This window comes from Ictidomys tridecemlineatus, chromosome 13 (genome assembly GCF_052094955.1).
Source record: "Ictidomys tridecemlineatus isolate mIctTri1 chromosome 13, mIctTri1.hap1, whole genome shotgun sequence".
Lineage (NCBI taxonomy): Eukaryota > Metazoa > Chordata > Mammalia > Rodentia > Sciuridae > Ictidomys > Ictidomys tridecemlineatus.
Genome location: NC_135489.1, coordinates 4414466 through 4558644, shown reverse-complemented (window position 1 = coordinate 4558644; position 144179 = coordinate 4414466). Strand labels below are relative to the sequence as shown.

The window sequence follows — 144179 nt, the reverse complement described above, 5'->3', positions numbered from 1 at the left end:
ACTCTGTTTCCCACAGAGCCTGCCCCACTTTATGTCCTCAGCAACGTGGATGCCAGGTTCCCCACATCCTTGCCATCACTTGTCATCTTTTTAAACAGACTGTATTTTTTTTAGAGCACATTTAATTTCACAGTAATTTTTTTTCATTTTTTATTAATTTTTTATTTATATGACAGCGGAATGCATTACAATTCTTATTACACATATAGAGCACAATTTTTCATATCTCTGGTTGTATTCAAAGTCATATTCACACCAATCCGTGTCTTTCCACCTATAGTTTGGATAATAACGTCCATCACAGTGGATTCCCCTCAGACCCTGGGTCTGTACAAGTGCCTAGCCTCCCGCATTACCAGTGTTCCCCACAAGGGGGCTGCGCTTGTCACAGTGGATGATGTCACAATGCACTGCACCCCTCCATCAGATGTCCAGGGGCGGATGAGCATGTGGTGCCTCCTGAAGTGCAGACGGAAATTACAGACTAATTCAACCTGCGGCTTTAGGAGGATGGCTATCTCTACTGTACGCAGCCAATGTTAATGACAAAACACCTGACAGCGACTTACACAGTTCCACGTCAGAAGATTTCTGAGAAGACTGTTTGAGTAATGTGTTAAAAACAAAGCAACGCAGGGCTGGGGCTGGTTTTGACTGCAGAGGACGCTGCACCTGCACTGCAGATACATAAATAAGAAGAGTGGCAGCACCACTCCACGCCACTCTTCTTATCACGGGGAAAGGCTTTTGCTCAGCAAATGACTTTGCCCGTGTCTCAGAAGTGCCATTGACCTTCCATCAGGACAGCTGCTCTCGGTTCACACTCAAAATCACACTAAGTCGCCCAAATGCCACCAGATACAGAAGCCCTTTGATGCCAGGCGTCTTGCCATGGAGGCATATTAAGCAGATGCTATCGATGCTAACTTGAGGCGGGCTGAGAATCCATGGGAAGGATGATCCATCAAAGAGGGAAGCTTCCAAAAAGCCAGTGACTGTTGTCTAATGGGTTTCCAGCAGCTTTCCCTGTGTCACTGAAAGTGATAAAAAGAAACATCAAGAAAAAATACTCCTGAGCAGTGCAAGGGCTAGAATTCTGTGTGTGATGAACGTCCCCTGATTTTACTCCAGGTGAGTGAGTCGTCTTAGGCGTGAGTTCAGTCCGATGGCTAGCACTGGTGAGTTGCTGGGTGGGGTGGGGGGTCTGAGAAGCCTGCGCCCCTCTTCAGGGTTTATCCCAGCCAGGAATTCTGCAGACCTCCCCAGCCAACGTGCAATTCTAACGACTTTAAGACTTAAAAAAAATTAAAGACAAAGGCCAATGAGGAAAGACTCTCACTTTCAAGTGTAAGTGCAAAAATGATAACTTACATATTACTAACAGGTTCTAGCAATCAGTCTCTTAACATGGAGGCCTGGGATGTTGGTCATAGGAAAGCAAGGAGAGCTCACGGTACAAACCACGTCAGTGAGTTTCCTCACATGAACAGACGAGCAGAGACGAACCCCACCGTCAACTCTCGACTGCAGCAGAAAAGTATGTAATAAAATCCAGCACTTGATCTCCTTCTTATTCTTCTTAGTCAACTAAATATAAATAAGAATATTCTGATTTCCAAACGGACATAGTGGAAATGTCACCTAACACTCGGCAGATCAGATTCTTCCTGGGCTCTCACTTAGGTGAGACCCTAAGCCCCTTGGTTGCATTAGCCGGCCTTGGAGAGGTGTCTCCTGGAGCAGGGCAGTGGCCTCCTGTCCTATGCGAGGGCCCAGACTGGCCCAGGTCAGAACCCCTCTCATCAGACAGCCCTCTGCATGTCTAGGACATCCTCCTCCTCACACCACTCTGTGGAAACCAAGCCCCCAGACTGCCTGTGCTCTCACACTGTGCTCTAAACAATCATCCCGGAGCAAAGGAGCACCTCGGAACCTTCTTACAAATGTTTGGAACAGTTTTGGGCAGCATGTCTACAGCCTGGCATAGCCTGCCAGCTCCCCTCTTGGGTATACACCCAACCAAATCAATCACCTCACCACAGGATGTGTACAAAAATAACCTCAGTGGCTTCGCTCATAATGTTCCCAATTGGGGACAAGGGAAATGTCTACCAACTCAGAATGCTTAAGTAAACGGCAATGTTCATACCACGGAATACCATACAGCCAGAAAAAGAACCAGAGACTGATTCTAGAAGAACACAGACAGTAGACAAGGTGTGAATGGAAGGAAGCTACCCAAGAGAGGGTGGCTTTAAATCATGTGCTGTAATTTAAAACAAACATAAACAACAAAATTAGACACAACTAGAATGTGATGACAGGAATCCGAACCCTGGATACTTTGGTTGGGGTGCACTGATGGAGTCGGGCATGGGAGGGCATCTGGTGGAATGCTGCTGAGCTGTTGTACCTGAGAGCAAGTACACAAAACACTCACGTGTGTGTAAAATGCATACCGACCTAATGTCGTGCAACTGTAGAGGTTGAACTTTAGTTCTAGTTATATTCAATTCTAGTTAAAACCCAAGTTAAAATAAAAATCTAAAATGGGAAAAAAAGTAATGAAAAGTAATGCAAAGAATGCCCTTGAAACTATTTCTCATCTGTCAAACGTACCCAGTTGACAGCCTACCATGGACAAGTGTCTGCTGCAGAGACTCTGGTACGTTCCTGATGGAAGGTGGTGGAGGGCTGGCACAGCTGCGGGGGCTAACCCGCGACATCTATCTTAACTCCAGATGCATATACGTCTGCCCTTTAATCCGAATCCCACTTCTGGGGATCTGTCACAGAGCAAATGATGTGTGCAGAAGGCTTTGGTTGCAGCAGGGAGGGTGCTACCTAGAGAAAGCCTGGAGAGGGCCACCCACAGGAAGCTGCTGGGAGGAACGGAGCCCCGTGCTCAGCCGAGCAGGGTGTCTGAGCTGCTTGCACCACAGGGAGGGGAACGTCTCTTCCTACTTGCTCTATCTGCACAGAGAAAGAGGGCCTGCTGCATAAGAACCAGCTGCCCACCTGAAGGAAGAGAGTAGACGTGCAGGGCAGGAACACGCTGGCTCTGTGCGTCTTCTAGCACTACTCTGGTTCTTGAACCATGTGAACACGTTGCATACTCAACAATGACATTCAGGCTGGGGACATAGCTCAGTTGGTAGAGAGCTTGCCTCACATGCACAAGGCCCTGGGTTCAATCCCCAGCACCACAAGAAAAAAAAAAAAAAAAAAACCTCAATTTGTAAAATGGCACTGACCTCGGGTGGCTCTCTATATGAAAAATAAAATGAAATTAGAGTTCTATTGAATAACAAATCAAAACATAAACTCTGTAGAAAGCAAACTTTAAGAGGAAATATAGAAGAACATTTTTTATAAAATCATGACAATTTCTTTAAAATATTTTTTAAAAAGTCAAATATGAAGGACAGTCTCGCATTAAATTTGAAACATGTAGATTAAAATATACCATGAGTTGAAAACTGTAGACTATGAGATATAATCATTATGTGAATAAACAATAAAATATTGTTATAGAAATTTTATGAGAACTCTTTCAAAACAATAAGAAATAGACAATCCAAGAGCAAAACAGGAAAACATGTGAAGAAGCACTTCAGGAGGAAAAGACACTGAAGGACCATGGAGAAAGGGGGACCTTGGTCACACCCTGGGACATGCAGGACCAAACACAGATGAACCCGCACAACACTGCCAGTGGGGGAAGAAGAACGTGGTGAGTGCAAACGCTGACCAGATCCTGGGAAATGAAAGTCCTGCGCTCTGTAGGAGGAGCAAACAGCCTGGGGCCACTGGACACACCAGCAAAGCCAAAGGCACACAGAACAGAACGTGCAGCTCTGTGGTTCAGCTCCTGTGCGTCTAATGTCTAACCAGAAGGAAGTCTCAAGTGCATAGAGACTCCTCCCCAACAAAAATAGCAAAAAAGAAAAAAACAATATGTCGCTCTGTAGGAGCGTTGATGAGTAAATCGTGGTCTATGCGTTCAACACTGAATCACAGTCACGTTAATGTACTAGACTGTAAGTACCAACACAGATCAATTCTGAAAACACCTGGGAATCAGAAAAGAAAGGCAAGTTGCCAAAGGTGAGGTATGATACGAGGTCGCTTATGTGAAATCTCAAACATTCCGGTTTCCATGAAATCCATATGGACACATCACCGTGTGACAAATAGAGCAAATGAGAAGGAGGCTTTGTGCAAAGTCACTGGGAAAGAGCCGCTGTTCTTGGAGGAAAGCAATCCCTTGAGATTTATCCCCCCGTTTGCTAAACAGGAAGGCAGCCCCTGCGTGGGCCACAGGTGCTCTAGGTGTGGGGACTGCTGTGCCAACAGACGAGCCGTCAGATGCACGTTCCAGGGCAGGGAGGGGTGAGACAGACGGTAACCATCAATATGTGACATGATGCCAGCCACTGAGGAGCGCCGTGGGAAGGACAGGCAGCAGAGCAGGTAGACGCCGAGAGGTGACCACTGAGAAGTGCTCCCTGGGAGGAGTGACCTTGAGCAGGGACCTGCGTGAAGGGAAGGAAGTCAGTGAAGGACCTGGGTCAAAGACCTCAGGCAGGGACAAGCCGGAGGGGCCCCACGGTCAGAAGAAAGGCCACTGTACACACCTGGACGTGGATGGGAGAGGAAGCCAGGTGGGCTGGCTGCTGGGCCCTGCTGCCATGGGGAGCAGTGTGGATCGCCTCCGAATGTGCCTTGGGGCACTGATCTGGTGTGATTGACCTTTTAAAAGGTCACTCTCAGTGTGTTAACTTTCACATTCATGAAGAGCAAGGCCTAATAGCAAGCATAACGGTTGACGTACTGCACAGCCTGGGCGTGAGTCCACCCTCCTGGGACAGGAGACTTCCCCTGCCCGTGAGCCGGTCTCATCCTCACTGATGAGACTGCAGGCATCGAGTCTGTCTTGTGCCAGGGGCAAGAGGATAGAGGCTTGTCACAGACTCAGACCCAAACCAGCCACAAAGGACCCTCAGGAAACACATCAGATCGCACTCTCTGTGTGGGTCAAAGGGCACCAAACCTGTACTTTGGTTCTGGCTTCATCCTCTTGTGACCTTGAACTAGTCACTAAAGGGTTCCCAGAATCCGTTCATCTAAAACTACAGGTGCTACCTGACTTCTCTTCAGCAGGTTGCATGGACAGAAGACCATGGATACGAAGCATTGGGAAAGCAGGTGAGAGAGCATGGTGGACTTCCTCTTGCAGACAGTCTGCGGGTCTACAGTCCAATGCTGCACAGTTACATCAGGGTGCTTCCAGGGCCTTCAGAGCCAGGGGATCTCAGCACTCACCTGGGGCCAACATGCCAGGTTCAGTTCCTTTCTGTCCCACAGAAATCCCCAAGTATATGCCTAGACATCCCCTTACTTCTCCCACCTCCCAGTCCCACCCTCTGCACATGTCCTCTCCCTGCCAAGACATAAATAATTCCCAGTGTCAGTGCCAGTATGGGAGAAATCTGCAGCCACCTACATGCTACGACATGAGCCAGCTCTTCACAAACAGGAGCTTTGGGGTAGGCTATTAAATGTTTCCAAAGTCTGCACAGTCTGCTCCTTCCTCTCAAGGGTGGGAGGGTAGCCTCAGGCCCTGAAGAGCTGGGAGCACTGAAGGGGACAGAGCAGGCAGGACACCAGCCTTGCCCTGCAGGGAATCGAAGGCCTGGAGCACGCGCGTGCACCCTCCCTGGAAGGCCACCAGGATGCTATCGAGGCCTCGAATCACATTCCTTAACCAGGGATCCTCGTTTCCTTAGGTTGGGTCGCACGACTCTGAGAGTACCTCGTTGTTCAGACTGCAGTGAGACCAGCCCACACCCACGGGGAGGGCTAGCGCTGTGGACATTGCAGTGACCCCGAGTGGACAGGGGTGGGAGGAGCTGGAGCAGGGTGAGGTGACCTGATCAAACTTCCCACAGTGGCTCTCAGGAGGAGTGTGACACCACCGCATTTCCCATCTCAGCCTTCCGTCTCCTGAATGACTGGGCAACCCACCACGGTGAAACCAGTCCTGGGAGAAGAGCTTCCTCGTCAGCCATAGTGAATACGGTGCCTCCACAACATCTTCTCAAAGGAATTTTCATTTTACACCCTTAAGCCTAAGAGAGGGCAATGCATGAAGTTGTTAGAAGGAAGCTACAGTTGCACTGGAGAACCCCCAGAATTAAGAGATTACAGTAACATGGACCATTTGCTAAGAAAAGTGGCTGGTTGCAAATAGAGACAGTCTCAGAGAGGCCATGTTGGCTTCAACCAGCAAGACCAAAGGAGCAGAACTGCCTTAAGAATCCCATCTCCCTGCCACGCGCCCCAGATGCCAGACATGAAGCTACAGGGCTTTTTGCCCATCTGGGTCTCAGCCTCATTTTGGTTCCAGTCCTTCTTTCTAGTCCCCCATTTTCCCTTTTGGGAATGAAAGTGTTACTCTGCCGTTGTATACTGTATGTACGTAACTTGCTTTTGATTTGTTACAGGGACTCGTAGCTGAGTTTGCTTTGAGTCTCAACAGAGAATTGGAACTTAAACTTTTGGAAAATGCTGGAAATGTTAAGACTATGGAAACTGTTGGAAATTGACTATGCATTTTACATAAGTTTTGGGGAGCCAGGGACATAATGTTAGGATTTAGTTATGAGGTGCTCCCTGAAATTTTATGTGTAAAAAAAACACAGGGATATTTAAAGGTCAAATGATCAGATTATGAGAGTTGTAACCTAATCAGTGGATCAGTCCAATTTATGGAGTAATAAATTGAAAGGATTATTGTAATAGTTGGTAACTATAAACAGGTAGGTTATGAGGAAGTAGGTCACTGGAGGTATGTCCTTAGGGATTATGAGGACTATGTATCTGTCCCTGACTACTCTCCTCCTCCTCCTCCCCTCTCCTCCTCCTCCTCCTCCTCCTCCTCCTCCCTCCCTCCCTCCCTCCCTCCCCTCCTTCCTGGCTTCCCTGAGCAGAGCGGTCTCCCCTCTACTTGTACTTCCCCCATGATATTTTATCTTATCCCAGGTCCAGAGCAATGGATGGGGTTGACCATGGACTGAACTTCTGAAACCATATTACTCCTCTACATGCTTCTGGTCAGGTATTTTGGACACAGTGACAAAAAGCTGACCAACATAAGTAGGAAGCTATACAAGGTCCAGAAGCCAAATACTTGGAGTCCAACAGAAGGGCCACCACAAACCCAAGGATGCCAAAACACACATCTCACAGTACTAAACATCCATGGAGTTCCTGAGAAGTAGGATGGGAAGCCAATTTTCCTGGGTTCCAATCAGTTTTCCTCTTACTATGTAACCTTGAGCACACTACCTAATTGCTCTTTAACTAGGTTTCCTCCTTGGCAAAATGGGCACACATTAGCACTCTAGCTCATAGGTTAGGGCTGCTCTAAGGTTCACAGAGCACATGTGAAAGAATGTTAGACTCCTCCATCATCCCCTCCGCTATTGCCATCACCTCCACCTCTGTGCAGGCCCTTGTACCTCCAACTGGACCAGGACATTCAGCCAGAGCAGCAATCTCAGAGACCCGCTGGGCCTACTGTCCATTGCCCCTCCTTGGCCAAGGCCCCAGTGCGGAATTCAGCCTTCCTCCTGTTTGTCCTCATCCACTGTCCTGGCTCAGGTTATCTAGTTCTGGACTCCATTCTACCATAGAAATTGTCTCCTCCGGGAACATTGGCCTCTGATTTTTAACTTGGCGACATTCCCAACCCTGCTTTTTGCTGAATCATAACTTAACCATGTAAGATCTACAGGATTTCTTGGTTCCCACCCAGTACTGACATTTAAACCCATGACATTGGAGCTTTTGGTGGGTCTCCCCTCCTCCACATCAGCTCAGACTCTGGCCTGATCTGACTCTGACACCAAAAGGAGCAGGGGCCAGGAATGCAAGACTGACTGGGAACTCGTCAAGCTCTATTGAGGCAGAAGTTTCTTCTATACTCCTGGGCAAGGAACCATTCCAAGTCTGGGTGTGAGCAAGCTGAGTGCAGAGCAGGCAAATGCCATCCCACACAAAGTGGACGCCACTCCAGGAGGGAGCCAGCGGGTCCCCGCACTCGGGAACATTCTGCGAGTGATGGAAAATAATAACATGGACAGAGCACCTATGGCTTGCAGAACCTTTTCATACATATGTTCTGGTTTGACTTTACAAAATCCCCACTGCATACCCTAAAACACATGTAGAAACCAAATACTAAAAGAGACATCCCAAAATTATGAGCAGCATTGCACTGGAGTGGGATTTTGCAACAGACAAACTTCATACAGAACAATGTCAACTAAAAGAGCCACACTGTGAACAGAAGGAACAATCAAAATCAGAAAAAAAAATAGATCTATAAAAAGTAAATAATTTTAAAATGTTGGAATTTAAATATACTTATTAAAATAAAAAGCCTATGGGACAAAGTTTAGCCTTGACACAGAGAAGAGAAAACTGATTGGAAGAGGGGCGTGTTCCTCCGCGTGGATTGCTGTAGCAGAACACCACAGCCTGGAAGCCGAAGAACAGGAATGGGTGGCCACATTCCGGAAGCTGGAGTCCACAATCAAGGTGGGGTTTCTGAAGAGGATCACTGGCTTGTGGACCTTCCTCCTGGCCCCTCCTCTGTGGGCATGGAGACAGAGTTCTGATGTCTCTTCTTTACCTGTAAGGACTTCAGTCCTGGAGGATCAGGGCTCCACCCTCATGACCTCGTTGAACTTGAATTACCTTCTTTAGGTCATTGTCTCCTAACAAGGCATTGTTGGGGGGCTGGGGATACTTAGGGAGGAGAGGGGACATAATTTAACCTGAAGTAGAAAGATTTATTGGAAATGCAGCAAGAGATAAGAAGGAAAATAGAACGACTTCTGTCCCTGTGACTAGACTTTAACTACTGAAGTTAAAGTTAACAAAGAATGTGAGATCGGGGGAGACGGCCAGCACCTTTGCCAGGCTTCTCCAGCTGATCCACCAGAGCAAAGCTTAAGCCCAGGGAGTCTGCTCTTGGAAGTGACCCCAGGGAACAGGAGATGAAACTGCAAGCTTGAAACCGAAGAGTGAAATGTTTTTGTTTAGCCAACTAACTAAGATCCTTATCACTGAGAAAAAAAAGCAGGCTGTTATAGTCATGAAAGTAGGAATCTCCATCTTTCATATATTATCCCTGTGTAGTATTTCCCCAGTCCAGAATCTGATAAAATAAAAAAAAGAAAAAAGAAAAGAACTGAGATTCGCACTCCCCAGCTTGCCCCCCAGTGGGCATCTGGGCTCGTCCCACAGGGTCCCTCTCCACAATGTGCCCCATGCCCAGAATAAGTGACCGTTTCTCCACTGGTTTCAGGCTTCTGTTGGTGAAGGGTTTGCTACCGTGCCTCTGTTCCCTTGAAAGTCCGGTTGAGCTCAAGTATCCTCTGTGATCAGAGAAAGTCTGGGGCAGAGGGTGAGGAACCCACTGTGCACCTGAGGTGAGATGCCCTCAGGTTGCAGCTCGGGAGGTTGATCACCATGGAAACAGCTGGAGGAAAGGGTGGGCCAGGGACACAGAGGCTTGGCTCAGTGGTGCCTGCTCTAGTCCGTGGTGAGGACCACTAGGATCCACACATCTTTCACCAGGTTCAGTACCACAAAGAGCCTTCAAGCTGGTGACTGAAAACCTTCCTCAAAAGATCTAGTGGAGGCAGATGTGTGGGACAAGTTCAAGTCCCACGGCCGCCCCAGTTTCTAGATCACTCTACGTCTCGTACCTGTTCAGGTAGTGTCCATCTGGGAGTGACTTAGACACTCGACCCTGGTGGGCACCTCCAGTCATATCTCAGGGCCCAGAAAATTTAAGTGATTTTCTGCAGTAGAAGTTTTGCCTTGCTCCTGAATTCTAGGAATCTGCATGAATTCTTAAATTTGGGGCTTAATAGACCTCTGTCCCTCACCCCTCCTCCATGCCACCTCTGGACCTTCAGGCCTGCTGAGTCACATACCCCAACAGGACAGCGATTTGCTCCACAGCTAGACCAGCTGCCTAGCTCTGCTTTGTTCTGGGAACCTTCACACCTGGAGGCATTCGAGCTGCCTGATGAATGGGTTGAAGCAATACTCTGCTTCCAAATTTCAGAGTGTTCCCGAGTGATGGCCTCTGTCCTAACAGCAGGGAAGTGAACACAGGGAAGGAGATGAGACGGGAAGCTCAGAACCTCCAGGAGCTCCAGGTGACTGAGGTGCCACCAGGGTCGGCGTATTAGGAGACCCATGGAGCCAGGGAATGCCCACCTGGACCTGGTACTAACTGATCTGTCCAGCCAGGTGGTGCCCACAAGGATCGGAGTGGTATTGGATCCTTCAGGTGTCAGGCTAGGGATACCCATCTGCTATCCTTATTATTAAATCCTGGGTACCTTGCAGCCCAGATCCTCCCCAGGATCTGGCCCCTGGGCCCTCTGTGCCGCTCCAGGACTCTCGGAAACACCAGTGTCTGTCCATGTCACCAGCTTCCTTAGGCTCTGTTGGAGTGTGTCCTCTGTGATAGATTTTCTGCTGTCCCGCATCTCTGCCACCCTGAGGCCCCTTCTCACCTCCTCCCAACCCTACCTCGAGGCAGGTCAGGCGTGTGACTCATCTACTGCAGTGACTTTAGGACCCCTTCCCAATGTCCCCACAAGGACGCGCCACCATTGCAGGGAGGGCGCTCTCAGCTCCTGTGCTCTTCCCCAATCTGCCGTTTCCTCCCTTCAATGGTGCAGCACCCTCAAGGGTCCCTCCCAGCACATGCTCCTGTTCCTGATGGTGCAGACAGACGTAGCGATCCAACTGCGTCCTCCTGTGCAGAATCCTGTTTCCCCTCTTCTGCACCCTCACCCGGAGCCTGGGCTGGTGGCAATGTGGAGACAGAGCCGACCTGGAGGAAGCCAAGCCCCTCACACACCTGCCGCCACTGATGCCTCGGTGGCACTACGCGGGAGGGGAGGACGCGCTCCTCCTGGGCAGGAGCTGGAGCTGTTTCAGTGGGAGTGCGGGCTTCAGAGGCCAGGGCTTTAAGACCCTCAGCACAGCCAGGTGCCCCCTCCTGTGTCATCTCAGAATGCTGTTTCTTTTTCATCTCTGATGATGAGACTGGAATTCAGTCTCCTCTGCCGTCCTCATTATTAAATCCTGAGTGCCTTGCAGCCCAGGTGAGAAAGGTCCCAAGGGTTCCTAATTTTGTCTCAACACTAGAATCCCATGGAAGTCTTAAAACACCTGCTGCTTGGGTTCCATTTAATATTATGGGTCATCAGGTCTGAGAAATCTCAGAATTCAGATTGTATTATTCTCATGTGAACCCACAGAGAAGAGCTCATGTCTTGAATGCTGCTTGGGAGGCCCTTTAGTTTCACAGTGAGCCCTCAGGTGGTCGCCTAACTGGAGCCTGTCATTTTCTCCAGGCTTCTGGGAGCCACTAAGAGAAGCCAAGCAGCATAGCCATCCCCTCGTGACCATCACCCTGCCTCTCGAGGCTCTGCCAGCATCCCTGGCCCTGAATCCTGTGTCACTCCCCATCCACCACTGGCAAGAGCACGGGCCACTAGGACATCACACACCAAGGCTCGCACGTCCCATCCCCAGAACAAAGGGACCCTGGCCTCAGTCATCCTGTGGGTGATCCACTCCCACATCCTGAGGGCCACTGTCCCCTCGCCTTTTCCAAAAAGCAGACTAGGACACGAACCTTGGGGAAGGAACTTTGTGGAGACTCATCATCTCAGATGCAGGACTGGGAGAGTGGAGGGGGGGGGCAGGAGGGGGCATGTCTGTGGGCTGGTCCTCCGTGGGACAAGGAGGACCCGATCCTGCTGGGGCCTTAGAGAATGACGCACCGTGGGCCTCCAAACCGTCCATGAACGGGGAGCACTGTGCACTGTGCCCCTCAGGTGTGGACCCTGCACACTGCTGGGCTGGCAGGTGGCCCACAAGTCTGCAGGCAGAAAGAGACATATTTGATGAAACCACAAGAAATTCAATCAGTTACACCCACGTAGAGTGATTTCCAGAGAAGCAAAAGGAGACACAGGCGGGTGGAGAGCCGGGGAGGAGGGCGCACGCGGTTCGCGGTGTAGAAGCCGTGGTGCTTTCGACCAAGGGCCCGAGGTTGGTGCCCCTTCCGACCCGCCCTGCCCTGACAGCTGGAAGGCCCACCTGTGGAGCTGGGGTTAGTGGCCCACCTTGATGTCCCAGGGAGCAAGCAGGGGACTGTCCTGCTCTTAATCCCGTGCTCTCTGCGTGACCATCTAAACATACCTGGTTTCCATGTGACTCAGCTCCAGGAGAAAAAGCATTAAAGAGGGTGATTTTCTCATCCCTGTGGCGATTATCATCTTCATTAGTAATTAATCAGGGCGGCAGGATTGGGTGCGTCACGTGCTCCTGATCTCTGAGTCAGCCATCGCGGAGCCCACGGACAAAGATCACATTTTAAGGCTGAAACCCTTTTGTTCTAGGCAGCAGAGATTGAAAAAGGAAGAATTCTCAAGGCCTAAGTTCCTCAGGTTCTAACTGGGAGGAGGAGAGAGCCTGTAAAATTTCATTATTTGACTTTATTCATGTCAACCAGCCAGTAAGTCCTGGACGTGCTTTGTCACTAGCTAAGGCCTCCTCTGATCTCTGGTGAGGGCTTTCTTTGTTTGATAACAGCACTTAGCCACTTAACGGGAACTGTACCCTCTTAAGCAATGCCAAGCAGCACAAGGTTGCAGGGAACCTCCAGAGCTCCTCCACCCTACAAAACTGAGACTTTCTACCCGTGAACAGCTCCTGGCCTCCGTATTGGCTCCGTGAGTCTGACTCCCTTAGTTGCCTCCAATAGGTGCCATCACGTGGCATTTGTCTTCCTGGGACTGGCTTACTTCACCTCATAGTGCCTTCCAGTTTGTCCGTGTCATACATGCCAGGATCTTTTTTAAGGCTGAATAGTGGATTCCATTGTGTGTGCCTAATAACTCATAATATGCTCACTGGACACCTTGGTGGCTTCCGCTTCCTGGCTGTGTGAAGAATACTGCAGTGAGCATGGGCATGCAAAAACCCCTCGGGACGCTGTTTCTGACTTTTGGACACACACCCAGCAAGGGGGTTGCTGGAAGTGAACTGGTTCTGGGAGGAGCGCCCACTCTCTCCACAGTGGCCGCACCTCTTCACACTCCCACCCACAGCCTGCGGGAAGCTTCTGGTTTCCCACATCATTGACAACATTCATTTTTCATTTTTTGTTTTTGTTTTGTTGCTCTTGTTTGCTTGGGGTTTTCTGTGGGGCGGGGGGCTTGTATGTTTTTTTAATAATAGTCAATCTAGCAGCATTAATGGACATTGCATTGGGATTTTGATTTTCATTTCCCTGTCGGGCAGCACTAGCAACGCTGAGCGCTTTTTCATATACCTATTAGCCATTTGTATGTCCTCTTTGTTTAACTGTCTTTCTCCTAATCAGGACTTCTGGGTTTTGGTTTGGGGTTGTGTGTGTCCTATTGAGTTGGATATTAACCTCTTCCCTAATAGACGAATTGTTTCCAATCCTTTACTCCTACTCCACAGATTCCACGCACTCCACTCTGGCACTGATCTGTTCCACAGACTCCTCTTCGCTCTGCTGTGCAGAGGACTTTTCGTCTGGGGTAGTCCTGGGTGTCTATTTGGGTTTTTGGTCTGTACTTTTCAGGTCATGACCTAGACTCCAGCCAAGTCCAGTATTACAAACTTTGCCCTTAACATTCCCCTCTACGAGCCTTACTGTTTCAAGTCTCAGGTTCACGTCTTCCATCCATTTTTAGTCAGTTTTAGTGTTGGGTGAAAGATAAGTGTAAATTCCATTCTTCTGTGTGTGACTACCCTATTTCTCCAACACCATTTGCTGAAAACCATGAGAATTCTTGAAAGCTGGTAATCAGGTCTCTCTGTGCCTTCTTTGAATTAGAATTTTTATAAACTGAGAATACACAAAAATAAAACCAGGAATAGTCAGGACTTACTAAGAAGTGCTGCAGATAACAGAAGGAAAGAAGCTCAAGTGCAGAAGGGGGAGGAACCCGCCATCTGATGAAGAAATGTGCCCGGGCAGCAGACATTAGGCACCAGACCCTCCTTTATCTTGGAAGTTCCAGAGCCTCAGTGTGACTTCCTTCAGGCTATGATCACAGTTGACGTAACTTCAGATCCTGTCTCCTCTGCTTTCATTTTTCCCTCCTGTTTCTGTTGTGAACGAGTGGCCAGCTCAGGGCCAGGGACATCTGATTTCCCAAGGCAATGAACTGGGATGTGTGGACAAGTACCGATGCCCCGTTACAGTGGAAGTTCCCTTAGCCACGGAAATGGCCATGCCCCTTCACCATTTATAAACCAACCTACATTTTGGGATATTTGGACATAGAAGACTATTTAAGCAAGTGCTTCTATTGCTTTTAGGATACAAAGCACCAAACAACAGCCGTGGTTAGTGGTGAAGTGGAACTCAACCAGCTTAATTAATCACAAAAGACATTTGCTGCAAGTAAGCAAAGAGATTATAGTGATTAAAAAAAATATGAGAAACCAGAGAATGTTCTCAACCTCATTGGCAGTGGTTTAAAAATACAAATCCATCTTTCCTTCTCATGTGCCCTTAATTCATTGCATACATTTCAGAAATATACTGGGTATGGGTAGAAATGAGTGCAGGGTACAAAGCATAAGAATTGTCAACAAGATATAGGTTTTCTTCTGCCATGATTCAAAATGGAGAGTGGGGATGAGTCTCCATGGGAGGATCTTGAGGAAAGTTGGGCTAGTACACTAAATGTTCCAGGGCAGAGAGGGGAGAAATCTCCCCCCACCCCCACTCCCATCACATGTGCCTTAGAGGGAGTATCTCATCAGAAGTCAGCTCCGGGGGACTGGCCTTGGAGGTGAGATTGAGAGGCAAACTTGAAATATTACATGTTGCTTACTTGAAATTAAAATAGGGCTGGGTGTCCTGAATATTTCTTTGCCATACCAGGAGACCCTATTGAATCTAGCTGAATGATTACATTTACTGAAAGAGTCAGTACAATTCTTAAGGGTCTCAGCAAGTTCCAAAGTTACACCCGTCACAAAACAAGTGAAATGTCACATGCCCCTGGAGTAAGGGTTGTGTGTCACCCTGCCTGCGTTCCCTTCCTGCCTGAGCTCAGGGCTAGCGGGCTCGCTCCTGGCCTGGGGACAGGAGTGATGCTTTCTCCTCATCCCTGGACTCCACATTCTAACCTTCTTCAGAGGCACCTGTATTCTAAAAGCCCGACCCAGAGAGTCTGACCACAAGCCTCACGACAGAGTCAGGGAAAAGGCAGTGGAGGACCTGAGGCCCGGGCGGCCCCCTCAAGCCGAGTCAGAGAAGGGAGCCGGCTGCAAAGAGGAGGGCAGCTCTCCTGTGACACTTCCATGGGAGGACCACACTGCAGGGCGCAGAGAGGCCCTCTCTGCGGGGAAACACCCACCATCTTGTTGCAGAAGAGTGTAAAGAACGCCAGTTCCCCTGCTCCTCGGTCTCCCAAGACAGGGGCTTCAGCAGGACAACTGGCCTCTGTGTCTCCCTCAGAGTTGTTCAGGGAGGCTTTAGGAATCTCCACTTGCGAATCTCAATCACAGTCCAATGATAACGGCCCCAGGCCACTGAGATGTCTAGGGGTTCAGTGGGGACAAGTCAGCGTTCACAGCAAACGCAACCCAAGCCCAGAGGTGAATGTGGATCCACCACGGACGCCACGGTGGGGCACTGTGGGGTGGAGGAATCCGGAACTGGGCGGCCAGAGCTCGCGGTAAACGTCACTGACCACTGAGAGCTGAAGTTTGTTTTATTTAACCAGCTTCCATTTCCAGGGCTCCCCTCTGCAGTCCTGGGGCCGCCAGGTGCCCTGCCGGGAGGTCAAAACAACTTAGGTTAAAACAATCTTAGGGTCACAGCAGGGTGGGGAAAGTGTCTCAAGACAGAGAGCTTGGCTGTATTTGATGGTGGAAAACAACAAGCCATCCTATAAGAAGAGGTGCCATGCACGGCCCATCCTCAGGACCCTATAGAGAAGGATGAAGGCAAGTGCAGCTGTCTTCTCAGCCTTGACTTGCAATGTATCAAAGGATCATCCTTAGCACGTTAGGATCCTTTGGCTCTATCCACTCCATTGAAGAGGCACTACTGCACCCTGGCCTCGGTCAGAGGAGGCACAGCCTCCACTCCTCCACCTGCATGGTGAAGGCCTCATGGGCAGGAAGCTGTGCACACCCTGTGCAGGTGGGGACAGCAGCCTGGCTGATGTGGCTTGCGAGGCTGAAATTGTTCACAGGACACACATCTGTTAGGTGAAGATCCTCGGGCAGGCAGCGCAGCTATGCTGCAGAGTCTGGGAAACTAGAAGTAATCCAAGGAACGATCGCAGCAGTCACGGCAGAGCAAGGTCACTGCACTCACGGTGCCCTCCTCTTCATCCTGAGTGTGGCCTTGTGCCGCTCACAGCCTATCCCAGGGTCCCAGTCCTGAAGGGAGAGAAAGAGCAGCACAGAGATGCAGTGGAGATGTCAGAGGGTCACACAGAGCACCAGATGCGTCTCCGGGACAATCCTGTGACCTTGGAAGAGTCAGCGCTTCCTGCGTCTTGTTGCAGCAGGGTCTTGAGTGAGTAAGCACTGGAGTCAGCCGTACACCCTCCTGGGAAGTGGCAGGGACACATCCATCATGCTCCATCTCTGAGCCTGTTCCAAGGAGAGAGCCTCACAGAGCAGAAGAAACTGGTTCCTGGGCCCATTAGGCTTCTGTCCTGTGGTGAGGCAGCAGCTGTCCCCCAGCACTGGCCAAGGCTAGCCAGCTGGGACAGCAGGAAAGGTGGGTGCAGCAATGCCTGCCAGAGGGGGAGGGCAGCTGCCTCAGAGCTAGGGGACAAAGACCACCTCAGGACAGAATGACCCAAAGGCAGCTTCTGGGGCACCACAGAGAGGCTTTAGTGACTAGCGGATGCGTTCAAGCCATTCAGCGGTACTCAGGATGTCCATGCTGAGTTCAGAAGCAACCCACCCCTACCTGACCGAATAGGATTAAAAAAGAAAAAAAACAGTGGGACTAGGGGCGTAGCTCAGTAGCTCAGTGGTCAAGCACTTGCTGAGAATGCATGAGGCCCTGACTTCAGTGACCAGGACTAGAATCGAACATCCGTCAAACAACACAGATGCACAAAGAGGAAAACTGTATCCATCCCTCAACCCCATTTTGTAATAGCTGTTACCATTTTCTTGCTGCTGTCACAGATTTTTCTATGCAGCCCAAGTATGCACCCACGAATGTATCTATGTGATTAATGGGTCTAGTTATACATCAGTGCCATTTCACGAATGCTATTCTGCCATGTTTTCATTCAGTGTTTCTTGGACACTGACTGAGGTATATCAACACAAGGATAATATGCCAAATAACAGATAAATGGTATTTATCTGTTTGGATAACTGCATTTTATTCCACTGTGTGGACACACCCTCATTTTTACAGCCAGTTCCCCAAGTGAGCATCTCAGTTGTCTCTAGGCTGCAGTTCTCATAAACAATGCTGCAATGTAAAAGTCTTCACACAGATACCTTTGTCCGTATGTGCAAGTCTGCACACAGGATAAATCCTTAGCCCTCATTGGGCTGTACATTTTAAATACTGCTATATTTGACAAATCTCTCTCCAAGGAAGCCACACCTGCTCATGCTGAGCTCCCCATCTGAGGATTCTTCAACAGCTGATGCAAAGGCTCCGCATCAATAAGATGTAAAGTCAAAGCCTTGGGAAAGTTCACAGTCGAGCCTACTCTAACCAATAACAGTTGCTAAATACCTGAATCCAGGCTTTGTCCATCAAGCTCTACCGAGAACCCATCTCAGACAAAGTATACCATTTTGGGCCAGAGCAGAGGAAGGAAGCAGGACCTGCAGAGGGGGGCTCTGTGGTTGGCTCAGAGTGCTTGATCCACGGGGCTCCTGCTGGTTTTCGTGCTTCATCTTTGAGTAGTTGTGTGCCACCGATGAGGTGACCCAATCATCTCATACCAATAATGACACTTGGTTAATGACAGAACCTCGCCGTCTACAGAATATGTGCTGAACATCACAGATACCTGCTCGCTGCTCATGGCTTCCATTACCCGGAAGGTAATATCTCGCATGAAAAGTTTTACAACCTCAAGTTTAAAACCAAACAGGATTGAGACTCCGTGGGGAAGGTTGTGTTCAGCCACATGAATGAGGACAGGAGAGGAGGGCTTTGGTACTTTTTTCTTTTAAAGTCTTTATTAACTTTTCTTTTCCCAGAAAGGAAGAAACTGCTCTCAAATATTTTTTAAAAAAAAAGAAAGAAAGAAATGAAATGAAGTAAACACACACCTAAATTTGATTCAAGTGCCTCCTCTTAATGTTTAACTAGAAACACATTTGGCTTTATGCTAGATAGATAGGTGACTGCCAAGCTGATATTTCATTTCCAAGATCTCTACCAAAGTTGTCAAAAACAAAGGCAAACAGTTATTTCTTTATCCACAGACCCATCAAGAGCCCATTATTTATTTCTTCAATTACTGATAAACCCGAATACGAATGCTCCATCTAGCGGATCACACATGCAATGGCAGTTCTGATCTCCTAAGCCAGAGTCCCAGCAGGGGAGAACTCTTCATCAGGGGAATAATAAATGACATCATTTATTTAATTTTGATAAATGTTTAATAATAAAATTTATAAGATCAGGTTGAAATAATATCCACCACGAAGATGCATTTGTATTTTCCTTGGAGAGAAGAGAAATGTTGTTGTCAAGATAGAAAGAAAAAAGACTGCCTTCAGCTCGTCTGGTAACCAAAGTCTCCAGAAGAATCAATCACGGGTGTCATCAGGAAACGAACACAAGATAGTCGGCATGGTAACCAGGATACTGAGGGAGTTCTTTGTTGTGTGTGTTCATTTTCATTTAGAGCTCATGGATCATCACCCCAAGCAAGCAGGGGGGAAATGCTAATTAATAAAATGCCATCCAAATCGTGTGCCTTCCTAACCACTGTTGCTCAGCGCTTCACGTGATAATGACTGGATAATTGCCCCGGCTTCTGATGATACCATTATCATTGCTGCTATTCCTCAGGCAACGGTGTTTGCCATTGTCCCCGAGTATCGAGAAACTGGGGAGTCTGACAAACTCAAGTTGCACGGAAGAAGCAACAGGCTATGTTCCACTTGAAAGTCCTGACGCAGTGCCTCACAAATGAGATGCAAGCTTTAAGCACACAAGCAATCAAGCATGCACAGCGGGAGTCTAATGGTTCCCATAAATGGCAGTTTAATCAAATGCTTTATTCCTGCCTGGAGTGAGCTCAGCCATGATTCACAAATCAAACTTCACCCAAAAATATTCCTACCTGTGCAGAGAGACAGACACTCTCCTGCCCACACAAGGCAGGGTCCCCGTCAACCTGGAATACCACTCGAGCAGCTATTTAAAACAGGGCTGGACTCAGTTCCAAAATCTACACAATAAGAGTGGGCCCAAAGAAATTCCAGGTTAAAACTAAAATAGATGCATAGATAGACAGATCTTCCCTTTCTTAATCTCTGGCAGAGATATACCATTGTATCAATAACACAGTCCAGTAAACTTGCAGCACCTTAGACAGAATGTATTCCTGTTTCAAGAGGATACACCCTATGTGCAAAAAGGCCAGTAAAAATCTAAGCCATTTCCTTAGGTCACAGGATACCTATGACCCTTATGTGCATGCTAGGTACGGGACAGGATGCGGAAAGATTTTTGAGTATTTACCAAAATATTGTGGACACACCTCTACTAAATGGAGAGAGGAGGGAGCATCAGATTTTAGATTAACCCATGTAAGACACCACCACATTCGTGTTTTGTGTTTTTTCAACTGAGATTCTAAGGGCTCATAAGACCACGTATACTCCTTCATAAGTGTTCTCACCACAAAGAAGTGATCAACGTTTTCGATGCCAGGTGTGCAGAATACCATAACTAGACCATTACACAACATATACGTGTATTAGAATATCACACTTACCTCCATAAATTTGTACAGGTATTATGTGCCAAATAAAAACAAAACAACCCTTTAAAAATACAAGATAACTAGAGGAGAGCACCCAGAGAAGCCCTGGACCCTGCACCTATCTGCCAGGGCTGCCAGGACCAAGTGCCAACTCCAGGAAGTTCAGTCAACACAGTGTCGTCTCCCAGTCCCAGGTTCTGCTACGGGCCATCAGCAGGTGGGTTTCTCCATGGCCCCCCCCCCTCGGTGTCACTGGGTCACCCCGGAGCCTGAGTCCTCATCTCTTCTTAGAGGACACCAGTCATTAGGGGGACTAGGGTGACCCTAGTGGCTGCTTGAAAGGCTTTCCTTCAAACAGTCACGTCTTGAGGTATTGGTGCTTAAGACTCCCACATGTGAATCGAGTGGGGTCACAGTGCAGCCCAGGATGCCACTGATGCTCCTCGGGAGCTTGGGAAATGGGGGGAACCCATGGAAGAGACTGTGGGGAGAGGCTCCCTCCCCAGGAGGGAAACACAGAGTGAGGGAGGCCCCAGAGGGGGCTCCTGCAGGCTGGCTGCCCTTCGCACCCCACTCCCAGCATGGAGCAAGGAGGGGCGGTACATCACGCTGACCTTGTGCCACCTGCAGACTGCTGAGGCCCTGGACACACAGGGGCAGGGCGCCCTCTGTGCCTGTGATCAGAATCCCAGGAACCCCTGACTCTCCCGACCCTTTGTTGAAAACATAAAATATAATGAAGTGTGATTAAAATGAAATCTTCTCCCAATGTCCTCTGCACAAGGTAGTAGAGAAGAAAAAAATACTATAAAATAAGCATTAAACCAGAATGCGATGCCCGTCACAGATATGGCAAACACACAGAACTCTCCCTTTCACACAGCCAGGTGTCCTGGACATGAGCGACGGTCTTTCACACAGTTCATCCTGACTTCACCTGGCCACTGGGTGACAGTCCCTTTTGCTAACTAACTGGTTTTATGCAGAGGAGAAACAAACTTGTCACATCCTCGTGACAGGAGGAAGCTTTACAACTTGGAGCCAGGTCCCCTGAGGTTAGGTGCCACCCTTTTCAAGCAACTGGGAGGGAGGGGAGCCAGCTCCCTCTGACCACGCTTCCAAGAGAGAGCTCCCAGGTCCCTGAGAAAGGCAGTCCTGGGTCACGAATCTGGCAAAGGCCCTTCTAAAGCATTTCTGTGCCTTGCAAAGAGAGGAGAACTGCATGTTTACTAAAGTAAATGATCTAAGCCAACAGGAGAAAAATCTCTTTCCTTATTTTCAAGAGGGAGGAATAAGACTCAGCTTTAATTTGCATGTGTCTTTTCACCTGTGAGCAAGGTTCTGCAGGTCTCCACAGGAGATGGTGGTAGGACTCTCACTGTTCAGATGTTTGGTCACAGATCTGGGCCTGAGGGGGCAGGATCAGCCACGTGTCTGTGCCTGTAGAAATTGCTGAGTACAGGGATAGACCTCTGCATCACTGCAGGGAGAAAGCCGGATGAGCAAGGAAGATTTGAACTGAGCCCTGACGTGTGGTGTAGGGGGGATGATGAAGTGGTCCAAGGCCCAGGCCTTGACCATCCAGGGATGTGCATTGGTCACCGTTCACAGTGATGGGTAAGTGGACACCAGGGAGAACGGGTGGCCAGGAGCCAGCCAGAGCCCGCACACTTGGTGCTCCCACTGGGGTCCGTGTGGCCCCTCATCTTGTGAGTAAGGGGCTGCTCAGCTCCCTCCTCCCAGGCAGAGAGCAGGACATGAGACAAAAGATAAGAGAGGGAAAGCCACGGCCGCCCAGAATAGCCGGCTCTGAAGAATGGCGAGTGTGAGGCCAAATAAATTGGGTAGGAATCATGCATTGTTCAGGGATTGGAGAAAGAGCTGTATCAGAAACCAGCTCTCAACATAAGCTTGTTGAATACACACGTTGGTGTTTATGCCACCAAAGTTCTCAATCCCCAAACAAAAGCCCAGGCCCCAAATACCTCTTTTAAAATGCTATCGCCCGCTTTTGAGGACATTTTGAAAAGAAACCGTAACTTCTGACTTATTTTGTGAAATGTGTAGAAAATGTTTTAAAAAGACCTAGTTCACCTTTTCCCCAGCAAGGTTTCAACCTGTGTGTCTTAGACTCCTGGGCACCAAGGCCAGACCGTTGAAGAAGACCCCCGCACACCCACTGTGGGAGTGGGGGGCCACGAAAGACACAGCAGAGAGCAGGCTGGTGGGTCCGGGGCTCAGACCCCAGCCTTCCCCTCGGTGAGCCCCACAATCTGAGTCGAGGTGGCCCAGCGGTTCTCAGAAGCCTGGAGGCCAACCGTGAGTCAGCACAACAGCACGATCACAGCATTCTTAAAAAGACCGGGTAAAACCGAATGCCGTGTCACTCCTCCGTCAGGTGCAGGTCACACGGCAGAGAGTGCCTGCCTGGTGGGGAGCTCTGTCAGCAAGTGGTGGGTGAAACCCAGATTCCAGTTGTCCCCCTGGAGAGGATTTTCCAAGGCAGTCACAGCAGAGGCTCTGTTTGTCCAACGCTCTCCATGATGCAGTGTGCACAGACACAAGGCAGAGACACCCGACCGTGGGGCTTGTTTTCATTTTTTCAGAAAGCAAAATTTTCAAATGTGTTAATAAACGTCTTGCAAATTTGGGTCTTGCTTTTCCTCTGTCCCTTCATTCCAAGAGCTACCATCTTTCTCTGAGCAATCCCCAAGATTCACACACATAAACATAACCATATCTTCAAAGCAAAGGATACAAAGTTTCAGTCAAGCAGGGGATAAATTTTAGTCATCTATTGCACAGCATGGCAACCAGAGCTACGAACAACATGTTGAATATTTCCAAATGGCTACAAGAGTCAATTTCAGACATTCTCACCACTGGAAAAATTGGTAGTAGGTGAAGTGATGGATTCCTTGATCAGCCTGGCTTAATTTTCCACAGTGAAAACATCATTTTATCCCATAAATACATACAATTATTATTTGTCAGTTAAATTTTTTTTTAAACACTGATTTCAGCCAAGCACTGATCCACCATCCCTAAAAAGACCCAGTAGGTTAGGAATAAAGATAACAGGATATGATACAAAGAAAATCCTTACTCTGAGACCATGGCATGGACTCTGTGCTTGATAGAGGTGCTCAGCCTCAGGACTGAAGGAGGCCCTGGAGAATTCTCAGCAAAGCACCCTGACTCCTGGCTGCAGCTCTGGGCACCAGAGCTGAGACCTTCAGGGGCAGTCTCCCCACCTCTGCCGACACCTTGTGCTTGGGGAGCCCACCCTTCACAAGGAGCAGCCAGAGTCACAGTCGCCCCTCTTCCCCACCTGCAGGCACCCACACAAATGCCCCTTCCTTTTCCATTGTTCAGAGGCAAACCTGGCAAAGTCCCTTCCTCCAAATCACCTTAGTGGTTTCTGTTCATTCTTGAACCCCAGGTAGGCTCCAGTAGAGAAGACCCTCTTGTAATAAAACCTTGTTCATTTGAAATAAGGGAAGAAGTATTAGTTTGCCCATTATAGAACACTTAAAGCAAAATATGAGCCATTTCAAAATGAAGTCCATGCCTTAAATCTATATAAAATGCTGATCTTTTCAAGCTAGCATTGTGTTTTTCATGGGGTCAGAAAGGGGAATGAGCCGAAGTTATGTTCTAAGGAGCAGCAGGTGGTTTTTCATGATTTGGTGACTTGCTAAGCATCATCTTGCATTAATAAACAGTAGCAAATCAAATGGACAGAGGAATTAGGATAGACTCTATCATGGTGATGGGTCTTCTATCAGCCACCAGGAACCTGCACACAGGATCCTTGAATGCAGTAGAGTTGTCTGGGATCAAAAAAAAAAAAAAAAAAAAAAGGTGAGAGAAGAAACTTGAAGAACAACAAGTCCTAAGGACAAGAATTACAGGTGGAGAGAGATTTATCAGAGTTCAGGGTATCAGAGAGTCCCGTGGTCCATGAGTCAATGATGACAACAGTTTCAGAAAGTGGATCCCCCGTTGTTTTCAGGGGGAGAAGAACCCTGACTGGCGATGGGGACCTGCAGTCTGTGTAAGAGCAATCTCAGTCCAGAGAGATCCTAGCCTGTGGCTTTGTCTTTTTAGTGAAGTTGGCAGCCAGGGGACCTGACAATTCCCAGCGAGCAAATAAGGCCTAGAACAGACATAAATCCAGGAAAGTGAGAGCAGGTATCCAACCAGCAAGAGCAGATCTGACAATTTGCAGAGCTGGGGGAATCCTGGTGCAGAGCAGGTCAATTTCAGGGAGTAGACACCTCACGAAAAACGGAGTCAGAAGAGACGTGATTATGAACCATTAAACAGCATTCATTCTCACCCTACAAATATAATAGAGTGGAAATTAACAAATAGGGTCTCCAACTAGCTGAAAGGAAAGCTCTTACACATACAGTAAAGTGAAGGGAAAACTTGAGAAGTAATGAATTTTGAACATTTAGAACTCGTGCTTTTAATGCATTTTAATTATAAGCTTATGTATGTAAAGTTAAAGAACTTCTGTTTTTCAAATCTAGCTCGCAAAATTCCTAAACATTTAACAGTCTGTGCTCAAGAGCCAGCACAAGGTGACCCCACCATGCCAAGGAGCACGACCCAACTGACCTTTCAATGTTCGTATGTCTTTCTGGGTCAATAAGTAGCCACTGCTCCAAGGCAAGGCTGCTCTGGTGTCTTTGAGAAACTCCTAGACTTTGCCCTGAGTCAGAAACCAAAGGGTTAACTCCCAGGTAGTGGTGCAGACACTTCCAGGGCCCTTCACAGGAGTGCCATGTGCTGGCAGGGTTCACTTGAATGCCCACTGCCTCTACCATAATAATCTTTAATAATCTGAGAACTTTCCTCGGGAGGCACATGTAGATGGAGACTCTAGGCTCTGGGGAAGCCCGACTCTTCTCTGCGTGTGCAAAAGCTGGGTATGCTCCCCTCACCTCTCTTCCTCCTCCTCCTCCAGTGTCTTTAAGGTAAGCTGAAGAAGGTCCCTGGACATGATGCTCATGGTGTCTGAGCTTACAGTGTAGTCCGCCACTGGCTGCTAAGACCAGCTCTTGCAAGTCACAGAGCAGGAAATCATTTTGGAAGACTTACTCAGAAATTCCAAATTTTCCCCATGGCTCAGGTGGCTGAGGCAGGAGGATCACAAGTTCAAAGCCAGCCCCAGAAGCTTAGAGAGGCCCTAAGTGACTTGGTGAGACCCTGTCTTAAAATTTAAAAATGAAATCAAAATGGCTGGGGATGTGGCTCAGAGGTTGAGCCTCTGGGTTCAACTCATGGTTTTTAAAAAATTATGAATTGCTACAAATCCTGCATAAGGTAGCCTCCAAGAAAAGTGTCTTAAGATCTAACATCCTTGGGCCACCTTAAACTTTGGACTAGAGGAGGATAAAAACTGGAGCTTGCCTCCTAACTCTCAGGCTCCCAGTTTTGCAGCCAAGCATTTCAGAAACAAACAGAACAAACCAGGCCAAAGAATAGTTGAAGAACCAGTGATGAAAATAATTAAGGTTCCTGGTGAAGAGGGACTCAGTTATCAAGGGACATGAGTCAGAAGCAATCTGCAGCCTGGAGGGAAAATGCTTGCCTCGGGCATTGCCGGATCTTGCTTACTCCAGGAAAGCTCTCTTTTCAAAGAATAACTTGAGTTTAAAATTTTGAGCAACTTGGAGCTACATTGGAGGAAGAGTTTTGCAGGAACCTCTGCTCTCCATAGCATCAACAACTGGAGCTGAAGGCGGAAGTCCGCAGGGGAGTCGGAAGGTCCCTCAGGGAAGGGTCAGGGCCTGGATGGAGGTGCTCATTCTGCCTTCATTCTGGGCACTGAGTGACCCAGTGAAATCCACTCTGCAGCTCTGGACCTCTTTTTCCTAGAGCGTGAATCAAGAAGAGGTCAGCAGCCACACTACCTTGCAGAGTTAATCCTAAACAGAAGGGAGTCTTCAGGAGCTCCAAGATCTTTCCCAGGTCTCCAACTAGCTGGAAGGAAAGCTCTTGCAGCTCACTTAAAAATGAATATGTAGCCAGTCCTGTGCATGCCTGTGATCCCAGAGGCTCAGGAGGCTGAGGCAGGAGGATTTCAGGTTCAAAGCCTGCCTCAGCGACTCAGTGAGGCCCTAAGCAACTTAGCAAGATCCTGTCTCAAATTTTAAGAGAAATGAAAAGGACTGGGATGTGGCTCAGTAGTTAAGCACCCCTGGGTTCAATCCCTGGACAAAAAAAAAATTTTTTTTTCATCAGTTACAACTTGACACTCAAGGAGCCCTATATATATCAAATTGTTCTAATGTGGAAACTTTTATTAACATATTTGCAACAATTGTAAGAAAAGAGAAAAGAAGAAAGGGAGGGAAGACGGGAGAAGAGAGAGGCAAGGGGGAGGGGGAAAGCTGCTCATTTTCATCCACAGAGCCCAGCACCATGAGCCACCGCAGCCCCGACAGGCTCTGCTTGGGAAGGCTTCAACAGGGTCCGTTCCAGCCTCGCATCATCCACGTTCCTGCTTGTCCCAAACTGGTAGATTTAACTGTAGTCGACCAAATCCGTGTCTTTGAACATCATGATTTGGAAGCATTTCCCCTTCTTTACAAACACAAATTGTGGCACAGAGTGTGTGTCCTGTGTGTCAGCTGCTGCTGAGGTTGTTCAATCTAGGTGTAATCAAACTGGGCCGGTCTTGAGGCCATACAGGGATGATCCTGCTAAGATTCCACCATCATTTAGGAGAAATGGAATCTAATCTAATTGACTTTTAGGAGTCTTTTTAGGAAAACTTACTGTTTAAAATAGGAATTGGATGATAGCAAGTGGAGGGTATATCCAAGACCCCCGCTGCATGTCCAGTTCTGACAGTGAGCAGAATGCTAGTTAACACATCGGGCATCACAGGCCCAAAGTCAGGCAGGGCTTGATGGCACAGGGCTTAGAGATCCTGTAGGAGCTCTGTTCACGGCTCAGGCTGATCTGAGATAAGTCCTGCAAGCCTGAGTGAGCTGCAGGCAAGTGACCTTCCTGAACTTTTGGGTGGAAAAGAAGTGTTCTTGAGGTATGCAATGGAGGGACCTTGTGGAGCATTGTCTACAAGTGTCCCTGAAGGTCATTCAGGAATCTTTTCTTTGCAAGAATTTCTTCAAAGAGTCAGGGCTGGGGGTTAAAAGGAGATAAAATCAGTCTCCATCCACTAAAGCTAAGGAAGCAGATGTTCAAATTCAAAGCTCATATTTAAAGCATGTGACTTTTGACATAAAATTATTTCTGCAGATAAATTTATAGAGAGTTATTATAGACAGAAAGACTGTGCAAATTAGTTGTTTTCAAAGGAAAATTTGTTTGAAGTCTGAGTGATTGCAAACTGATTAATATGCTCTCTTACACATCTTTCTTCCTATTAATTCTCCTTAGATCTTTCCCCTGAAATTGAGTTTGAAAGACCACTACCTCTTCAAGATCACAGCCATCCTCCATTCTGAACTGATCATCAGTCAAAAGCCAGAAGCTCTGGAATATGGAGTTCTCCGAGTCTGTTGATCAGAGGCGGGTTCAAACCCTGGAGAAGCTCGACTCTGTAGCAGGCCATGGCCAGGGAGCATTTGTGCAACGCTACAAATTAGATTGGCTCATGTCAACAGACTCAACCAAGTTCACGTATGAAAACTGTCACCCTCTCCCAAGGATCTCTCCTGCTCTTCTGGAGTGAACATAACTGAGACTGTGTAATAAGTTATCTTGTGTGAATTCCCCAAATAATTTTGTTAAAAGAAAAAAGAGAGCTTTCCACAAAAGCCTATTGAGCTTTTGAAGTTTCCGAGTATAATATTCATCAGAAAGTAAATGTCAACGTAGGTTCCTCAAGGACATCACAAGGCAACTCAAGCGGGCTGACATTTACTCTCATACGCAAGGACTTACTCCAAACTCCTTGCAGCTCATCACAATGTCAATGCATGGTGGGAGTGAGAGACACCAAATAAATAAACAAATGAAAGCTGGCCAAGAAAGCCAGCCCTCAGATGGCTCCCAAGGGAAAGTCTGCAATCACCCATTTGCTTACCTGGTGTCTTAGTCTGTTTTGTGTGACTACAACAAAATACCTGAGACGAGGTAATTTATAAAGAAGTTTTGTGTTCCTTTCCCTCAGTTCTCGAGGCTGGAAAGTCCAAGATCAAGGGCAGAAGACATCAGATGACTAGATCAGGAGCTAGCCCAGGTCTTTTCCCCAGTTAACAAAGCCTCCAATACCATCATGACCTCATCTAACCCTAACTGCTTTCCAAAGGCCTCAGCTCGTAACACCATCCATATAAGTTTGGAGAGTAAGTCTCCTTGAGAGAAAATATTTAAACGATAGCAGACGGCAAGATATGAGAACAGATGACAACACAAAGCTTCCACAAATACTACCTCCGTAAATGTGCAGCTTTGGAGTAATAATAATAGAAAGATCTAGGCCACATGAGGAGACTGAGGCTCAGAAAGACTGAAAGACTGCTCTAAACCAGGACTGGGCTGGAGAGGACCATCCACTCCAGAATGCAGGCCCCTCCCCCTGGCCTGGGCCATGCGTGACAGCCCAAGTGCTTGGCCACCTTTCATGACAGGTGGGTGCTTGTGGGAGGAGCCCTAGATCTGGAATTCTGGGACCAGGATGAACACCCCTGAGCTTCTCCACAAGTCATGTAACTTCTGTGAACTGAGAAAGTAGGTGTGGCAAATGGCAGGTGGGAGTGACAAAGGAAAACAGACCTGGGTACAGGGTAGGCACTCAACCTATTTAAGCTTAAAAAAGATACTGTGTTCTCTCACAAGTTGGTCCTGCACTGGGCATACGAACAGGGGACTGTTGCCTGGAGGAGGTCCTTTCTTCAAAGTATCTCCCAAGTATGGTTCACCCATGAAGTTCATGGGTGAGGAAGTTGTGGGAATGAGAAGATTTTAGGTACATGATGTAAAACCCAGGACTCAAATTCAGGCGGTTTGGCTCTGGATGCGGTGCGTATTACCAAATGTGAAGCAGATAATATCAAGAAGGTTACAAAGCCCACTCGCACCCCAGTGCTCATGGCCGATCTTTCTCTAATGGTTTTAGCTGCAGATAGACTTTATTATAAGTAGGGATTTGGGGAAAGTGAAAGCCCTGATTGGAAGTGAGTGGGAGAACTAAAGTGTGGAGCAGTTCTGAAGTCTCTGAATAACTAGACCGAGAGGCCTCTCTTCTAGGGTTAACAGTTTAGCTCATCCTCCCCATATCGCTAAGAGCTATTGATACTGGGGTCAGGGGGTGGTCAGCTGTGCACAGTGGACCAGCGATGCTCAGTTTCCTCCACCAGGGGCTCTCCTCTTAACAAGGCATCATGGTTAATCTCACATGTCAACTCGATTGGCTCGGAGGATGTGAAACTGCCTATCACTGAGGGTTCTAACCAACAGAATCAATTCGTTTTTTTTTTTTGTTTTGTTTTGTTTTTGTTTTTTTTTTTAACAGAATCAATTTGATCAAGACTTTTTGATGTCAACCTTTACCAGGTAGAGTGGAAGCCTCCTCCATCAGCTGAATCCTAGGCTCTCAGAAGGAGGCCCTCCTATCACCCAAGCATCATCTGACATATTCCAGGCCATAATAAAATCCTCCACTGCCCCCCCCCCCAACACCTGCAGCACCTACCCAAACCAACCCACAGCCAGGAGCAGGGACTGCTGGTGTTGGCTTTAGAGAAAAAAAAAAATACCAGCCCTAAGCCTTGGAAAAAAAAAAAAAAAAACAGCTCATTTTATTTTGGGTGCACTTACCTGTCATCAAAGCTCTGTCAGAAAACCCAAAGCCATTTATATAGCTGATCTTTGCAGAAATGTCAGGTGGAAATGTGAGCTGGTGAAAGCGTGTCCCTCAGCTAGAGCAAATGCCTTTTCCTTCAAGTTCCTTTTTTCTTTCTTTCTTTTTTTTTTTTTGTACTGCATTCAAGCCTCTTCCCCAGAGCGGTCTCCAGGGACAGTCCCCACCAGCACGCCCCATTAAACAGGACCTGCATGCACACTTTACTCACTTATCCCTAGTTGGCTGTTGCCTCCAGTTATTTTAGCTTCTCCCTCTGCTTCATTGGCGCTTCGCACTAAAGATCTACAGCTAATAAAAAAGTGTAAGGAGAGAATTCCTTTTAGAGGGAGCAATCCTGGTATCTTTTCTTGTCGACAAAGGCATTAGTTCAGTGCCCTAAAGATGCCGGCTAGGGAAACATTTGGCCTCTGGCCTCCAAATGAGAAGCAATTCTAACAGCAGAGACAATGACTGGCATGGTCCTGCCTTGCAGCAAATAATTCCTGAGCCTAAATATGAAATTAGTATTGATCTGATAGCACTGAGCTTACGTCTGCCATTTATGAGAGAAGAACACTTGTTCCAGAGGCAGACGGAGATCTGTTCCTCGCTAACGAGGGCAAAACTTAGCAGGTGCAGCCAAAGATTTTATTTTTTATTTTCTAAAGAAAATGGCATCAGGACCCTGCATTCTTTCCAGAATTGTCTCTTTCAGATACAAAGGAAGGGTGCATCTTCTAGACTTGCCTGCTGGGGATTTTCTGGGGTACAGCCCAGGCGGCCATCTGGTCAGGTCAACATCAACATCTTGGGACACTCCAGTCCTGCATTCACAGTGTGCCATCAGTCACGGGAGGGGGCATAGGCTTGGGTTTCAAGCGTCACACTGGTGAGGAGAAAATGCAAGTGGAGATGCGTGACAGGGTTTGTGGAGGCCAAGACAAGGAGCACAGAATTTTCTCAGGACACACGATGTAGCAGAGAGCAGGTCCTGGGTCCCCTGAACCCAGGCACTGAGGTCATTATAAAAGGGGGTAAGTCAGAGCAGACACAGGTGACGATCACATAGGGACTGGGCAGAAAGAGTGATTTGGGTCTAAGCCAAGGAACCCTGGGGTGCAGCCATCTAGAACAGCCAGCGAGCGCCCAGACGGACCTCCCTGAGCCCACACAGGATCCAGCCTGTGGCCTCCAGGGAGGTGGGAATGTACCTGCATGGTGTTTGGGGTTTTGCCTGATGACTGTTTCCTGATGAACTTCTGGAGTTGGGGTCATTCCATTACGCCCTTTCTGCCCATCGCCCTGCCTCCTCCTGTTCATGGTCATATCTAGGAGGCCGCACCTCTCCCTGTTTCCAGCAAGCCACAGTAAGTCCCCCAAGATCATTCCCAATTATTTGGGGGGGGGGGCTCAGTTGAAGTATAAACCAGTGGATGGAGAATTATGATATAAAAATCTACCCCCAATTTTCTTCAAGGGTTGTTCTCAGAGCCTCCAAGTCATCCTAGGAAACACTGAGTTTAGGGCACACGGAGCCAGATTCCCTGCATCCCTCTTGAATATGAAAAAAAAAATGGAGATGGTTATTTCAGGATTTAGAATATGATTTTCCTCCGAAACACGTGCCAGTCAGTCTATAGCCCTATAATTTCAGGCAATCGAACGTTATAATTAAGTGTCTGCACTTCCAATTCCAAGGGAGAGAAGCACATAGGGTTCTTGATTGAGAGTGAGAAGCCAGAAATGAAGCTCCGGTTTGCATTAAGAATCCATGGTGTGGTGGCAAGCACACTGGTCCAGAACTCAGGAGAACAGACGATCCGGTGATCCCACCTTCAGATCTCCTTGATCAGGAACAAGGCAGTTCACCTCTGGAGGCTCCGCATTCTTATGTATACAAAGGATTATCAGGAGGATTAAACTTTTGAAAGTGCAAGTGAATGTTTTTTTTATAAAATCATAAACATTCTAATATGCACATTATTCTCATTCTATTTTAAAAGCAAGGCTTTATGGAGCATCTTAGTGAGTTTAACACATCCAGTCTTCTCAGCAACCATATGAGGACAGTCCATTAATTCCAAGAAGACAAAACCCAGATAAATTATGTCACTCTTCCAAGGTCAAGCAGATAGCAAATGGAAGAGAAGAAATCAAATCTAAGAGCTCCTGCTTCCCATGGCAAGCTTGTCCAACCCCACGTGACCCTCTTCTGATGGGGCCAATTTTGTTCTGATTGCTAACTCAGGGGTCAGGGTCCCTGAGCATAGTGAGACCACAGAGGGCTCCTTCTCTTCATCCCTTGATAATCTCCTAAGAAACAAAGGCCAGGCTGCCCCAGAGGGCTGCTGATGAAGGGACTGAAGCTCCTTGGGAAGCGCCAGCAAGAGACAAGGTGAAGAAAGCATCCCTGCTTGGACCGGGGTGGGGGACCTGGAGGGTCACCTGGGAGATTGGGACTCGCCAGCAGGCAGCGGCTCTGGGCCACTGGGAAGGGTGTCGCACGACCGGGCCAGTTCTTCAGAGGGAAGCCAGGATTGGGAGGTGCCAATCGCCCAGCCATACTCCCAGGGGGAGGTCCCTTGAGACCCCTCAGCTCTTTGGTCCTGGTTTTCTGCTCATCAAGCAATCTTCAGATCATAACTTGGCCTCCTCCAAGTGATTCTTCAAGGGGCTGAGCAATGCCTGAGCACTTTATCCCTGAGTAAAACCCTTCAACATGTCCCTGCCACCCCCTATGAGACTCTCCTCTGGCTTTCAGAGCCACTGTGAGAAAATGTTTCCTCTCCAGGCTTGGAATCTGCGCTCCAGACACGCTGCAGGTGCTTCCTCCAGACACACCTTGTTTTCTCACCCTCAACCCTCCGGACACGCTCCTGCCTCGCCAGGAATTCCCTTCCACTCTCCTATCCCCAAACGTACTCTCCACTGGATCCCATCTTAGCTCCCTGCAAAGTGTCTCTGAGTACCCCTTCCCCAGAAACTCTCAGCTGGGACCTCTCCTACGCCTTCCCTTAGCATCCTGACTCAACTCCGTCAATGTGATTGCAATATTTTTTTTGTTTCTTTGTCCCTCCTCCACCAGAATATAAGTGATTTGAGACAGGACAGTCTTATCTTTTAATACACTGCCGACGGAGCTTGGCGTCTGGCTCATAGTAGGCACACTCCAAGTATCTCACAATGAGCTAAAGAGAGGCGCTCAGGCCCTGAACAGAATCTTCACTACTGTCATTCAGCAAAGCAGCTTCAGGCTGCAGACCCTGACCTCCCCGCCTCAAGCTTCTGCCTCTGGGGGGTGGAACTGAAGCATGTCTTGAAACCCTCTAGGTAGCCTGGCAAAGACGGACACACAGACGTGTTCCCATGCCACGGTGACCTTCTAAGCAAAAAGTGGCACCAAAAGGAAATCAGAAGCAGCAGCCACAGCTGTCAGAAGCCTCCAAAAGCAGAGCAGCAAGATCAATGTGAAGACAACTCAGGAAAAAATGTGCCAGGACAGAGCCAGGTGACTGCAGTGAGTGTCAGGGACGATTCCCGTGGTCTCTGGGCTCGGGCTCCTGTCTGTGTCCTGTGGTGTCATGACTCTGGGTAGCAGTTGGCCTCGTGGGAGACAAGGGGCCTCTGCCCAGGCAGGTCTAGTGTCGGCTCCCAGTGAGCCTGTGTCTCTGGACAGCTCTGAGCCCTCGCAAAGCCCTTCTCTCTTCAGGATAAAACCTAACGCAGCCCAGTCCCTTCAACACAGCTCCGTTTCCAGGCTTCCAATACACATGGATCTATTTGTAAGGTGTTCACCAAAAAGAGTTTTAGGAATGGGGCAATGAAATAATTGATTTTTTGCTCTGTAAGTTGCCTTTTTAGGTTGGAGTATTGATGTACCTTAAAAACCTACTGCAGCCTTATTTTTGCTCAAATAGACACCCTCCCAATCTAAAAAACAAAACAATTGAAGAATTTTCTACTCATTTAAAATATCCTTGAACTCTAGAGAAATGGGAAGTCACGGTGGCCACCACCTGTGCACAGCATCTGATTTGTCCAGCGCTCGCTCACCTGGGGTGCTTGGCCCCATGCCGTGGGCTCTGTCGCTGGGTCTCCTCCGCAGCACAGCAAGGTGAGAGCCAGAGTTCTTCACTAGACACTGAGGGGACACAGTTCAGGAGGGTTGACTGACCTGCCCCAGGTCAGAAGGTGCCAAGACACCCAGCCCCAGGGCCAGCTCTTCCACCATGTCCTGTTGAGCACCCACTGTGCCCAGAGTAGTCCTCACAGTGTGGCCCTCACCTCTGCAAAGTAGATGTTGTCCCCATTTTCCCTGCGAGGAAACTGAGCAATGGAGCTTGATAACCTACCCAAAATCTCAGGACAACAAGAGGCTGAGACTGGTTGATCCTGCCCAGGTCTTCTCATGCACAGCCCTTATGTTTCCACAACAGTGACATTGGCTCTGGGCCACCGCCATTCTCACCCACTTTTCCCAAAGTCCCTGTCTAGGCAGGATGTGCTCACTTACTCCCCTGCTGGTACTCAGGACCACATGGCTGGGCCTCAGCAGCTCTGCCCACCTGAGCCTCTAGCCAGAGTCCCAGTAACTTCACACCACTCACTCACCCTAAGCAAACTTTCCTGTGTCTATCCCGCATAAAACCCTGCTCTCTGAAAACATATCAAAATACACACTTGCATACACACAGGCACAGCTTACATGTGTGCCCTGAAGTGTGCACATGTATTACTTTATTACACTTTTGCTTATTTGATGTCATATTATTATAGATTTGTATTTATTCTACATACCTATTTAATGCATATATTATATGAAACATATTAAGTGTTTTAAATATTGGGCACAATAAACTGGACAAGTTCTCCACTCCTATTTATATTATTTCGTATTGTATCTTAGTTGTTATGTCCCTTTTATGAGCCGTACGCTGGAACAATGTACCAAGTCTAAGGACAAGCGGGAGGCCACCCTTGGCGTTAAAACTCCTCTGATTCAGACCTGGCTAAAAGCAGCACAGATGAAAACTTCCTGGAGTGCTAGCCGTCTCCACACTCAAGGTGAGCCCACAGAGTGGGGATGAGCTTGGAGAGCAAAGGTGGGAACATGACCCGGGCCAAGCAGGGGGGTCGAGGGCAGCCCAGGCCCACAGGCGCCCAGGCCCACAGAGGGCTGGACTCCATGACAGAAGAGATGTGGAGGGCACCCACAGCCCAGGCACATGGGGCTGGCCACCAGGAAGATGCTGTAACTGCTTCTGAAGAAGGAGCTGATGATGACAGTTAGGATCCCAGGCCAATTAGTGAATGGGAACCTTGTTCAAATATGGAATTGAAAGGAAACCGTTTGTGGATTCGGAAATACCAAAGCGTGCTGCTGCGAGTTGGTGAGATAGGGATCACCATCAGCTGAGATCACTTCAACCAAACTCCCTACTCCAAAAACTCTCCTTCTAAAAAAGGCTCACCTGAGGCGGACACCACTGGTTACCGGTGGCGAGTTCTGCTCCCCAGAAGTGTGTCCCCAGAAGTGAGGGGTTCTGCCTTTTTATATCCCAGGCTTCCTTTGTCCTCCTGCTCTCTTCCCCTCACCTCTCTCCTCCCTGTGCATGTGACTAGGCCCTTGCCTATCTGCCTGTCTAATTCTGGCTTCAATGTTAGGCCTTTTAAAAACAGTATTTCACAAGACACTCTGTCCCCAAAGTTCCCCGAGGTTGGAACAGCGAAATCGTTGATGTAAACAGCAGACCCACTCAATTACTCACCCCTCAAAAGTGCCAGTACTTTAGAGCATCTCCACATTCAAGGAAGCCGTGGGCTCCCAGACGGTGCGTGGGAGGTCCATTAAAACACAGCTCCTGCCCAGGGACCTGCCACGGAAGCTGTCGCTGGATGGGAAAGTGACTGGCTGCTTCTCAAGCAAACGCACGTGATGTTATTGTTGTTGTTGCTGTTGTTGTTGCTGTTGTTGTTGTTGCTGTTGTTGTTGTTGCTGTTGTTGCTGCTGCTGTTGTTGTTGCTGTTGTTGTTGTTGCTGTTGTTGCTGCTGCTGTTGTTGTTGCTGTTGTTGCTGCTGTTGTTGTTGCTGTTGCTGTTGTTGTTGTTGTGTGTAGACGAGAGAAAGAACACCAATCAGGATGATCCAGATGCATCACCTCTCTTGGGCCCCGTTTCCCTTACAGTCTTCTCTTGGAGAGCCGTCACCGTGCCCTCCTCACCAGGTGTCCCTCCCCACTGCATGCCGGTCCAGGTGACCACATACCCCACCTCCCTCCCCAGGCCAACCACACTCTGGCCCCGAGCCTGCCCTGCGCCACCTTCACTCAGGTTCTGGGATGCTTCTCACTTGGACCCTGCAGGGCCTTCTGACTGGCTGCCAATGCCAGGCTTTTCCGTCATTCTCTGCCACCAAATGATTCCCCTAAAAGGCAAATTCAGACTCATCCTGGCTCCCATTCGAGCCCCTTCCACCAGTCCCTTAACCTCTGTGTCAAAACAGAGCTCCTCACAGGGGCACAAAGGGCCTCCTGGCACAGCCCCTGTCTACCTCCAGGCCTCTGCCCTCCCTCATCGGCAGACCCTACAGCCCACACCTGTGCTCTGTCACATGCCAGGAGCCCTTCAGACCGCCAGGTCTTCCGACCTGTGACCTTCTTCCAGCTATGCCACTGTCACTCTCTGACAACCAGCTCCCACTGCTCTCCCCAGGCAGTATCTCTGTGCCTGCCACCTTCTGCAGGTCTTCACGTCCTCCACAAGTGCATGGTAACCGTGGCTGAAGATCGGGGTCACGTCTTAGTTTAGAGCTTAAAACTAATCCTGGAAGAGGTGCAGGGGCATAAAGATGAATAAAGGATGCTCCCAAGAAACCAGGGGCAGAGTGAGGAGAGGGTCTGAGGCAGTACTGGGGCGGGGGGCTACATCACCTGGGCAACAGTACTAAACAACCCTGACAAGCTGGGAGGCCGCAGACTGAGAAGGGGCTCTGGGATCCAGAAATGAGGAGTTCATGTGAGACCTTCCCACAGTGGAGGTAGCACATTTTGATCTTTTTCCACCACCTTTAAAAATACCTCGCTCTTCCATGCCACTCTGCCCCGTGTGTTACTGACCCTGCCACAGAAGATTCCTGAATAGGCATTAAGTTCTTGCAGCCACCATGACTGGTGACCAATGGCCTCCTTGTGGCCTGACCTGGGGAAGTGTACTGAAGGACAGCTTCCGGTACCACCATCACACGGGACTCCCTTGCTCCCCACAGTCCCACCGTGAGGGCGCTCTGTCCCCCGTCTCACTGTTTCCACTTGGAGGTGATGAACAGTGTTTCCTTTTCTCTCTGACCAGGTGTGTCCTGTCGCGTCCCTCTGCGGGGGCCTGGTCTGTCTCCAGCCCACTCTGTGGGAGAACCAGGCCTGCAGGTGTGTCATGAGTCTGAATTGCCAGAGCGTGCATCGTGGGTTTCCCCGCCCACCGGCTGGACCTGTGGTCTTGCTGGACAGCTCCTCTGTGTGCTGTCACGCTGGCTCTTTGGGAGGTGTCCTTTAGTCGGGGGCCTTCTCTTTCCCTTCCTCCTTCTTCGTTGCTTTCCTCCTTTCCTCACGCCGTGCTCCTGTTGTCCCTGTCCTCCTCCTTGGCTTTTGCCCATGACCCCAGGACTCCATGGTCCAGGGGCCCACGTCTGGGAATCCTGTCTTCCCCTCTCTGCATCCGTCTCTGCACGTCCCCTCAGGGATCTGTCCCCCTCAGATCTGTGGCTCCTCCTGTCTGCTCAGACTCTTGCTTTCAGGCTTTTTAGACAAGTCTCACCTTCATGTCCCTTGAGACTCTGGGCCATACCTCAGGACACCCGCTATTCCAAGCCTCCCCGCCCTCCCTTGAGGTCCACCTTCCCCACTGGCCAACTTCAGGAACTTGCATAATAGTCCATTTTCACAAATTTTAAACTGAACTCTCAGGAGTTTTCCGAGATGCTTCCAAACTTGGCCTGTGGAAATGAGTCTCTTTAAAACCTGCTTTAAATTCAGAGTCGCCTTCAGATTGTTGTTTGTTGCCTCCAACTATTTTTCAGCAAAGACATTTTTCTTACATGAATAAAAATCTCAAACACTTTAATGGGAACATTAAATTTGGCTTTGCTTGGTTCTCCTCGCTGCCTCGGGTCTTTCATCGAATGCCCTGACAGTGGCATGACTCTTTTTGGGCCTTTTTATAAACAGCTCATTTATAGGAATTTATGAAATAAAAGGGTTTCTTTCCCCGCTGGGTCAGGTGGCCGAAGGTGGTTTGTATTTCACTGCTTTGATGGAGGTGGAAGGATTGTGAGTCAGGACACCCTCAAGCCCCTCCCTGCTGTGGACACAAACACCCACTCGAACTCTGCAGGGGGTCACGGCTGTGAGGGGACGGGATTCATTAGGACCCCAGGGGGGTTTTGTGCTCTTTCATCCCTGCAGGGGTATTTGTGGAAAATTAATATTCTCATTTTCTTTTTGTAGTAGGTAGACCACCATTTTTCTTTGGGAATTTCTGCTAACCCCATTAAAACCTCATGATTCTGAAGTATTGGTAACTCCACCCTCAATTCAGCGTTAAAGGAAAAGACAGTAACTGAAGGAAGGATGCAGCCTCCTGGATTTCTTACGAGAATGACAGAGAAGCTTCCTCCAGGGGCTCTTCACCACAAGTGGCCGCACACAGCTGCCGAGCCAGGCCACCCACAGCAAGCCACCTCGACCGCCAGCGCCCGCGGCAGAGCAGAGGCACTTGTCTCCCGCCACAGAAGCCTCCTGGTTTTCCAGGAGACCAGATGGCAGATGAGACCACACAGTCACAGAGAACCAGCTCTGAGATAGGTGTGCATTTGAAGGAGCCCACGATTAGTTAGATACAGAATTTATAACCGACTCCACGTCCCCGGGAACGGCTGCTTCTTCCGAGTTCAGGTTTCAGCCTGTTCTCGGTTCTTCTTCTGAAGCCATCTGCCTGCCTCCTGCCTCTGTGCAGCTTCTGCTTCCTCGGGCTAAGGCTGCGACTTCAGCCTCTTTGGAGTTAAATTTTCAGATGCAAAACCGATTGCTCAGTGACTGACAATATTACAGAGTGGAGAGACCCTGTCCCTTGATTCCTGGAGCCTTCGGGGACAGGAGCCAGGAGGGCCTCTGCAGTACTTTGGGTAGATGTACAGCCACCAGGTAGGGCCGGGAGGCCTCTGCAGCGCACTGGGCATGTCTACAGCCACTAGAGGAGGAAAGCCAGTCCTGAAATCACCATGACAACACTGGCAGAACTTGGGCATTGCTTTTTCATGAACCATGCAAAAAAGGGGGGTGGGTGGGAGGGGGTCCTGCATGTTTGTGAGCCATCCCCTTCAGAGTTGTGAAAGTGGTGAGCACGTTCCCTCTCTCCTCTCTTAGTCTGCCAGCTCAACATGATGGTTGAAGTAAGCCTGTCCACTAAATCTTGATGTGAGACAGGAATAAATGCATGTGACTTTTACAGCTGTCAAAATTTAATGCCGTTCAGAAAATGCAGTGTGGCTATTAGGTGTAGAGGTGATTACCGAGAGCCTTGAAAAATCTCTCCTCTTATTGCCTTTTACAATTGCTATCTCCATCACATCTGATCTGCTGCTGCAGCCTGTTGTGAGGCAGTTATGCAAATGAACATAAATAAATGAAACTTTCCATGGTCTTCTATCAAGACTAATGCAGAAAAGCTACCACCCAAACATTAGCATCATGAGATCCCTATTAGAGAACTAAGACAGCCGCTGGCAGGACCAGAGTCAATCAGAATGCACGAGAGCGAGGACCGCAGCAGACAGATGGCAGTCATCCATTGTAAGGAAATTCTCAGGGACTCATTAATTGCCTGGGAAAAGATACAGGAAGATCATGTCATAATTGGACCAGAATCTGAGCTGAGAGTACATCTAAATCAGATCCAGCACCACCATCATGTTACTTGGCTTATGTGGGTAGATGCTATTTAATTGATTCTTTATATGCAGTAGTCATGCTTAGCAGCGCTCAGTAAATTGTTCTCAATGTTTGCTTTATGACTGAGTGTTCATGTTATTTGCCGCTAGAAGCCAAGCACACTGTCATGGAAAAATAGCCAGTCTTGATGCCACTTGGTATGAAAATGGTCTCCTGAGTGAAACCAGGACCAGGAAAGAGTGGACCATAAACACATCTGCCCCCAGGACCATTTCTTCTACTTTTCATAACTCTCAGCCAGATAAAGCATGGTCCTCTATCTGTGGGGGCACTTGGTAAATGTCCCTGACCCAGTCACTGGCTGGCAGATGACAATAGTTGGTGGTGAAAAACTGAGTGTAGGGAACAGGAGAAGGCACCAGGGTGAGGGGGAGAAGGGATGGGTTCTTGGAAGCGTCTCCTTGTTGCGCTGTAAATATCCTGCGGATCGTACATTAGGAGCTGGAGAGTGAACCGTCCCACAATTTCCTGGTTTGGTACTTGAGGCACATTCTAACCAAGCTCCTCTAGCTCTACACCAAGGCACATTTGCACATCACTTGGGGACTAGTGTCTTAACACTCTCCCCATCATGCAGTGCAGCTATTTGCCTCCGAATCCATAAGGTATAGCAGAGAAGCCCTTTCTGACAAGTAGCACTAGACGTAGAGCCAGGAGAAGAATTCAATCTTGACCTTCCCATTAGACGCCATATGACTCTGGCCAACTCATACCTCACTCAGTCTCTTTTCCTTTTTGGTATAAATGAATCAAGTTGAAATTATCCTAGACCATATGAAAGAGTTATTGAGAGGACCAATTGTGACATTGTAAATATGGACACACAACAGGCTGAAAGGTGCCAAGAAATGTGTGTGCTTATCGTCCACTTGCCATATGCACACACATGCACACTCACTTATCAGTCCAGATGATGAGAGCAGCAAGTTTACCAGTGTGTTGGCAACGTGCAAGAGAGGCACATGTCAACCATGGCTGAGAGGCAGGGAGGAAGTCACCGCCTGCGGGGCTAGTGGAGCCATGGGAGCAGACGGGGTGGCTGCTGTGGAGACACAGGGGGAGCGTGTGGCTTCAGGAAGGAGCACTGAAATGGATTCATCAAGGAGAATGACTTTTAGGATTTGAGATAGTTTTGATACTTGGAAAATAGAGATTGAGAAAAGGTAGAAACAGGTGAATGAGGGGAGAACAAACATCTAATGCAAAAGGAAGACAGTAGTGATGTGAGGGGAGAGAGGCAAGAAGGAAGGAGTGAAGAAGGATGGGGAGGGCGGCAGAGGAGAGGAGAGTGTGAATTAAAGGCCCCGGAGCAGGCTGGAAGACAGGAACTTATCATGGATCAAAACCACAGATGGGTCCCTTTGGGGCAAGGGGTGGGCAGAGGGATTTTCTAAGGAAAGATGAAAAGAAAAAAAACTGCAGATCAATTTTTAAAACATCCAAAAGGCACAGAATGTGGGAAAGGTGGCAGACAGAAAGGAATACCCCCATAGTTCCACTGCCCTGTATAGATTTCAAAATGATAAGCAATCACCTCCTGCAGGACATTAGAGAAACGAGTATTATATTATCACCCTGGTTTCCTAAACCTGGAGGCCCTCAGGTGACCAGTGACTTGCTGTAGATCTCAAATCTAATACACAGCAGAATGCAACTCCACCCTGGCCCACCCAGGGTCACACCGCAGGGAGCTGCCCGTCAGCTGTGTGTGGAGAGGTGCCTGGCAACTGAAGGGGCAGCGGGAGGGAGGTGGGGTGCCTTGCCTTCCTCCTTTCCCTTTTTAAAACCCACCCAACAAAATCTCTAATAACTAAAGGGAAATATAGATGCTTCCTGTAACAGAATACAATCGACACAGAAGGATAAAATAAATATTGAAAGAAAAGGGGGGAAAGTTGTTCAGGGTATATTTGTGCACATAATCTTCATGCAGCTCACTGTGTTTTGCAGTGATGAAGATCAACTGTTGGGAAAGCACACAGAATATGCTAAGCACCTGCCTGTGCATAATAGCCACAGTGATCTGCCAAGGCTCAAATGAGATGCTGAATAATGACGGTGTGTCATGCCATGTACCTCCACTGAAAATGAATCACCAGCACCGTCCTAATCAGAGCAATGTCATACAAGGCTTTCACAAACAGTGTTGACTCTCATAATTTGGACTCCATAAATAAACTGGTCATATGTCACAGGTAAGTACTAAGCAACAGAATAAAAATAGAAAAATGTTTTGTATTTTTTAGGGTTCTTGAAATGCATCCTTCATATGTCCATCTCATTTTGAGGGGGTACCAAGGATTGAACCCAGGGGCACTTGACCGCTGAGCAACATCCCCAGAATACTGCCCCCTATTCCTGCATTTTTTTTTTTTTGCTTAGGGTCTCACTAAATTGCTATCTCAGATTTCAAGCCAGCATCATAGTCTCTACAGAGGAGGAGGACAGAGACCATCCACCTCCAAAGAGGAGTAGTGACCTTGTGTTGCTCCAAGAGACTACAACTTCTCACAACAGGAGAAAACAAATCAATGTGCATCGGGGCTTTGCTCATGTTTCTGAGGAGTGGGATAGCTGGGTCAAATGGTGCTTCCATTCCCAGTTTTCTAAGGAATCTTCATCCTCTTTCCATAGTGGTTGCACCAATTTGCAGTCCCACCAGCAACAAATGAGTGTACCTTTACCCCACATCCTCACCAACACTTATTATTGCCTGTATTCTTTTTTTTTAAAGATGTTAATGGACCTTTGTTTTATTCATTTATTTAGTGCTGAGGATTGAACCCAGTGCCTCACACATGCTAGGCAAGTGCTCTACCATGGAGCCATAACCCCAGCCCTTGCCTGTTTTCTTGATAATTGCCATTGACTAGAGTCAGATGAGATCTTAGAGTAGTTTTGATTTGCATTCCTATAATTGCTAGAAATTATGAACATTATTTCATGTGTTTGTTGATGGATTGTATTTCTTCTTCTATGAAGTGTCTGGGCAGTGTCTTAGCCATTTATTTATTGGGTTGTTTTTTTTTTTTGGTTTTTTTGTTTTTTTTTTTTGGTGTCTCCAATATATATTCTTGATTCTTGGCACCTTTGTCCACTATCTGTCTGTTTGATGCCAATACCATACTGGTTTTGTTACTGTAGCTCCATAGTACAATATGAGATAAGATATTATGGTACCTCCAGCCTCATTCTTCAGGTTCAAAATTGCTGCTATGGTTTGGATGTGATGTGTTCACCTGTGAAAGAATGCAAGGTTTAAAGGAGAAATAAAGCCTTAACTCAATGAGTGAATCAATCCCTGATGGGATTAACTGAGCGGTGACTGTAGGCAGGTAGGGTGTGGCTGGGGGAGGTAGTCCCTGGGGGGTATATATTTTATATCCGGCAAGCAGAGACTCTCTGATTATGATCATCATGTGAGCTGCTTCCTCTCCCACACTCTCCACCATGATGTTCTGCTTCCCTCGAGTCCCAAGGAATGGAGCCTGCTCTGTGAACTGAGACCTCTGAAACCATGGCCCCCAAATAAACTTTTCCTCCTCTGCAATTATTCTGGTCAAGTCTTTTACCACAGCAGTGAAAAAGCTGACCAAAACAATTGCTTTGGCTATTCTGGGTCTCTTATCCTTCCAAATGAATTTTAGGACTCTTTTTTTCTTGCTCTGTGAAAAAATATTGTTGGTATTTTTATGCAAATTTCATTGAATTTGTATGTTGATTTTGGTAGTACAGCTGTTTTGACAATATTAATTCTACCTGTCCAAAAACATGGGAGATGTTTTCATCTTCTTGTGTCTTCGATTTCTTTTTTCAGTATTCTATAATTTTCATTGTGAGATCTTTCACCTTCTTGGTTGGATTAATTCCCAGGTCTGTTTTTAGGATTACTGTGAATCAAATAGTTTTCCTGATTTCTTTCTCAGGAGAATCACTGATGGAGTATAGGAAAGCTATTGATTTATGAATGCTGATTTTACATCCTGCTACTTTGCTGAATTTATTGATCAGCTTTAGAAGACTTCTGATGGAGTTTTTGGGTCTTCTAGATATAGAATCATGTCATGTCTTCAGCAAACAGGGATGATTTGACTTCTTCTTTTCCTATTTGTATCCCTTTGATTTCCTTCCCTTGCCTAATTTCTCTGGCAAGAGTTTTAAAAACTATGTGGAATAGAACTGGTGAGATTGGACATTCTTGTCTTGTTTCTGAATTTAAAGAAAAATCTTTTAGTTTTCCTCTATTCAGTATGACGCTGGCTTTGTCATACATAGCCTTTATGGTATTGAGGAAGCTCCTAAAGAAGCATTCTTACTTAACATTTCTCTCTGGCATTATAAGACCAAACAAAAGCATACTGACTGAATCTGTGAGCACAGTTTCTAAGCAATATCAGTTGTTATTTATTGTGCCATTTCTTTGTGCAAAGCACTATGTTAAGACTATAGGTGATATAAAAAATGAAAGATTCTATCTCTTATCTCAAAAAAATTGTAAGCTCATTAGGAAAGCCATTTAGTCAAATCAAGGTTCAAAGAAAAATGAGCTGGGATGAGAAAAAATTAAGGTCACATTGCTGATAATTGCAACTCTCAGGCAGTTAGTATTTTTAACTTTTCCCGGGCTCATCTTCTTGTGTTCTTGGCAATGGTTGCTGTGAGGCATGAAGGCCTTGCACGTAGCAGGCTGTCCACAAATGGCAGGTATGTTTTATTCTTACTAGGATTCTATTCTAATACTAGTAATATCAATTCCTGCTCTGTTTTATGCCTTCTCCTTAGAACCCCAATGGAAAGCTCCATCTCCATGTGTTTCTATTGATTATAATTTTATAATTATAATTCATCATGTGATCTGCTTCCCACCTCGACTTAGGTGATTACTTAAGGGAAGAAGTCTGATGAGGGTACCCTCTAGATGCCCGTGAAGCTTGGTTCTTTGTGCTCTGAGTCCTGCATCATGAACACATTCTTCCATCTCAAACTACATCTTTGACTCAATAGCCAAATAGAAGAAAGCATATAAAAGTGTGTCTTTATGGATTAGAAAACATGCTGCAAATGTGTGGTGCAGCTGTTGTTGTTATTACAGAAAATTATCCTGGTGCAGCGTGGTAGGCCCGGGACATGTCCCACTCTCCTCTGTGTGAGCCATGTGGAATGGGGAACTGCTCCACTTGTAGGACCTTCCACGTCCTCACATGTAAATTCAGGCTGATAACGAAGCCATAGCAAATTGATCGCAGAGGATCTAGCATGATACCTGGAATTAAGCAACAGCTCTGTTCTGCTCTCTTTCCTCTCACACACCCCAGGGATTTGTGCCTACTGACATTCCTTCTTGTCAACATTAGCCTTGGACTCTTTAAGATGGATATCATCTGCTCTAATTCTGCCTATTTTAAAGTGAAAAGATAGGGACATGTGTGCTCTGCCTCCGTTTGGTGTCTGAGTATCTTTCCAACATTGGAGCTAGAAGCCTTTGCCTTCCCATTTTCTGTATAGATGGAGCTCGCTCACGGCCTCACCCCGCTCTCTGAATGCCGGATACTGAGAGCACACGTGTGGATTTAAAAGGAGTGCCGATGCCGAGACATCAGAAGTCCTGGGACAAACTGGGAACTTCCACGGTGCTGGATGAATGTGTATCTCTCAAAATGCCAAGAGCACAAGAAGGTAAGAGCCTCAGCCAATCCCCGATATGGACACCAAAGTTCCCTCTTCAAGGAATGTGTATTGGGACGGTCAAAGGAATCAGCAAAAGGAATTCTGAAGGATAAATGGTATGGGAAACCATATCCATAAGTAAACACCAGGAGCATTTGACTGGTGGGGTGGATTTGGGGCCATGGAATCTCTTCCTTTGATGTTATGAAGCACCGTGAGTTAAGAGACTCCCCCAACCTTGGCACCCCATCTTGGTCTCCATCGACCCATTGTTACCACACAAGACAGGGCCACCATGACTCTGAAGGGTGCCAGGAAATTGGAAGTTGTCTTTGGTGTGTCAATAATCTATGTGTCCAAAGAGGGAACCGTAACCTGCTGTTCAGTGTCCCTCTAGCAGCCGCTGCTCACAGGTGCACTGAGGCTGACGCTGACGTCCAAGGTTTTGAAGGGCAATCAGAGATACACAGAGAAGATCTTCCTCATTCCTACTCCTTATTTGCCAGACGCAGAAACCTGGTATCAACTTAATTTGGAAATTTCATTCCTAATTACACACTAAATCATCTCTTCCTCTAAAATGTCCAAGTGATTCCTGGAAAAAAACAGACAACTTGGAAATGCTGTATACATTATATGTACGATTTTTATGGACAAGTGAGCATTGTGAATATAGAGTTTTAGGATCCAAAAGAAGCCAAAATCTTGTTCTAGGAATAAAGACTCTGGGAATAATTTAGTTGAGGTATGAAATTTTCACTCAGTGTTTAATTTTGTACTTTGTAATCATGTGCCAACCATTTCTCTCTGGGTAATTACTACTTTGTTTTTCTCTTATCATCACCAGAAAAAGTCCCTATTCTTTAATTGGATATTAAACACACAGTCACAGTCCATAGAGTACAGAAATGCTTTTCATACTGCTGGTCATCTGGAGCTGGAGCATATTAATTTCTGGCACGGTCTTTGAGGTTTGATTGAAACTGTAGAAGAGACATTTGTATTTAGTTAACTTGAGGGATTTGTAGGGCTGAGGACATTTGAAGTTTGCCTTCAGCAATGAGCATTCAGCTGCTTCTCTGCAACAGAATGCAGCTACCCACACTGTGACAGGCCCAGCCTGTGGCCATCTCAACAACACAAGGCCATAATTTGACTTTCTATGCAAGCAAATGAGATTGACTAGAGGCATGGGCAGAAGCAGAATTCATTTAAATAATAAATAAACTGGGACATTCTATACATCAATAATAGTAAAATAAATTTAAAAAAAAATTAAATTTCTAAGACTGACTTGGATGTAGTTATGTTGCTCGAAGGAAGATGTGGATCTGTATCCAGAGAAGTAGTGACTGGGAAATAATTCCCAGATGGGAGCCTGTGAACCAGAAGAAAATCAAGCCACCCCCAATTACCAGTTGCTCAGTGAACAGTGAAATCCAATGAAGAAAAGTTGTTCTACAGTATTAATGAGGCAAATGGATCATTGCACAGTATTAAGGCCTACTCCTCACTTCATCTCTGTGAGGACTGGAAAAGGAGTCGCACCAACACAAGCCCAGGCTCATACAAGACTGAAAGAAGGTGCTGTCTGAAGTGCCCTGGGCCATACACCAAGGTCCACAGGCCGATGTCCCTGTGGGGCTGGGTGTGCTGACAGAGTGAGAGACGGAGCACAGTGCCTCCTTACCCGCTCCTTACTCCCTGTTCTATCATTTGATAAGAACTCTCACATAATTCACCATCTAGAACATTCTTACTCTAATTCTGTACGTCTCAAGCCATTGTTGGAATTATTCTAAGGAGAATGTGAAAACCTGTTGGAAGTTTGTGAACTCACAGCTAGCTATGAGGCATGGGGTAGGTGCCCTGTGGGATCCCGATTGCTACTACTTAGGAGCAAACATTAAGGTTGCATGACACAAGCTTTTGGGAGCAGAGGCCTTATCTGAACTCTCACAGCTGTGTCCCTAGGTCTAGGAAACTCGGAAAATCCTAGTCAAATATCTGTTGAATTAGAAAGGAAAAGTACTAAAAACAGAGCATGAGACTCACTAGAACATAATTATATAACACTAAGTAGATTTGTTTACTGTGTGTTTTCTCAGAGCCTATTAATTATTAAGATATATAGAAAATCTTAAGAGGTAATCCAGTTGGCGTGTTCCCTGAATATAATATATGGAAGCTTTACTCTCAGTTCACTAGCATCCAGCAGAGTACACTAATTTCACAGTATTGAGACTCAGAGGACTATTCTCTAGGCAAAGTACACAAACTTTTAAAAATAGGACTTTGTTTGCATCAATGCTTAGTTCTAAAGCTGAATGTTTCAAACTGATATCCTAAAATCATTTCAAGATGCACATCAGCAGTCCATCTTGTGTTGCGTGTGTGTGTGTTTGTGTGTGTGTGTGTGTGTGTGTTCACATTCAACTAAAATGGGGTGTGGATAGAGCGTGTATGGTATGTATCTGTTTGTATATGTGTATGCATGTGATACAGACAGATTAAACAGAGTCACAGACGTGGGTGTAGATGCAGACCCTGAGCACCACTGCTCTGTCTTCCCTGGGAGGGCTGGAGCCAGCGGGCAGGCTGTCCTTACAGGCTTGGACATGGTTTGCCCAGGGAGCACTCTCCCATTCTATCCTGAGTTAAGCATGGTTTGCAAAAGTGTCACTTACTCTTTCAGGGTCTCTAACTCAGGAAATTATTTTACTTTCTGCTGAACAGTGATGACCTATTTTGGCTGATGGGAAAGTACAGGTGAAGCATCATACCTGTCACCAAAAAAGGGCTGGTACCATGCTAGCTATTCAACAGCACACCTTAACCAGGGCTCAGGGAGCTGCAAAGACAGTCAAGGAGTGAAAGTGAAAAGGTAAGGACCAGGGGGCAGGTAAGGATCAACTAAAGTGCTTGGATTGTGAAAGGCTTGGCTTGTGGCTGATGGTGATTGGAGGAAGAACCTTCTATGATGGGTTGTGTCCATCTTGGGAGCAAATGAGTCAGAGCCAGGAAGGAGGATTGCTTCCAGCTCTCACCACATGCCTGCTCTGCCAGAACATCCTCCCAGGAAGGAGTGAAACGGGTCCTTCTACCATACAAACTCCCTGAGGAGCTTCTGCACAGCGGCCCAAGTCGCATGGTACAAGAGCAGCAGACTGCTGCTGTACCTGTTCTCAGGTGCCTCTGTCCCCTTTGCCTTTCCCACAGCCTCTGAGTCAGTCTCCTCTCTCATTACCATGCACATAACTGTGAGCCCTGCATAGACTGAGGGTCCTCATGGTCTCCCACCATCCATGCCATTGGCCTCATGGGGATTGTCCCACCAGATGATGGGAATATAAAAGCTATCAAATGTCAGATGAGCATAGAGAACTTCATCTCTTCTAATGAATTCATCTGGGAAAGAAAAACCCAGAAAGGAGATTCTCTGACCTTGGTTTATGGGACAAGTTACCTGGTGCAAAAACACGGCATCCAGGGGCAGCTTCAGACGGCAGTGCCCAGGCCCCTGAGCTCCGCACAGAACCCCAGGCTGCATTAAGACATAAAACTGACTCTACAAACAGATTGCATGACATAAAGCAAAATCGATGACTCTCCTTTGCCTTGATTTCTTCACTATTTACATGAAAGCACTAACTCTTTCATGTTAATAATTCTCTTTGCATGAAGGGAATGAGGAAAAGCAGTGTGCAAGGCCTCCTTCCTATCAAAATGCTGTACAACAGACAATCTGCAATGTACAACAGCATCTTGTTAGATAAGTGTTTAAAAGTCAATGTAAAAATCATGTCAGTTTAAAGGGGAATCGCATCTTCTACGCTTGATGAAGGTGTTTAAGAGTTGAATTAGCAGCTGGACATTTATTAAGAGCTAGGCAATAGCAATTGTGGTTTATAAAGGAAGGCGGCAGAGTCCAGAGGAAAAGCACACAGAAAAGTGGCCTGAGAAGCAGGTGCCACATGTGCCCAAGCCACATGGTAGCCAGGGAAGCCTGGAAGGGGCTTCGAGACACAAAGATCAACAGAGGAGTCAGGCCAGGCTGAGCCCGAGGGCCAGCTGTGGCCATGAGATAGAACAAGAAAACGGTAGCAATGCAGCACACCACCAGTTCAGCCTGGCTTCAAGGAAGAGAAGATCTTCCACTTACCCTGAAGTCCAGTGGACTAGTCCCGAAGCCACCAGATGATGGACGGTCCCTGCCCTGCACTCCAAGAGACCCGTTTTCTATGATCCCATTCCCATGAGCGCCTCCCTGTCTTGCTGCTGTTGTCTGAATGTTTGGGTCCCTCTAAATCCATGTGTTGAAAGCACAAGTGCCCCGTGTGGCGGCAGTACAGGAGGCTGGGGAAGTGGCTCAGGTCACACAGCGGAGCTCACAAATGGGAACCATTCTTCATAGGGGGACCCAGAGTGCCCCCTGCCTTTGGGGCATATGAGGACTCAGTGAGGAGGCTTCTTCACCAGCCCCCACGACTGTGAGGAGTGAATTCCCACTGTTCACACACTGCCCGGCTATCGGCGGTTTTGTTACAGCGGCCTGAGCAGGTGAGGGTACTCGTTCCCCCATTCCCTTTCACTCTCCACGGGGAATTTGACAATGTAGCAGTGACCCCCGCTCCACTCCGTTTGCTCAGTCTTATCCACTGGACGTCATGAACACTGAGAGCCCATGACCAGGCCGAGAGGGATGTGGTGGCAGGTTCTTCATAAGGTGCCCACGCACGCTGCCACTGATAGACGCTGCTCTGAAGGCCTCCTTATCCAAATGGCAGAATGCAAACAGTTACCGATCGTTAGTTATTCTACTATAAATTATTCAAAGTTCAGACAGGGATCTGAAAAAAATTTATAAACCTAACTACAATTATATACCTTAGACAACCCTCCTAGAAATTATGAACATGATCACTTTACCATTGTCTGCTAATTTATGTGTTAAATAGTCCTTCTAACTCTCATATTGGTAATGGTTTGATCTCCTTTGGTACAACTGTACATCTAGAGGTGGGAAAATTCAGTTACTCTGCATTAGGGGAGTTTGGAGGTAAGATCTTACTAAAGTACTTTGCTAATCCCAAAGAGGAAAAAATATATATATATCTCTTGAAGGTTTCTCTAACTCCCCTCCCCAGTACAAGGGAGTAAGTCACTTCTGAACAGAACAAGTTGGATCAGGCTGAAGCAGTGAGGAGGAGGGTCGTGGTTGCTCTGAGCTGGCAGGATCAGCCCTCCCAGGGCCCACCGTGGTTTGATGTGCAGCTGGCTGGCGCTGCACACACAGAGACGGTGTGTAACAGGTTTGCTCTGCCCATGGTCAGGCTTTGTGGAGAGACCAGGGCAGGCTCCACACTCTCCAAACTGGATCAAAAGAAGCTCCTAGGCATTCTGAGCGGCTAGCTGTGCCCCTTGCTGGAAGCATTTCTGCTTTGAACAGTCATAAGACCCAACCGTGGTGCTGGACCTCGGAATCGCTGAGGCAAGGCATGGGCTGGTGTCCAAGTGTCACGGTCTTCTCTGTCACATGTTCCAGACACTGGCTTCAAACTGCTCAGAGATGGTCTCTTCACTGGCCCTCCTTTAAAGGATGAGCTCCTCATATTAGCAACAAAAAGGTTCAAACCCCTCACTCCTAACAAATCTAAACCAAAAATGTCCACCACAGCCAAGAGCGATAGACCATGCATCCAAATCAATGACGGTACATATTAACAACTTCAGTGGGAAAGTGCTGTAGTCAGCATTTTCACTGCTGAGACTAAAAGACCTGACCAGAACAACGGTAGAGGAGGAAAAGTTTATTTAAGGGCATGAGCCATGAGGTTTCAGAGGTCTTCGTGCATAGAAGACTGGCTCCATTCTTCAGAGCTCGAGGTGAGGCAGAACATCATGGCAGATACAGGTGGCAGAGGGAAGCAGCTCACAGTGATGGGAATCAGAGAGAGTTTCTGCTCTTCAGATACAAAATATATACATCAAAGCACGCTCCCAAGACCATCACCTCCTGCCACAGCCTACCAGTTACCACTCAGTTAATCCCTATCAGGGGATTAATCCACTGATTGGGTTAAAACTCTTACAACCCAATCATTTCTCTGAACTTTGTTGCATTGTCTCACATGTAAGCTTTTGGGGGACACCTCACATCAAAAGCATATCAAGCAGTGCAAAATTGCATTAAGATGTCAGTATTAGTGTTCAGTTCCCAGATTCAAGGTAATTTTGCATAAGGTGCTTCTGGATTTTTTTATTTGACCTAATTAATTCTACATGAGAGTAGGATGCACATTGACACATCAGACATAAATGGAGCATAACTTCTCATCCTTCTGGTTGCACATGATGTCGAGATTAGCAAGTGGAAATACTCTAAAAACTGAAAACTACAAATTCTCTTCCTGTATTACTAAACTACAATAAATATTCATGATATACTTATCATGGTGGAAAGAGCTTACCATCTTTTCTATTATCATTTTATCTTATTTCTACATTATAAATGATTGTAGAGATAAATTCAAGGCCATAAAATGCAAATTGCTAATAGACAAAACTAAATAGATACAAATTATAGGACATTTCATATGATGGATTATTATTCTGTTATTAAAGCTTTTCTTGAAGAATATTTAAACATGTGTAAAATAGTCACATAACACACACTGTGCTCCCAATTATATATACACACAGATTAAATATGTTGAGTGAGTTGAAGAAAATACAATAAAATGTTCTAAGATATTTATGGGTAGCAGGATTTTTAATGTAATTTTTTTCTTTTTCCTTAGCTTTATTTTCTGAGTTGTCCATAAAGAAGACAGGTTATCATAGTGAGCAGAGAAAAACTAAATAAGCAAAGAAGAATTAATTACTGAACACACTTTGCTGATTGCTGTCTTCCCTTTCTACACAGGAAAACTCTTTAAATATGGCCTCACTCACGTGGTAAAAATGTTTTCATCTAAGCAGGGTCAACAGATATGGCAAACAAAAATGTAGACTGCTTAGTAAAATTTGAATTTCAGACAGTTTCTTTAGTAAAAGTATATCCCATGCAACATTTGGGATATATACTTATGCTAAATAATTACATGTGTGCAACTCAAACTTAACTGAGCATCAGGTCTTTTATTCGGCAGCCCTGTACCCAACACCATGCTGCCAGGCGCACTGTATCTTTGGGTTCTTTTACCGCTCTAGGTCACGCACCCTCAGTTCGGAAGGGCCCCTGGTTTCCATGAAAAAATCCTGCTCCATGCTCCTCCTGTCTCCTGGCAGGCTCAGAACCCTCACACATGTTCTTCCTCCTGCCCTGTCAGGGCTCTTCCAATCTTGTCCTTAGTCCCTCGACATTCCCTCTTGGGAGAGCACTCTCAGTGTGAGAGCACGCTGTGATTTTATGGTTTTTAACATTTTTGTGTATGCCATTGACTCCCATGCTAATCAACAGCCCCAAGCTCCCTGGACTGAGGCATTCATGGGAAAGGGGTGGGGGGAATCAGGAAAGGGAATCAATGGAACTTGATTACAGTTCAGTGTAAGGGTTTCAGGAACCAGGCCCCCAGGAGCAGATTTCAGGACTGGCATTTGTAGGCTGTAGTGTCACAGGCCAGCTGAGAGTCACGCCAGGGAAGGTGCTGAAGATGACGTCACAGGGGGGCCCCAAGCCCACGGGTGCTCCCCCGTGCCTCCCACCTCTCCCCTCCATCCTCAGCACCTTTCCTCCTCCACCACCACCTTGTTGAATCATACCTCTAACTCAGGGCAAATGTAGCCTCTGCAACAATCTTCTCCAAACCTGGAGGTGAGTCGGTGCCTATCACAGGGACACAGCTGTCTCACATGCCACCCTGCACTGCAGTGCGCCATTTACTTGCCACTAAGCCATGAGATCCCTCAAGTCAAGAAGCTGAGCCGGTCATTTTCATATCCTTGGCACCTCCCCGAGCACCATCCACACAGCAGAGCTCCCTGAACGTGGACTGAACTGACCTAGTCTGTCACGGCGAGACACCACGCCGAGCACTCGGAGGAGGTGCAGAAGGAGCAGCGCACAAGCTGGCTTCCACACATTTATAGAAAATGTGGGGATCCAAGGCTTGGTAACTCCACGTCCCTCTTTCATAATTATTCTTATGGAAATACAAGATAGCCTGATACTGGAAGATCTGGAAAGTAAATAAGTACAAACTCAATCATTTCAAATGGAGAAAAAATGGGCCAACCAGCCACAGGGAATTTAGCAGACAATTTTCTGTGATTTTCACTCTGTTGAGTAAGTTCTTCTAACGCAGCAGATGCAATTCCCTCTCAATACCAACCTTGACGTAACCATTGAGGTCCTCCCCAGAAGAAGGTGGCACCCCAAATTACAACGACTTAAGGAACATTTCTGAAAACGACTGTTTACAAAGACAAGGCAGGATAGTGGTAAGCCAGAGGGACAACCAGCATCCTGGGGCTGGTAACGCAGAGCCCCGGGCTCCTGGGCCTCAGGGTGAGGGGCCAGTAGAGTGGCCCCCAGAGCAGGAAGAACCTTGCGCCATCCAGCCAGCTGTTCAATGGCTTTGGGCTTAGCATTCCCTTGACATTCACAAAAGTGATGAAGAACTCCAAAAAGCTACTGTTTAATTAACAAACCATCCATATCTACCACGTTCAGGATGAAAAAGGAGACTGCAACTGCCCAGGCTGGGGGACTGTATAAACTATTCATTAGTTTATTTAAAACAGCAGTAATGAACCCATTACCTGTCGGCCATAATCCATATATACTTTTATGGAAAGTAACTATTTAAAACATAGGAAGGAAAGTGGGGTTGCTTTGCATTTTGCAAGTCTCTCCAGTGCCTTGGGGGTTAGAAGAGCCAGCTCTCAGGCGGGCTTCCAGTCCAGCTGCTGGGACCTAATACGTCACAAAGCCTGGGGAAAGTCTGCCCAGTACTCTAAGAGGGTGGGAGTGAGACACAAATCACGTCTTGCTCTCCTTGTGGTATCAGCTTTGTCCCCGAAGACCCCAGAAGGCTCTCGGGCAATGACATCAATCAGTACTACTCCTGGGCATGATGTCCTCAACTCAAGGTCTCTGTCCAACTAACCTCAGTGTCCCCAGGCTGATAAGGTCACAGAGCAGTATCGAGGAAATCCCTGCTGAAAAGTGGGTAGGTAGAATAGCATTAGCAGTTAGAAGAATTTTGCATAAGAAAAACAAACAAAATCTACTTTTATCTAATCTTCTAAAATTATAGTACCAAAATCATCACCCAGAGTTCAGTGAGGATGCTGTGATTATTTGTTTCACTCCATTGTCCCTTAATAAGCCATCTGCTCATCTATGCCCACTAAGGAGTAGTGGCCAGAACCTTAATTTTTTTTCCTGAGCTACAGACCAATACTCTGGGTGTCCAAGGATGTCAGGTCACATGAAGAAAAGCTCTGGGCTGGAAGGAGACTAGACTCCACCCAGCTCTGCCACAAACCAGGTCCAAAAATATCATGCATCTAGCTTCATAAAAGAAAGCAAGCTGGTGACCCCTGTGACACCATGACCCACGTGGCCTCCACTGCCTGGGCTCTGGTTCCACACTAGTGAAAGCGCCACGCCTATGGGCAGCTAAGGGTGCACCTACGCCCCAGGAAGCTGCTCTCAGCCACCCCAAGAGCCTGACCCTGGGTTTTCTTGGACAGAGTAGCCACCTGGGAAAGAGGTGGGGTGCCATTTTCAAATGATTACTTGACCTCCTTCAGAATTACCTACCTGAAGGAAAAAAAAAAAAAGAATTATGTGAGTCTGTTTCAAGAAGATCCTATTTATAAACCTAAGCATTGGAAGTCTTCCTCTCCTGCTACCTTCAGAAGCCATTTTGAGGAGAGAAAAGATTACCACCTGAATTATGAAATTCATTTATTACTCAGGAAAAGTCACTTAAGAAAAAATCCAGAGCTATCTTCAGTTAATTCAAATTTATAGGACTACATAGCTCATATATTTAAAAATAAAGCAAAGTCCAAGAGGAATGATAGTCATCATCCACGCTCATTATCAGTCTGAACAAGCATGACGCAATCATTTCACAGACCTAACAGCATCAAAGAAGCAGAGTGCGTCAGGTACCAGTCTGAGGGCTGAGGGCAGTGGCCAGGCCCATCCCTGGGAGTCGGAGGGCATGTCCACGTAACCAGCATGAGCTGACTTCTTTATGGAGCTTCCAGGCCGTGGCAGAAATTGCCTGGGGTTCCATGTATTCCAAGGACTGTCTTCCTCCATCCACGGTTTGCTCTTTTTCTGGGATTATATGCCTGGTTCTGACTTCGACATTTGTCTTAATCCATTTTCTGTTGTTATTACAAAATACCTGAGGCCAGGTATAGATGCTTATTTGGCTCACAGTTCTAGAAGCTAGAGAATTCCAAGAGCCTGGCTCCACCAGTTGCTCAGTGTCTTCTTAGGGCCTCATGTAGCTGGAGTCACACAGTGAAACCGAGCAAGTGTGTAAGTTCTGGTCTCCCTCCTCTCAGCACTGGTGCTATTGAGGAACGGCACCCTCAAGAGCTCCTCTAGCCCTGATCACCTCTGCGAGGCCCTCCATACAGATACCTTGAGCACATTCACTTGGGGAAAACCTTTTGGAAGACGTACTCAAATCCAGAGCAGCCTCCCACGTAAGGATCCTGCCTCCCTGTGTTGCCAAATTAGTGCTCACGTCTAGACGGCCTGGTGCCGCGTGTGAGTCTCTGTTGGCCCCTAAACTCTAACTCAGCTTCTCCCTCTGCTTTCTGGATTCCATTCTGGGACACCCACCCCTTGCTCTAGCTTTCTCCTCTGGCTGCCCAGCCAAACCCAGCCAGCCCTGACCGACTCGTCCTTGGAGGTCGGAGGAGATCTGTTTTGGACCCTTCTTCTCCCACTGTGATATTTAGCAAGTCACAATTTTACAAGCCCTCTGGGCTTTGATTGTGTCATCTACAAAATAGGGACAGTAACACCCAAATGTCCTGCAAAGGCTAAGAAGCTCAGCTGCTAGTCACTTGCAGTCTGCAAAAACTTATTGTTTTTCCTTGATTAAAAAGCGCTCCCAAAGGATAACTGTCCTTCAATCCCTAAGTGCGCCTGATGGCAGCCCTCTTATCTAAGGAGTTGGAAACAGCTAGAAAGCGTGGCCTTTCACCTGGCCACTGGGGGCCGCGGCTCTTCTCCTCCCTGTACTTGGCCACAGCATGCTGCGGAGGACCCCTGTAACTTGCAGCGCTAGTCCCAACAGCCTTGGAAAACTGGGCTAGCGCCGGGGTCCTGCCAAGCCTTGAAGACAGCTCTAGCGAACAGGGATTTGATGATGGATATGGTCCCACCCGGTCACACTGCTGAAGCCACAGAGGACACGGCCCAGAAATGAGCCCTCTCTTCCCCATGAAAATTCTACCAGCTGCCAAGATCTGCCAGGCTGGGAATTGCCGGCCACAGCAGTACCAGAAAGTCCTCAGCCATCAGGAGTTTTGCCCTTGCCTGGGGCCAGTCCTGACTGATTAAGAAGTAGACAATTTACTCTGCATAAAAAGAAATATTGTTTTACAGACTGCAGAGAAAAATTCCCTTAGAGTCAGCTATTTCCCGACTACTGCCACTCAGAGGACATTTAGAAGTCTCCAGTGCTGTTTGGGCACACTTGCTGTTGTTCACTGTCACTATTAGACAAGGTGAATTAAACCATTTACTGAGTTTTATAGAACAAGAGACTGCAGGTTAGGTACATTAAAGAACTGGGACCAGAGCCACTTAGGAATCTAGTGCTGGAGTCTCTGAGCCCTCCACTTGGACATCGGTGCCCTGGGGACTCATTCCTGTGTGCACGACCTGCTTTTAAGAGTACCTGTGAAGTAGAAGTTCTACAGACTTTCAGGCTGTAAAATCTCAGATTGCTGAGCTAATGTCAAGCCATATAGGACCTCAAGCCCCGAAAATAGTCCAGCTCTTGAATGTTTGCTCCCTGAACATCTGCCCTGTAGCCCCAGACACCAGGCACTGAGGCCTTCACGCTGTTCCACTTCTTTTGGAAGGAAAGCATGGGGTCAACACTGTGGGGTTATAAAAGTGTTCTCCTTCAAATTTCCACAGGCAGCTTCAGTGAAGCCCCCAACCCAGAAAGTGCACATGAAGCAGGCCCCCTCCCATGGCTCTGAATGACGCGAAGGACCCTGGAGCCTCTGTTCCTTTGCGTGTTCATCCTGACTCACGAGTTACAAGCTGCGCAAGGTCATCTTTGTTCTCTCCTTCTATAAAACCCACGAGCAATGCAGCATTCATGTTGTGCTTCAGCTCAGAGTTTGGTGGGAGCTTTTGTTGGTTGGTTGGTTTGTTCGTTGTTTGCTTAATGTGATAATTGGGAAGATATAGCAAAATCCTTAAGGACCAGATGTTTGATATTTATATGGTGTCTGAGCCTAGAGATGATTACTAATGACAAATGAATATGATTGTGGTTTGCAGAATCTTTTTTGGAGAAACATTTATTTGTATTTGTATTTTTATATTTCTACTCCCTTATCCATTGCAATGAATTAAAACAGCTTCGTTATTTAATGAAGAAAACATGGAGACTTTCAGTAGCAAAGAGTTCTAAGCAAGGTGGTTGGTGACCACTGTACATGTTCACTATAAATTCCTACAAAAATATAAGTGATTCTGCGGATGTTCTGAAAGCCAAAAGACAGGTTTTTTTTTTTTTGATCAACTACCTGAAGTAAGGCACTGTTATGGTTTTTGACATGAGATGTCCCCCAAAAGCTCATATATGAGACAATATAAAATTTTTCAGAGATGAAATGAGTAGATTACAAGAGGTGTAACCTAATCAGGGGATTCGTGCACTGATACGGATTAACTGAGCAGTAACTGAGCAGGTAACATGTGGCTAGAGGAGGTGTGTCACTAGGAGCATGCACTGGGGTTTGCACTTTGCCCCTAGTAAGTAGAGCTCTCTCTACTTTCTGCTTCTCATGTCCTGAAGATTCTTCCCTCTGCCACATCCTGCTGCTGTGATGTTCTACCTCACTCTGGGCTCAGAGCTTTGGAGATGGCCATCTGTGGACCAAGACATCTGGAACCATGAGCCAAAAAACTTCTCCTCCCATACATTATTCTTGTCAGCTCTTTTGGTCACTGCAATGAAATAGCAGACCAAAACAGGCACACTACTATGCACTCTAGGGGATGCAAAGATGGCAAAGATCTGGACTGACCACCAGACTGTTCTAGACTAGGCAAAGACTGTAAAGAAGAAAGAAAGAAAATGCTAATGAAAAACACAGTGCTGTTGTCTCAGATAACAGAAGAAGCAATTAATTACATCTGACTTCAGTGTGGTCAGAAAATGGTTCAAATAAGGAAAAACCTTTGAAATTCACCTAATATGGATAAAAGGAGGGGAGGAAGAAACAGAGGAGAGGAACATGGATGCAAAGACCACATATGTGGAAACAAGTGGTATGTGCAGGGCTTAGGCCAATGGCTGGCTAGTCTCCTAAGTGCAGAGCCAACCCGAGCCAGGCTCAGAGGGCTGGGCAGCGTTTCTGCAGAGGCTTGTGACTGAAAAATTGAGAGAACAGATCATGCCAGCTGGATCTGTGGTTTCTTCTCCAGACAGCACCTGATTTGCTTTGTCACTACATCTACTCAAGGTCTTCCAGCACCTCTCCCAAACCAGCATATGCAGTAGGAGTGGCAGGAGGAATATAAAATGGCAGGAAATGGTAACTAGGTTAAAGCTAAGTTCAAGTGCATAGTGTGAATCTCTCATTTCACCAGGTAAAGAAAGAATGTGCATTCTGCTCCTAATAAACGGCAGTACCCCCTACTGAGCAAACATGTAAGTATTGTCCACTTATCAGGCCCCACCTGGGTTGCCCACCTGCACTCTCTACCTCTGGGCCCAAGAGACAGGCACATGGTGTCTGTCATCAAGGGCAGGGTGCAGGGTGCCTGTCTTCCTTGATTCTGCTCACATACAGTCCATCTTTCTGAGTTGAGGCAGTTCCTTGACTTAGGAAAGAACTTCTCCGTGATGAGCAAGCCATGCTAGTGAGGAGTGGAAACAAAGAAAATCCCACTTCCCGTGTGACACGTGTATGTGACACGTGTCCTTCTTCCAGGCCTCACATAGCAGCATAAAAGCATGAAGAATGCAGTTCATAGAGAGGAAGTAGTGGTCCCAGCCCGGCCTCTCCAAACGAGCTCTGCAGGTGGTGATAAGCCAAGACGGTGGTTGCAGGGGGCCCTGGACCTCACCTGCTTTCTTGGGAAGACATGAGCTGTCCTGTCTGAGCGGAGGTGAGGTGGCGCCTGGGCTCAGGACTGTGGAGTGAGCCTCCCCATTGTTTTCAGATGAACTCACTGTTAGCCAACTGCTCTTTCCTTTGTCCTTCAGCTTTACAAGAAGTGCTCAGTGTCTTCCTCTTCCTGTACTCCTTCTTTACAGAACGCCATGTTCTCTATTCCACCTTCCATTCTGACCAGCCTGTGTCTCAGTTCTGAGGACCTAGCAAGGTGTTCTACCTGAAGGATCTATGAGTCCATGGTCCGGGGTCAGCTGGCAGCTCTAGGGCGCTGCCCTCTGAGTCCACATATCATCCCTTACATTGCCAGGCAGCTCTTGGGTTGCAGAAGCAGCAGGTGCCCTGAGTCAGGCTTACAACAGAGACCTTGGATGAACTCAGCTGTGTCCCTGGTCATCATGACGGCAAACATTCCTGAGAAACCTGGGCCTGAGACCCCGCCTCAATCAGAAGATCAGGGAAAAAGGCCCAAGGGACGACCCCCATCACCCTCATGAAATTTTCACCTAAAACCAAATGTTTAATAATAGGAGGAAAATAGCACATATTTTAAGCACCGTTAGAACAAATAAATGATTGGAAAGAATCCTACCATTTTAAACCAAGAGGCATGAAAAAATAATTAATTAAATGTCTATTTTCAAACATTGGAAAATACTATTGTCTTTAGGAGCTGGGGACAAGAACCTAGAATCTTTTTACTTGAGACCATTTTGGAGAACAATCTCCATCTATCTGCACGTAGAAATTCTCCTGCACAGCTTTCTAAGAACGAGCCTCCAGCTCCACACACTGGGTTCTAAGGCCAGTGTGGGAGCAGCTCAGTTGCCCACGGAGTTTTCAGAGCAGGTCGCTGACCATCTACGCATCAATAAGAAAAGCCAAAGGATTTCTAAGCTTTCTGTTTCTAGCTGCATATTTCACAGCAGATGACCCCTAGGGGTCATCCCTCCAAGGCCATCCAGCAGGTTCACTTAATGTTTCCTATTTCAAGGGAAAATCTGTCCTTAAACTTCTGTGCGTCTGCATGTACTATGAATAAACAGAATAGATACACCTGTTTACTGATTTTTTCACTAATTTTTCAAATACATAGGAGAGAAAACTCAAATGGGAAAAGTTGAGATGGGAACGCAAGAATCAATCAATAAGGAGTGGAAGTCAATTAAGTTGGAGGTAAATTAGATGTTTTCTAAGACTGCATGTGAGGGGAAGGGAGTCAATTCTGCTTATTAATTGATGTGAAGTTAATCCAAGATTTAAATTTGCTGCAATCCAGGCTCACAGAACACTGCTGGTGGGAGGGAGAATGGATGTTCATGGAGTTCCCAGCAGAGTGCAGTAGCTGCACCACCCACTCCAAGAAGCCTGAGCTCACAGAAGGTGCAGCAGGAAGGTGCAACAAGAGCCCTTTGAGTTTGCAGAGCAGGTGTGGAGCTGCACGGGGCTCTCATCTTGCTCTTCAGTGGTGGTAGCAAGTGTACCCATAATGAAAGTCCTAGCTGCTACCAATAACCCATGGAGCCTTCAGGAACATGAGCTCCACTTAGTCCACTGTGGGAGACGAGCTTCACTACAGTCACCTTGCAAGGCACACAAGGAGCCCGCCACTGCCACAGGCTCGGTGACTGACGAGGAGGAGAGGAGGGGGGTTTGAACTCACCTTTATAACTTTGTTAACTTACATGTCTATGTTTCTAAAACCTTAACTTCTTATAAGTGAAACACCCACACACACCCCATTACTCAGTCTTAAGACAAAAGAAGTCCTGCCATGGGCACAGCATGGACACACCTGGAAGACTTCAGGTAAAACACACCAGACACAGAAGGACAAATAGTGCCTGATTCCACTTACACGAGGTTCCTAGAGGTGTCTTCATCAGCTAAAACTCAACTGGACGGCTTTACCATTTTCCCTTTCAACCTCCCAGTCCCCACTCTGTTCCCAAGAATCACCGCCCATCATGAACCAGCCCTGTACAAACCTTGGTCCCAGATTTTCTTTTTCTGAGACCCCAGACTAGGTCATCTGGGAAGCAAGGAGCTGAGTCTCACCAGCAGTTCACACAGTTGAATACAAGATTGTGGTGCTCTCTTTTTATTTGACAATTTTAAAGTAATTTTTCAAAATAAAATTTCATTATAAATATCCTTAAGGTCATTTCTCAAGCTTTTTCCCCTATCCTTTTGTACATATCTGAAGCCTTGACATAAATTATTTATGACAAAGGGAGAGAACTGGATTGCCATTATTAAGTAAGAAAATTGAGTGTTGGGAAGAAAGTATGCTTACAAGATGATAGAGCAGGAGATCTTGTAATTTAGAGAAATAAGATGAATTGAGAATTTAAAAGAAAATGCATGGACTTTTCAGTTGCCCTCATGTCTGATTGCTCTCAGCCTGGAGACGGCACCGAGTAGTGGCTAAGAAGACCGCCAGCTGCAGTTCTCAGAGCTCACTCTGCAGGGTGAGTGCTCCAGCATCCTCCATTCTGGAAAGGGACGTGGCCAACCCTGTTAGAGTGAAGAAGTAATTTCTTCTTTGTCAAGATGCCCCAGACATGTTAACCAATCCCTTCCAAAATGCATCTCCTGGTCAAATCGCTGACATTGCTTTATGCCTCCAACACTACAGCTTCCCAGGGAGGAGAAACGAAGGCAGATGTTCAAAGGGGAAAGTGGAGACTGGGTCAAATGGGGGTAAAAATTCTGGGCCACATGGCCAACATGGGTGACTTAATGACCCAATCTTAGAACAGACTGAAAATAGAAGAGCTTGAAAATAGCCCTGTTGTAGTCAGCTTTTCCCCCACTGTGACCAAAAGAACTGACAGAAACAATTATAGGAGGAAAAGGGTATTTTGGACTCAGAGTTTCAGAGGTCTCAGTCCATAGATGGCCAGCTCCATTGCTCTGAGCCTGAGGTGAGGCAGGGCATCATGGCAGAAAAGTGTGGTGGAGAGCAGCTGGGAACATGGCACCAGGAGGCAAAGAGAGGCAGACTCCACTCTCCAGGGACAAAATTTGTGCCCCTAGGCATACCTCCAATGACCCACCTCCTCCAGCCACACCCTACTTGCCTTCAGTTACCACTCAGTTCGTCCCTATCAGGGGATTAACCCTCTGATTGGGTTAAGGTTCTCATAACCCCACCATTTACCTCTAAATCTTCTTGTGTTGTCACACAGAGCTTTTGGGGGACACCTCGTAAGCTCAAACACTTTCTTAGACTTGAATGTTCCCTTGCGTTCTCTCTACAGCCCATGGGAATACAATCAAATCTCTAAACAGACTCAGCCACTCTGAGTCCCCAAGTGTGAAGCAGGGCGTCATTCCCATCAGCACCAGGCTCAGAAGGTATGCTAAACCCAGGAAGATGCTGGACAGACATCCTGGTTCACACCAACCAGCACTGTCTGGGGTTCCATGCTCGGATCTAAGATTGCTATTCATCATACCCAGTATGGACACAAGCTCCCAAAGCCTGGGGTTCAAGGCTACTCTCCTCCATGGAAGGAGACTACACCTAGAGTCGATTTCTGAGTTTAAATTGTCAATGTCTCAAGGAAGTTCTAAAATTAGGCACTTTTACAAAGTCAGACCTTCTTTTTTCTTTCTATGTCTTAGTAAATATGTTTTCTACATTTTATTTTTCCAGAACATCATATTTGAAACAAGGTCAATACTCTGGTTTTCCCACTAAGCAATCATACACATCCTGGCAAGAAAGTAGCAGCAAGCCCCGGGAAGGGCTAATGAATAGCCGCTGCTCCATATTCAGTCCTTAGGTTTGGAAGAGGAGGAAGAAAACCAGGCACAATTCTTGTGTTTCCCTACAAATCTGGGGAAAATAGAACTGCTTCCAAGATGAGACACAGCAATGTACCCAAACCAGGCAACCCCGGCCTTCACCTTCTTTGATTCAAACTTTATATAAAGAGCTCAGAAGAGTAAGTGATAATATTTATATTTATCACCAATTTCTATAATTGAGTTGATAATCAGAAAACAAGAAAACATTTCTCTGCATTTGTATTTTACTCCACTATCAATTCTCCTAGTCAAGTAGGGTTTAAGGATAAGACAGGAAATTATCTATAATCTACTAAATTCCAGAACAGTGATGGTGTTAAAAATTTATACAATGTTTTTTGGGTTTTTTTTTTTTTTTTGGTTTTTAAAGTGTTTTCCACCTACTAACCATTTCACTTAAAACCAAAGGTATTTTTCAAAATTATCTTTACTTGGGGACCTGATTGCCTATGTGGAAAGACTAATTTTCTAAATAATAGTCTTTAATTTCAGTACTCAGAATCTGATGAGTTAACCAATGAACAAGAGATACAAGCTCTGTGAATGTGAGTTCCCTTATTCAAGAACCATAGTGAAAGGCTCTTCAGTGTAAGACTGCCAGAGAGCAAAGTTTATGGCTAAATGAAAACAAGGAAGGATTTTAGTGAAGCAGCAGGAGAGGAGGACGTGCATGTTCCAGTGGGATGAGATGAGAAGACCATTATGCAATGACGCTATGTGTCTAGTGCTCTGAGGCTCGAAACTTAAGTACTCTGGCCACAAGGATGTTCAGTACTGCCGCAGTCTGGCTGGGCACAATTCACGAGCTACTTGTCAAGCAGAAATGAACTTTATTTTTAGAACACACTGGCACCACAGGACCTCTTCAGGAATTCCCTCTGAGCCCAACTGCCACCACCGGCTTCCGGGGAGCCTCTCAACCCCCACTCCTCCCACTCTTGAGGCCGATTGGCTGGGTCACGTGGGTGGAGCCAAAAGAGTCCTCCAATGAGCAGCTCCGTGGTCTGAAAGGGCGGGGAAACAGCCCAATGAGCATCACTGCAGAGGAACCAATCAGCTGGAAGTTTGCTGGGGCCTCTTTGGCTGTGGCTCTCAACAAGTACCATTTCTTGGAGATTCTCAAAGGCCTCTGCAACTTCTGCACCTTGCCAACCTGTGGAGAAGGACAGAGCCGACCCCTCCCTGCGTTGAAGGGCCCTCTGCTTGGGAGAGCTTCCGAGCTGCACAGAGGAGCATGCTGTTCTTGGAAGCAGTTGTAGACCAACTGGCATTCAATGCCCTCATGAGAGGGGAGATAATTCAGGATGATAATTGCTCCCTACAAAGGGAATGGCAACGTGGAGGTAAGATTAAAAGCACATAACCCAGGACTGGGGACACAGGTCAGTAGGTAGAGTGCTTGCCTCGCATGCACAAGGCCCTGGGTTCAATCCCCAGCACCAAAAAAAGAAAAAAAAAAAAAAACAAGCACACAACCAGTCCTGGGGTGAGATGGACGACTTTCTCTCTCTAGTTTCACAGTAGGAGGATTTGGAAATTAGCTGCAGCACCCATAGCAGTTCTGACCTTTTTTGAGCACCTACTTCACGCCATGTGTTTTCTAAGATATGGATCCACCCATCTTAAGTACACACGCACTCGCGCGCGCGCGCGCACACACACACACACACACACACACACACACACACAGGTGTATAAACCTCTAGGTGTGCCTGCATCAACTGAATAGATATCTACATGTCTCTAAACCTGACATGTATAGTGTGGTTTCTATCAATCTCCATCATTTTTTTGGGGGGGTCAATTTTACAAATGTCTTTAGTGAAATAATCCCCTTTTGTCTTTGTGGCCACTTTTTGAGCTCTTTGGAAACAGAGACCAACATTAGCAATAGAAGCTCTGGTGCCTCGATGTCAGATGAACAGTGTCCTCTTCCCAAAACTGAATATAAAGACTCATTCCATTTCTGAGGGTCCCAGGGAGTGAAAAGAAAAAGAGAAAAATCTAAATTAATATGTAGTTGCAAATATTTGATCTGAAAAATACAAGTTTGGGGCACATAACCTTTAAAAATCAGGAAGAAGCAGCTCTGACTCCTCAAGATCCCCTCCAGCCCATTTGTCCTGATGATGGGGATGCCTTGCCTGGCTCCATGGCTGACTTTCATGTGACCTTCAGAAGCTCACTGAGCATTACCTCCAGACCTAGTGGGTGAAATTTCAGTAAAGACCTTAGATACTAAAATTAGCTAATATCCAGGACAAATAATGCACGAACAGAAGTCTTTCACTATACTAATAATCCCAAATTGTGCAATATGATGGAATTGCTGTCATATGTTCAACTAAAGCAGGAGAAGCATGCAATACACCATTTTCTTTTTCAGTAGTTATTAGTTTCTGGAGGGCAGTCGGGGCCTTTCAACACCGGAAAAATAAATGACAGAACACCTTTGATGCCATTCCTATGATTTGTCCTTGCATCCTGTGATGCATGTGTTTGCAAGCCGGACGCCGCAGGAAATCCAGAAGCATCCACAGGGAGTAGATGCTGTTGCCATCAGCAAAGCAAAAATAAAAGACACAACTACAAATGTCAAAACCCCCAGGACAGGGCTTTACCAGTTTCATCATGCCTTCTGTCCAAGGATTCTGTCTAAAAATCAATTCAATACTGATAGCAGGGCTCAAGCAGGAAAGTGTTTTCAACGGTGACAGGCAATTTTTTTTCTTTTTAACCAGAGACAGATTTGCACAAATATCAGAATATCAGGGGTTTGTTGGTCTAATGCCCATGGATATCCTCCAAGAAAGATGTGAATTCTTTCTTGCTCCACAAAATGAAGCAAAAAAAAAAAAAAAAAAACATTTTTTTTGCTAGATATATAATGTGAAAGTAATCATGATAAACATTTTAGTGAATTATAAGTTTGTAAAATTACAAGCTCCCCTACAATGTCACAATGTCACTAAGACTTAATAAACATGTTCCATGCATCTCTAGATATTTGCACACACATGTAGAGGATTATATCACACATGGCAGTTTATTTGTATTTGTGTTTCCCCAGTGGGTTTTTATGTTTTAAAGAAAAGACAGAAAACAGTTTGAAATGCTTTTCTTAAACCATCATTTGTCTGTTTGCATTGCTGGATTTCCTGTCTTCCTTATTTGTCTAAAATATCTATTTTTTAATATTTAAATTTAAGGGTTTTTGAAGTTTTGAATTCGTTTGAAATTTATTTTTGTTTATGAGTTAAGAGATCGATTTTATTTTCTTCCTGATAAATGTTGTTTGTGCCTCCAGCATTTGTTAAAGAAGTATTTAGTGATTGGATTGAAATGCTGATCTTTCTTACATATTGAATTTCTATAAATCTGGGCTATTTATGTTTCTTTGTAACTTTTATTCTATTAGGGGATGTGTGGTACATTTGAGTACCTGGCATTATTTCTTGTTTATTCTCAAATTCTCCTCTTCCATAGGGAGTTTTTAATCTAATTAAAATGTGATTCTAACAAGGATTTAATCATCTAAACTACATGAATTTTAGATTTGATTTATGGTTTTCTGTTATTAAATATTCACATTCAAGGTCATAATATTTCTCTCATGTAATCAAAGTTTATATTCATCCCTCAAAAATATTATAATTATTTTCAGGCATACTATATATTCCTTATTAAAATATTCTCAAATATCTCATATTTTTGTCATCATTGAGAATTAAATTTTCACATTTTTATGTTTACCTGGTAATTGCTGACAAAGAGAAAACGAGTAATTTTTGTCTATCGTCTTATTCAGTGAATGAAGGTGCTTGGATTTCTTTCTTATTAAGTCATATTTCCAGCTAAATGAAATATTTCATTTTTTTTTCCATTAGTCAAGAGGTGGGAGTGTCCAAAGGCACCGTGATACCAGTCTGCGTCTCCCCTTCTCCTGCAGCAGGAGCTGCCCTTGGATTCAGGGTGTGGGGTTGCTTCCCTGGTACCCGCCCCACCCTCCTGCAGACCCAGGCACGGGCTCCCCGGCAGCGCCCAGGGAAGCCCATCCTTCCCGGCCGACGACTGGCCCCACAGCCCGTGTCCTTCAGCTGCTGCCCTCCCCACAGAGGAACCACACACAGGACCCAGCGATGACCCTGTGACAGCACTCAGCGTTGAAAAATCTGGGGCTGTCTCCTTGGTGCCCTCAGACTCTGCGCCGTGGGTTTTCCACGCCTGTTCCTCAGCCAGCCCTGGGTGACACTGTGGAGTCCACCTGACCTCTTCCATGACCAGAGGGGGCCCAGAGCGATCCTAATTGTGAGAATGTTAGTTCCCAACCTCGGTAACAACTGTTTCCACAATTGTAACAGCTATGAAATTGGAGCAAACATTTCAAAAACAATCACCTGTAATTTTGTCTCTGATTGAAAAATACTCTAACTAAAACACATTTTAATTCCTGACAATTATTTTTGAAAATAGCCTTCAACACTTATAAGTAATTTCCATGCATTTTTATTTTACTCAGTGTTTTTATTGCCTGTTTCAATTGCATCGAATACTTTTTAATGCCCCCAGCTAAGGTCATATTGGCACTCTTGTTCACTTTTTGATACCACACTAATTTATTTCCTGGGACTGAACCACTCTTGCATTTTTTGAATAAACCCCAGTCAGTCATTGTACATTATCTTTTGATTCTATTTGTTGACATATATTTAAAATTTTCGTATCAACTTATAAGGAAGATTGGTCAGTCTTATTTTCTTTGTTTTATGTCTTCCTGTTTTAGTATTTAATTTTTTAAAAATAATTTATAGTTGTGATGAACACAATACTTTTATTTTACCCATTTATTTTCTATGTGGTGCCAAGGATCAAACCCAAGGCCTCCCACATTCTAGGCAAGTGCTCTACCACTGAGCTACAGCATAACTTTGGTATTGAATTTTTGCAGGCCTCAAAAGATGAGAATCTTTCCTTCTTAATGTATAATCCATATTAATATAATTATCTTCCTTTAAATAAACCTGAAATGTGAAGCCATGCATTCATAGGGCTTTTTAAAAAAAAATAAAAGATCTTAAATACATTTCTAATGTATTCTAAAATCTATTTAAATTCTTCACCTTTACTTAGTCCAGCTTTAGCAATTAACTGTCATCAATTCACTGTAGGTTTCCAAATTTGTTGCTAAGGTGTACACAAAATAATCACATAATTGTTTTCCTTTCTTCTTCCTTGATCTTAATGTTACATAATTCCCTTTGGAGGCCTTGTATAATTTATTGATCTTTTACAGAACAATATTATTATTTTTTTATTGTTCAAGACAATACAATGATCTTGACATATCGTACATTACCACAAAAAACATTATTTTTACTTATTTATATTTAGCATTTTGTCAAAAACTTCAACATTTATCATTTAATTCTGCTTTTCAACTTTCTTTTAACTTTGTCTTACTACAGTTGCTCAAATAAGCATCAATTGCTCTGTTACTGGCCTGTTCTTTGTATTTATTTAGGACCAAGACTTCCCCTCTATCCCATGTATTTTTGTGTGACATATTCTCCTTTTCATTTTTTTCTAGATTTATTTATTGATTTCATGTTATTAGAGTGTTTCATATTTTTATTACTGATTTTTAATCCCACTTAATTGCTATCACTGAGTCCTATGGGTTACTGTCAGGAGGTTTTCTTGGGATCAATGCATGACTGAATTTTTTAATATTTCCATGTAGATATGGAAAAAAGTCTATTCTTAATCCAGAGACCAAACAAAATATTCAAATTTATTGATTACATCATTCAAATTGTTACTTTTTACCTATTTATGTTTTTTAATATTTATTTTGCTGATGGTTGTAAGTCTGTGAAATTTCTATTTTATGACTGAATAGCTTACGACTGTATAACATCCTTATTTAGTGCTATTAGCCATAAATTTTAGCTTGTCTAAGGTAAAATTAACATAGTCGCACCTGCTTTTTCTGTTTCTACCATTTGCCTTCAATTATTTTCTTTTCTCAGTTTTATTTCATTTTAATTCATTTGATTGTCATTCCCCCCACCTTTACTGGTTTATCAAAAGTAAATGTTCATGTCCTAATTTCCTACTGCTAATTTCTAAAGTTCTCCCATATTTTGCTACTTTCATACAAATTACCTCTCATAATCAACACACATTGTTTTCTGTATTTTATGAGCCATCAAGCATTTCCTCCACTAACTGGTCTTTCCCCTCATCTTTTTCTTCCCCTGCCCTGTACTGAAGATAAAATCGTAGGCATATTTCACTTCCTCTTCTCCTGAATTAAAGCTTTGAAATACCTTCCTTCCTTCTGCCCCAACACTCCCAACACGAGCTCTTTTGTACTTTCATCTGGGCCATTATTGGATTTTAATTTTTATTATAGTTACTTCTATTTCAAAACCCTTGTTCTGCACACCCAAATCTGATCTCTGCTGTCCTTTGGATCTGAGTAATGGGATGGGACTTTGGAGATATGACTACAGCAGGATCTGCCTCCACCTTCCACTGCTCCTCCTTTAATATCCCCCACACTGAGCTCTCTGCAGTGATTCATGAATATTGTCTACAGAGGTTTAAGACTGATCTAATCTCTGAATCTTCAACATTTGTGAACTTACTCTTGCAGGGGATGATATCTTTGCTGAATGTAGTATTCTTGGAACAAGAGCTTTTTCTTGTGAATTTTGTGTACACAACACGCACACACGCACGCGTGCACACACACACACACACACACACACAATCTGATGAGCCTGCAGAGTTGGGGTCAGCGGTTTCTACCTTTTCTTTCTTCTTCTCCAGGTAACTTGCTTGTTCTATTTGAAGTAAGCAGACTTTCTCTTCCTGTTGGGCATCAGACATTGAACCAGCTATTTCCAGGTCTGTGTCCTCATCAGTCTCAGCCAAACCTCAGTAAGACTATTCTCTTGCAAATGCAAATTCCGCTTCAGCTTGGAGAGACATCGCACCATTATAATATTATATTTCTTTCGGAAGGGCTTGCATGGCTGATGTTATGTTACATTTCCAGGATCTGTCCTCTTGGACTGTCTGCATTTTTTGTTCTGAAACATTTCTCTGAACTTTCCCATCAGTAAATCTATCCTCAACTGCTGTGGGGGTCCTGTTTTGCAGAATGCTTTCAGTTCTGAAGTCTCTTGTGCTATAGGACATCACTTAATGTGCTCTGATTTCTTGTGCAATTTCACACGTCATCTTTCTTGTGTTCACTAGCTGCTGCTTGTTTGTTGGCTTTTACTCACTAGAGTTCAGAGGAAGCTGCTAAGGGCCTTAAATGAAAGTAAGTCCTTCTGTAGTAGGGGGTGTGTGCACAAGTGTGAGCACCTACACAGAAACCTGTCTCCCCAGGCCAGGGGCGCTGCCAGCAGGAGCCTCCAGTCCCTTGCCCAAGGCCCAGGAGGAAGCGTCTCCCCTTCCTGACATTCTGAGCAGTCTCCAGCCTTAAGTATGGGTGGGTGGAAGAAAGCCACCCACACACTCAGCAATTCTGCATTCTGGGTTTGTAGTGCTTCTTTCCAGGGATACTTATGTACAGGAAATCCCTACTTATCTTCCCACAAGTTCCCATATCTTGAAGAGCCAAGATTTGCCATGACCCACTAAATTTCATTCTACAGAACTCTGTTTTCTAATCTACAGGCCAAAAATGGGAATGTGTGGGTCTGAGCAGAGCCTGAGTCTCACTCATATCTTCTGGGTCATCCCCTCTGATGACCCAAGCTCCTACCTGACTTGGAAAAGGTGGTCAGTAGCTTGGAAAGGAAGGCATCAGGAATACATTCAAACCGATGTCTTCCCAGAACCCTCGAGGTAGTTATACTCCACCACTGAAGACAGAGAATGTAGAGCAAAGCCACAATTCCCAGAAATATACGTTAAACTAAAGAAGGAACATTTAAAATGAGAGAGTAAGAAAAATAGCTTTATGATTCACCCAAACAACTAGAGGGAAAGTGTAAAAAGAAAATTCTATAGACTTTGCATTATTGTCATTTACATTTGTTTAGGTTCTGATCATCCATCTTTAATCTCTGAATGTGGCAGGGCTACCTCTTACATGTAGTGTCTTAAATCTGTATCAGATTTTGCTTAATACTTTTAATATGGTCGTTGGTTTCTGACTTAAACCTAAGCAGTCACTTTATTTCTTGAAACACTAAAATTTGGCTGATAATTTCTGCTACAACACTTATAAGTTATTTATTTGTAATATGACCAAAAAAATTAGAAATGTTATCCAAGGACTTGTTTGTGCTCAGAAACCCCATTTCATCCTTTCATCCCATCAGCCACACTTAAGTGACTTCATGACACAAAAGACAACATTTACCTGGAACTTTCTACCATCCTTCTATTTCCATCAGGAATTGAAAAAGTCACTTGCAATGAAGAATATGTAGAAATCTAAGCAATTTGAGATTTCTTACATTTTTAATGTTTGAACTGACACTTCTGTATATAAATAAAATCTCAGATATCCTGATTGAAAAGGATATTGTAGGACTTGGAGTCAGATATTTCATCACCCTAGAGAACAGCAGGTTGCAAAAGTGGCCTGTCTCAGTGTTCGTGATTATGAGGAGGTCACGAGCTGCTTTTGGGTCCCCCTGCCGTCAAATAACCACAAAGCTATTTTCAGGCACTCATTTAAATTTGAAAAAACTGGAGCATTTTAATTGTTCTCAAAAGGTTCCTCTTTTGACCAGAAAGAAAATCCAAGGCCTCCACTGGAGACCCAGGCAGGACCATGCATCCCAGAGGGCTCCCACTGCGGGGAAGAGTCAGAGCAGGAGAAAGTGGAGTCTGCCCAGAAGAGAACCGAGCAGGGCAAGATTGTCAATCACCCAGAACACTAGAGACTTGACCAGTGTGATGGGGTTCCGGGACAAGGACAAAGGCCAGGCAGCTTAAAACTACAGGGAGAGCCCAAGTCCAAAAAGAAAGACCAGAGCAGGAAAACGGGTGAGCACCATGGACAGCTCTAACTGAGCCTTGCTCCCGGGCAGGCAGCACCATCTTGTCCAGCGCAGGCCTTCTCCAGCAAAGGCACTGAGCTCCTCTCTGTGGCTCTCAGGAACAAGTGCTGGCCCACAACGGAAGCCCTTCTCCTCCACCACACGTCCTCAGGTGCCACGATCCAGGCCTGAATGTGAGGCCAGAGGATCCTCTTTGCCCCTGGTCAGCACCAGTCCTCTCCAGGGCTCAGTTGCTGGCTAGGCCCACGCAGTTGCAGAAGGTACAGAAAGCTGAAGAAATCACAATACGAAGAGCAGATAAAAGAAAGTCAAAAGGAAAAACATCAAGTTATTTTTCCTACTGTAAAATAAGCTCTCTAAGGAGAATGGCTTCTTTCTTCTCCCTCCTTACAATCTAAGCCCTTTTAAATATCATGCTTTTGTGAACAGCAGCATCAGGCGTGAGATCTCTAGGAGAAACAAGAACATCAGGAAATCCACAGGTCTACCTTCAGGTGTTAGATCCTATTAATATTCCCCACCCGAATCTGCTGAAATCCCGAATCCAGATTGCTTCATCTCACCTAGCACAAGAGCCAACCAGGACATTTATGACCCTGTGACACTGGACAGTCTTTTAAGCCTGGTGATCCTGCCCTAAGCCCTCCATTCTACATGCTGCAGTTAGTTTTCATCTCTCTCAGAGATCACACCACCACAGAGTCTGCAATGCCCACTCCATCAGCCTCCTACCCACCCTTCCCTGGTTGACTCCTACCCTACTTAGGAGCCACTTTCCCAGGAAGGTTGTCTTGGTAGGTGCACCAGTTAGGTGCTCTGTATTTAAACACACAGGGTCACATTTATTTATGTATAGTACATAATGGCTATTTCATTGATAATCTCCCCAGTCAAAGTAAGAATTATACCTTGTTCTCTGTCCTCTTCCAAGCCCCTTTCATTTTACTAGGCCAACAGGTGTTCATCTTTATTGAAGGAATCAATCCGTCAGGCCACCAAGTGTAGCTTTCTCTTCTAACACAATAATGCTATTATTTTGTCAATGTTCCACAGGCATAAAACACCACTGTATCTGGCCTATAATTAGAGGCAAAATGGAGAATGTGGGGGTGTTCCTGTAGTAGATAAAGCCCATCCGTTGCTATGGTAGCTGGATGCCATCATAAGCAGAATTCCTCCAACCACAGCACATTCTATTACTGAGAAAATTCCTACCCAATGCCATGTCTTTATAGCACCTTGCCTGCTCTAACTGATCTCACAATGGTCTGCAGAGCTATTGTATACCTTGAGCTTTCCAAAAAAGCTCTTGGAAAACTCCCAGTATACAACAGATCTGCCACAACACATTGACTTTGAAAAGATGATGTTTTGTGTACCAAAGGGGCTTTATTTATTTAAAATTACTTCTTTCATTTTAGAGTCATTGTAACACAGATTGTTGCCCTCAACAGCAGGGTATTTTTTACTTGAAGCACATTGTTAAAATGTTTTTACACAAGATCTTCCATGATTTATTGCATTATCTCCTTCGTCTAAGGATTCAGCTCAATGTTTAACCCAATTTAAAGCATAGGTAGAACTTTTCAAGAAAATCCCCACATAATTTTTTGTTTGCCTCTCTAGCCTTGGAGCCATCTTCAAGGTTATTAAAGAAAACCAAATGGCAAGATGGAGATTGCTGACCTTCAGAGGGTAGTATCCTCCATTTTCACTGAGGATGCCTAAGGTTGCAGGAGTGGACAGCTCAGTTTAGAATCATCATTACCATGAACACAAGTCCAAAATGAAGTCAACTGGAGTGAACAGGAATCGGAGATGGCAAAATCTGACCTTGGTACAGAAGTCATACCAGTGTGAATCAAATGGCTGTTTCCTTCTCTGTTTTAGAATGAATGTGCTGTCTATAAATGAACTCTTACTTATAAAATAATCAGCTTTTGTGAGGTATCTGTAATATTTAAGTTCTCATTAATCAATAGCACATGGTCTCGTCTGACTCTACCTGTACTTTGGTACTTTGGAGATAGAGGTGAGAAGTCACAGGGTCCGGGACATGGACAAAGGCAAGACAGCTTATAACTACAGGAAGAGCCCGTCCCCCAAAAAAGAGCAGAGCAGGCTGTCAATGGGCACGTACACTGTCACAGAGAGACGATTAAAAGAAAAGAAAAAAATTTATCTAATCAAGTTTTGCATCACACAGGAATCTTAAGAAAGGAAGACCCAAAGCTCCCGGGAAAGCTTATGCTTACACTTAGGCAAGATGAAGAGTAAACAGTAGGAGTGTGATTGTTAAAGAGAGTCTGACCTAAATAAATAATAAAAAAAACAAAAGAGAGAGAGAGAGAGAATCTGGGCTAATGACACTGTGTGGGAGGCAGCAAGGGCCACCTGTGCAGGTTCCTCTGGGCTTCTAGGAGTGGGGCAGGACACTGTCACAAGAGGGTCTATGACATCCCTAGGGGGAACGAGATTATAGGATTTCTTTGTGGACAACCTTGCACAGAGGGGTGAGGGTAAGATCACAGTGGTCCCTTGCTTCTACAGTTCTCTCAATTTCTCAAAATATGCCAAGCCTCCGTATTTGGGAGTATCGTGTTCTACGCCCTGACACACACGATCATAATGAATAATACTTTGAGACCCTAAAGCTCCCATGCACCCTGCTTAGCAGTTCTCAGCACACTAGCACACTCAGCACGTCCACACTGACAGCCCTCAACTGCGCTGCCAACTCCCCGTCTTGCTTTCTGTCCAGTCCCTGCCTTCCCCAAGGCCAGAGTGCTCTCTTCCAAATGCACATGCAGCTGTGCCGCTACAAGCCTTGACACAGCGGAAAGGCAGACCTGAGCAGGCCTGGTGCCCTCCACACGTGGCCCTCACTTCCTGCTCCAGCAGTGCCTCCTACGCCCTCAGGCCGGCTCTCTCCTCCCTGAGGGGCACAGACGCCTGCTGCTCCAAGGCTGCCACTCAGGCTCTGCTCCCTGGGCTCTTTGTCCAGGCCCCTGTCTGTCCCACGCCCACTCATCCTCACTCCCAACTTGAATCACTGCCTCATCTGAGAGCCATGTCCCGCCCTGAGGCACCACAGTAGCCCCACCACAGGAGTTGGCAAAAGCATGCACCTTCCTGGGGCGTTTGTCACGATTTCAGTTTCACTCCCGCTGTGTGACTGGTCGTCCTTCTGCCCGCTCAACCATAAGCCCCCAGGGCTTCAGGGCTATATCTGTGGTCTATGCACTGAACGCCCAACACCTGGTACACAGTAGGTGCTCGGAAACATTTCTTAAATAAAAGAAGGAAGAGAAACAGGAAAGAAGGAAGCAAGGGAGATAGGAAAGAAGGGATGGAGGGAGGAAAGAGAGAAGGAAGCCACATGGACTAGGAGAAAGAACCCACGTGTGCCAGTGCGTCACTCAGTGACGCTGAGACTCAGGGTGTACTTGATGAGCACTGGAGGGGGGTTGGCATTCCACGTTAACAGGCAGCTCGAGGGATGGCCCTTGCCAAGGTCAGTTGATCCCTCCAGATCAAGGGTCTCCTCATGGTGAGTCAGTCCCAGCGAAGCCAGAATTAGGCTGTCGGTATAGACAGGTAAACCGAGTCAGGTCGGATCAAGGAGGCCAATTTGAGTGAGTCCAGGAAGTTGGAGACTGCCCCCTGAGGGACTGAAATGCCTTCAGAGCCCTTCTTCCACCCCGTCAAGATAACCCGCGGGGCTCCAACCTGTGGCTAAGGTAACCTGTCCCAGAATGTCCCTCCCTACAGGGAGTTATAAAGTTGTTAGTGCCCAGGGCTGCTCCATCTGGCCCTTCCCCTTCCATCTGCTTCTCACCCTTTGGCCACCCACTGAGCATCTCCTGGGCCTAGTCACATGCACAGGGAGGAGAGAGGTGAGGGGAAGAGAGCAGGAGGACAAAGGAAGCCTGGGATATAAAAAGGCAGAACCCCTCACTTCTGGGGACACCAGTATCCAGCTATGGCCCCCTTCTTCGTCCCAGGGGAAGTCTGTGTTACCCCTTTTAAAGTGAACCCTGCTTTATACACTTGCCTCGGCGTGCTTCTCTCGTGTCAACATGTGGGGAGCAGGACTCGGCACTGATTACCGGTGGTATCACCCATCTCCAGCCACAGCCTCCACCTGGGCTCTCCCAGGTCTTCCTCCACCCTAGGCTGACGTTTGTGCACTCAGTTGACCAACAGTCCCATCAGTATCACTGACCTCTTGGCTCTGATATCTCGCCACCTCAGGCAACCTCAGAGATGACGCTGTGGTTTAGTGGTTTCCGTGGTGGAATCAGTGTCCTCGTCAATAAACCACAGCCAACAAGAGTACACACTATATTAAATGGTAAGATATCAAGTTACTGTGATAAAAACAAGTTAATGCACACAAGTGTCTCAGAGCAGCGCTCGGCATGGAGCCAGCACCCAATGAACGTCAGCTGCTCCCTTGTCACACGGCCTGCAGAGGGTCTGTTCCTCTGAAAGTCCCTGCCTAATGGTGGGAAGTCTGAACTCCCTTCTGCACTCAGGCAGAACGCTGACTGACACATACACTCTGTTAATTGAGACCCTCCTGTGCCAGGGCTTCACCGCTGTCCCTGGCACCATGCAGGATAAAGCGCATGTCTCCCAAGGTGCTAGCTGGGCTGCTTTAGCTCTTTCTGAACCTCTTCATGGAGGGATACAGCACCTGCTTTGTTTGGGGGGAGGCCCTGGTGTGTATGTGGGGCTGGGCAAATGTTTTCCTTAACCTGCACAATACCCTCCGTCTGCATCAGTGACATGCACTTCCTGAGGTCAAGGGTCAACTCACATCATTTCCCCCCAGCACTCCAGGTGCTTAGTGCGGGGTCAGTCCCTGAGCGCACCGCAAGTTCACCAGGAGCAGGGGTGGCACCTGTCCCACCGCACAGCTCTCTTCATCCCACTGCATTTGAGGTGTCTGCTCTTGTTACACCGGCCATGGCTTTTCCTCCCATAGGCTGACCCCCTGAGCCCACAGACCTGACCAACTCTGGACTGCACTAGAACATTCCATCCTCAGCATGTGCCCGGCCTCCCTGGCTCCTTGTCCTGCAGCGCTCCTACCTCCACACTGTGTCCTGCGCTCTCCCTTCTGGCCTCCAGCTGAAGAGGTGGAGATGGAATTGGAATCACTTCCTGCAAAGACGTTTATTTTCTGCCTCTAACTGTGAATTCAGGTGTAGACACAATGCTTAGGGGAAAAGGAAGAAAGAAATGGACTTTATTTTCAAGTCACTGAAAGTAAATTTATCAACTAAAATTTTCAAATACAGTCACAAAAGTTCTCCTATCATCAGGGGAAATTATGGATTTAAATAGTTTCAAGGAGACAGCAAAAGTAGGCAGCTTTACTCTGAGGCAATGCACCTCCCAAATATAGATGAAATAAGACAGGTAGGCTAAGTATATGGCACTTAAACCTCAATAAGTGCTCATTATTTACTGGTGCTTAGTAAATACCATATAAATCAATAAATAAAACAAATGTACAATCAAACGTTACACAGTGTTTAAGCAATACAGGGGATGTGTATGTTGGGGGGGGTGTTCATTGTTTATAAAAGAGGGGAAATGTTCTTTAAAAATGTTTATATATTTCAGGTTAGAAAATACATGTTTGCCCATGTAAAATTTAAACATATTTCACTTTTTTTATTGGATGTTCAAAACATTACAAAGCTCTTGACATATCATCTTTCATACATTTGATTCAAGTGGGTTATGAACTCCCATTTTTACCCCAAATACAAGTTGCAGAATCACATCGGTTACACATCCACATTTTTACATAATGCCCTATTAGTGACTGTTAAACATATTTCAGAAGGATCTGCAGCAACTCACGTTTAAAAATTCAATTCAAGCCACCTGATAAAGAAGGCGGGATCAGCACCTTCCTAAACACAGACAATAATGCAAAGGTCAGTGAAAGAGACAGGAGCACTCCGTGAAGTGACGGTGACCTGAGCTGTGTGTAGCAAAGGCTCCTCACACACAGGATGGAAATCACAGCCCTAGACGACATGCATCAGATCTCACAAGGCCAGGCTTTTGGTGACCTGAGATAGGGACACGCACTCACACAGGGGGTCACTTGAGATTTATTTGGGAAGCAGTCTATAACAGTGAACAGCAGCCAAAGAGGAATTAAAAAAAAAAAAAACACGAGTGTCATCACAGACAAGAGCAATACAGAGCAAGCCAAGGCCTCAAAGTGGGTGAGGGCGGTAGAAATGGAACCACATGTCAGACTCAAAAGGTCAGGTCAGGGCGCTGGAACCAGTCTTTATCAAAAATGGTCTCCAGAACCATTTATTCTTACACAATTACCATATGTGTGCTGCATATGAAATTATTTATGCACATGGATCATGTGCATGTGTACATTACGTCTGTGTAGTTAATGAGATATGCAATACCACTGGGGGAAACGAGAAACTAATAGTTAAAAATCACAGGATAGACTAAAATGCTCATGAAATAGCGATACTCCACAGAGCAAGAGGGTCGATCCCACCAGGTGGGAAGGTCTGTTACTAGGAAGTCTGCAAGTAGCTTCACATTCGCTTGCTTGCGTCATAGTCAGGCAGAGTTGGTGGGTGAGTCATTAAAGTGGAAAAGGAGGCAATTTAAATCATTTGCCTAACATTTTACCTAGTATTTACAAATTTTCTTCTTCGAGGAGTTACTGGCCTAAAATATAATCATACTCCTTAGCTAAAGTCTTACTTGTCATCCACTTACCCATCAGTTTCCAGGTGACTTCTGATTACATTAGGTTGACTTTGGCAGTTGAAATAGTCTCTTAAATTGTCAGAATTCCTGAGAAGCAAGACTTACAGTTCATTTCTGAGGAATAAAAGGCTTGTGTCTTAAATATAGGCTATGAAAACAGGAGAGAAGAGCTCCTACTTAGGTTCTGGGTTAATCAGGTAAACACTAAGCAAGGACCTTGATTAGTGCCTCCTGAGAACTTTCTGCTGTGGAGGCTTCTGGAGGCCATACCATGCAACGAGGAGAATAAATATTAATACCTTAACAATTACTATGTTACAAGATTGAAAAACTGTAGGTCCAAATCTCCATTCATACCTGGATTGTGGAACTATTGTGAATTCTGTTCTTTTTAATAATTGAAAAGAACATATAGGAAAGAGATTTCCAGAATATTGGCATGAAGAGGACTGTGTAGCTTCCTTCCTGTGGAACAACTGTAATTGGTGAAATTTATCTTTAAAAGAACATTTTAAATCTCTGGAAATTTCTCCTCAGGGCATAGAGCAAATAGAAAAGCATTTATTCAAGAGAATCTACTTCTTAATCTCAACAAGATCAGCCAGTCTGCATGCGAGCCAAGAACCAGCTTGGCAAAACGGGACTCTACTCCTAGAGGCACTGGAGAGACAAAGGGCAACCTCTACCCCAGCTCCCAGTGGAGGGCATCACCTCGCACAGGGTCCCATGATATCTGAAGCAAAACCTGGAAAACAGGAAGGGAAGACAGCAGATTCAACAATAGCAATGGAGATTGCAGTATCCCCCTTGCAAAAATGGAGGGATAGCCTGGCAGAAGCTTTGAGAGTAACCTGAAGACTGGAACAATACCATGGATCCACTAGGACTGACAGTTGGACCTGCCACCCAAACAACAGAGTGCTCCTTCCTTTTAATAATTGAAAAGAACATATAGGAAAGAGATTTCCAGAATATTGACACGAAGAGGACTGTATAGCTGGAGAACGTTTCCCAAGGAAACCATATAGCAGCCATGACACTAATCACCAAAAGGCTTAAAGGATGAAAATCACAGAAACTATGTTCTCTGAGCAGGGCACAGTGGCACACACCTGTAATCCCAGCGGCTTGGGAGGCTGAGGCAGGAGGATTGTGAGTTCAAAGCCAGCCTCAGCAATGGCGAGGCACTGAGCAACTCAGTGAGACTCTGTCTCTAAATAAAATAGAAAATAAGGCTGGGGATGTGGCTAAGTGATTGAGTGCCCCTGAGTTCAATCTCCAGTACCAAAAATAATAATAATAATAAAAAGCAAATTATGTTCTCTGACCATACTGGAATGAAGTTAGAAATGTAGGAAATACACCAACATATAAAAATAAAATAAACACATTTTTTGGAGTGATGAAAAAGTTCCAAAACTGATTGTGGTAATTTTTGCACAGCTCTGAATATGCTAAAAATCATCAACTTACATACTTTAAACATATGTAGCATGTGAATTTTATCTAAATAAAGTTGTTTTTAAAATAGAACATACAAACACATGCACACACAACTACAGCAGTATAAGCAACTATGTGAAAGGCAAAACTTATAAAATAAAAAAATGGGAAATTTTATTTTCTTCAAAAAATTTCTTTGTAAGCCCTTTTGTGTATTCAGAAGGATTCTATTATATAACATCACATGACATTCCACAAGTTTCCTCTACCTAATGTGCCCTGAATGTTTGTTAAGATTGAGGCAATCTTAAATGAGATTCATTCTCATCTGAGTTCATTTTATTCATCCTTTTCAATGACCTTATCCACCGGCAGGGTAACTGGAGAGCCCTGGATACATCTGGGGTCTAGGTGAGGTGTCCCAATAACGTCAAGGAATGTAGAAAGTGCTTCTAAGTTGCACAAGGCAAGACATTCTCTACATCTGAGAAACTTATTAATCTGTAAGCCTGTTACTCTTTAGCTATGGTAGTAACTGCAGAGCAAATTAAAGTATCGTCTTTGCATTTTCTCCTATCAGTGTTTTTAAGATTATCATAAAATTTAAGCAGAAATCTATTCACAAATAAAATCTAAACAGCCATGTTTAAATCTCTCCCAGAAAAAGGCTCACTAAGTACCCAGCTGTTTCCATTGAAATTCCTCTAAATGTCAGTCACATACCGCCATGATGACGCAGCAGCTGCCACTTATTGAATGTGTGCTGACCCGGCACTGGGCTCAGCACTTTCCCCACATTATCTCATTTAACCCTCAAGGCAACTTGACAAACATGTATTAACAGGATCCCTACTCGCCAGTTGAAGACACTGAAAGCAATTTATCCATGGCCAACACTTTGTCCCAGATCAAAAGTGGGCTTTCCTGCAGGGCAACAGCTGTACCTGTTATTAAAACACGGAAGTAGCTGCTGACGGGTAGGGCAATGGATGCCTCTCAGCCCTCCCCAGTGCTGTGTCCCCCCAATCCTCCTTCCCACCTCCCTGGCTACCTGGCACTTTCCCAAAACCCAGGGCTCATGACTTGGACCCCGCCCCACCTCTGCTTTCTGGTTGTGTCCATGTCCCTGCATTACTGGTTGTCAAATGTTTTAATGTCACCCCCACCTGTGGGCCTCCAAAGTCCACATACCTGTATACACTGTCCCTACAGACCTCCAAAGGACACAGAAGAGTGGAAGATGGAGGCAAGCGAGACGGCAGCGCAGGCCTGACCTCCGGGCCCGGTCTTCCTCATAGGTCCCCCATGATGATGGTTCTGTAGCAGGACCCCAGGCCTCACTCTCGCCCAGCTCAAAGTCAGTGTGACCTAGTGCAGACGCTCCCTTCTCTCCTGCAATAGTGGAGCCTACACGAGCCAACAGAAGCCTGGAGAAGACTTTGGAATCAAGACATCAGAAAAACCACTCTCAAGAAGGTGACTCCTCTCCAAAATTGCCATGGTCACCAGGTACTTAGAGAGCTCTTCTCTTACGATTAAGCAATGGAGACCTTTCTCCTTTCCTTCCAGGGATCAGGTGAAATAGGTTAACTTCACCTTCACTGTAAGACTGAAAGATGAGGGCCAGGCAGGGTGAGCAGCATTCCTGAGTCACTCTGGAGCTAAAGAACCTGATCCCAAGTTGGCTAACCCTGCTGTCCTTCTGATTTGGCTGACATCAAGAAAGGAAAGTCATACATACCTCAAATACTCAGGTCCGAGAAATGTTTGGCATTGAAGTAAACAATTGAGGGAAAAAAAATAGAATTCTTTTGTTAATTGAGCTGCAAATTGTCTCTCTTGCTTTCTTTGTTTTCTTCTAGATAATACATTTAGTATCATAAATGGATAAGAAAAATGTACAGTAAGAACAGTAGAGAATCAAGGTTAAAATGAGCAAACACGGATGCCTAGGAAGTCTCCCACAAACACTCAAGCCCAGAAGGTTTCATGGTCATTAAAAGTAAGTCACTGAGTAGCTCAATGTGACCCTCTGGCAACCCTGTGCACTGGACCCGGCACACAGGTATTTCCAGGGAAGTGCAGAGGATCCTAAGGCTGGAGAGGAGATGGTTTGCTCAGGAACATCTACCTGCTACACTGGTGGGGCAGGACAGGGGGATTCCCCGGGAGGACACTGGAAGGGAACTGGAAGGTTAAAGCCAGGGCCATCCTGTCCAATCAGCTGCCACCTGCACCCCACAGGGGTCTCCACTGGGAAAGACCCACCTTTCCAGACCCCTCTGTCTGTGGTTCTTTCCATCACACCCCAGGGGCCTCCAGGATCCTCCCCTCCTCCTAGGAGTTTGCATTCCACATGCCCGAGAGGGGGCACTTTGGACTCCACCCAGCCCGCCAAGACCCGGCGTTTGACTGTCCAGCTATGGGCAGTGTGCATGGTTCCACTTTCACTGCACCCTAGTCCATGGCCAGAACTCCCGCTCGCCTCCCACAGTACAGGGGTCTCCACCAGGGAAACCAGAGCCCCTCTGTGCAGGTGCCCCACCACCCTGGCTTCTTCGGGAAGCATCGCCTCCAGGGTGGTGTGAAATGCGCGTGTTGCAGGGTCCGGACCACAAAGGCTGTGTCACCTGTTGATTTTACTGAGCAGAGGTGCCAAGGTAGACCAGGTGTCAATCTTTGTCTCTGATCTCCCAAAAGCATTTGAAGGCTAATTTAAACATCAAGAGTAGATAAGGTGCACAGAATGCTTTCCAACTTCTGTCGACCACTATGATTTTTTTTTAATTAAATCAGATGTTGCACCTGAATTCACAGCTAGGATTAACTGGCCTCCCCTTCTCAAATTCTTTAAATCTCTTAGAAAACTCTAAGCTGTTTAAACCTTTAAATCAAAACAGTGCTGACTTTTAAATACCTAAAGCTAGAAAAAGCTCTGAAGAATTTAGTAAAACCTCTGGCAGCACATAGCTTAGGCTTAGTTCTCATCAAATCCTCCAAGTTTTTCACTAAATTATCAACTTGTTCTTTTTCCAGAGACTTTGTAATGCATTTCCTGGATAAAAACTAAACCTTAAGTTCAGGTTTATTGGAGACTGTATACAAATTTTAAACAAATGAACACAAACACATAGAACAGCCTTTAATCATGTTCAAATTCTTAGGTTGTGTTCTTAATGATAAATTTCTACCATGATTCTACTGCATTTATATACACACTTAATATTTTTAAACATGTAATTGGGCACAGACTCAAGTGTGAGCAATAAATATCACATTAGCTTTTGTTTCAGTCATCCTGGTCAAAATAAGATTATGAAATAATTACCAAGACATTAATGTTTCTTTTTCAAATGATCTCTTTGGGATAACTAATAATTTAATGTTATATTTTAATCTTCTTTTATTCTCAGCCATTTGGACGAAAATATTTCTTTCATAACATAGAAATCATTCCATTGTTCTGTTCTCAAAACCATTACACACCTTTTCTGTTTCTGAATGCTTAAAACAGTGCCTGGCTTGGAATAGGTGTTTAATATATAAAGTAAACAAGGTTAAAGGATTGGTCTTTTTTTGGATCAAATATGAATCTCTTTCAACCAAAACAATAATAAAAGAGCTTCAAATCACCTTTCTGATGCATATATAATAAACAATTTTTAAATAAAATTTGTATATGAGAGGTTTACCACATGATGTGATGAGTTATATAAGGGTAAAATGTTACTATGGTCAAGCAGATTAGCATAAACTACATCTATATAGGAAAAAAGTACATTTAGATACATGCCAATTTAAGGGAGGTGTCAATAAGTCAAAACAATTTTTTTACAATTATTATCTGCTTTAAATTTCTTAAACTTCAAGCAAGGAAAAACCACTGAGTGGAAAATGGGAGCCCAGAAGGGTGGGGAAGCTTGGAGTGAGCAGGTTAGCAGATGCCAGATAAGTGAGAGGGCTGCACCCCAGCAATGAAGGGGGGGGGTCTCTTCCAACAGGGTCTCTGCCAATGGTAGTCACATGGATTCTTAAAGTGGGAGCTGCTTTTACACAACCCAGCACTGCATTTTAACAGCCAACAGTAAGGATAGGCGTGTTCAGCTGACGCCCCTAATCTAACACTGCAGTGGCCTCCTGATTAGTGGGAAAGAATCCGGGCTTGGGGGTGTCAGTTCTGGGGCTGAGTCTGGCTTTCTTTTTTTTAAGTGGGAGTCTCTCTGTGTTGTCCAGGTTGGCCTCAACTCTTGGGTTCAAATGATCACCCCTCTTCAGTGCTGGGGCCACAGGTGTCAGCCACCACACCCAGCACCACTCTGCCACTGAGCACCTTGTTCTAACCCCACTAGGACATGCAGTCTCCCCAGACCCCATTCCACAAGCATGCAGTGCAGCACCACCCCGAGGCCATGGGCTGCTGTGGCTGCCTGTGCACCAAACAATCACTTCCAAAAGTTCTATTTATTGTCGATTATGGCATGAAATTACTGCTGAGAATCAATGGTCTCATTTATTCATTTAAGTGTGTGATTGGCCAATTATTGTCTTCCCGTTTCCCATCACTGGGCTCAGATCCCACAAATAGACAGCAAGTTTTTATTTCACTCTTGAGCGATTCCTTTGGACAGTTAAGAAGAGGACTACGTGCTCTGGAAGAGAGGGCTGCCATTCTCCTCCACCGTAAGCAGGGGTATCCAGGACCTCACTCTGCTTACACACCCAGCCTGGTCTCCCTCCTGTGCCCACCCCTCTCCATGTGGAGGAGACAGAGCAGAGTGGATATGTCAAATGACCTCCGGGTACCAAACACTCAGGCCCTGCTGCCCATGAGCCAGGCACAGGTGTCAGCCGTCCACTGCAGTGCCCTTGGTAGAGATGTGACTCAGACCTGTGGTGTGATCCTGGTGACACTGAGTAGGACTGACTGTCAGCATAGCACTTGGCACAACATATATGAGCGTAAGAGACGTTTACCATTTAACCTTATATCCCTGGCAGTGAGGAAGCGATATCGTATCTGAATTTGGGAAAGAAGAGGGATGAAAAGGTCGGCCCTGCTTGCGGGAGCGTATGCCCTCTGTTCCCCTGATGTCTGAGTCAGGTGCAGGGCCAGGGCCTGCTTTGCTCTTCTCTCCTCAAGAATCCCAACTCGCCCCCCAGTGGCAGACTTGGCAACTACAGGATTTGAGTTAGCAAATGTGAAGGTGGTCACCCTAGGAAGCTCTGGAAACTTTCAGAAGTGTGGAGGAGGTTATTACTCGTGCTCCCAGAAAACCCTCCAGGAGGAACTAGTGATGTTCCTTTTGAAAACACGTATTTTAAAACCACCAGGAGAATGATTCTGATGGTGATGTCCTTTCCTGGACTCGGCTGCATCCATGAGACTCACCGTCTCCCTGGGGACATCATTCGGGGCAGGCCCCCAGGCTGGCTCTGTGCTCCTCGGAGGAGAACTGCCAGGCACCATAGTTTGCAACAACCCCATGGAGACTCAGAACAGATTGGAAGGACCTTAAAATCTCTGCAATGAAGGAACTTGGTTTACTTTGTGCTACGGAGCATGGAGTGTCCCCAGTATCCTTAGCTGAAGGGCTCTTTCAACTGCTAATAACTATGAGCATCCCACAGAACTCCTCTTTGGAAATACCTAAGAAGGCCTCGGATAAGCACACCGGGCCCTTGGGAGGGAAACTCTAGGTCTTCGTTTTCCCTCACTGCATGAGCCAGCATTCCCGCCAGTTACCAAAGCCACAACTCCTAACGAAAGTCTCATGCTTCAGCCATGGGGAGGAAGGAAGCCTTTTCATTTTACATCAGGACGAACCTTTTACGCTCATCTCTGCTTTGAAATTGCCATAGTCATTGATGAGCAATATCATCATTTAATTTACTAACAAGGCACATGTTAGCGTATCACAGATTTATTTTTTACGCTTAGAGAGCTCATCTTCACAGAGCTGCTTTATTTTGAAAGCTCAGTGTTTCATGTACCTAGCAACATTGTTCTAAGAAGGGGTCACAGACCTCACTCGACAGCCAAGCCACCCACCACAGAAAGAGTCCAGCATAGCACTGGACTCTCTCACTGGGGCTAGAGGGTACATTTCTAAGATGGTGCTGAGGGACATCTTGCCAGTTTGGTCAAAGAACGCTGTTTTCCTGAGGTCATCTGGACATCTGCTCGTGGAGGCAATGCCAGGCGAGGGAGCGGGGCGTGGGCATCTGTGAGGATGAGTGCCCAGCAGGGTTTCCACGGGAGGAGGCTGGGGCACAGGCTCCCTCCACCCTTCTGCCATCACACCTGGGTCTCAGCGCAGCTGCAGCACTGCAGCTGCCACAACCTGCACAAAGTCACAGGATGGGGAAGGACAGGAGCCTTTCCTGGGTCACGTTTACCACGAAACAGATACTAGGTTACGAAGGACAATGACACTCTCAGGAGCATCTGAGAGCAAATGTTGGAAATGCATGAGCGCAGCAGCAGCTCAGATGTGTGTCAGGCCAAGGCCACTGCCGACTGGGAGGCATGGACTGTGGCTTGCAAGGCAATGCCTGGCGTGAGTGGAATTAGATTCAAGTTCCCCGCAGCACTGGCAGAGCTAAGCCACACACTGACTTCATTACGGAAGATGATGTTGTCATGGATGAGCCTGAAAAACAGAAGGGAGAGTCATCAAAATGTCATGTCACCACAGTCGAGCAAATTATGAAGAAGGGATTACACAAAAATCTTACACAGGATGGGGAAGACAGCCTACGGTACAGTGGGTATGGCCTCAAACACACTGTTGCACTAAATATGTCCACTAAGAAGGAAAGAAAACTCGTCATTGGAACTAGTGGTATTCCTTTTGAAAACGCGTATTTTTAAAACCACCAATGTCTGGAGCCCCAATACTTGGGGCAGAGTTGTTGGAGCCAAGACCCCAGTTCTTTCAAAGTTCCCCAGGTTATTTAATGTGCAGCCAGGGGTGAGGATCACACCTGGGATTACCAACTGTCATGAGGACCAGGATACCAATCCAGTTAACCAGCCCATTTAGTAAACGGGTAGCATTCAAGCCAGCAATCATGGACAGCTTTATGTCTTTTCTGTCAGGAAAATCTAAACCAACTTCCCCATCCTTACCCACTGGCGCAAACTTGATGGCAAGCGTCGGGTAACTGACCAGGCTGTACCCCAACCTAGCACACAGTGTTAGCAATGTTGCCATCCTGCGTGGGAAATGTCCTCCACCAAGAGGCTTGGAGGTGGAAGGTAGGGAGGGCGTGGCTTCCGAGCTGGGAGAACCAGGATCCAAAGTCTGGAGTTTGCACCCATTAACTGAGCGGTTTGTAAATTGGGTATGACGAGAGCCACCTGGATAACTAACACTGGGTAACGAGGACTAAATGGAAGAATGTGCGTAAACCACCAGCTTCTGCTGCACCGGTAAATAAATCATGGTTTGTTTCCAGGAAGAAGTTCCCCCTCACCTACTTTTCATCATAATTGTATCCACTTTCAATGTAGTTTCTCTTTGACAAAAATTAAAAATATTGCTCCCTAAATTGTTGAGTTATATGTATCTGCAACCAATTCTACTATATCCAGTAACAGACCCCGAGGTCCAGAGCAGGCATCTGAAGCCCAGAGCCAGGTGATTCAGACTACATTCACCATCACCCACAGGACACTCTGGAGTGGACTTTCCACTTGATTCATCCATCATTTAGTTTGCTAAATACCTAATATGCAATGTAGCATGATTTCTCAACATAATCACTCAGGCTAGAAAAAGGGGAAAAAGGAAGCCTCTGAAAAGCCACAATTTCCTCCTTGTCTTTTGGTATGTTTCATTTTTCCATAATTATGTTCACTTCATGACTTAGAACAAAATAATTTCCTTAACAAACAGACATTTTCCTCAACTATATTCGTACATAATGAGACGAGAAAAAAACCAAAAGTTCTCTTCCAATTTATTCTATTATTATCCAATGCTAATAGAGAAAGGTATAATTTACATATTTTAGAAGCCTGTTAAATGTATTAGCTAATAATTAACTACTTTTCAATATAAAAACTAAATAATACTAGTAGGAAGGGAAAAGAACTTTGTTAATGCTCCATTTCTTATCATCAACCAAATAGGAAAAAGATAAATGGAAGAATGGCGTGTGGATGTGTGTGGAAACAGGAGTAGAAATGGTGTCCCAAAGAGGCTCCTGATGTTTATTTACTTTGTGTGCAAAGATGCTTATGGAAATGAGGATAAGACCAGTTCTGATGTGTATATGGTCAACCATATCCAGTTAACCATAAAGAGTGGAAAAGAATTTTGTTTCAATCACTTATTGTTGTGCACAAATTATTCCAAACCCTAGGATTTTCAAACAACCATTTATCTCATTCACAATTTTGTGGGTCAGGAATTCAGGAAGAGCACGTCTAGGCTGTGCTTCTGTTCTCCACAGGCAGCTCAGTGGGACACTGGGGCTAGAGGGTCTGTTTCCAAGACGGCACCAGGGCATCATGTGTGCATGTATGTGCACATGCCTCTCTCTCTCACCTACACACACAGGAAAACACATTTTCTAGAACTTCTCTACTCGACTAGATTCACAGTCTTGAAGCCTCAGGTTTAATCAGAATTCTTACATGGTGGTTAAGTACTCCAAGAACTGGGTCTTTGCCTAATATTTAGGGCCAGCAACTGACAGGACATTTCTTTTGAAGTTTGATTTTGGTTAAAGTGATTATAGAGCCCACCCATGTTTGCAGGAACATAGACCTTTTAATAATATCAAGTAGAAAGTCAAAGGACTGAAGGCCATACTTAACCCACCACAAATCTTTCAAAGGCACAGGCTGCCAGTCAAAGCCAATCTGTCCCCTAGGGAATAGTAAGTGACGTTGGACTCATTCTTCATTATCACAAATGGTTGGGGAGGGAACGGTGCCTGAAGGTGCTGGCTCTGGTGGACAGAGGCCCAGAACGCTATTCAACATCTACAGTTACAAGGACAGTCTCACAATAAGTAAGAATTATCTGGCCTAAAATGTCGATAGTACTGACAAGGAGAAGCCATATTTTCCAGGGTTTCTTTACGGCAGAAGTAAGGAATTATTAAGCATCATTCTCTCCCCAAATACTCCTTGGAGCATTGGGGTGGGTTTCATAGGAAAAGATTCCTTAGAAAATGCACCGTTATTCAATGATTATCTCAGCCAGAAGGTCTAGTTGACCTTCTCTGGTGCACGCTGGGCACAAGAGGGAGACCAAATTTCAAGGTGTGCTGCGTGCTCACAGGAGAGGCCGACTCCAGGCACAGAGAGGGCTTCGGGGTGGGATGCGCATCATTGTCTGATACAAAGAGGAGTGAAAGAGAAATAGTGGACAGAAAGAATTCAGGAACTCTGGCTTATTTTCTACTCATTTCCTAGATTATTTACCAGCACATTACAGATGTCAATAAATAGTTGTCAAAAGAATAATGGGACTGAGTTGCTGTATAAGAGTGACATCTCCAAAAGTGCCCAAAGGAGCCCCTTGTGGGAAAGGATAGGGACAGACCCACTCAGTGTCCTACACTCCTACCTCAAGGGGCCCAACCAGAGAAACACAGACTGCTCTATCTTACTCCCCTGCCCCCAAGGCAGGATCCAGCAGTTCAGGGTACAGTGGCTCAAGAGGTTCAAAGAACACTTGAGGCTCTGGGGGCGAGGAAGCTGAGAGCTAAGGTCACACACTACTTTGAGGATTCTCTCGGCTTTTCCTGGTGGATCATTTGTATAATCCTGGACTATTTCTCTGCAGGGTGAAACAGTTTAACGCTCACAGAAGGGCAGCAAAGGCAGGAAGATCTGAAGAAACTTCTCCTGAATAGCCACAGGAAAAAGAAGAAATAAATTCAGAGCACTGTCCAAATTGGAGGCGTGGAGATTGGAAGGGAAGCTGCTTCATTCAGACAGGAGGTGAGACCTGGAGGCCTCGCATGGTGCACAGAGGAGCCCAGTTTGAGCAGAGTTGACACAAAGCATCCACCTGGTGAAAGGAAGGTGCACCTTTCTTCCTGCAAAAAGAGAAGGTCATAGACCCACTGTGGGTAGACTGGCTGACCAACTCCACGAAAGAACCAGCACAGATTCGTCCATAAACAGGGAACCATCTATGGGGAAATTGCATTCTTCTTATTTTGTTAGATTGATTAACATTTTTGTCATAAAATGAAATTATACGATTAATAGAACTTACAAGAAGAAGTACTAAAAGAAAACAAGGCGAATATTCTCAACATGATGGGAAAGTGTTTTTAAATTCTGATACCAAAATCAGAACCCATAAAGAAAAAGACAAAATGTTTGAATACTTAAAACATAAAAAATGTGTAACCCCTGAATGTAAAATCCATATTAAAAAATCAAAATCCTACTCCTTCTGAAAGCTGTTGTGGCTACCTGGATTGAAAATAGAAACTACAGAAGATAAGCTATTCAAATCATTAATGTGATTAACATTTTTTTTAAAAATCTTAGAAATAAATAATAAGATAGATGACCATCCTGATTAAACATAGCTAAAGGACATGAATAGATAAAAAAATTCTCAGTGAGAACATGAAAAATATTCTTCACTAGTAATAAAAAATATAAACCAAACCCAAGAAAGTTCAATAATTATCTTTTAATTGGCAGAAATTCGAAAAAAAAGTTATAGACTAACAATTGTTAAAATTTTTATCACAATTTAGCAAACAGTTTAATAATACAAAATTAACCTTTGACCCCAAAATTGCACTCTAGAAATTCATTCTAAAGAAATTACTGAAAAATAAGCAAAGAGCGTGGACAAAGATAATTAGCACCCTGTTTATAACAAGAAATAATTATAAACAACAGAAATGTCCAATAATCGGCAATTGAGTAAATTATAAAAAAATATGCTAACGCTATTTTAATTTATCATAAGTGTATGTTTGTATGGAAAGATGTTTGTGGTACATTGAGAAAGAAGAGTAGGATGAAGAAAATTATTTATAACATGATCCACCTTTGTTTCTGAATTCATAGTTGGGGAGGGACCATAGACTATAATGTCCAGAAAACTGAGGTGATAAAATGTGTGACCGTGACTTGCTGTCACTCCTTCTGCAGGCCCAGATCAAGGATCATTGTAGGACACCCATTTGGAGCTGTGTTCCCATCACAAGAAGATTTGGTTACAAAGAAGTGTTGACAAGATTCTCATATTAGTTGAGCTGAAACGACTTTTCCAAAAATGACCCCTTAGGTTTTGACAATATAAGGCATTAATTGGTTTTAAATTTTAAGCTATGCACACAAAGAAATATCCAACCATTGCATCCAAAGATCTCCTAGAAACACTGGAAAGCAATAAGGAGGTTTGTGTTTTGTCTTCAGAGGGTGTTGGGTTGAGTTTTTTAATTTCAAACAGTCTTCGGCAGTTTACTTCTTCTCATTATGGCACCACCTTGAAAATTCAATCAGGATCATACTGACCCCCTTTCCCTTTGCAATGAACTTAATGAAAACCAAAGAAAATTTCACATTTTCACAGCAGTATTGGGTTAGCATCGGAAAATGACTGTCTTTCTATGTCAGTAAATAATCCACCTGGGTATTTTTTGGCCTTTATTTCTAATTAGACATGATATTTGAGAATCCACTGCCTTGAAAACTTTAAAAATCATCCTTAAATAGTGAAAATGTGTCATGTGTTACATAATCCTCCCTCCTCGTGGGGGTGCTGCACCTAGTGGATAGAGACCTGTCGGGAGCTTGGAAGGTCAGCGCTCCTTCACAGGCTTCCCATACAGCCTCGAGATTCTCACCTCATCTCCAGCTCTGTGTGCGTTCAAAATGAAAGATGGGAAAAACGACATCTACCTCTCCCCTGCCTCCCATGAATTAATTGGATAATCAGTCAGCAGCAGAAACTGAGAACCCAAACTCTGTGGAATGGGCTTTCTATACATATTACATGAGCAAAGGAATTAGAGAACAATTGGATGTTTATGGTAGGCTGGGGCCAGCCCTCAGGGAGTTCCCATGCAGACGTCCAGGGCTGGGGAGCTCCTCCTGATTCCCTGTAGCTGGTCAGAGCTTTGAGACTGCCTGGACTGCAGAAACAGGGCTGGGCATCCTCGGGAAAGACCAGTTAGTGATCCTGAGAGGGGCCAGGACACCAGTGGCACTTCAGGAACAGTTACAAGGAGAGGCTGCACTAAAAGGAGCAACCCTTGCACAGCCTGTGATTAAAACACCGGTTAAAGCCCGCCTCGCAGGAGGTTAAGCTGGTCATCGCCTTCAAGCAGCGTGCAGTGGTATCAGAATCAAGAAACTTCAGCAGAAAGATGGGGAGAAAGACAGAGGGACATGGCAGTCAGAGGAAGAGAGATGAGAAATCCCAGCACCAGAACCAGATGGAAGCCCATTCCCACCACCTTCCTCCTCTCCCCTGAATCCAGGCTTAGCAGAAAAGAAACCAGATTATGTTCTGACCTTGAACTCAAGAACTGTATCTGTGTGTGTGTGTGTATGTGTGTGTGTGTGTGCATTTTTTAGTCTCTTCCTGTAAGACAAAAATTTCTGATAATATACTTTGATACTTTGCCCCATGCCAGAAAGTATCTGATACAGACATACACACACACACACACATGCATGCACACACACACACACATGCACACACATTCACACACACACACACATTAAGTAGGCAGTACACAAAGGCCAAAAGAGAAACATAAGGCTATTTAGGTTGGAATTCATTTTCTGTTTGTTTTCCTAAGTATTTTATTTACGCCTGTGATTTATTAAATATGAATATATGAAAGGGAGGAATTTATATGAGAGAAAATGTTTAATTCAAAAAACCCTGACTTCCATCTATCACTTACTGAATCTGAATAACCAGAAAAAAACCTAAGCCATTTGAATCTGAATGTGTCTGTGGCCTCATGCTGTTCCAAAGTGCCCTCATATCAGTGCAACGCACTGCCCACCTGAGTTGCCAGTTAGAGTGGGGTCTGCTTTGGCAGCTAGATAGAGTCACAGCAGCTCCTGAAAATTCAAACTCTTTTTAATAGAAGACACAAACCTGATACCAGATGGTCTGTGGAACTGTCCCTGCTCACCTGGTGACCAAACATCATGAGCTGTTACCCTGCTCAGAAGCACACTAAGACAGACATGAATCAAACCATGTGACAGAGGCACTTGTGACTTGGTTGGGGTGGCCCGTTATTGGCCCATTAGCTCAGTCTACACAAAAAGCTAAAAGTCTGGCCCAAACAGAGCCTTTTCTGACTCCGGTCGGACCAATTCCCAAAGCCCGAGGGTTAAGGCATTTCCCTTTTCACACATTACCTGAGAGACTGCTGTGATGCACGGAGCCTGCGGGTGGGGGGCCACTGAAGTGGACAGGGTCCAGTCTAATGGCCAAATGGAAAAGCTGAGTGCAGTGCAACAAATTAGAGAGAACATTGGAGAATTTCTAAAAGGGATCACAGAGCGTTTCCTGAAAACACTAGAGCAGCGATTCTTATGCCTTTGAGGATTATTTTAAGAACATTTTAAGAGCTACAGGCTGTCTCTCCAGCAGGCCAAGGACAGTCGGAAGGCTGCCTGGACTTTTCCACGTAGGAAAGACAAAGGGTCACTTTGTAGGTATCCGTAGGTTCCCTCCATCTGCCCTTTAAGTACAGCAGTGCAGAAACTCAAAGTACAAGTAACTCCGGAAATCTACATCTCTCCACCTTCCTAACCATCCTTACACTAGCTGTTCAACATTTTTATCAGCCTCCCATTTGTCCCCCATTCAGAACTGAGGCACTTCAGGATGAGAGACGCTGGGTACAGATTCATCTGGGGACAGGCAGCTGTAGCCCAGATTCTGGCCAGAGCTGGCCGGGAGCCATCCTCTTCACCCTGCCTACTCTGGTTTCCTAAGAAGGAACCTGAGTCCAGCAAACATGGGCAAGGGACCTGAGTTCACAGAGCCCACAGTGGCTAAGACCACCCCACAACAGGAGGACATCTCAGGGCTTCTCCAAGGAGAACCTACAGGACATGGAAGGCCAACTGGAACCAGAGTGGGACGTCACACTCCACCCCCGGTCAGCTCTGCGGGTGGAGTTTACTGCCATATGTCTAAATATCCCCTCTGGCCATGTGTCTAAGTAGGAGCAAGAAACTGTTTTCATTAGCATTTGGGGGATAAAGTACTATTGGATTTATCAGTTATTTTGAACAAATGACTAAATCTGTTATTCAAATTTACATATATAGACCCTTTCTGGTCCATAAATAACTGAAGGCAGTTATCCAAATTTACTCATTCAACCCTGGAAAGACTTTTGTTGGTTAAATTTTATTAACAAGTTTGGCACTCTCTACAACCTAAATTTGTGACGTGTTTTTATACCTCCTCATTCGGATTGTATTGTGCAGAAAATGAGTGTGTAAGTCATTCATGGGAGTAAAGAGAAGTTGCCAAGAGGTGGCCTGAGTCAGGGGCAAGTGCAAGGTAAGTAGCATGGCAGTGTCCTCTCTGCCACCAGCTGGGTGGGGGGCGAGCATAGACGGAGGAGGCTGAGGAGCAGGCACCAAGCGCCGCCACGTGTGCACGAACTCGTGGATGCAGACAGGTTCCCTCAGTCTGCAGACAAGTGTTCCTGTCAGGTGATGGGATTTACTGGAGAAGGTGGAGAAATCAGAAAGCACAGGAGACGGCACAGGAGATGGCACAGGCAGACGAGGAGGGGCTGCATCTCCTGCTCCCTCTGGGAACTCTTGCCTGTCTTGCCTGGCTCCTCTGACTCCCGGTGACTCCATCAGAGTCTCCTGCCTCTGAGCTGCTCCACGGCCTCCCACCCTCTGCCCACGATTGGCTCCATCACCGCAGCAGGTGACACCGTTGAGCGTGGTGACCTGGAGGGGGGCGTCCTGGTGGGAGGAAGGTGCGCCCGCTTCCCTTGCTCAGCCTCGTGCTCCCACACCCTGTGCTGCGCTGCCACAGGCCTCAGCTCTGGGTCCGAGCACCACGGGCTGAAAGCTCTCAAAGTGGGGGCAGAACCAACCTTTCCTTCCTACAAGCCGTCTGTCCAGCACGCATCTCGGTGGTGGAAAGGCGGCCAGCCCCGGGAGAGCCGGCAGAGCCCTTTGCAGTCAAAACGTGGACACTCTTCCTTCTCCTGTGAGGAACCGGAGAGGATGCTGGCCTTGGTTGGTTTGTTTTCAGATATATTCAGCTTTAAGACGTTTTTTCCTGCTGTCACTGGCGTGTAAAACCTTCCCGGTCCTCAGGAGGTCCCACAGGAAGATCACTTTGTCACACAATCTCAGCAAGAGGAAGGGGCTTCCGGGGCAGCCACTCCTAGTTACTTGACCTCCCTAAGTCTTAATTTCTCACTTGTGAAATGGAAACACTGACCCCTATTTTCCAGGTGGGCACTGAGGTCCACTGGGAGGTAAAAGGGCCTCCTCCCCCACCCACTCCATGTGCCCTGTGCCATCATGGCCCAGAGCAACAGGCCACCGAACACAGACGGCAACCTCCAGCACGTAAGGCGAACTCAACCTTGCCCCCTCCAGGTGGACCATCGAGGGCATTCTGTCCACGGGTGGAGAGCTCAGGAGCGCACTTTCTGATTTCCTGGGGCTAGACACAGTGGCAGACATTTATGGAGGTGCCCAGGAGGCCCCAGGTCATCCCCACTGTCCTGCCAGCCTCGTCCTGCTCATCTTGCTGACAGTGTAGCCTCTCGGCTGAGGCTGCTCAGAAACCATGTGCTCACTGAGCGACAGGAGCTCTCACCACTCCACCACGAGCCCCTGCTCGCTCCGCTCCAGCCCCCAGACCTGATGACTGCGCAGTTCCCACAGGTCTGGCCTGTCCGTGGGCCTCGGGGAAACACGGGACCGTGTCCATTTTTTGACTTTACCAAGGCTTTTCAGCCCCAGTCCCTTCCACCTGGGCAACTCCAGTGCCCATGTCTAACTCTGTATTCAGGACACAGGGAGGCCCTTCTCCAGCTGGTGAAGGGCCCACTCCTGGTCCCATTAGAAGTTGTCTCCATGAAGAACAATTTGATTCCTCTTCCTTGATCTGTTTATGGGGTAACAGCAACCTCTATCCAAGGGGCACTTTGTCATCCACAAGTCTCCTTTCACTAGGGAAAGAGGTGTTTTTTTATTGGGGGAAGATTCACAGAGGTTGAGCAGTCTCCATAGTCACTGTTGGTGACGTTAGGGCTGGGTCTGCCTCGCTCTCTGGGGACCATAGACACTGGTTGTCCTTGGAGATCCCCACATGGACCCCCATTTGCTCCACTCTGCCTTGCTGGTGCAGACTTGGTCAGCATTTGGAGTAAGCATGAACCCGCCTAGGAAGCCCAGAGTCAGGACCCGCTGCACGGTGACTATCACACAGCTCGTCGGTGCTCCCCTGTGGTCTTTTAGTGATGATTTTCGGATTCACCCATCACAGAGCAGCTGGGCACATGCCCAAGACAGATGCACACTTAATTAAACCTGAGCACCCCCCTCTCCACCTCACACTCATTTGTCCCTGCATAATAAATCAGGCAAATGTCAGGATGTCAGATGGCCCTGGAAACATGTGCAGTGCAGGTGGCCCGACCCCAACAAGCACATCCAAACAGAAGTCCCTGAGGGACAGACACGTTCCTCTAATGCCCCCTGGACATTCTGGTCCAGGACCGGCAGAGCCCAACCTCAAAGTGCCCAGGCAAGTCTGCAGCCTTTGCAGAGGGAGCCGAGGCCCTCCTTCCAGAGTTGGCGGGCCATGCTATGGTGACAATGGTGTGTGTGGCAACTCCACTCCCAGGGTGCCCCTGAGTACAAGAGTCACTGTTCAAATGGGGAGATGGGGATTGTGCAAGGCTGCCACCAGGCTGCCGCTCTGTCATGTTCACGACGGCCAAAGTATGAGTCCAAACCCAGAGCTCCAGGGGCCACAGTGCAGAGGCTTGTCCAGTTTCTGTGTGAACATGGTGACTGAACCCATTGTCCTGCCTTGGGGATAATGTAGGATATTAATCCAACACCTTCAAAAGTGTTGTCAAACTTTAACACTTTGGACTGAATTAATGGCTGTCATCTGGGGACCGTTCTGCTTTCCAGGAACCATTTGGCAATGTCTGGAGACATTTAGGTTGTTACCAGGTGAAACTGATGTGGAGTGAGCAGAGGCCTGGGAGACTGCCCACACTCCTGCAGAGCCCAGGACAGCCCCCCATCAGAACTGTCTGGCCCACAGAGTCCTCAGCAGATAGGCTGAGAAACCCCAGACTAGAGAATTCCTATCTCATGCTTCCTGTTCTGAAGACTTAGAAGGTTAAGATAGTAACAATTTACAGCAAGTTGACCATTTGGACTTCTACCTTCAAACCAACTTATCAGAGATACCATCTCCAGTGGGTTACGGTGTGGAAGCTGTGTTTGACAGGCATCCTTCTTCATTTGCAGCAGATTTTAAAGTCTTCTTATTTGAACAATGGGGATCTTTTCACTGTTGGTGCAGAGGCGAAGCCCCAGAAGGCACATGGGGAAAGAATGTGTTTCTCCAGTCGTCAGAGAAGACCCACTGCCCTGCATCTAGAATATGGAAGCGAATTTGTGCAGGAAAAATGACAGTGACCAGAGGGCACCTAGGCTCAGACCCTGCAGGCTGCAGGCCACCTTGGTCTCTGGAGACTTCTTATAGACAGTAGGACTTGATCTGGACCTTCAAGGAAAAGTCAGGGTTAAAGAGGTCAGAGAGGAAGAGAGTGGGCCAAAGCTTGACAGGCTTTGCTGAGTGAGCCAAACTCAGAGCGGATAGCAGGAGGCACACTGGGGAGACCCCGGCTGCATTTGGAAGGAAAGTTGAGGACCACAGGATGCGTGGTCACCACCATCAGAATGGCCAACCTTGCGGGTTCCATTGAGGGGCACTGGGGGATTAGAAAATAAAGACTCACAGAAGCAGATTTTGAAGAATTTATCTTCAAAAATTATTTAATTAGCTGGAATCAGGTAGAGTGCTGTTCTTGGTTAAAGAAGCAGATCTAAAGAATTAAGCCAGCAATCTTTTCTTATATATGTCTCACTATTGGGTTAAAGACTATGCAAGCATTATTCTTTGTATCCAGGAAAGTTAAAGGACTAGAAACATTTGTGAAGCTTTTCCACAGTTGCAATGTGCAATGTTAGGAGAGTTGTGTAACCCTCAAGAAAGTCCATTGTTACTTTAGACCACTAGGTTCAGGAGTAGCATAGATGGTGAAACATTGTGGTTGTCTAGCAAGAGAGGTCCTCTATTCCCAGGAGCTGTGTGCCTGAGATCAAGGTCTGAAAAGACTCTTGCACAGAGTCTCCTCATGCAGGGCATTGCCACCGCAGCTAGGCATCCTGAACCATTGCACGGGGACATTCCCAGGCACAGCCATGAGGTCATCAGAGACCCCAGACTCAGACACTGCTCTTCCATTCTCCGTCACTGCTCTCCACACCTGGTCCTAAATGCCAGGAGTGAGCTGCTACAAGAGACTTTTGAGAACAGATCTGGAGCGATGAGAAGCGTTTCACATCCCAATCCATCAGTTGGAGGAAAAGACATCAGAGTGAAAAGGACATCAGGAGACACTACAGTCGCTGGGCAGCAGCGAGAGGAGCCTTAGCTGGGCGAGATTTTAAGGCTGAGAGGTGAATAATAAAAACAGTGGTTGTCCTTGCTGCTATCGTGAAGAAATTAGAGGTCACCAAAAGTAGAAAGGGAACAGGGAAGGGCGCTTGAGAGAGGGAGAAGTGGAGTGTTCCATCTCCATTTTGAACTCTCAGTAACTCAGAGTTCAACCCCAGGAAATCTACTTCCATCACTTTTTAAAACTGCTGTGGATAAAGAAGTCACAGTGACCTCAGGATTGGCTGATCCAATTGCTTATTTTTCAGCCATTATCAGACTAGATTTACCAGTAGGGATTTTTTAGCTGGTTGCATTTTTTCATGTTTCTAATACACAGTTAGTGAGCATTGTTTTTAATTTAATTTTTGACGCAAATATTTTTAGTCATATTCAAGGACTGTGCTCTACCAAGGGGTAAATAAATATGATTCCTTCACTCAATAAACAGTCTAGTGGGGAACAGCCATTGAACGAGTAATTATGCACAAATGCTTTATATCCATACAACCAGGTAAGTGCTCTGAAGAAAGCATTTGGAAGTTCATCGTATGGGTGCCTCTCACCTGAGGGTTAAGAATGAAACTCCCTGAACTGATAATGTTTCTCCTGGGAGTTGAGGAATATGCAGCAGTTTGCTGGGATAAGGAAGGTGGCCATGCCAAGGGGGCCAAGGGCCAGGGCCAGGGCCCAGGAAGGGGCTTGGCACATTTGAGGAACAGGAAGAGCTGGGTGTGTTCCATCTGAGCAGATGAATGAGAAGGGAAGCCTTGGAGAAGAGCAGGACAAGAGTGACTGGGCGGGACCCCGACCCCCACAGAAGGACATTGAACTAGACTCAGGGTTAGAAGAGGCCGTTGACAACCTGGAGGCAGAGAGACACACTGTCAGTTCTGCATCTTTCTAAACTGCCCTGTAGGTGCTGTGTATGGTGGACCAGCCGGGGCGAGAGTGGACAGTTATGGACTCACTGTTGGGGTGAGTTGTGGTGGCAGGAGATCTGGGGATGTATGGGACTCCAGATGTCTGGCAAGAGGACCAAGAAGAGGAGGACAGAGGCAGCACCTGGGAAGGAGGGGAGATGGAGAACTTGGTGTGGCTGCCTGAAGTCGGAGCCACCAGCATGATCCCAGGTGGCATGTGCTGCAGGCAGGATGGAGCGGGGCCTGAGCTCAGAGCAGTCTGGGATAGGAAGCTGTACCCCTTACTCCTCTTCCTCCCCCTCCTCCTCCTTCTCTGGGTGTGTCCCTCCTCGGACTCCTCTGGGAATGGTCCTCCTCTCAGCTCCTCCCACAGTGCTAATGTCCAGAGTCCTGGCCTGTGAGGCTCCTTCTAGCTGACCTCTTTCCCACTGGATGACCTTGCCCTATCACGGGTCTCCATCCCACCTAAATGCCAGTGGCTCCAAAGTCTGTGTGTGTCCTCTCCTGTCACCTGCATTCCAGACCCACACGTAAGCTGTCAACCACAAATGCTCCAAGGTTCCCGGATGGTACTGCATGACCAGCAGATCCAATTCTGGGTATGATTTCTTTCCTGAAAGAAGAAAGGGGAAGAAAAGGGCCTCCTGCTGCATGCCCAGCCTCTGTCAGGACGGCACACCCCATCTCATGCCCAGCCCATAGCGATCGTCATCTTCACCCTGGCCCCCAGTCATTCACAGAGACCTGCAGATGGCCCCTCAGAGCGAGTCCGCTCTGTCCTCTCTCCTCCCCTGCTCTGGCCCAAGCCCTCCTCACAACATGGGTAGCCCACGGTGGCCCCACCTGTTCTTTCAGTCTCTCTCACTCCGGGATATTCTGCACATGGTACTAGGGTGTTATTTTAGTAAGCGAAGCGACCACATCACCAACCAGCTGCAGTCTCCCCTGGTCCCTGTGTCTAAGGACAGACATTGGCTTGGCCTTCACAGCTCTGTGCAGCCTGGACCCAACCCCCCTGCACGGCTGTCTTCTCACCCTGCCACCCCTCCCATCTCACTGTCCTCGCCAGTCCCCAAACACACGCTGACTCACCACTCCTTGTCTCTGCACCCAATGCTCCCTCCCCACCTCCTCTCTCTGTCGCAATGCCACGTGCCCTGGGGATGCCCAGCCTCCTCCGGGTGAGCTGGGTGTGCGACTCATCTGTTTGGTTGTCTATATTTACAAAAGTCCCGATCCTTACTTTGAATCCTTTGATTCTTTGAATCCTGAAGCCTTAGTTGACCCTCAGTTCCGTTCACCTGCTCTGGCCACCCATTAGAACCACCTGGAGAATGGCTTGCACACCCCCGCCTGGCATTGTCCCAGAGATCCTGGTTCACCTGGTGGGGCCAGGCTTGGCTGTGACAGCACCTTGCCGCTCCTCAGGTGATGATAAATTCTGCAGGAGCTGAGATCCAGAGCGAGAGGCAGGGATTTTCACACCGAAGGCGAATTGGGAAGATGTGAGTGTGGGAAAGAGGCAGGAAGGACTCCCACGCACATGCTCGCAGGGGCTGACGCTCTGCAGCCGCACAGGAAGCACTCCCAGATCCTCGGGGGTGTGAGGGCTGGACTCTGCCTAGGTGTGCTCAGCCCAGATGGAGAAACGGGAGAAAAGCTTCCATGCCTGGGGAGGGTGGGAAAGGAGTGTGAAGGGCTGTCTTCAGTCTCCTCACAGCTGACCCTTCTCCCGGATGCACCTTGATGTGTGTCCAGAGGCGAGGATGTTCCCCTTGCCCACCCCAGTCTTCTACGTGCTGTGAGGGTGCGAGAACGCCTTATGGTGAGTCCATTACGTCAGAGTGAAGGGAGATGCCTCTCCAAACAGCAGAGTCCTGCCAGCCTGGCCACAGGCTCCCCAGCTGCAGAACAACCAACCTCTGCTCCCGGGGTCCCTGTTTTGTCTCCCTCTCTTGGGAATTTACTGCCATGGCTTCTCTCTGCCCCTGCCTCTGCCAGCTCAACCGACCCATGTGGGGTGATCAGGGGTTCCTGCCTTCCTGAGCCTAAAGTAGCCCCCATTCCAGCTCAGCCTCCACATGCGGGACCATGGACTCCAGCCCTGGGATGTCCTTCCTTGGCCTGACCACCCCTGTCCCCATCCCAGGAAGAAAGAGCCACAGGGACATCTGAAATCTTCACCCGAGGGAAACGTGCATGTGAGCAGAGGCTGACATTTGGGAAAGAACAAAATAGCACAACATGTAGGAAGCTGTGAGAGAAGGATTGTTCAATCCTCTGGGGAGAGCGGCCGGGCTCCAGCAGCGGGCCGTAGGCAGAGACCAGTTTAGCAAGTGGAAACTGATCTGAATAATGATGAGAGCCGGGGCAGGCACGGCCGGCAGACTCCTTCAGAGCCTCGCGAGCCAGACGATAATGGAACCTTCTGTGAAACCCAACTTGCAGCGTACAAAGCGCTGGAATGGGATTCTCCTCCCAAGTCGCAGAACAGACTCGAGCTCCTGCTCCATGCCGTTGGGCCGACAATTACATAACCGCAGGAAAATGTGTCTTTCCCTGAAAATGAGTCTTGACAGAGGACATCTGATTCTGTTCTAAACTCAGACTCCATGTAAGCCGGTTACGGGCTGCTTGGTTTGCTCCCAGATCTCTGTTTGAGTTCTGAAATAACACTGCGTCTGTAAACGGATCACAAAGATGTATTGTTTTGTCAAAAGCAAAAACAGTACGGGGCCTTCTTTGGCATCATCATCCAGGGAAGAGACACCGCCAACTGTGGCCACTCATCCTTGGAGGAAGAACCGTGCGACTGAACCCAGACCACCTGGCACACTTGGGTCCCTGCCTCCTTTGGAAGCACAGCGCCCTGGAGTTAGGCTTCTGTTGGTCTGGCTCTTTGGGCATCAGGTGGAGAGCTGCTCATAAGAGTGACGAGTGGCGGGGGGATGGAGGATGCTTGTACTCGCTGGCCTCCCAGAGCTGGACAAGCACAGGGTCCTGGTCAGGAGGCACATCATGTTGGCGAAGGGCAGGCCGACGGGAACCCACACAGTCTCACTGGCTTTCAACTTCTGGAGTGGCTCTCTCCTCTCTTCCTTACTGCTTTAGGACTCAAATAGACCACTTGTCTCAGCACCCCCATAGAAAACCGGCAGGCTCTATGCAAATAAAATACACCCAAATTATTTGTGACCAGAAAAAAAAAAAAAAAAAACAAGGAAAGCCACTCAAGTCATTAGACAAAAATAAGAGCCTCCTGGGGTGAGGTGTCCCATGAAGTCAAGTGCTGCTCCCAGGGAGGACGTGTGCCTCACAGTCCTGGGTGCAGACATTCAAGTAGAAAGCACACGTGTCACACAGACCGCAGGCCCCTGGAGCCTGAGCGCACCTCCTCTGCCAAACCTGCATCCCCAGATCTTCCTCAGAGTTCATCCCAGCAAGTCTCCCAGGGGAAGAGAAGCTTTAAGTCAATAAAGATACTGCAAGCAAATGTCTGGATCCTTGAAGAGAGTCATCCTGGAGGGCACACATCAGAGCCATTCTGACGTAGAACATCCCCAGGTGGGAAGCACATGGCCTCCTCCAGGACCTGGAGGCTGACTCACCCTCACCCTCCAAGAAGCCCCGGCTGCACCCAAGCCCCCTTCTTCAGCCCTCCAGCCGGTCAGTCACGGGCCGTCCAGGGTATCTTGATAGAAGACACCTACTCCCACCTGGGCCCCTTGCCATAAGTGAAAACCCAAATTCACACGCCTCACCGTCCGGCCCCTCCACCTTCACCTCATCCCCCACTGTGCCAGCCTCACCTCATCCCCACTGCGCCAGCCTCACCTCATCCCCACTGCACCAGCCTCACCTCATCCCCACTGCACCAGCCTCACCTCATCCCCACTGCGCCAGCCTCACCTCATCCCCACTGCGCCAGCCTCACCATCCGGCCCCTCCACCCTCACCCCATTCCCACTGTGCGGCCCACCCCATGGGACCTTCGCCCAGTCCCCGCCCCCACACGGCCCGGGCTGCTCCTTATTTCTTTGGTGTTCTCCTCTGCTTCTTTCCTGCAAAACTTCATTTTATCCTGTCAGGTTCAGATATCAGCTCCTCTGAGGAATGTCTTCCTTAGACTTTTCCAGAGATACCGTTTACTGACCCTTGTCCGCTCTACGGCCATAGTGATGTATCAGAACCTCTGCGGGGCTCCCACCCTGAGCCTGCAAATGCCACATGAACAGCAGGCACAGAGCCCGTGGGCTGCCACTGTCTCTGCCCTGCCTGTCCTCTTTCTGGCTTGGAGCTTCAATTCTCCTCCTCCCCAGAAGTCCTGTCAACTCACCCTGGGAGCTAGCAAACATAGAGGGGACTCAGTGTCCCTCAGGGAATGCCAGAGTTCCTTCAGGTGAAGAGAGGCCCTGGGTCAAAGTTGACTTCGTGAGTCGAAGCCTCAGGGAGATGAGAAACGGGACACAGAGCCACTTTAAGACATGGCATCAGGGAGTCAGGTATGGTGCAGTTCCATTTGGACATAATTCCTGGAGTTTAGCCCCAAAAGAAGTCAATCTGACCACAGGAAGTTTCAAGCACTCTAGAAAACAGGGTAGGTAATCCATACCAACATACCACATGCTCTGCACCAGGCTGCACACAGGGCCAAGGGGACTCGGATCACACCACGCTGGGTGCCAAGTATGTGCTAGGTGTGGAGATGTAGAGGTGAGCACGCCATTGTCTCCTGCTGAAGTTGGTCTAGAGAGTAAGTCATTCTCATCCAAGTACCGTGAGGGACTGGGGCAGGGTAACTGCCTGGGGCCCAGGGCTCAGGGAACCCCTGGGGAGATGGCACCTGAGCAGATGACACTTAACATCCAAGAAGGGGTTAGGGTAGGAAGAGAAAGAGCCTCCTATGAGGGGCCATAGTTAGCACAGGTCCTAGAAGCTGGAGATTTGTATGTGGCACTTGGGGACACGAGGCCAAGTGGACAAGTAGGTGACGGGATAGCAGGCATGTGGAGGATTTCCCTCTCCTTATCCTGAGAGCACAGTAGGAGGACTGGCAAGTGTGAGAGCAGAGTTGTGACTGTTTGCCTTGGCCGAATGGAAAACGTGGAGGAGACAGTTACCCTGTGGCCCCATGGGTGTGGGCGAGGGGCAGGGGGACCCAAGACCATGCTGGAGGGAGATGCTGTGTAATCACCTTTGCTACCTGAAACAAGAGCACTGGAGCTCGCACGTGGCCGGGAATTGCCTGGTGCAAAAGCAGAACGGGAAGGACATGCCTGTCACCTTCATCACTCACCTTGGCCCTCCAAACACGTCCACGGGCTGTCTGAAGGTCAGGGTCACTTGGAGGCCTGGAAGATACTGGAGGCCACTTATCACCTCTAATGAGCTGCTTCGTGTCCAATTTAGTGTAACTGCCCCGAAGGGACCATTTTTCTCTGGGGAGCTTCTTATTTCAGTTGTCAGATCAGTCACCACCTGCTTGCTGGGGAGCCTTTCTCTTCCGGCTGCTGCAAGGCTGTGGAGTACTGTTTACAGTTTTCATCACTAAAGGTTCACTGCGTTCATTCTCTCTTTCCCCAAACACATTCACCTAGCCAACTGTCGCCCACGCTGGCTCCGCCCCCTCCCACTGCTGCCTGCCCTGCTGCAGCTGAAGGCCACCTGTCTATTTTCTCCACGTCCCACCTGGGAGCAGGACGAAGGGTGGACACTGGCAGGAAATGAGCCTCTGCAGCACTGCGTTTTCCATTCCTTGCCATCCTCTTCTCATCCTTTCATTCATCACTTATTTTGTCTTTAAAAACACCCATGTTCGTTGACCCCAACAGAAAGATAACTTCATAAACTTTCATCTATTTTCCAAAGCTTCCTCCTCACGCACCTACTCTGAAATCCTTTGCCACCAAGCAACCTCCTCCACAGAGATTTTCAGAACAAATGACTATACACAGCCTCCTTTTTTCTCTGCCTAGACAGAACACAGACCCTTAAATAGAAGTAAGAAAATATATTCACTAGGAAACATCAAAGCCAAGATACATAACTTATACTGTAAAGCTGGTCACTAAATTGAGAAGTAATTCTGCCATAAACAGAAATGATGAATATCTTTTCCGAATGGAAAGTCCCTAACAGAGAGGCTATAAAAATCACATTACTATTGTTACATATTCATGTGACTAGAAATGCATCAATAAATAGACATGCAAGAGGCCATATATTCTGCACATATGGAGACCATATGCCTCAGGTTTTCTGGGAAAGAAATATTATGTCCTGTGTACCCATATGTACAGTCATCCTGGCTAGGCCATGTGTCCCAAATTTTGGTTGAGAAAATATGGCCACTATAGCTTACATAAACAGTTACTGCAAAGTCCAAGCAAAACCACGAGTGTTGTGTGTGGCTGGAGTTCCTGCAGCAGGGGAAGCTAGCAAGAAGGCCTGGAGGCAGCTTTGCAGCACGGGGAGAGCCTCATAATCATCACATGATGCAGAACAGCCAGTAGGACCTGCTTAAAACTCTCCAAAGATAATGCAGAAAAGAGACAACTGAACACATTTGTAGGCATCCTTCAGTAAGAAAGGTCTTGAAGCAAGCATACTTCAATGTATTTGCATGGAGGAAAGTCTTACCCTGGCATTGTGAAATTAGCAATTAAAAGACAGAAACAGCTAGAGCGGCATGAATAAAGTTCACAAAGACCTTACAGACTGACACAGAGCAACTCAGACACAGGCAGCTTGGAGTCACTTGGGTAAGCACAGCACAAAGGCTACCAATTGCTATATTACATGCAAGTGGTCAGGAGCAGTCTCCAAATGGATAAGAACAAGAATGGCGTCTTTCCACTACACCTGAGGTGAAAGGACGGCCCATCGGCACCAGGATGATGCTGAAAGTGTATCTGACTGTGGTTTATTTGATCCATGTGCATGTATGTCTGAATTAAGCATTTGTTTTTCAGTTGGTGCCTTTGTAATAAATCACGGCTAAGAGCTCATCTTCTGGAATCACATCCCCAGGCTTCAAGACCCAACTTTGCCAACCAACTTTGTGAGGAGACTAAAGCTTAAATTCTTCAAGCTTTAGTCTCCTCACTTGTGCAATGGAAAATCATAACATTAGCTACCTGTGTCTCAGAGAATTTAACCTGATCCAAAGTGAAGTTCTGTTTTTGTCTTGGCTCACAGGAGGTGGCTTCTCCATTTTTGGAAATCTGACTGACACAGGTGTCTCTGTTCACCCGGGTGCCCCAGACACCCAGACAGTTTGCCAGAATAATTGAGGGAGCAGGTTTTGGGTCACAGGTATCATCTCAGCCTTGGAGGGACTGGGGACTCAGGTCAGCCATGTCTATGGGGCTCAAACCCAGGCCAGGCTTGGGCTGCTTTCCCAGGGGCAAGGCTCTGCATTCTACAGCCCCTTGCTGGGAGAAGCTGGTGCTGCCTGACTCCACCAACAGCTCCACATTTGGAACTCCCAGCTCCACCCTGTGCCTCCTCCCCTGGCTGATTTTATCCCCTTAGCTGGAAAGACCGATAGCCATGAAAGTAACCATCAGTGAACTGGGGAGTCCTAGAAAAATATAGCAACAGAAGGTGGTCTTAGGGGGCCCCCAAATCTGCAAGTGGTGTCAGAGTGACAGTGGTCTTGGGGACAGTTGCCTAACATTAGGCTCATTCATTTCTGGTGAGGATGAAGTGAGAGGACCTGCATGAAGTACCAAGTAGGCAGCCTGTCCCCAAGAGTACTTACTAAACATCCTGCTGCCACTGCTGATGTGGTGGCTGAAATCCTGAACTGGGAAGCCCTTGGGTATCATTAAGAATGTCGTCTTAGAGGGCCCAAACAGCACATTGGACCACAAATCTCCCTAAGCAGAGAGCACTAGAGCAGAGACCCCAGAGAAGAGGGCCTCAGGGCATTGCCACCCTTCAAACGTGACCCACTCTGATTTTTTTGATATTGGCATTCCTCAAAAGATTTCCTTAGAAGGAAGAATGCCATGATCAAGAAGTTCCCTGAAATCCCCAGTTGTTACTTTACAGAATCCTTCCTGCACGGGACCTGCTTGGTTTTGTACAGATGAATCTGTGATCAGATATTATGCATATAAATAAAAAGGCTTTGTAAGTAAAGATGCATTTAGTGAACTTTCAGTTGTGGATGGATTTTTCATAAGCTTTAACTACCTGGGACAGAAACAAATTCACACCAATTGGGAAATCTGGCTCCCAGAACAAAGCACCTTGCTGCAATCTGAATGATGACCCAAAGACAGGGGAGTCATCTGAACTGATGAGTGGTTCCCAAGACCAGGTCTCCTGCCAATTCCCTGTAGCGAGTACAAAAGGATTTTAATGTGAAAATAAATGAACTGAAATGTAGCCATTAAATCTGCTGAATAAACAAGGCTGGGTCTTTACAGACCAAATGAAAAATACCCCTTTTCATTACGTGGTACGCATTCCCTCCAAAGCTGTGGGGAATAAAGAGAACCTCTCTCTCTCTCTCTCTCTCTCTCTCTCTCTCTCTCTCTCTCTCTCTCTCTCTTGCACACACACACACACACACACACACACACACACACACACACACACACACCAATCACACCAGTTGCCACAAGAACCCCATTGCCTTAATGGTGGATGTCAGGAAACACCAGGTGAGGAGTCACGGGTCACTCTGAACAGAGAACTCCTTGTTGATGATTCAGGACATCCCATAAAAACCACTCCAACCCGAGCTGACCCAACCAACATTTAGACAGAACTCCGGGGCAGCTCACCAGAGAATTTTGCAGGTTGATAGCAAATGAGCACTGAAGAAAAGGCCCAGCTGTTCGAATTTTTATCTACACCAAAGGAAACACCACTGGTAGAATCTGTATGTTTAGGGGAAATGCTGCATAATTGAGTCCATGCTTTGAAGAGTTGCAAGTACAAAGACTGGTAATTCTATGATGAGACACCAGTCCCAAGAAATATGAAATAACCAAATCCATGGTGAGAGGTGTTTGGGGAAGGACCCTGTACACCATTCTCCTGGAAGGCGTGGGCATGAGGAGAAGGCTCCTGGCCCAAAGCCTCTGTGTGATCTTCCAAGTTGCCTTCAGCTTGGGCAATTGCAGATGCCTTACCTGGCAGACCTGGGCAACAGCTGGGCATTGCTATGTCTCAGGGAAGCTGCTGTGGGGACTCAGGACCCTTGGCTGCTGGAGCTGGTGCTCTTAAACATTCCTAGCCAGGGATGTCTTAGGATGCCTCTCTACAGGGAGAGGACACTTTCTCCACTGGTCAGTAGCCTGGACCTTCCTAGCACTACCCCTGCCCCAGTACGTAATAGGAGCAGAGCCTTTCGTTTGGGGCTGCCTGAGCAATGAGTACGCTGTGTCTGCTGGCCCAACTGACCCTCAGCTCCTGTGTTCTTACAGGTTTGTGGAACAGGGGGAGCCAGTTCAGACTCGTACCACTTCAGTAAGTGACGGAAGGCTGGGCTGCTCTTTCCATTTTGGCTTCTTGTCTTCCTCAGCTCCACCAACACCTGGCAGTAGCTCCCTCCCGATCAGCAGAGCCCCTGACAAGGCCCATTATAGAATCAGAGGCTTGAAGGGATCCTGTAGTAAAGAGACAGCTTAACTGGCCATCTCACAGGCCAGCCTGGCCACCTTTGTTATGGGACATCTACCAGTCATGTTCTTTGTGAAATACAGAATTTTAATGTAAACTCTGGGACAGAGATTGACTGCCCCAAAAGTTGCTACAGTCAGTGTTGGCCACATAAACACACTAGGGACAATGCACAGAATTAAGTATCAGAAAACAGAAACTGCCCTAAAGGTCTCTGGCCATGCATTTTATAAGCAATTTAATTTGAGAGAATGTGTTTTTAATACTAGGACCGCATTGAAGTAATCATCCTGGGATAGTACTGTAATCAGCTGTATTTTGGAGTAGACGGCTAATGAACTGTGTACCAACTGCAGTGCATGAATTAGTACTAATGGAAAAGTATTTGAATAGTTTTTATAAAGTCCTCCGTCAAAGACCCTCTTTAGATTCTGTAGGAGAGCTAACTAGCTCTCAGGTACAGTAACTTTAGACAGGTAGCTGCCCCATCCCCAAATGCAGTCACAGTCCTCATCTGGGGGACCTGCTCTTATCTCCTTTTAATTACACAGTAAGACCCCCCAAAAGAAGGCCACAAAGAGCAACAAAATGCAAAGCACTTTGAAACTCAGTTCCACATCTCCCCACTGAAGCCTGGCCCAGCACTGTGCTCGATGCTGGAAGAGTTAAGTGTAAGTTGCAGGACCTACAGAAAGTCCTCCCATGTGGTGTCACCCACAGGAAGGAAACTGTCATGTGAATGGTACCAAGGTGAGTTCAAGTTCAAGGAGGTAAATGTCATCATGAGCTGGAAGATGTTTCTAAAACATAGTTCTTGTGCCTTTAAGCCCTCAAAGAACAGGAGCTCCCAGGAACTGTGACAGGAAGGACTTGTATTTAGCCCTGAGGTTCTTTCTAAGCAGACATCCCAGGGTGATGTAACAGGATATAGTGCTGAAGAGTCATTATCTTTCAGAAAAGAGCCAGGTGCCGGTCCCTACCACAGTGCCGAGAGCAATTTGGAAAGGTGTAAAAGCAAGTCATTAAAACTACGCCTAAGAGATTTAGTGGCAACCGCATAAAAGGTGAGATAAAAGTTTATTGAGACCGTTAAACTTCATGGTGAGAGTGGAAAAGGAAGCTGGAAGGAGACAGAGCTTGTAAGGAGAGGAAGTGAGGGGCTGCAGCCTACGGCTGTGACCAGGGTGAAGGAGGAGGGGGCTGTGACCAGGGTGAAGGAGGAGGGCACGGAAGCTTCCTTTCCCAAGAGGGAATATTAAAAATAGCAATTCCTGAAGCACCTCATGATGTCATGAGGAAGCGCTGAGGTCAATGTGAAGCTGGACACTCCACCAAGGTGCTGAAACTCCCATGGACAAGGCCTGTGCTGGAGGAGGGTGCTACCGAGGGGCAGAGCGTGCACACATAACAAGGTCTAGAAACAGACTTCTGCTGTGCGTTTTGGTCATTCCTCCTGGCCAATAAGACCTCAGGACACCACTGCCATGTTCCTGGTGGTTGCAAACCCTCCAGAGCTTCCTCTGCAATCAAGTGTGCCTGCAAATCCTCCCGGGAAATAAGAGTCTCCAAACTCAGGGCAGGGCTGGTCCCTGCATGTGGTCCTCCAAACACTGAGGGGAGCCAGCAAGGGCAGTCAGGGCCTCTCCCAGGCGGCTTGCGTGGGCACCCACGAGGCGTCCGGGTGAGCACATGGAGCGTTTGCAGCCTGAGATGGGGAAGCTGCCCTGAGATGGGGAGAGCAACGGGCTCCACCAGGCCCAGGAGGAAGTTCCCCTTCCCAGTCGCTTGTTCCGAGGTTGGAGTGTGTCAGGTGCTCGTGGGAGACAGCTTGGTGTGCTGGAGGCCTGCTTCATTGCAGGAGCAGCATCCACCCAGGAGCTCAGGGGCAGCAAGTGCTGAGCTGGGGCAGCTCCTTCTTCCCAGTTCATCCGTCAGATAAGTTGTCTACTCCTCCTGGGGAAAGTGAGGGTGGGCAGGGGGCCAGGGCAGAGTGGTCCTCCTGCAGAAGACCCTCAATGGGGCACTACCAGATTAACTCTGTCCTTGGTCATCACTGTAGCTCCGGGGCCTAAAACAGCTCCTGTCACCTGGGAGGCACTCAGCAAACACAGTAAAGAGGGAACGCAGACCTCATCTTATCCCACCTTGGGAACACCTCTAAAGAGTGTGTTTGCATCTGCTCCCTGGGAGCCTGAAGAGACCTGTGAGGTTGGGTAATTGCCCAGCAACACAGTTGGGATCCAAGGCCACTTTGGCCTTGCTTTAAAGTCCCCAGGGCTGCCTCCCACAAGCACTTGACTTCTGAAGTAGGTGTTTCTGGACTTTGTAATATTTTAAGGCCAGTAAATTGAACCCCATTTGCCTGAGACAGTAGATCCACAAAAGTACCCGTCAATCAGATTCCAGTTGATGTGATTCTGAATAGCAAGTGGCTTTACTCCTTCATTCCCTCATTCATTCATCCAAAAGTATGCATGTGTCAGGAAGTAGAGACGCTTGCTGAGCAGCTCAGGCATGGTCTCTGTGTATTCCTGTCCAACTGCTGTAACAAACTACCATCAACACAGTGACTCCAACAGCACAGATTTCCTGCCCACAGTTCCATGGGTTAGAAATAGAGCTTCATGGATTGGGACGGCACACTGCACTCCCCTCTAGTGCATGCGAGACAATCTGTGTCCACATGTGTGGACATGCTGTGTTCTCTGAGCACCTGCCCCACAACACCTGGTTACTTTATTACATAAAATATTTGCTTCTTGAGGTTCTCTTGCTACTTTGTCACCAGGTATAAGTTATGTTATTGCCGACTTATTGCAAACTCATCCTAGCTCCACAGGTTAAGCCAAGTCATTGCCATCGACCTGCTTTGTGGCCCTAGAGTTAAGCACCAGAGTAGATTTTATACAACGTTTAGGTTTTACAATCATGTCAGCCCCCACTGTCTCATATTTCACAATCAACAAGTGAAGTTCAAAGACTGAAAATAATCTTTATTTAACCCCAAAATTCATTGTGTGGGATTAACAAAGTGCTTAAGTGTTCATTTGGAATTAAATTATGAAATCAGGATCAGAAGGGAAAATATACAATTTGGCTGGGGTGAGAATTCACTGGACTAGAAATGCTAGATGCTGCCTTGGCTCGTTCCACCCAAGCCCAGGCAGTTCAGTCGCATCCCTAAGTGATGCCAGGGGCCATTTCTCAGAGTGCATGACTAAAAGACCTGACAAACACAATTCTAAGGGAGGAAAAGTTTATTTGGGAGGCTCACCATTTCAGAGGTCTTAGTCCATAGATAGCTGGCTCCATTCCCTTGGGGCTTGAGTTGAGGCAGAACATCCTGGGGAAAGAATGTAGTGGAGGGCTCACATGATGATCAGGAAGCAGAGAAAGAGACTCTACTCACCAGATATAAAATATATACCCCATAAATCACACCCCCAATGACCCACCTCCTCCAGCCACACCCTACCTGCCTTCAGCCACCACTCAGTTAATCCTATCAGAGGACTCATCACTGATCGGATTAAGGTTCTCATGGCCAATCATTGCTCCTCTAGACCTTCTTGCATGGTCTCACATGTGAGCTTTTTGGAGACACTTCATGTCTAAACCATGACAACAACCCGTCTCAGGCACCAGCTAGCAGCATCAGCCCCACTAAGTGTCCCATGTTTCCGAGGTACTGGAAAGGGAAGGGACACACAGGCGGGATTTTCTGAAATGAGACTCATTTTGCTCTTTGAAATAGGACTGCTGCCTCAGGTATCACACTGAGGGAGCAGGAAAGGTTTCAGCCCAGAAGACACCCATGGCACAACCAGACACGTGACTAGGCTGAGGATGACAGCAAGGTCCCGAGAAGCGCATTCTCCACCACTGACAGTGCAGAGGGGACGGGGACTCTGCTCAGGGGCTTCTCCACTCAGACGCCTGTGCACAGCACCCCCTGCTCTCCTGCATGAGGACAACTAGGGGCTCCCCAAGACAGTCTACCTCACCAAGGAGGGAACAGGTAGTGAGAGGGGACATCCAGGTGAACACAACATGTGGCACTAACCAACTGTGGCAAAAGCCACAAGCCTTTACCTGCACAGGTGGATGGAAAAACAGGAATTCCCCATCCACCACATAGAGCTTCTGGCCCAAGTGTAAAGAATGAGGTGCAGCTGTCGACACTATATTGCATGGGTTGGGGTCCTAGTGGACCAAGACTCCTCTAAGACAGAGGAACTTGGCAGGGTGGCTGGGTCTGTTAGACCTGCCCAGGGACAGTGTCATGCAGTCACCTTGTCAATCAACTACGGATGCCATAACACCATGGGCCGTCCATAGAACAAAACAAGGCATCTGGAATTGCCATAGAACATAAAGAGCACACACAGACAAACAAACGCATTGATAACTTGAAAAAAGTCATTATATATGTGACAGCTTCTAAAGTCTGATACATTCAACTACAGTCTACCCAGCAAATTGAGGATCTGGAGGTACCATGCAGGCAGTGCCCTGGAAGGAGATAACTACTATACAGAGATCATGGTCCTTGCCTTCAGAGGGTTCTGCATCCCTGATTTTACCAACCAAATAATTTTCTTCTTATTAATACAATGTGATGGCTATGAATTCACGTCCATCCACCTTACTAATTGGTGTATCCACCAGCAGCATGCTTATTAAAATCATCCATCTCCATTTGTGTCAGTATGCATTAAGATTATGATTAATCTCCCCAGGACTATTTCTCAGATTTTGTCCTGCCCAAGGACACTCATCATTTCTGCCAAGACACAGATGGTTTTCTTGCTACCTAAACATCCCTCCCTATTCCTCCCCATGAGCCCGTTCTCCAAGTCCATATAAAACCACACCTCTTTTCTGATATCTCCTCATCCTGGCCCCGGGTGGATTCTTTCTCTGAATTCTGAAAGCATAGACTTCTTGGATAATTAATTTGTCCGTCATCTTTTCATGTGATTATATCTTTTAGTGACTACGGGAATATAGAATTCATAATGGCAAAAAGTGTCAAATATATTCATTCATAGTATCTAAGATAATGTTTTATCAAGATTAGTGTCGAAAAACAGGTGTTAGTTGGTTGGATTAATTAGGGGGGGTGGGGTCGTTAGCAACTGCACGGGGTCATTGTCAACAACAGGATGGAGCCAGAGACCAGAGTTCAATCCCAGCTCTCCATTCTCCTTCTTCTCCATCTTCTCCTCTTCTTCCTCCTCTTCCCCTCTTCTCCTCCTTCTCTTTCTTCTTTTTCATCTTTGTTTTCATCTTCCTTTTCCTGCCTGAAATGCAAGTGTGTAATGGGAGGAAGTGCCCTGCTTGGTGGCCATGACATGGAAACGCTCAAGTCAGCAAACATCATCAAAAGCCCACGATGCTCCAGGCATTGTTCTCGGTGTCAACTGGAACAAAGGACAAGCCTGGAGATTGCATTCCAGTGGGGGACCCCCTCCAGAGTTCTAATGCATGTGTTTTTGGAGAGACTTGGGAATTGCCAAGTTTCTGGGCAATGGCGCTGAGCTGGCCACGGGTCTGCACCTCAGGAAGTTCTGGTAGAAATAGATGGAGGGCAAAACCTGCTCTGCCTGGAGGAGACGTGGAGGCTGTCTTCAGAGCTCTTCAATTTTCCAAGTGAAGCAAGAAGCAAGAGCATGTAGGGGGATGAGATATCAGATGTTGGAGGAGAAACTGGGAGGGGTTGAGGAAAAAACAGAGCCACAGGCTAAAAGTGGCAGTACAGTCAGGAGACTGGGACTTCAGTGACATCACAGAAGCTTCACGCCAGGCTTTAGCTGCTGTCTAGACTCTTGTTCACTTCCCACTGCACACCGCCATACTACCATCAAGACCAGTGCAAAGCCAGCACATGTCACACCTGGGACAGGAAGTGCTCAAAATGCCTTGCTGCAGTCTTCACTATTGTTACTATTGGCTGCTACAGAAAAGCAGCACTGTAATAGCCATAAACAAAGCACATTATAAAAATATGAAGGGTCTGGTATTTTGCCCAAGTTAGAAGCAATATGCCGGCCTGTTACTAGTTCATGGGGCTGGAGGAAGATGGAAGACTCCTGGCTCATAACTCATGACTTCATGAATTATGGCAGAGCTTCAAGTTCTTGTTGCTTTCCTATGTTCCCACAACCCAAGTCGGTGACCCTGCAGGTACATCTATGCTACACACGGCACAAGTGTGACACAGGAAAGGAACCCAGGACTTGGCACTTTTGGACCAACAGCCAGCGATGTAACTAGTAGCCAACAAGCCAGCCCTTCTCACTTGGGAGCCAGCAAGGGCAGGGCAGTGACGCTGCCAGGGGACCCTGCAGCCTGGCACACTCAGCCAGCAGGTGCAAGGCTCTCAGGGGCCTGACGCCAACCTCCTAGTCCCCCTCAGGAGTAAATGACTTTTCCACTTGGTCACACTAGGTCATAGTAGGCATTATAGAAAACTCTGCATAGTGGACATCCAGCCAAACTGCAATAATGGGATTTGTTTATGGAACCGAGCTTGCAGGAAAGGCAGTGGTAGGATATTGGGAGAGGATTTGCACATCTTTAAGAGGCCGACAGCACTATCACCAGTTATCTTGCTGTTCACTGAAGTCTGGGACCCAGCTCCATTCCTGACTTTGAATTATCTGCCCTGTTCGCGCACTTGTATTACAGCCAAATGCTTGCCTTGTAGAAAAAACTAAAGCGTTTTTGCTGAGTCAAGATGTACTGAATATGTCATTAGATGCTCACGAGGTACAACTTGTTCCTGGTAGTTTATTAAAATTGCTGAGAAAAATATACAATCCTACAAGCAATAGCCAGTATAAATAAATGTTGGTGAGGCTGAGAAATACATCACATGCTCAGCTTCAAAATTCAGAGCCAAACTCAATAGGATTCACATTGCTGAATCATAAAAGAAATTTGATGAATTGTTTTCTAATATCTGTCCCCCATACAGTATTTTAAAGAAACATTGCTCCAACCCTGTGGAAAAAAAATAAATGGTTTCCATAACTGAAGTGTGATAAGGTAATGTTTTCTATTTTTGAAATACTATATATATATATATGAAAAAATGTACATGGAAAAATAAGTTATTTTATGGATTAACAGCTTAAATATGTAGGAATGTATGATAACATATCAGATGAAAAGAAAATAGCATTTGGAGCAATATTTAAATAAACACTATGAGGCAAATGTAGTAAGGATATTTGGGTCAGGGTTCAACTGGAGAAGAAAGGTGTGTCCTCACCTGCAACACATTTACCTAAGTCATGAGGAAGACAACAAAGAAGACAGCACCTATTTATAAAATCCTAGCGTGATCTAAAGAGCTGTAGAATATGTACACCCATGAAACAGTTCAGGGAGAGGAAAAAGGTTTACAAAGAGCAAGGATAGAAAGGGGCGGGATTGCTCATTTAGCCTCCTCAGCACAGTTACCCAAGTACTAATCACAATGTGGTTTGGCTCACACTTGTTCCATAACTGCACCTTAAGGTTCTTATATAGATTCTATTTCACCAGAAAGTTTGGAAGGAAAACCAAAAGCTTAGTCAGTGCAGAATTAATAACTCACTGTTTACTAGCAGCTGGCCTTGGCCCAGATATGCAGAGAAACTCGTGAACACGTAGGCATACACAGCCAGGTGGGGAGTCAGAGAGAGCTGGGCTTACAGGTCCACCCCGCCTCGGCGTAAGGCCTCCCCAGGAGCACAGACTCCATCCCAGTGCCCGCGCCGCACAGGGAGCAGGAAGGTAAGTGCTGCCGAACACCCTAAGTGCCTGGTACTCCAGGTCCCTCTGGGTGACAGGGAGCAATCATGTTCCCCACGGTCCCTTCTTACAAGAGTCACCTGAGAAGAAGCACTGTGACAACAAGGAGAGCCGTCGTTCCGGGGCTGATGGTGGTGCCCATGTTTGTGCAGATACAGGTCTGCTGAGCTTCCTCGGGCCTCCTGGAGCCCTTGCTGCTGCTGTGGAGTGAGTCGGTGGGATTCTGCCAGCTGCCTGGACTCTATGAGGCTTTGAGCCACTTGAGGCCGAGGTCTTCAGTGACAGTACCCTGATCCATGGCAATAGCCATGTTGACCTAACTCCCCTGACTCTTCCCACATTTGTGGGGCCCCATTTCCTATCCTGGGTGTTAGGTGGCTGTTGTCATGCCCAAACCCAGCCTGACACTCCAAGCATTTGCCATCAGTGCCTTGGCCTCTGCCCCTCCATGGAGCACCTGCAGGCTCTCATCCAGGCTCAGAGGAAGGTGTCTCACCTGGTCTGCGGGGGGCCACTGCTTTGCCATTTACCAAGGGTGGAGCCATCCCTACATTTCCCCAGCTGCTCCCATTTATCCTTCCCAGTGTTCTTTGTAGCAAGCCATCCATCACTTTAATCAAAGACCTGCTGCAGGAACCAACAAAAAACATGCACCTATATTTCTCCTGCATTTTTGCTTTTTCAATCTTTCATCCTGATAATTCTTAGTATAAATGTGTGCACTGCCAGAGGCACAGGAGAAGGCCGGGGAACTTAAATGCTCATCTGCGACTCCCCTGTGTGACCTCATCATCCACTCCTCAGTGCCAACCTGGGAAACAGGTCAGTATCCCAACTTCATAGAAGAGGGCACTAAGCCTTGGCCACTTAAGTACTACTGAGTGCAGTGCCATGACGGAGCCCATTCCTTCCTCTTGCTGGGATGGCAGTAAAGGGATACTCCCTTGGGATGATCCAAGGACTAGGGAAGGTTTTATAGCTCACCACTAAAATAGCTTAAAAGCTGAGTATTACCTGAGGGGCGAGGGGAGGCTCCATGTCTCCATTAATTCCTCCCCAGTTGAAGGAAAATAGCATTTTCACTGTGGTACAGGGCAGCCTGGGCGGGGCCTCGGCTGGTTGGCTCACTAGGCGCTGGCCCGTAAGCTAGTGGCCTTTCATCCCAGGACCAGCACTGAGGTAGATGACGGGGAAGGAGGAAAGGCTGCTGTGGCTCCGTTTCAGAGCCTTCAGCGCATGGATGCTCTGAGCCTGGGGCAGACGGCTCCTCCCAGCAGAGCCCTAGCAGAGGCCTGTTGACCTCGTGGCAATGGGAAGCCAAGAGGGAGAAGAGGGGCAGGGTCCCCATGTCCCCTTCCAGGGCCCAGACACCTCAGTCCTTTGCTGCCCCGCCTCCTACAGGGCCTCCACCTCCCACAGCCCCTGAGCACAGGGTGAACACTTGAGGCCTGTGGGATGTATTTAGGACCCAAACGAGCTATAGCTGCAGCACCTTGAACTGAGAAATTCTCACAAAGAGGAAACTCACGTCCATTGACCCTCCCGGCAGATTTTACTCCCCAGGATGCTTCACAAGAGGGTAGCATTTCCCAGAAGGATGGGACTTGGTGAGAATACAGAAGGCCAGTCGCGTCAATCTTGGGACCAACGTACCGCACTTCCAAAGTGGAATAGGTTCCAGGTTCCTTCACACAAATGTGGAGGAGCGAGGCCTGTGACAGACAGCACAAGGGTCAAGGGCTTCCTCCTGCCCCAGAGCACAGAAGAAGCCACGCTGGCGGCACCTTCTACTGATGGTGCCAATGTTGTGACAGAGAAGTAGGGGCTATGTCATCATGAGAGAGCAGACGTACCTGAGCACAAGAGAGGGAAGCCTCTGGCTAACATGAGAATATTTTTTAAAAATTTTATCAGAGAGAATTGAAATTTCTACGGCCAAAACAAATTTCTTGTGACCCATTTGAGAGCCTTATGAAAATCGACTACTAACATAGACTCTAACAGAACGAGCGGCCCAGTCAGCACTTCAGAGGGGACTCAGACTTCACGAAATCGCTGTTGTCACATTAGTTAACTCACGACCCTAAAGGGAAGAAGTGGACCACAGAATGTCATCCGAGGTCCAGGCCAGAGGAAAGCCTGTGTCCGGCAGATGACGAGCCTGCGAACCACCTTCCTGCAAGACATAGGACACTGCGGGCACTTTGTTATTGTTTTTTAATCTTTACTAAGATTTTGTTCTCTTGGTGCAGCTTTAAAATAAAAGCCCTGACTTTATCAAAGTCTGAGATTCCTCAGTGTTTGACCAAAAACATGTTGATCGTGTATCTTTTTTAAAGAGGGAAGGGTGTGCTGTGTGGATCTGAAGTCTGCTGGGAGCAGGACTGACTGTGGGATATCCCTCCCGACCCCCAGCTGTGGACAGGGCACAGCTGCTTGCCATCTCCATCCACTAAGGGAGCTCACCTCCCTGTCCACCCCTCCACGGAGCAGCCCCCCGCCAAGCACTGCCCGGGAAGGCTGTTTCCTTCCGCCCCACTTGCTTTACTGTGTCACAGACGCCCCAAGTCATATACAGAAAGTTCATGTTTCTCAAAAAATGTCACCGTAGTTTCCTCATCCCTTGGAGTGCCAGGGCTGGAAACCAAACCCATGAGCAGCATTCTTCTCCTTCAGATCCAAACAAACCCGAGGACAGCAGCACCTGGGCTGAGGCCCTTATGGAAGTACTTTTCTCACATTTCTTAGCTAGTAATACACAGATTTATCTTGAAATGTTATATACTAGTTAAAAGTCAAAAATAGAGGTTTTAAAAAAGAGGAGAACATCTTTGTAACCCCGAGGTGGTCAGAGTCCCCAGGACACAAAAAGCACACTCCATGAAAGAAAAAGAATAATTAAGTGACTTAATTAAATTTTTAAAGTTCTGCTCTTCAGAAGGCACCATCAAGAACATAAAAGAACAAAATTCAGAATGGGCGAAATATTCACCACACATAAATCTGGTAAAGGGCTTCTATCTAGAATGTGCAGAAAACTCCAAAAGTTCAATAATGAAAAGAGAAACAAGCCCATTTTTTTAAATAGTGAAAACTTTAGCAAATCTTTTACCACCAAGAAAGAAAGAAAGAAAGAAAGAAAGAAAGAAAGAAAGAAAGAAAGTTCTGTGAGTGACCACAATATGATGGAAAGCTGTGCACTTGTCATCAAAAAACACAGATTAAAAACCATGAGGTCTGCTGCCACCCTCCTACACAGTAGCCAACACCCACAAGATATGCCATCCAGGGCAGTGCCCCAAGAGGAGGACTCTGCTCTCAGGGCCTGCTGGTGGGAAAAGGCCAAGGTACACACCACTACACAAAATTATCTGGCAAATTCTTAAATCCCCCCAAATCCACTTTTAGGTATTTACTCAAAAAAAGGGGGGGGGACTTATCCATGTTAACCAAAGATTTGCATAGGAGAATCCATAGCTTTATTTCATCATAGTCCCAAGTGGATAAAACCCAAACACAAATACTCATCAACATGTGGAAGTATAAACAAATTATATTTTCTACAATGGAATACCTGTCCATGATTAATGGGAAAAATGTGATATATTACTAACACATGACACAACACATAGACATTATTCTGAGCCAAGAATAAGAGTCTAAACTGTATGATTGCAATTGTATGGATTCCAGAATTTGACAACTAAGCTATGGTGATGATAAAAACCTAAACAGCAGCTCTCTTGGGAAGGGGCATCAATTGGCCGGAAGGGAGCAGATTAAACTTTCTGGAGTGATGGAAACGTTTTATATGTTGATAAGGCACTGCCAAAAGTCCTCAAACTTACATTTACCATCTGCACATTTTATTATACACAGAGTATACTTTTAGTTAAAAATATCGCTGTAGCTTTTTTGTATTTTGAAGGTTAGTTAATGATCTTTAACTTGTCCACAACTTAATTTAAAATTTACAAACCATGCAGAGAGAGCATTAATAATCCCACAAATAATTACCCTTGGTATTTATAAATTCCTTTCCCATTCTCCTAACTGCATCATTTTTGTTCTGGCTGCTAGTCACAGAAGCAGACAAATTCATTAATGTCAAATTTATGCAGAGGCTGTGTCTATGTTAATATGGTATGTCAATTATTTATAGCTCACATATTATATACAGTGTGAGTATATAAAATTTCTTTTTATAGAATGATGGTGCTATTCATCCATCGTCAGTAGGACACGTCACTTTGATCACAATGCACATCATTCCCTTTCATTTACATAAAGCTGGGAGTGGACAAGAATGCCACATGTGTAGAGGTACAAGTGTGGTCAGCAGCGCTCAACACAGGTGACAACAGCCCTGGACACCTTCCTGGGTCTGCACGCGGGGCACAGATGGTGATTCACTGTGTAGACAGTGGTATTTTCTCCCACACGTTCGTTCTCTCTGAATGCAGAGTCTGCAGCAGGACGGCCCTTTCCCCCGACAGCCTGTGGCTCTTGCCCACCACCACAAAGAGCAGAACGTGCCCTTCGCACATGGAAGAAATCCTATCTCACTTAGACATGGGTTGTGCTCTTTGCACTTGTTAAACGCCCGTGGGTGACAGAGAGCTGTAGTGTCTTTAAAAAATTCTAGTATTAGAGAAAGCATTTGACCTTTGGTTTTTGGCTGGTTTGTTTTGCTTAGCATGTAATTCTCTAGCTGAGGGGGAAGGGGTACATGGAGCTAGGAAAGAATAGGGTTACTTTAGATTAGGTAGAGGGGAGTGAAGGGAGGGGAGGGGATCTGAGGGTAGGAAGGACAGGAGGAGGAATCAGACATTATTACTCTATGTACATATATGAGTGCATGACAGGTGGGATTCTACATCATGGACAACCAGAAGAATGAGAAGTGATACTCCATATATGTATGATGTGTCAAAGTGCAGTCTACTGTCATGTATAATGCAATAGAACAAATTTAAAAAGAATTAATTAATCAAAAATACCAGTTTTAGTGTGACAGATTCACTGTGTACACTCAGGATAGTGCACTACTTTTTGATGTGAACCGTGTGTGTTAAAATCTTATCCAGAATTATGTCTTCATTTCGAGAACGGTACAACTCCCAGCACTAAGGGATGATTAGACTCTGTCAAGGCTTCTGGCCACAGAGAGCTGTGTCCCAGGGATGAACAGCCCCCCCAAAAAAATGCCCTCGGGAAGCTCCAGGCTTCAGGAACTAATGTCCTACCTGAGGACAGCTCCTGACCTTCCTTTCCTTAGAGCATCTGCAGAGAGGTCTGAGGATCAGGAATATGTCTCACACCCAGAAGTGCCATCCAAGGACCTGAGAGCCCTTCCTTTCACATGTGATCCCAGGAGGACAGGCTTCTGCCCCCTTCTGTGAGGAGAAATCCTCTTTGACAACCACCTGCAGCAGACCTGAGCTGCCTCCTGTACTTCCCCAGCCACACAGCCCTCCAGGGCCATCCACGGGATCCTGCGAGGGAGGGAAATCAGTTTGGGGGCCAAAACATCTTTTGACCAGGAAGAGCGGGGCCAGACGAGGTGTAGGGACTGCTCCCTTAGAACAGGAAGTGTTCCCTCAAACAGTAAAAGCTCTGTCCTCAGCCAGGGCGTCCAGCACTGCCTCGCCCCAGGTCAACGGGGCAGGTCACACACCTGTCCCTGGCTGCCTGTGCACCTCACAGGGGAAGAGGAAGTGGAAACAGAGCCCTGCAGGTGGGGCACATTGCCATGCGCACTCTGCCAGCTCGGGGCTCTGGGTCTGCAGGAAGAGTCTAAGCCAATGTCCTGATGCCATCGACTGGTACCAACCTGAGCACACCCTAGAGGAGGCGGCCCCGGGGGCCAAGTACGCACAGCCAGGACTCCTCAGGCTCCCAGGTGTCACCTTTCCACCAGCACCCGCCCAGGGGCTCTTTCCATCCGCGTCCTCCTTGCCCCCCAGCTCAGCCTGCCCTTAGAAGCAGAACCCTGTGCTGCTTGTCCAGGGCTCGGGGGCCTTTGAGCCCAGCCAGGGGCCCAGCAGATTCCCTCCTCCCTGCCTTTCCACCCTCCACGGCTTCCTGCCACTGGGGGGGACGGGGATGCTCGGATGCCTCACCAGCTCCTGGCTTGACTCTGGTCATCTTCCGTTGCCTGTGTGATAAATCAGCCCCATTTTGTGCCCTCTCTTGATGATACTAGAAATAGCTTCTTTGTTGGACACCAGATTTCTCAAAGCAGTGTCCTGTTAAGTGTCCTCCTGTCCCCATGCAGTTGAGGAATGAATGAGGTGAGCAAGACTTCGACTTTTCCAGAACGTTCCTAGTCATTATTTAGAATAATTAGATATTTCACTTAGAAAACCTTCCTGTGAATTTATCAAGTCTGCGGCCTTATTTCTTATTTTTGAACTTTTCTTACTTTGCTTGTTGTGCTCACTTATAAATTTAAGCATGTCCTATCATACCGATTTTAACAGATTGATTTCTCCTGAGTGTCCATTTATCAAATTAATTAGCCTACTGATGAGAACAACTCTCCTCCTTTTTTATACAATATTAACTACTGGGCTTTCTTCTTATTCCAGCTTTTATTCATTTGCTATTTATGAGTCTAATAAAGGTATCGGGTTTGTTAATTTTTCCTTGAAATAATGAGTTTGGTTGATCTGTTTATTTTTTGTTGTTCATTTATGCTATTTTGCTCCAGTTTTCAATGACTGCAGGATTTGGAAACACACATCGGAGGCACCCTTTAGTGCTGACATGTGGTGTTTGCGTTTTGATCATGTTGAAATGCTCCGTGCTCTGCATCTCTTGCAGCACCAGGCTCTGTGTGAATGCTTGCATTCCACAGACTTGAGCACCCTTCGATTTCTCATTCTACTCAACCTTTTATAATCCATGCTCTTTCTCAAATGTTGATCGTTCCAGTCCCTGTGCTCTCGGTCTCCTTGGCTGCAGGGATGGTTCAGCCAGTGTTCAGAGTCTTGGGAATCAGAACATCCATCCTCTCTACAGGTAGAGGAGAGTGCGTTTGATGGGTTTGGGGCTAGTCAACTCCATCTCCCCCTCCACTCTTCAGAAATGAGACCCGCAGTTACTCTCATTTCCAATATTTTAGTCTTTTTTTCTCCATATAAATTTCCACGTTTGTCCCTTCTTCTTTATTTTACTTGGTGATTAAGCTCCTGGTGGCCACTGTTTGGAGAATGCTTGGTAACAGACCCTCGGAACTTCCCATCTCCAGTTGCTTGAGCCCAGTGCCCATGGCCAACCTCCTGGTTAGGTTTCCATCCGTCCACCCTCTCAGTCTTACTTAGCAGCTATGACGTGCCAGGCACTGTTGTGAGCACTGGTGATAAAGCAGTAACTGACAGCGAATTCCTTTTCATCATGGAGCTGACACGTAAGTGAGAAGACAGAAAGCAAGCACACAGCCCATCAACAAGTCCAAGTGCTGCACAGACATCGGGCAGGGGCTGCAGAATCAGGTGGGAGACTCGCCCACCACAGGACCATCAGAGGGTGCCTCTGGGTCAGGGCACGCTGGAGGAAGAACTGAAGGAAGCGAAGTTCCCACAGCAGCTGGCCTGAATCACCCCCAGAACTATACAGTTGGCCAAATCCCTTCTTTTCACCCGTCTATTTCCTACAAAAGCTGCCATGTTGCTGACACCTCCTCTCCGTTCTGTCCCCCTCTACATCTGCCTGCAGCAGCCTCAGCATCTCTCTGGGATTTATGAGCATGGTGTATTCAAGAGCATCACATCAAAACATCTGCAGTTAGTGTTTATTTCCAATAAGTTAGTATTTACTTTCCAACAAACAGAATCAGCTCTTCCAGGGTACAGCACTAAAGGTAATGTAGAAAGTAAAGCACTGAGATCCCGAATCCCAGATCTGATGCAGCACAGTTACAATAATTGGTTGCGTTGGGCAGCTCCACTTCCTCCTGAGTTCCTTTTTCCTACTCGATGCAGTCAAAGCAAGACACAAAACCCAGTGGGGAGAGGTGGGGTAGGGGGCAGGGGCTGGAGGCTGAGAGTAGGGCACTGGGGCCAGGTGAGAGGAGGAGGAGGCCTGTAGAGCCAGTGAGTGTTTCCTAAGGATTATATTTTTTCCCCTGAGACAAAAATAAAAAACTGAGAGTTCCCTGTGTCCAACACAAACAGGCAAATATTTTATATCAAGGTTGCTGTGAAGTTATTTGAAAAACAAATCAGTAACTATTACATACTTTCTACTGGTGCTCACCTTCATCCAACAAACAGATATACTGAAGGAGATATTCCACCCGTTCCTATGGTCTAGTAGAACTCCAGGGAGACATGCAAAACGCCAGGAATCTTACCGACCATAATGAAAGTACTTATGACAGCATGATATGGTGTCAAATTTTACTTCATTAATATCAGAAGAGATGAGTTTATCTTCTCTTGAGGCATCTGAGAATCCTCTGCAATAAAGTTGTATTTGCTTGAGCTGCATAAATAATCTTAAGTAATAAGAATAAAGCAGAAAAAAATGAGCATATCCACAACTGCCAATTTTGTGTGGCGGTCCTCTGCATTGTTCCACATGCTGCGTCTGCTCCTCAGGCAGGCCATGGCTGATGTGCACGGGAAATGCACTTCTTTAGATGCTCCTCCCAGGTGTGTAACTCAAACGTAGTTCACTACCACATAAAACATGACAGTATTAGACAAGTGTTGTGAATGAGCATGGGGCTCCCATAGCAAGATGCAAGCCAGCAACTGGCCAGCTAGCAGACAGCCTGCACCTCCACCTTTCTTCTCTCCTTGTTGCATTATTCTCAACATGACCAGGGCCATGCTTTGCCAATGGCCAAAGAGTCGATGGCCTAGTCCCACAGGTTTAAGAAGGAGATGAATTAAATTATTTTCTCATATTGAATACAAAATCAACACAAAAAGTGAGAGGTGTCCTTCTGAATATGAATGGCTTAAACTGAATGCATGTTGCAGTTATTGAAGAAAAATAAAGTTATTCATGTTAGGCAGCCTACAAAATAAGATATCTTAAATATTAAAAAGTGGCTGATATCTCTAGATTACCAATTACTAAAAATTATAATTTCACACACTAAATTTGTTTTTCCTCAGATCTGGCCTCTGCTGCCACCAATCAGGCCTGTTCACCTCATCCATGGGATTCTTGCCCTATTTGACTTCTCGGCCAGAATGGCAGCTTGTAGTTTTGAAAGAGTCATGGGAATGTCTGTGGACCCTGTTCTCTTCTGGCCTCGCCACAGCTGTACCCAGCAGGCTGCCTCTGCATGCCCCTTGAATATGGGGGAGCACCGTCACCATCTCAGCAGGGGGAGTGCAGAGAAGCCACACCAGGACTTCCCAGGAGAAGCCCCCACTGGCTGCCAGCAGGGACCCCTCTCAGCCCCCTCCCCCCCCCTCCCTCTCCCCAGGTGCCTTCTCTTACCACCACGCCCCCATGCTGTGAAGAAGTCCCTCGTGGAGGGGCATCACAGGGCAGCCCACCAGCCCCCTGCGCCAGCAGTGTTCCCTCCTGAAGGCAGGAATGTGGGTGCGGAGGCGCTCACAGAGGAGTGGGGAGAGCACATGGAGAAGGTGCCAGGCAACAGCCAGAGACGCCCCCCAGAAAGCCTCTCACCCTGGGAAGGAGTGTGTGCACTGAGCCTCCAAGACAGGGAGCAGGGCCGTGGAGAGCAGGGGGGCTGTGGAAGGGGCAGAGGGCCACCCAAGGCCTCGGCAGGACCCCACACCTGGCATCCTTCACCCTTGCCTCCTCCGTGTCCCACGTGATGCTGCAACTACTCACAACTGGGTGTGAATCACAGTGTTTGCTCAACAAGCAAAGCCTGGGTGTCACTAAAGTCCACACTCACAGGTGCTGGTCACCACCCTCAGAGCTCGTAGGCAGTGCAGAGGGGCAGCGAGACCATTTCACCCAACGCCTCAGCTTTACCATCAGCACCCACTCATCCCCGGAGCCAAAGCACTCAGAGATGACTGCCAGGTTTGTAGGCAGGATCAAAAAGATAGAAGACAGGGCTGGGGACATAGCTCAGTAGGTAGAGTGCTTGTCTCACATGCACAAGGCCCTGGGTTCAATCCCCAACCCCACAAAAAATAAAAAATAAAAAAAGATAGAAGAGAGACGTGAAGTGAGGAGGAAAAGTTTGAAAGTTGAATCTAGTATAGCTAGAGTCATTCAGCTGGAGACATCCAAAGGCAGCTAAAAATAAGAACTCGGAGAAGCAGGCCAGGCAGGGGATGGCAGTGCAAATAGTGCTATGGGACGGTGGGGGACAGGATGGTGACAGTACAGTGTAGCTCAGTGCAGCATGGTGACAGTACCACAAAGTGACATTACAGCATAGTTCAAGACAGCATAGTGGCAGTACAGTGTGGTGACAGTGAGTGTGGTGACATGGTGACAGTACAGCATGGAGATGATGCAGCATCGGGACAGTGTACCAGCAAGTGCTGTGACAGTGATCGTGTTGGTTTAGTGCTCCCACCCTGGGATCAGACTGAACGGAGCTCAAATCCGAGCCCCCCCATGTGATTCTGTGCATGCACCTGACCTCTCCCAACCTCACTTTCTCCCTCTACAGAAGATGGAAGACAGTAGAACGTGCCTCCAAGAGCTTCTGCATGGATGAAATAATAATGGGCACTGTTTCTGGGGCATTGTTTGTCATTTATATGACAAAGATCAAATTAAACTCGTTTTTTAACATTTGATATAGGAATCACCTTGTCTCCCTCAGATTGGGACATTGCCCATTCAGAAGGTCGTCACACTAACCAGCTCCTTTCCATGTTGGCTGCCAGGGACTGATTAAGTGCGCTATTCCATCCTGGTTACCAGGCTAGCATATGAGCACACGTAGTATTTAGCCTCCTCTACTTTCCATGTCATCTTGATTTTCTATTTTAATGTGTTATCTGAAATAACACTTCATACCAAATTTCCTCAAATCCTTCTGTGGAAGCAAATGCGATAAATATATAAATAAATAAAATTCGTGTAGGAAAAATAACTCTGTGATCTAAGAGACACAGGTTGTCTCTGCAATGCCTATCTGAAGTTGCACAAACCAAAATGGTTCATTTTAAAGGTAGCACCCAGATACTCAGGACAAGTGACTTCCCCAGGCTGCCAGTGCCTCACCCCTGAGTCACCTGCCTCATGTGTCTCAGTCCCCTCGGAGACCCTCTTCTCTGCCCCATGTGCAGTTTCCCTCATCCCTCTACCCTAGTCTCTTCTTGGTGACAGCATTCTATTTCGTGGCTCTATTTACCCAGTTAGGATTCTCAAATCCAAACCACCAGGCTCCTGTCCTGAAGCCCAGACGCACATGTCCATCTGCACCCTTCACATGTCCCTTTCCTGAAGTGCAGATGCACATGTCCATCTGCACCCTTCACATGTCCCTTTCCTAAGTCCAGACGCACATGTCCATCTGCACCCTTCACGTGTCCCTTTCCTGAAGTGCAGACGCACATGTCCATCTGCACCCTTCACATGTCCCTTTCCTGAAGTCCAGACGCACATGTCCATCTGCACCCTTCACGTGTCCCTTCTCGTGTCCCTGACGATCATTGAGCCCCAGGACAGCTATTTCTGAACTACTGATCCCCTCCTAGGATTTGGCCGAGCATTCCCCAAAGGTCCACATGTAAAGGTGGTCTCCAGAGTGGGGCTATTGAGGGGGCAGGTCTTGGGAGGTGGAGCTTATGAGAAGTCCCAAGGTCACAGGAGAACGTCCTCAAAAGAGACTGTGGGACTCCACTTCTCTACTCTTTCTGCTCCAGTTCAAGAGGAGCTTGGGGTGATGTGCACTCCTGCTGTGATATTCTACCCTCACCAGAGGCCCACTTCAAACAGCCACACAGTCTTGGATGTGAGCCTCCAAACTGCCAGCTAATAAACCTTTTCTTTTTATAAGTTGATCACCTGGGTATTTTGTTGTAGTAGTAAAAAGTAGGCTGACATATCACCTCACACCACCCGACTCTCCCAGAGGTGCTCATCCCACAAGTTGACCACCTCTTATCGCTTCCACCCCCACGGCTCATTCTAGCTGCTTGGTCTCTTCCTGGATGGCCACAGTGGCTGCTTCTCCACACAGAGCTGTAATGATCTTGTTGGAACATAACCTGGTAGTGTTTTCCTCCCCAATAAAGTAACACCCCAACCCACAAGGGTTTCCACCAGATTCAGAGGAGAAGTCATTCCTTCTGCTGGGATTTGCAAGGGCCATAAAAGACTCTGACCAGCATCTAAATGCTTCCCTTACCCCCCATCTCCTCCTTAGGTGACTCCCACCTGCTTCCCCTCTCCTCCCCTCTCTCTTCAGTGGGCTCCTTTCCACCTGGACATTTTCATTGTAATATTCTCCTGTGGGCTCACCTCTCTGTCTCCTCTCATCATTTGCATCTCAGCTCAAATATCATCCTCCAGGAGAGGCCCTCCCCCAGCCACTGTCCAGTGCACTACTCGACATCCCAGCAGCCGGGCATCCCAATTCATGGAGGAATTCTCTGACCACTAGGACCACATTACACCTGGACTAACATAGCAGGTGCTGTGCTGCCTCCTAGGACGCTGATCCATGGGACGGCCCTGGGATGCAGGGTTGGGGCTAATGGAGGTGACAAGAAGTGGGACTGGGGTGGCAGCTATTCCAGCCTCAGCACTGGGGACGCCTGCCAGGGTATCCTCAGTGCACTGCGTCTACAGCAGCACCTGGCTGCACCTTGCCTCTCCTTGTTCCTGACCCTGTCTTCCGGATGATTCTGTAAGCTCCTTGACCTTCTTCCTAAATTCCTTCTCTGTGTAAGTTAGTCAGAGTTCCAATCAGTGTGTTTCTTATCAAGAACTCGGGTTCACACTTACCCCTTTCTGGGTGTCTTGTTTGTGCACTTGTTTATACGCTCACTGTCCTCCTGATCCAACAGGTCAACTTCTTGGGGACAGAAAATGTCTTTGTCACTATGTGATTCCAGTCAACAGTAGTACCCCAATAAACAGCAACTGACCCATTGGTTCAAATGAATCTGAGGTCCCCACAAACAGAAATGTCCTGTATTTCATGTGCTTCCTGACAGCCCCAAAGATAATCTTGCAGATTTTTTTTTTAAAGACAACAATTTGTACCTAAATTCTGCAGAAAGATAAAAATCTTTTGAAAGGATTTTTAGATGGTAAAGAAACTGACGCCTGGCCCAAAAGCTCTATGTCTCTGATTCATCAGTTTGAATTCAGGCCAGAAGTATCTAAAGTGAACTCTAAATCTGGTAGCTGGAAGTTATCTAACTTCTCACAAGCACAAGCCACCGACAGTCAAGTCCTTGCATTACGCCCTGCAAGCCTTCCGGGTCGAAGCCCTGCTGCTAGGTCCATTTTTGGAGCAAATATCTACCAAGTTCCACTGTGATAATGTTCCCATGGAGTCTTATTCCCAAGTGCCATCTCACATCCAGCGTCACCTGCTTCCTTCCCAGTGAGGAAGATGAGGACGAGAACCAAGCAGTGTCTCCTGGCTGTCCAGCCAGCACAGGGCACTGTTTTAGTCAGCTTTTTCATTGCTGTGACCCAAAGACCTACAAGGACAATGTAAAGGAGGAAAAGTTTATTTTCACAGGTCTCAGTCCACACCCGGCTGACTCCAGAGCTCTGGGTCCAAGGTGAGGCAGGACATCACAGGGGAAGGGCTGGCCGAGGAAGGCAGCTCAGAACATGGCAACCAGGAAGCAGAGAGAGCTCTGCTAATGAGGCCAAACATAGATCACAAAAGCACACCCCAGGGACCTACCCCCTCCACCACATCCTCCCGCCCTGCGGTTACCACCCAGTTACTCCACAGCAGTAGATACCCCTGATTAGGTCACGACTCTCGTAATCCATCATCCCAACTCCAAGCTGTCTTGCGTTGAGCTTTGGGCAACTCCTCGTATCTCACCGTAACAGGCACCCAGCACATTAAGACAGCAGCCCCTCCCCAGCTCTTCCAGCCTGTTCACGTCAGTGCTGACCTGAGACCAGCAGGTTGGGACTGCACCCTTTCCTAAGGAAGCTCCAATGAGGTGAAACAGAACCCACTGCCTGAACAGACTGAGAAATCAGAATGATAGACATGAACTGTCCAAGGCTGTCCCATCTAGAACATCGCCCAGGTCTTTCATCACAACTGCAAAGAGCACGTCCGCCTAGCACAGGGCCAGACACGTGGCCAGCACTTATTAAGAGAGCCAAGGGGAGGCAGCGAAAGCAGCAGAGCTCGCCCCTTCTCCCTACTGGGTTCTCGAGGTTCTCTCCTCCTGGTTCCTCTGAGGGAACACAGCGAATGCTATAAGCAGCTTCTCCTGGAAGTGCATATCTGAAAACATCTGTGAACACTTCACACAACCTGGGTGTCGTCATCAAACGTCTGGAGCAAATCCCTGGAGGCCCAAGATCCTTAGGCCAATTTAAGACCCACACTTAACTCACCTTGGAAGAACCCCAAAGAGGAGGGCGGTGGGTGTGAAGCCAAGTTGCTGTATCCTGCTCACCTACGGGTCTGCGTCTGGAGAGACAGAAAACCCCGCGTGAGTTACACAGGCAGGCAGCATCCAGGGACCACCGAAGTCTGGGGTCCAAGGCTCGGGGCGCTGCTGGGGGAGGGAGTCCCACCTGCACATGTGGCCTTGCACTGTGGCTGGCACACCTCAGAAAGCGGCCCAGGTCTGTCTCCTGGGAGGACATGACTGGCTGGATAAGGCACAGAAGGTGTCCCCACCTGCAGGGGCCTGGAGCAGAGCCAGACTCCCCCGGCCAGTCCCCCTTATCTCAGGAGTGGCATCCCCAGCACAATCTAGTCATTTTTGAGAACCGCAAATGAGAAAGGGGAAGAGCCAAGTCACTCTGAGACCACTCAGAGAACTGTCCCACAGTAGGAAAGAGAAGCACAGTCTCCAGTCTGGGCATGGAGCAGTGGCCCAGCGTCAGAGGACACTGAATCCTCTCCTTGGTCTTCCCATTACATCCACTGTGACCTGAGACAGACCCGCTCGCCTATCTGCATGTTAGCTTTCTTAAAAAATTGGAGTTGGAATGGGTGATTCTAGATTGCTTCCAGTTCCAGATCTAGTGAGGCTCTAGTCCTCGCTGAAACTTTCCCCTGTGAAATCATCATCGAGCTGACAAAGTTCTCTAGGAACAAAAAAAAAGTCGCTAACGTCTCTTACCCTTTTAGGAAAAAAAATAACATTTCCAAAAATAAGGTGCTCCCTTAAATAGTTATCTGCCTGTCTCAGCGCGTAGCTGGAATTGTCACTTGAGAATAAATGTGAAAGAGTCAATCAAGAAGCTGCATAAATGTCCCCAGCTCCTCCTCCCACCACCTCTGCAGAGCACTCATTATGAGGCGCACGGAGGCCCTGCCGTCTCTTTTTTCGTCTCTCTTCTTTCGTGGGACAATTATTGCAAAACCACCAATCGTGCCAGTTTGAATTAAGGGGTATCAGCAACTTTGCAACAAATTCTGGCCTAAAACTTTCCTTAGAAATCATTTAAGCTGAAACAGGAAGTGCAGCAGCTCATGGTGGGGGGCGGGGCGGCTCAGCCACATTCTGTAAAGGTCTGATGACGTTTCTAGAAGCCACCAAAGTGGATTGACATGGGAATGGCTCCCTGTCCCAGGGGCGGTTTTGCCAACGTCCTGCAAAAGGAAGGCTACATTCATGGAGATTTCCTTGCCACCAAAATGACCGCAGTGACGCTACATGGCAGTGAGGACATTCCTGCTCCTCCAGTGGAGCTCTGCTTTTTAAAATCTCTTTCCATGTAGAAGCTTTTGGATAAACTGAGAGCTGAGACCACTGTCCTAACTTGAACAGAGATTCCCTGCAGAATCCCCTTCCACCCTGCCCTTTACCTTCACCTGTAGATGTTGAGACCAGGAGTCTCATGCTTTCGTCTCAAGCTTCAAATCCGAGTGGGTGGCATTCCCTCTGTACCCCCTCCTCATCACAGAGCCTGTTGGTAATGGGCACCCTCTTGCCCTCCCTACCTTGTTTCCTAGAAAGGAGTCCCGTAGGCTACTTGTTCACAAAACATCATCCATTTCACAAAAGTCATAGAGAAATAGTGGCAGAGCACCGGCCTGGCATGAGATTCAACCCCCAGCACTAGAAAATGAACAACAACAAAAAAAACAACCTTAAAATTTGCTACAAGTGTAAATCTCATGGTCAGTGTTCCAGCCGTAATAAAATTAAAAATAAAATAGAAATAGATGAAGGCAAGCATATTTTTCTAAGCTGAGAAGAGGAGTTGTCACGAGGCGCAGTCATAGCTGGGCAGTTAGAGGCACACCCTCTCCCACCCGTCCTTCTCAGGCCTGTCTTTCCAGAGGAGACCATTGTCACACTCAGGACCAGGGTCAGATGCTCCTTGGTCAGGACAAAGCAGGCAGCACCAGCCTTCCCTGAAGGACCCTCCCTCTCACCTGGTTCTCAGGGACCGGTGCTGTGGGTCACTCTGGTCCAGCACGTGGGCTCAGCACCATGATGGGAGCTGAGACCAAGAAGCCACCTGGACAGGAGGCCACTGCTTCATTTTAGTGGAAGGAGCCAATGATGAAGACGAGGAATGAGCTGCATCAGCTAAGGAACCGTGAAAAGAAACCAAGGGGTCGATACAATGTCTCGGGAGGGGAAGGGACACCCATCAGGCCTGGGTGCTCAGACCCCAACACTGCAGACAAGCTGAGCCAGCACGGGAGCTTTGGACAGAGTCTCACACAGATGTCCCTCCATCCCCACCTGCACTCACCGAAACATAGCCTTGTAAAAAGGTGAGGCTGAGAAAGTGTGGCCTCGGACAAGGTCCCTACCCTCTTGGCAAACCAGTTGAGCAGAGAGTCCCAGTTTATGCGGCTGGTATAGGATCATGTCACTGCTGCTCCTCTGTACACACAAGGTCAGTCCCCAAAAGCTTATTTGCATAATCATTGTCAGTCTGTCCTAAGTCTGGACCGGTCATCACCCCCCCTCTCCCGGCAGCCTGCCTCATGATGTTGCCTCAGAGAGGACTTGACAGCTAGTTCACAGGAAGATGTTAACTGCTGGTGATAGCTAAGCAATTTGTCACTTAATGCAGGTGTCCTAAGGCATACACCCACAGGCTTCTTGCACACAGTAGGTCAGGATGGCAGGGGCTGCCACTTCCTAGAGCTCCTCAAAACACCCCACAAAATCATGTGACTCCTGCCAGCAGTACAGAGGCTCCCTCCATGAATCTTTATCCCTGCTTACATAAAACTCTGCTTATATTTACTTCCTCTTAACGGGAATTTAACCAAAACTGCCAACAGATTGGACTTATTCTTAAATGTGCAAGTCAGTCAGTCAGCAGGATTTACCGACCACCCATTCTCTGATGCAAACTCTACCAGGCACAGTTTTCGACAAGCGAATGGAACCCACCCAAGTCTCATCAAGACACACAGGGAGACTCCACCAGGTACCCAGGTTGTGTGAATGAGACACGTGTATGTGCAACATAAAACATCCAAATACCTTATTTATCTTTCTTCGAAGAGCAATTAAAAGGAAAGAAAAAGAATTAGAAAGCAGAGGCCTTGAGTCTAGAGGTGATTTATTCAGACTTCCTACTCTCCAAGGATAATAAAAGGTAGTAAATTCTGAACTAAGCCGAGTCAGCGGCAGGGAGACTTTCACAATGTATTCTGTTCTAGTTCACAACAATCAAATCATGCAAAGGTTCATTTTAAAACACTTTGATTCTCAGGAGTGCATGTTTAAAGCATTAATTTGCTCCTTCACTTAAAACAAAGAATTTAATTCCTTCATTTTTTTGGCAATAGATCTTAGATTTTTCTTCTTCTCCACAACATAGAGTTTCTTGCCTGAAACACAAACCACTGTGTTCATAAAGCAAATACATTTATCCTTTAACTATGTCAGATGAGAATATACATGGCTTTGCAGACTGGGAACTTTGCACACAAGGGCTGTGTGTCCAAGAGTCACCTGCGTACACAAAGTGGAGGACTGATCATTTAATCAAGAGTGAACTAGAGAAGCCTGGTACGCCCTGCCTCCCCTCACTCCTCCCTTAATTCCACTATCTCTTCTGATTTCTCAGCATGCCTGCTGCGTTGACACCACCCTCATGCATCAATGGAGGAGGCTACGCGAGGGACCACTAGGGCTGTTGTTCCAAGTTCTGTCCTGGGAGGGTCCAGGCACTGGGATGGCCCATGAGAAGTCCCTTTCCCAGCCCCACCTGGAAGATTCTCTTCTCTTCCTGATGCCACCAACAGGAGAGCTCTTTGTAGGTATCCAGTTCCAAATGCAGGCTCTCCATACATATTAATGCAATTGAACCTGTTTCCATTTGATAAATATGAGAATAAAATGAATTCAGCAAAGGTCTTTGTGCTATAAATTAAAATAGCCTCCAAATGCGTAGTCGATTCCGTGTGTGTGCACATTAGACACGTGGCATACTTGTACACGATGCTGTCTACACAAGTGAGCTCTCCACTCTGACACACCCAAGCCATGAGCAAGTTACTGACCACCTCCTCCCAGTTCCCAAGACCCACCACCACCTCCTTCAAAACTGTGAATCAGAGGCTGAGGTTGTGTGGCTCAGTGGTAGAGCGCTCACCTAGCATGTGCGAGGTCCTGGGTTCAATCCTCAGCACCACATAAAAATAAACAAATAAAATAAAGGTATTGCATCCAATTATAACTAAAAAATAACAAATATATAAAAAAAACTATGAATCAGTCATGGCCCCCATTTCAAGCTACTTACTTTAGGCCTGAATATGGCAATTTGAACCTCAAGATTCTGTCTCTTTACAAATGATCAGTTGTTTTTACTTGCTGGAATGTTGCTAAAAGAGGGAATATACAAGTGGACGGTGGACAGATCCAGTGGCAACAGGCCTCTGGCCCACAGTCTCAGCAACACAGAGAGGAGACTGGACTTCCCACTGCGAAGTCAGCAAAAGAGCAAAAGCTCGCAGCTCCTCCCGTGCCTAGGTGGGTTCCTACCTTCCTTCTAGTGTTTTCTCGCTTGAGGAATGAAGCCTAAGTGAGTGGGTACAGTAGACCCTTTCCCCTCCAGTTGTTCACACGGAGGGAAGCGGTCGGCTCTCCTCTGCTATCCCAAGAAAGGCTTCATCCATCAGAACCTTGCTTCCCCCACCTTTTCTGTCCTGAGCACTCCCTGTGCTCCTCTTCAGCACTTAACCTCAACGGCAGACAGACAGCAAGCTGAGAGTCTGGCTTACTGACCAAGGAAAAGGTACTTAAAATGTATTCCCCTTGCACTAAATCTAAGAGCCTAAGGATGGGAGGAGACTCTTAGCACCAGTGCCCACGTGTGTTCATGCACAGGTCCCTGTGAACACATGCCAGTGCACTCCTATGCGTAAACACCTGCAAACAGCTGTTACCTTCCAATGCATGGAAGAGCTGAGCAAATTGGACTGTCCTACCCCAGCCATGCTGTCACTGAGATCACCCACTGTCACCCGGATCATTCTCTTTTTTCCTGAAGGAAGGGTCACCACCATGGAACCCAGCTCCATGCTAGATACCTGTTGCTTTACAGGATACCAGACCTTTTTGTAGAGAATTGCCTTTTAAAACTCTTTAAAGATGATTCTGTGGCTTAGAAATTCCATCCAGACTGCTGCTGGCTGCAGGGAATATTTACTGGGTCAATCGGAGCTTGCACTCAGGAAGCCCCTCTTCCACAGCACAAGCAGCAGTTCAGCCTGCAGGATGGGAAAAGAGGGGCGGAGGCCAGCCCCGGACAAAGAGCTCTCTCCACCCCTCTGGCTAAGCAGTCGCGATATCATCCTTAGTGAAGGGGACATACACACTTAGGGAAATTTTTATGGTATTTTCTCACATGCTTAAAATAATATATAACAAAACAAGCATATTCCTTATTTTAGAAGTGATTCTAATCATTCTCCACCCCTCTTGTGCTCTTTTTTCACAGCCACAGTGCAACGAAGCCTACCTGCAGGTGCCTGACCGAGGAGGCATCGGCCCGGTGGTGACGGTAGCCTCCCCAGCCCCACAGAAGAACAGCAGGCAGATGGTGACAAGCACTCAGCAGGTCATCCTCCCGGGGCGCACTGCCCATTGCAGCTGCAAAATGTGGCCCTGAAGGCCAGCCCTATACTGGAGAATGTGGCAGGAAGTTTATGGACCATGTGATTTCCCTCATGTTGACTTAAACATTCTTATGTCCAAAAGCATATAATACAGACAGCATGTCAGATAGTAAATGACACAGTACAGGGGCTTCTCCATGGCGTGTTGAGCAACTATCTATCTGAAATGGCTTAAGTGTAATCATTCTTAAGGCAGGAAGGTGTATCAGATATTAACATCAGTCCCCACTGGATACAGATGAACAATTTTAAATAATATCCCACTTTTTAAATGCCCTACAAAAATGGTTCTGCATGCTTTCTTTATAAGCTTCTGTAGCATTTAACAACCCTTCCTGTCAGACATTCTACTTTGAATTTGCAAATGATTCCTAAGTTTTCAAAGGTCATGGATCCTGTCAGGAATCTTTTGAAAGTCGTGGACATCTCTTAATGTGCATATACATTCTGATTAACAAACACAAGTAGATGTGTACAGCCTGATTGTAAAAATAAAGAATGACTGCTGTGGGGTCAGTTGCGTACCTCCGAACTCTTATGTTGAAGTTCTAACTCCCAGTACCTCAGAATGTGACCTTTCTTGGAAATAGGATCTTTGCAGAGATAATCCAATGTGAGTGGGGTTATTATGGTGGCCCCCATCCAATGTGCCCAGTGTCCTTCCTAAGAAGGGATATTCATAAAAGAAAAATGACCTGAGAAGACTGTTATCCACAGGCCAAAGAGACAGGCCTGAAACAGATTCCACCCACAGCTCTCAGAAGGAACCCACCCAGCAGACTCTGGCCTGCAGAGCCCTGAAGCAGTGAACGCGGTCATCAAGACACCCAGTTAGGGTACTTTACTGGGGCTGTCCTTGAAGACCAAAGCAGTAAGTTGGAGATTCTTCTGCTTGGTAGGTGCACCACTCTGTTGCTGGTGGGTCATTTCCAAAGCTCCGCAGTGTTGGAAGATGTCATGTCAGCACAGCAGTCAGTGCCTCCCGGTGCACCAGGCAGGTAAACTGCTCTCCTGGGACTGGAATTGCTGGATTCAGGGACAAGGGCCTTTTAGAGGCAAATTGTTTGGAAAGTGGTTATACCCATTGTATGCCCCCTGCCAGCACATAAGGGATTCCTTTTACTCCTCAAATTTGCCAAAACTTGGTATCATGGAGAATTTTTCATTTTTACTAATCTGCCATGTGTCTACCCATCTCATTAGATGGGTAGATAAATAGATTTATTAATCGATTTCCATTTAATATTAACACCACCATTGTCTTTTATTCACTAATTTTTTAACATCTAAGCTTTTCTTTAAAACTTTTAAAAAATCAGGCTGTGTGATTTGATGTTAATATCTTAAATCCCAAAAGTTACAATTTAAGAGTTCTACATAAGAGAGCTCATTAGCAGCTTTGCCAACAGCATCCCTCCACATGTCCCAAATGTTTCTTTCCACGTAAAATTATAAGTTCAGAGTAGAAGCCACCATGGCAGATGCGGACCTGATGTGGAGGTTTTGTGGAAATCAAATATTATGCCAGCACATTTCTAGATTGATGATGAGAGTCTACACATGTTTATGATCATAATTGGGGGTTGTGTTCCTAGAGGTTCTTCATGAACAGTGAAACTTCACAGAGCCATTATAAACCTCCTCCTTGTGGAGATTGTTGTTGCTCTTTGGATGTAGTCGTCTCATAACCACCTCTTGAGGTAAGAAGAAATATTGCTTTTAGATCCACGAGGGAGCTGAAACATGGATAGGATTTAATTTCCCACAGGTCAACCTGCAGGTCAATGGTCATATTTAAAATAGAAACCATATTTAAAATCTATCAGATGATACCAGTTCCCCTGATAAGCATTAGCCTCCAAGTCTGTCTCAAAAGAAATAGAGCTATCACACAATTCATGTAGTCTTCTTGACATGAACCTAAACATGTAGAATTGATATTTTAGAGCTGAAAGAAGCTTCAGAAATCACCGGAGTCTGATCTTTCTTATCTTAGATATTTCAAAACAAAACAGAAAAACAGCGTTCCTACAGCCACACCTATTCAACTGTGGAATCAAAATGAGAGGTTAGGTCTTCGAGAGCCAAAGCCAGGCTCCTTCACAGCACCACCTGTGCAGAGCCACAGCATCCTGACCAGCCAGTGTTTAGAACCCATATCTGTAAGAGAAAGCCTGATTCTCTGGACAGGTCTACACAGACCTAAGAAAATAGCACTTCAGGGAAGAGACTGAAGAATCTCTCTCTAGTGAAGAAATATTACATAGCAAATTTTTTTCCATTTAAGCAAAGAAACTTGCTGAGTTTGGATTATTGATACAATATCATAAATAAATGATGTTCAATACTGCAAAGCTCAAAATGGCTGAAAATATGAATAATTGATGCTATGCCAACTACACATCAAAGCTCTAAGATGTCGACATGAAGAAGGAAAATACACATTACCCTAGAGCAACCTCTTAGGAGGGCCTGCAGCTCCCCACCTCACAGACCTTGTCTGCCTTAATCACCTGAGCTCTTTCTATCTCTCTTAACACATGGAACACCTGGGGCTCAGCAAGCCTAGGTAGTCATCCGTCTACACAGTCAATAACAAGACTTGGATTTGAATCCTACTCCAATGCCCTGCTATATGCAATTACAATTTGTTATAGTGAGAACTTGGTACTTGTTTTGCATATTTATTTTGGGTGATGATAAAGCAAACATTCAATGTAAATAATTTGAAGGAGACAGAAAGTATACGTTAAGATCAAATATAAATCTACAACCAGGCCACACACAGAGAGGTGCTTCAGAAATTCTGATGGAAGCTGTTTTCACGTCTTCAGAGATGGCCACCTGATTCCTTCCGTCCTGAAGTTGCTGCATGAGCCACCATGACCAGCACCACAGGGTTCTATTCCAGCTCCCACCTAGCCGGAGAGATCCAGCAGCTTCTGCCTTTTCCCAGGGGAAGTCAGCTGCCACAGAGCTGTCCACCCCAGGTCACCTGCTGGTGGGAACACCTGCAGAGCTGCCCTAAGGACTGAAGCCCCAGAATTGCTAGGGACACCTTCTCAGGCCATCTGGCCTAGCCCCCAGCTGGGCACTGCCTGGGAGGAACCCAGCCAACAGACTGTACAGAGGACCCTCCCCAGTCACCAAGGAGCCCCGTCAGGCTATGCAGTCATGAGGACGGATAAGTGGGTGTGTTACGTCACAACAGAGAGCACGTCACCCTCACAGACACCCTCTGTCTACACGAGTGAATGTTGTGTGCATGTTCAGTCGCCTGTTCCATTCTGCTCGATTCATTTAGAAGCATGTTTCATGCTCACTAAATATTCACTTTCTTGGGTATCGTGATGTGTGTGTGTGTGTGTGTGTGTGTGTGTGTGTGTGCATGTATGTGTGTTGCTGGAGATCAAACCCAGGGCCTTGCTCACACCAGGCAAGCACTCTGCCACTGAGCTGCATCCCCAGCCCTGCAGTGTGAATAGCCATGATGTATCTCTTCCCTGAGAGGTGATTCCTGTATTGCTGGGTAGTTAGGCGGACTACTGCCCACCGCACCTTTGGGGAGCGCTCTCGTGCACGTGTCTGTGCCCAGGTGTGCCGCTACATTCTTTGACAATTCTGCAGAAGTGAGTAGAGCATTAGATAGCAAAGTATTGGATATTTTTATGATTCTGGCCAAATTACTCCCGACAAAAATTGTCCCAATCATACTCCCACCAGCGGCCAGCCAGGAGTCCATGTCTTCACACACGATCTAACAACTCCAGGTATTTTTTTTATTACTCTTTTCCAGTTTGACAGATGAAAACAGTTTCTTATGGTTGTTTTAATTTTCCTGTCATTAGTAAGGGTAAGACGCCCACATTCCTGCCTCACCCACTCTGCTGCCTCTCCTGTATGATAATAGCAGACATAATATTGTCTGACAGCCAAGGTTAGATGGACAAGCCTACTAGGAAAACTACTTGATGGAAAGAACATTTTTAATATGTGGATGACAGGAATAATTTTATAGTAGAGCCTAAAGAGTCACAATCAATTTTTCTGACAGAAGAATTTCACAATCCATTGATTTAAAATCCCATGGATGGATGGTGACATTTCTAGACCATTTGTACCTGCCACTCATATTTGTTACCTATGAGAATAGGAAACTTTAAATCACTTCTTGAGCAAACCATTAATTGGGAAAATAAATCTCAACCTGATAAGACTTCTAAGACAATTATTTTATACTATAAACTCTAAGTAATAAAAGCTAATTCTCAAATTGCTCTTCCACACAAGCCATTTCCAATTACATAACACATGCCTAGCCCTCAAAAGAACTTACAGATGGAAAGATGCTCTTCCCAATAAAGATAAGCAAACACCAAGTAGGCAGATGTCAAACAAAGAGCAGGTCTGGGCAGGTGTCTTTTACAATGTGTCGTGCTATAAGATCAAAAAATTTAAATTTAAAATCCCAACATAATATTCCTTATTTTTATTCATTTTTAATATAATAAATTATAAGAAATTAGAAAATGGCCTTATTAAATTCCGCTGAAGTGGCTACTTAGGAGAATGTCACGTATGTCATGTTGGCATTAATTTGCGTTTTCTGAATGAGGACTAAGCAGAGAAACAGCTGACCTTGCCAGCTAGCCTCCCCTTCCTGCTTCTCTCCTGTCCCCCCTCCCCACACGCTCATTAAGCCTCTCCCTGGGTCCCCCTTCCGCCCTCCTCTTTCAGCTACTCTCCATTACCCGTCTAGGACGTGCCGGGCGTTGAGCAAAGCCCCTCCTAGCCATCAGTCTTCACAGACGTTTAATAACCTCGGTAGCCTGAGGTGCGTGTTCTTAGCCCCCACTGACAAATGAGGACACTGAAAGTCACGGAGGTTGAGGAACTTGCCCAAGTCACCAGACACTCTCCCTGATGGCTCTGCAGACTGCAGACTCCATGCCCGGCTCGCTCTGATGGGTAGCAGGAAGCTCCTGAATCTGTGTCTTTAGCCCCAAATTCTCTGTGCTACAGACTCAGCATCAAACCCTTCCTAAGCTTCACCACTGGATGACCCATAGCCACCACCACCACTGCGACACGGCTGCAGTTCAGCCACTGTCCCTCCGCAGAACCCCCACTCACTTCCCAGGGCCTGGTCACTAGTCACCTTCAGTACCGGGTGAGGAGTAGACCCGACTGTGGGTGCTACATGCCCAGAAGGGGGAGGAGCACACAAGTCTGCGTGAACGCGAACCCCACCATGACTCCCATCCTGGTAAGGAGGGCAGAAAAGCCCACTGGGATTGTTGTAGGAAATGGCATAAAAGAATAGTCCAGGATATGAACTGAGGTAGATTGTGGTGGCTGGGGCAGCAGAGAAAGCAGGAAGTGAAATCTTATCTGAGGGATGGAGGAAAATTGATAAGGGGTGGAAAAGCCCATGTGAGGATGCGGAGAAGACAGGGACATGGCCAGTTGGAAGTGCTGAGCAAAGCCAAGCCAGGAGAGGGCCTGGCAGAGCGGGGAGGGCATCAGAAGTCAAAGATGCCATAGATTCCTTCTCCAACACGTCACTCATTTCCTTCCCTCAACTTGAAATATGACAATACTTTGCCAACTCGTTTCTACCCTCCCCACGTCATCCCATGCTTCTTGAGTGCAGCCTCAATGTTGCTGGGTCCTTTTCCTCCTGCACCAACGCCTTCCTGCTCCTCCTCACCTGCAGGCTCTGGGTCAGTCCCACTGTGCCAGTCCCACTGTGCCAGTCCCACCATGCCAGTCCCACTGTGCCAGTGCTCAGTGCTCGTCACAGATTAGTGATCACTCCACGTGCCTCGTACTCACCCTTGGGGTGTCTGTATCACCAGAATAAAGTCTGTGTGGGCCTTCCTCCCTGGACACCGAGGTCACTTTGTGGTACAGGGCAGGGTGTGGATTTCAGT

At 46.7% G+C, this 144179-nt stretch overlaps 3 long non-coding RNA genes across 16 annotated transcripts; 1 reads left to right on the top strand and 2 right to left on the bottom strand.

Annotated features, from left to right (window-relative positions):
• Positions 1–72439: 72439 nt before the first annotated feature.
• Positions 72440–83680, bottom strand: LOC120885315 (uncharacterized). Of its 12 annotated transcripts, none has more exons than XR_013429482.1 (5): positions 80650–82705; positions 79547–79624; positions 77867–77993; positions 73678–77111; positions 72440–73039 (listed from the first exon to the last, which is right to left on the bottom strand). It is a non-coding gene; the product is annotated as an uncharacterized LOC120885315 (long non-coding RNA). The 12 variants fall into 12 exon arrangements; XR_013429483.1 differs by having other exon boundaries at positions 82172–82705; XR_013429478.1 differs by adding an exon at positions 82722–83680 and having other exon boundaries at positions 77867–82417.
• A 3205-nt stretch (positions 83681–86885) lies between these two features.
• On the bottom strand, positions 86886–132609 carry LOC120886524 (uncharacterized). Its single transcript, XR_005729514.2, has 3 exons — positions 132531–132609; positions 113503–113571; positions 86886–87630 (listed from the first exon to the last, which is right to left on the bottom strand). It is a non-coding gene; the product is annotated as an uncharacterized LOC120886524 (long non-coding RNA).
• Positions 117887–120310, top strand: LOC144369753 (uncharacterized). Of its 3 annotated transcripts, XR_013429474.1 has the most exons (3): positions 117887–118010; positions 118103–118850; positions 119943–120310. It is a non-coding gene; the product is annotated as an uncharacterized LOC144369753 (long non-coding RNA). The 3 variants fall into 3 exon arrangements; XR_013429472.1 differs by having other exon boundaries at positions 117887–118850; XR_013429473.1 differs by having other exon boundaries at positions 117887–118850; positions 119578–120310.
• Positions 132610–144179: the final 11570 nt, after the last annotated feature.